Source organism: Theobroma cacao, chromosome 5 (genome assembly GCF_000208745.1).
Source record: "Theobroma cacao cultivar B97-61/B2 chromosome 5, Criollo_cocoa_genome_V2, whole genome shotgun sequence".
NCBI classification, from domain to species: domain Eukaryota; kingdom Viridiplantae; phylum Streptophyta; class Magnoliopsida; order Malvales; family Malvaceae; genus Theobroma; species Theobroma cacao.
The window spans coordinates 37,109,763-37,249,678 of record NC_030854.1 but is presented as its reverse complement, the minus strand read 5'-3'; the positions used below and the strand labels follow the sequence as shown (position 1 = coordinate 37,249,678).

At 34.0% G+C, this 139,916-nt stretch overlaps 19 protein-coding genes, 1 long non-coding RNA gene and 3 pseudogenes across 28 annotated transcripts in view; 13 read left to right on the top strand and 10 right to left on the bottom strand.

The window, feature by feature from the left end:
* The window catches only part of LOC18600266 (probable RNA helicase SDE3), a 5,522-nt gene extending 3,157 nt beyond the window's left edge, over positions 1-2,365 (top strand). For all 4 annotated transcript variants that reach the window (XM_007030604.2, XM_018122222.1, XM_007030607.2 and 1 more), the window contains 2 exons: positions 300-1,757; positions 1,882-2,365. In XM_007030604.2, coding sequence (XP_007030666.2) covers positions 300-1,757; positions 1,882-2,124 — 1,701 coding nt within the window. In that variant the 3' untranslated portion in view covers positions 2,125-2,365. The remainder of the gene's footprint in view (positions 1-299; positions 1,758-1,881) is intronic.
* Positions 5,250-5,990, top strand: LOC108662326 (uncharacterized N-acetyltransferase p20-like). Its single transcript, XM_018122338.1, has one exon. It carries the CDS (start codon positions 5,381-5,383, stop codon positions 5,918-5,920), a length of 540 nt encoding a protein of 179 aa, XP_017977827.1. The 5' UTR covers positions 5,250-5,380; the 3' UTR covers positions 5,921-5,990.
* Positions 6,047-7,959, top strand: LOC18600265 (annotated as a pseudogene).
* On the top strand, positions 8,774-9,553 carry LOC108662327 (annotated as a pseudogene).
* LOC108662090 lies at positions 20,474-21,470 on the bottom strand. The gene is made up of 2 exons (XR_001927871.1): positions 21,247-21,470; positions 20,474-20,779 (listed from the first exon to the last, which is right to left on the bottom strand). It is a non-coding gene; the product is annotated as an uncharacterized LOC108662090 (long non-coding RNA).
* On the top strand, positions 22,848-26,600 carry LOC18600261 (bifunctional L-3-cyanoalanine synthase/cysteine synthase D1). Its single transcript, XM_018120482.1, is given in 11 exon segments — positions 22,848-22,958; positions 23,129-23,191; positions 23,294-23,403; positions 23,505-23,562; positions 23,829-24,092; positions 24,171-24,308; positions 24,449-24,500; positions 24,837-24,916; positions 25,265-25,324; positions 25,464-25,544; positions 26,240-26,600. Coding segments are annotated over 10 exon segments (972 nt in total). The 5' UTR covers positions 22,848-22,958; positions 23,129-23,152; the 3' UTR covers positions 26,330-26,600.
* LOC18600260 (protein MON2 homolog) lies at positions 27,979-44,224 on the top strand. 3 transcript variants are annotated; one of them, XM_007030594.2, is made up of 44 exons: positions 27,979-28,288; positions 28,831-29,016; positions 29,135-29,224; positions 29,695-29,768; positions 29,891-30,046; positions 30,290-30,410; positions 30,593-30,648; positions 30,725-30,779; positions 30,880-30,936; positions 31,045-31,146; positions 31,600-31,680; positions 31,793-31,845; positions 32,395-32,464; positions 32,886-32,949; positions 33,758-33,906; positions 33,991-34,118; positions 34,215-34,272; positions 34,551-34,648; positions 35,543-35,630; positions 35,764-35,829; positions 35,909-35,968; positions 36,256-36,342; positions 36,646-36,832; positions 37,083-37,126; positions 37,217-37,348; positions 37,460-37,591; positions 37,682-37,734; positions 37,937-37,985; positions 38,132-38,190; positions 38,323-38,462; positions 38,554-38,735; positions 39,397-39,525; positions 39,604-39,689; positions 39,794-39,909; positions 39,994-40,106; positions 40,211-40,334; positions 40,455-40,576; positions 41,353-41,539; positions 41,627-41,855; positions 42,139-42,457; positions 42,649-42,788; positions 43,213-43,337; positions 43,447-43,648; positions 43,815-44,224. In XM_007030594.2, exons 1-44 carry the CDS (start codon positions 28,184-28,186, stop codon positions 43,900-43,902), a joined length of 4,962 nt encoding a protein of 1,653 aa, XP_007030656.2. In that variant the 5' UTR covers positions 27,979-28,183; the 3' UTR covers positions 43,903-44,224. The 3 variants fall into 3 exon arrangements, with proteins under 3 accessions (XP_007030656.2, XP_017977253.1, XP_017977254.1); XM_018121764.1 differs by lacking the exons at positions 27,979-28,288; positions 28,831-29,016; positions 29,135-29,224; ... (2 more) ...; positions 30,290-30,410; positions 30,593-30,648 and having other exon boundaries at positions 30,669-30,779; positions 30,860-30,936; XM_018121765.1 differs by lacking the exons at positions 27,979-28,288; positions 28,831-29,016; positions 29,135-29,224; ... (2 more) ...; positions 30,290-30,410; positions 30,593-30,648 and having other exon boundaries at positions 30,776-30,779; positions 30,852-30,936.
* Positions 43,967-45,920, bottom strand: LOC18600259 (late embryogenesis abundant protein D-34). The gene is made up of 3 exons (XM_007030593.2): positions 45,407-45,920; positions 44,992-45,294; positions 43,967-44,909 (listed from the first exon to the last, which is right to left on the bottom strand). Exons 1-3 carry the CDS (start codon positions 45,710-45,712, stop codon positions 44,748-44,750), a joined length of 771 nt encoding a protein of 256 aa, XP_007030655.2. The 5' UTR covers positions 45,713-45,920; the 3' UTR covers positions 43,967-44,747.
* LOC18600258 (pre-rRNA-processing protein TSR2 homolog) lies at positions 47,199-49,762 on the top strand. Its single transcript, XM_018120684.1, has 4 exons — positions 47,199-47,509; positions 47,615-47,706; positions 48,301-48,408; positions 49,299-49,762. Exons 1-4 carry the CDS (start codon positions 47,326-47,328, stop codon positions 49,515-49,517), a joined length of 603 nt encoding a protein of 200 aa, XP_017976173.1. The 5' UTR covers positions 47,199-47,325; the 3' UTR covers positions 49,518-49,762.
* LOC18600257 (aldehyde oxidase GLOX) lies at positions 50,177-51,835 on the top strand. Its single transcript, XM_007030591.2, has one exon. The coding sequence runs from the start codon at positions 50,282-50,284 to the stop codon at positions 51,821-51,823; it is 1,542 nt and encodes a 513-aa protein (XP_007030653.2). The 5' UTR covers positions 50,177-50,281; the 3' UTR covers positions 51,824-51,835.
* Positions 55,131-62,931, top strand: LOC18600256 (serine/threonine-protein kinase EDR1). The gene is made up of 13 exons (XM_018121814.1): positions 55,131-55,688; positions 57,130-57,552; positions 57,951-58,054; positions 58,129-59,300; positions 59,578-59,618; positions 59,906-59,974; positions 60,182-60,282; positions 60,462-60,540; positions 60,622-60,720; positions 61,628-61,696; positions 61,808-61,857; positions 62,205-62,381; positions 62,475-62,931. The coding sequence occupies exons 1-13, from the start codon at positions 55,221-55,223 to the stop codon at positions 62,608-62,610; spliced, it is 2,988 nt and encodes a 995-aa protein (XP_017977303.1). The 5' UTR covers positions 55,131-55,220; the 3' UTR covers positions 62,611-62,931.
* LOC18600255 (cysteine synthase) lies at positions 63,329-68,321 on the bottom strand. 2 transcript variants are annotated; one of them, XM_007030587.2, is made up of 11 exons: positions 68,210-68,321; positions 67,591-67,643; positions 67,377-67,486; positions 67,169-67,226; positions 66,203-66,466; positions 65,980-66,117; positions 65,806-65,857; positions 64,714-64,793; positions 64,410-64,469; positions 64,174-64,254; positions 63,329-63,754 (listed from the first exon to the last, which is right to left on the bottom strand). In XM_007030587.2, the coding sequence occupies exons 2-11, from the start codon at positions 67,627-67,629 to the stop codon at positions 63,662-63,664; spliced, it is 975 nt and encodes a 324-aa protein (XP_007030649.2). In that variant the 5' UTR covers positions 67,630-67,643; positions 68,210-68,321; the 3' UTR covers positions 63,329-63,661. The 2 variants fall into 2 exon arrangements, with proteins under 2 accessions (XP_007030649.2, XP_007030650.2); XM_007030588.2 differs by having other exon boundaries at positions 68,181-68,302.
* Positions 70,237-72,299, bottom strand: LOC18600254 (annotated as a pseudogene).
* On the top strand, positions 74,225-74,856 carry LOC18600253 (stress-response A/B barrel domain-containing protein HS1). The gene has a single exon (XM_007030585.2). The coding sequence runs from the start codon at positions 74,278-74,280 to the stop codon at positions 74,605-74,607; it is 330 nt and encodes a 109-aa protein (XP_007030647.1). The 5' UTR covers positions 74,225-74,277; the 3' UTR covers positions 74,608-74,856.
* Positions 75,792-85,001, top strand: LOC18600252 (5'-3' exoribonuclease 4). Of its 2 annotated transcripts, XM_018121870.1 has the most exons (22): positions 75,792-76,190; positions 76,764-76,866; positions 76,954-77,030; positions 77,109-77,300; positions 77,457-77,576; positions 77,686-77,748; positions 77,840-77,986; positions 78,093-78,257; positions 78,341-78,418; positions 79,214-79,300; positions 80,049-80,129; positions 80,681-80,776; positions 80,880-80,950; positions 81,593-81,721; positions 81,840-81,916; positions 82,004-82,044; positions 82,129-82,203; positions 82,346-82,497; positions 82,581-82,685; positions 82,772-82,847; positions 83,033-83,115; positions 83,423-85,001. In XM_018121870.1, the coding sequence occupies exons 1-22, from the start codon at positions 75,984-75,986 to the stop codon at positions 84,138-84,140; spliced, it is 2,943 nt and encodes a 980-aa protein (XP_017977359.1). In that variant the 5' UTR covers positions 75,792-75,983; the 3' UTR covers positions 84,141-85,001. The 2 variants fall into 2 exon arrangements, with proteins under 2 accessions (XP_017977359.1, XP_007030646.2); XM_007030584.2 differs by lacking the exon at positions 76,764-76,866 and having other exon boundaries at positions 76,122-76,190.
* Positions 85,987-86,845, bottom strand: LOC18600251 (rubredoxin). The gene has a single exon (XM_007030582.2). The coding sequence runs from the start codon at positions 86,690-86,692 to the stop codon at positions 86,072-86,074; it is 621 nt and encodes a 206-aa protein (XP_007030644.2). The 5' UTR covers positions 86,693-86,845; the 3' UTR covers positions 85,987-86,071.
* Positions 89,615-91,475, bottom strand: LOC18600250 (mediator-associated protein 1). Its single transcript, XM_018121471.1, has one exon. It carries the CDS (start codon positions 91,341-91,343, stop codon positions 90,048-90,050), a length of 1,296 nt encoding a protein of 431 aa, XP_017976960.1. The 5' UTR covers positions 91,344-91,475; the 3' UTR covers positions 89,615-90,047.
* LOC18600249 (protein transport protein Sec24-like At4g32640) lies at positions 93,273-108,385 on the top strand. Of its 2 annotated transcripts, none has more exons than XM_018121470.1 (25): positions 93,273-93,434; positions 93,879-94,528; positions 95,426-95,644; positions 95,844-95,918; positions 96,040-96,138; positions 97,078-97,189; positions 97,477-97,604; positions 98,083-98,202; positions 99,422-99,502; positions 99,915-99,992; positions 100,188-100,280; positions 100,726-100,780; positions 101,436-101,512; positions 102,282-102,353; positions 102,494-102,577; positions 104,085-104,204; positions 104,978-105,046; positions 105,191-105,268; positions 105,392-105,530; positions 105,803-105,967; positions 106,202-106,347; positions 106,449-106,628; positions 107,396-107,484; positions 107,652-107,683; positions 107,942-108,385. In XM_018121470.1, the coding sequence occupies exons 2-25, from the start codon at positions 93,899-93,901 to the stop codon at positions 108,049-108,051; spliced, it is 3,051 nt and encodes a 1,016-aa protein (XP_017976959.1). In that variant the 5' UTR covers positions 93,273-93,434; positions 93,879-93,898; the 3' UTR covers positions 108,052-108,385. The 2 variants fall into 2 exon arrangements, with proteins under 2 accessions (XP_017976959.1, XP_017976958.1); XM_018121469.1 differs by having other exon boundaries at positions 99,419-99,502.
* Positions 108,607-111,107, bottom strand: LOC18600248 (guanine deaminase). Its single transcript, XM_007030576.2, has 5 exons — positions 110,873-111,107; positions 110,401-110,460; positions 109,791-109,981; positions 109,127-109,231; positions 108,607-109,032 (listed from the first exon to the last, which is right to left on the bottom strand). Exons 1-5 carry the CDS (start codon positions 110,886-110,888, stop codon positions 108,844-108,846), a joined length of 561 nt encoding a protein of 186 aa, XP_007030638.1. The 5' UTR covers positions 110,889-111,107; the 3' UTR covers positions 108,607-108,843.
* Positions 113,429-115,762, bottom strand: LOC18600247. The gene is made up of 2 exons (XM_018121088.1): positions 115,448-115,762; positions 113,429-115,339 (listed from the first exon to the last, which is right to left on the bottom strand). The coding sequence occupies exons 1-2, from the start codon at positions 115,760-115,762 to the stop codon at positions 113,651-113,653; spliced, it is 2,004 nt and encodes a 667-aa protein (XP_017976577.1). The 3' UTR covers positions 113,429-113,650.
* On the bottom strand, positions 116,803-118,777 carry LOC18600246 (40S ribosomal protein S24-1). Its single transcript, XM_007030574.2, has 5 exons — positions 118,554-118,777; positions 118,100-118,141; positions 117,836-118,006; positions 117,225-117,311; positions 116,803-117,105 (listed from the first exon to the last, which is right to left on the bottom strand). Exons 1-5 carry the CDS (start codon positions 118,623-118,625, stop codon positions 117,073-117,075), a joined length of 405 nt encoding a protein of 134 aa, XP_007030636.1. The 5' UTR covers positions 118,626-118,777; the 3' UTR covers positions 116,803-117,072.
* Positions 121,391-125,257, top strand: LOC18600245. The gene is made up of 6 exons (XM_018122437.1): positions 121,391-122,238; positions 122,987-123,089; positions 123,743-123,798; positions 124,422-124,586; positions 124,752-124,865; positions 124,950-125,257. The coding sequence occupies exons 1-6, from the start codon at positions 121,573-121,575 to the stop codon at positions 125,040-125,042; spliced, it is 1,197 nt and encodes a 398-aa protein (XP_017977926.1). The 5' UTR covers positions 121,391-121,572; the 3' UTR covers positions 125,043-125,257.
* LOC18600244 (probable serine/threonine-protein kinase WNK9) lies at positions 129,166-132,287 on the bottom strand. Its single transcript, XM_018122017.1, has 7 exons — positions 132,213-132,287; positions 132,076-132,113; positions 131,669-131,896; positions 131,342-131,562; positions 130,994-131,151; positions 130,458-130,896; positions 129,166-130,366 (listed from the first exon to the last, which is right to left on the bottom strand). The coding sequence occupies exons 1-7, from the start codon at positions 132,285-132,287 to the stop codon at positions 129,291-129,293; spliced, it is 2,235 nt and encodes a 744-aa protein (XP_017977506.1). The 3' UTR covers positions 129,166-129,290.

The following is a 139,916-nucleotide window of genomic DNA, read 5'->3' as shown; positions in this document are numbered from 1 at the left end:
ACTGTTTAGAGGATATATATAGGAAAATCTTCATGATGGTCCTCCTCTAGATGAAGATGACTAAACTAACAGGATACGTGTTCACTCTTTTTAGTCCATAATCAATAGATGCTTCTTGCCTTTGTAAGAGGCTTATTATAGTCCTTTATTCTTTCTTCCCTTTGAGAATTGATTTTCATGGATGTTTCCTTCGAGTGCTCTAATAGCCAAGTCTCAGCCAGATAACTTTTCAGCTTTCACTATTGCCATTATTGTATTCTTTGATTCATACTTTGAAGATTGCTTATGTGGTGTTTCAGGGCTACATCTATCGCGTTGAGGCTGATGAAGTCCTCTTGAAATTTGCAGACAAATTTCACACCCTTCACTGGGATGGGAACTTATACAATGTTCAATTTACATATAACAGGGTGAACATGAGGAGGTTGTATCAGGCTGTTGAAGCAGCAGAGACTTTACAGGACAATATTCTCTTTCCATCTCAATCAACCAAAAGGACATTGGTTAAAACAGCCCCATTTGTACCTTGTAGCTGTACTCTGAATGCGGAGCAGATGCATTCTGTTGAGATGATACTTGCTTGCAAAGGAGCTCCTCCGTATGTGATTTATGGCCCCCCTGGCACTGGTAAAACCATGACTTTGGTGGAAGCAATTCTACAACTATATACAAGAAGAAAAAATAGTCGGATTCTTGTATGTGCTGCTTCAAATAGTGCTGCAGATCACATATTAGAAAGACTTATCAGTAACAAGAATGTGGAAGTTAAGGAGAGTGAAATATTTAGGCTAAATGCTGCTAGCCGTGCCTATGAGGATGTTCTTCCTGATTATATTCGCTTCTGCTACTTTGAGGCATCCCTTTTTAAATGTCCTCCACAAGGAGCCCTCAAGCGCTATAGAATTATCATATCAACTTATATGAGTTCATCTCTACTTTACGCAGAAGGTGTGAGTCGTGGTCATTTCTCCCACATTTTCCTTGATGAGGCAGGCCAAGCTTCAGAACCAGAAAGCATGATTCCTATAGCCAACCTTTGCCGGAAGGAAACTGTTGTTGTCCTTGCTGGAGATCCAAAGCAGCTTGGTCCTGTTATATTTTCGAAAGATGCAGAGGCTTTTGGATTGGGGAAATCGTATCTTGAAAGGCTTTTTGAGTGTGAATCCTACTACAGTGAAGATGATAACTTTGTAACAAAGTTAGTTAGGAACTATCGTTGTCATCCAGCAATTCTAAATCTCCCTTCAAGGCTTTTCTACAAAGGGGAGTTGATTGCATGTAAAGAGGATGATTCTTTCTCAATAACTTCTAAGGTGGATCTCTTTCCAAATAAAGAGTTTCCTGTTCTCTTCTTTGGCATTCAAGGCTGTGATGAGAGAGAAGGCAATAATCCATCATGGTTCAACCGAATTGAAGTAAGCAAGGTCGTTGACATCATCAATAAGTTAAGAGCAAGTACTGATCTAAATGAGGCAGATATTGGAGTAATAGCACCTTACAGACAGCAGGTCCTCAAGATCAAGACAGTGCTTGAAACCTGGGACTTGCCAGATGTAAAGGTTGGAAGTGTCGAACAATTTCAGGGTCAAGAGAGAGAGGTCATTATTGTATCTACAGTAAGGTCAACAGTCAAACATAATGAGTTTGACAGAGCTCACTGTCTTGGATTTCTCAGCAATCCAAAAAGGTTTAATGTTGCGATTACTCGGGCCAGATCTTTGCTCATCATTGTTGGAAATCCACACATTGTCTGCAAGGTATTTCTACTTGCCTACTTTTTGTTGTTAAGGCGTGGACACCTTGCTCGGGTTTGTTTTTCATTTTACAGAGGGATATTGAGCAGTTAGCATGTCAATGATAGGTGTTGATTTTGATTTGCAGGACCCTTATTGGGAGAAGCTCTTGTGGCATTGTTCTGAAAACAGCTCCTACCAGGGCTGCCCCCCACCCGAAATGCAGAACCATGACTATGGAGAATCCTTTTCTGGCACTGGCTTAAATAATGAAGAAGAAGATCCCTGTTCCAAAGTAGAGGCATGGAATTGTAATTTTGAAGCGGAAGCTGTTCCCAAAATTCCAAAGCCTGTTACTGAAGAAGCTGAGGGATCAGATGGTTGGAAGTAATAGTTATAACATAAAACAAGCTTTTCAGCTATCTTAGAACGAGTAATACATTAGATTTTGCCCCCCACCAGGGCATTTCATGAAATAGTTGTACCTAGTTGTGGCGTTGATGTCAACTCTTGAACTAATCCTGAACAGCAAAATGTTTCAGACCTTTTGCTGATATGCAGATAGAAAAGGCCCAAATGATGAATCCTTGTTTGCTGTTACTTATATATTCTTACCAGCATTCTCTACTCAATCTCAAATTCACATATTGACAATGTGAACAGGTCCCTTTGTCAAAGATTACAAACTGCCAAATATGGGGAGCAAATCAAAATCACAAACTATTTTTAGACAACTTCCACCTAGAATTTGAACAAGCAGCTAACAGAACCATGCCCCCATCTCTTTTCCCTTCATGAACTCAACCCATTTGCACAATTTCTGCAAGACTTTCAATGGCATTGGAGAATTTGCACCATCTTTCACATATCAAAAGCATAACAAAAACAAAGGGCCTCGAGGAAAGATGGCAAAAAATTCTTTGATGAAGGTGGCATTGCTCACTCTCTCGGTCAAGGCACCACCATCCGCTTTTGGGAAGACTTGTGGGCTGATGACTCCACTCTGGCCACCAAATTTTCACGCATTTATGCACTGGCAATAAGCAAGAAAGCCACGATTGCTGAATTAGGAAGCTGGGTCGAAGGAAATTGGAGGTGGGATGTTAAGTTAAGTAGGCAGTCTCTTAGCTGGGAGCAAAATCAGTGGAGAGATTTCACTATCTTCATTAAGAATTTTCAACCTCACCTCATTGACAAAGATATAGTGGTGTGGAAGAAAACTACTAGTGGTCTCTACACTCCTTCCTCTTTTATTAAAGCAAGCCATGGTACCCCTTTAGCTCTACAAGTTTTTGGAAAAATGTTTGGATTGGCTACGCTCCCCCGAAAGTCGAAACTTTCTGTTGGCAAACTTTCCATGAAAAAATAGCTGCCAAATCTGTTTTGATGCATTAGGGAGTTCTTGTGGTTGATGACGCAAATTGCTCATTCTGCACCTCTCAGCTCGAGACTCCCTTTCATGTCCTCTTTGATTGCACCATTGTTTGGAAAACATGGTCTTCTTGTTGTTGCTTATTGGGTATCACTTGGGTTCAACCTGGTAATGTTTTGTCTTTTTTTAAGGCATGGTTTGAACTTCCCATGCCTAAGGGCAAGAGAGATACATGGAGAATGCTCTTCTTTGCAACACTTTGGACACTTTGGTTTTGTAGAAATGAGGTTATTTTCAGAGGAAAAAGCTTCAGTCCAAACAAAATGAGAGACATCACTCTTTTACGCCACATGCTTTGGTGTCGAGGGAAATGGGAACTTGACCATGTTCCTGCTGACCTGTGTCTCATGGAGTCTCTTTGCTCCAACATCAACACTAAAAGGAAGAACCAAAGAATGGCTACCAATTGGTCAACTCCACCACCTGAAACTCTTAAACTCAACACAGATGGCGCAACAAAAGGCAAACCCGGACCTGCTGGTATTGGAAGAGTGATTAGGGACCACCATGGCTTCATTCGGGGAACATTCTCTGAAAACATTAGTATTGAGGACTCAAATTTTGCTGAATTTTATGCCATACGGGAAGGAATCAACTTTTTCTTTTCATCTCCCTAGGCTGCCACTCATTCTCTAGTTGTGGAAAGTGACTCTGCCAATGCTATCAATTGGGCGTAACACCACTGCAAAGTCCCTTGGCGGATGAAAAATATTTCGAATGCCATTGAAACTGTCTTGCGTAAAAGTACAAGAATCACTTTCAAGCATGTAATGAGGGAAGCCAACAAGGTTGCAGACGGATTGGCCAATGCAGGGGTATTAAGAGACTCAAACTTCAAAGCCTACTTTCAAAACCAACAGGGGGAGAGTACATGAACTCTTCTTTCATTGCAAAGGCTTTATTATTTTGGTTAACCTTCAACTACCCTATGTCTTTTCTTTTGAATATGATTTCTCACTTCATCCTCTGTTTGTCATGCTTTGTAATGCTGAAAGTAGCAGACCTTTTTTTTTGTAATCTGCTACTCTTTTACATGGCATTCTTGAAGTGCCTTTTGTAATCTTCTCTTGGGAGATCACTTGTGATTAATAAATACTGTCTTTAAAAAAAAAAAAAACAATCATTCAGGTGGCACAGTCAAACCGTTTGAGATTTGCAAGCATGACTGCTTAGAAGCACGAGGATGTACTAATCCCCCTGGCTTCTGGTGTGAATTGAATTGCGAGACCTTCTGCGGACCAATAACCGGTGGTGACAGCTTCCAACTCGCGAAGAATGAAGATAATACCCAGAAATCTTTTCCTTTATTCATTCTGCAGTAACGACAACCCATGAATGTTTGGTATTAATGAAGTAAAAGAGTAATGGTTTCTAATTGATTCTTCCATATATTCTTTCCCAAATGCGTTGAATGCAGCAGCAGCAGAAAGCCAACTTTCTAATGCAATGAAGCCTTCCAACAATTGACGGCAACAAGGGGCAACCATTGCTCCTTCCTAGAATTGCATTTAGCAAAGCCGGTGATGGAGTCAATGGGAGCTACTTGGAGAATTACAATTGTAACAATTTTTCTTCCCCAACAAAAGAATATTTTTTTAACCTTGTTCTTATTTTGTCTACATACGTAAAAGTTAATATAGAGGTGAATTAGACACACATATATCATGTTTTAATTTTTTAACTATTTAGTAATTAATTTTTCAAATTCAATAAAAAAATCATATTTATATTTGATACACTGTCAGTGTATGAATTTTATATATTATCAATGTATCAAATGTTGTTACCTTGTTAATAAATGAACTTCAAATCAAAAATCGTGAAAAGATATAAAGTTATTAATCTTGAAAATTAATTACAATTATTTTTTATAGATTGAATTTTAAAAAAAATATGAAAAAATATTAAAAGAGAGAAAAATCATACAAAAAAACTTTAAATATATAAAAACATTCAAATATTTAACTTATTAATTGATATATGATTCCTTATTAAAGAGCATATTTCTATTTACCTTGCTTTTAAGAACTTTATGAGTTGTTTCCTAGTAATGAATTAATTAATTGTAGGAACGAAGTTGTGAGAAATTTCCTAGAAACATGATATAACAATATTCTAATACATAGCTTTTCCATATAGACAATAATACTTTGACCAACAAGACTACTATAAAAGGTTTTTAGCACCTATAGTTTTTCCATTACAATCTAATCAGATGGAGATTGACTTATCAAAGATTACTCTTCGTCCATTCAAGCTGGAGGATGCTGATGATTTTCTCTCGTTTGCCAGTGATGAACAAGTCACAAGACATCTTAGGTGGAAGACCTTGACTTCCAAGGAAGAAGCACTGACACACATCAAGGATGTATGCATACCACACCCATGGCGAAGATCAATATGCATCGACGACCGTTCAATCGGGTTCGTCTCGATCTTCCCCTTCTCCGGTGATGACAGGTGCAGGGCTAATTTCGGATTTGGAGTTGCAGTGAAGTACTGGGGACATGGGGTTGCTACAAAGGCAGTGAAAATGGCAGCGTCCCAATTTTTTGTTGACTTCCCTGGTGTGGTGAGGCTTGAAGCCTTTGTTGATGTGGACAACAAGGCCTCCCAAAGGGTTGTCGAGAAAGCTGGGTTCCAAAAGGAGGGGATGTTGAGGAAATATGCATATCTTAAAGGCAAACTTAGAGATTTGTATGTGTTTAGCCTTTTATCCACTGATTTTCCTACTGCTGAAAGGGGTTCAAAGTGATTTAGTCAATGTCTAAAGATGTAAGATCATATGATTGTATCATGAAATATAAGAAATTTTTGTTTTTCTATACATTCAGCAAAAGATACCGTTAGATCTAAGCTTTGGTTATTTTAACTCTAAGCATCAATAACAGCAACAAGCCACAGTCAGAGATCAGTAACAGAAAGAGATCAACTGAGTCTGTCACTTGCCAACATGGGTATTTCCAGGGATTCCATGCACAAGACAAGAGAGCGTGCCACTGGTAGCAAGAAGAAGGCTTGGAGGAAGAAGCGAAAGTATGAACTTGGTCGTCAGCCTGCAAATACTAAGAGCGCTCAAGTTGTCAAGCTACAAGATTGTAAAGAGAATTCATGGGGTAGTGAGGCTGTCACACGTTAAAACCCGTATTCTCGATGTGGTAATATAATGCCTCAAACAATGAGCTTGTCAGGATACAGACTCTTGTAAAGAGTGCCATTGTTCAAGTAGATGCAGCGCCCTTTTAAGCAACGGTACCTTCAGAACTATGGTGTTGACATTGGGAGGAAGAAGAAGACGTACAGCAACTAAGAAGGAAGCTGCTGAGGAAGGAGAAGGTGCTGCTGAGGTAACTAAGAAGAGCAACCATGTCGTAAGGAGCTTGAGAAGCTTCAAAAAGATCGTAAACTTGAGGCTCACATTAAAGAACAATTTGGTGCTGGTATAGGCTGTTGGCATGCATTTCTTCACGGCCAGGTCAGTGTGGCAGGGCTGATTGATACATATTGGACGGTAAAGATCGAGCTGGAGTTCTATATGAAGAATAACCAGAGGAAGAAAGGCAAGGGTGCTGGAGCAGCCTGCTTAGATGGACTGAGCAATCTGCTAACCAAGGAGAAAAAACAGGATTAATTGGTATTTGATAGAAGAGAAACAACTCACTTCTCATTGAATAGCTCATTGCGAAGTACGTCTGGTGCCATCAACTCAGGCTAATACAGAAAAGGCAATTCAATGAGACATGTAGAAAGAAACATCAATATAACAAAAGCTGCAGCAGGCCAAGATGCTCACTGTTCCTGCAGTGACAACCTAAAATCAGAGACCTGCATAATTTTATTGTGCTATCAATGAGCGGCTGCAGTACTGCAAGACTTTCACAGCAGCCATCCTTCATCTCCTATTCTTTTCTAAGTTCAAAGCCAGGGGAATCATTCATTCTACATGGGATAAGATTAGAAACTACCAAATATGGGGAACAAATCAAAATCACACAATATTTTTAGACAAATCCCACCTAAATTTAAACAATCACCTAACAGAATCATGCCCCCATCTTCTTTCCCTTTATAAACTCAACCCATTTGTACAATCTCTACAAGAACCTCATTGGCATAGGAGAAGTGGCAAAACAAGAAAGATATTGTCGAGGGAAGATGGAAAAAACTTCTCTGATGAAGGTGGTATTGTGCTGTGCAATGTTATTAACAATCATTCAAGTGGGGCAGTCGAAAGACTATGAGCTTTGCATGAAAGATTGCTTGGAAAGACGAGGATGTACTTCCCCCCCTGGCTTTTGGTGTGAATTGAATTGCGAGATCCCGTGCGGATTAATCGGTGGTGACAGCCACCAACCCACGAAGACTGAAGGTAATACCCAGGAATCTTTCTCTTTATTCCTTTATTCATTCTTCTGCAGTAATGACGACCCAGGAATGTTTGTAGCAATGAAGAGTAATGGTGTTAATGGATTCTTCTGTATTTTGTCAGGTGGGTTGAATGGAGGGCCAAACCACCTTCCTAATCAGATGAAGCCTACCAACAATTGAGCTGCAACAAGGGCACCATTGCTCCTTCCCAGAATTGCCGGTGATGGAACTAACAGGAGAGGAATTTTCCTCTAGCTTCTGGTCTACTTTGAAACAAAGGCTTGAATATTTCATGCATGTAACAAAGGAAGATCATGTCTATGATATTTCATTTATTATTTTATAATTATTATTTTATAATATTCTTTTACAATTTATCTCCCTTTTGTAACATGTTTGTTCACAAATAAAAATAATATTGTTTAACCTTGTTCTTATTTTCTTCTTTACGTACATAAATAGTTATACAAAAGTGAATTATTATATATATAGCAATTAATTTTGTGAAATCATTGTGAAAAAATTAGGTTTATATTTAACAAATTATTAGTGTATGGATTTTTTATATACTATCAATGTATCAAACGTTCCTATCTCTTTAATAAATAAATTTAGAAGTTTGAAAATGTTAAAAAATATGTATTTATTATTTTAAAATATTTACTTTAAATAATTTTTAAATTTTTACTTTTACATATTTATGATATAATATTTTGTAATTTAGCGTTAATAAATAAATATTATAAATTGATAATGTGTTAAATATAAACTCGAAAAGTTTGATTTAAGGTCATCAATCTCAAAGATAATTATGATTATTTTTTACTGATTGAATCCTTAAAAAGAATTGTGACAAACTATTAAAAAAAACAAAAAAAAAAGACCCAAGTCTATATATATAAAATTGATCTATAGAAATTTTATTTTGTGGCATGATGATTGGAAAAAAAAAAATCTAAATATCACATCCAAACCAAATAAAATTGAATCTTCAAAATGAAGTATACAAACCCAAATAATGGATGATAGAAGTCAATCGACCTTGTTGTAATAAAAAAATTGTCAAAAAAAAAGAAATTATTAAAAAGAATTTTTTTTTATAAAATATACCTAGACAAACTTAACTCTTTACATTTTATCATTAAACAAAATATACGAACATCAAAATTTTAATATTTTTCTCTTTAAACTTCTTTTATTTAGGAAAAAAATATGGGAAATTTCCTTTAAACATAAAAAAAATTTGTGAAAAATTTTCTAGAAACATAATTAAACAATATTCTAATACATAGCTTTTCCATATATATAGTCAATAATACTTTGACCAACAAGACTATTATAAATGGCCTTGGTCACCATATCGTTTTTCCATTACAATCTAATCAAATGGAGATTGACTTACCAAAGATTACTCTTCGTCCGTTCAAGCTGGAGGATGCTGATGATTCTCTCTCATTCGCCGGTGATGAACAAGTCACCAGACACCTTAGGTGGAAGACTTGACACCGACACACATCAAGGATGTATGCATACCACACCCTTGGCAAAGATCAGTATGCATCTACGACCGTTCGATCGGATTCGTCTCGATCTTCCCCTTCTCCGGTGATAGGCAGGTGCAGGGCTAATTTCGGAAACGGAGTTGCAGTGAAGTGTTGGGGACATGGAATTGCTACAAAGGGAGTGTCCCAATTTTTTGTTGACTTCCCTGGTGTGGTGAGACTTGAAGCCTTTGTTCATGTAGACAACAAGGCCTCCCAAAGGGTTGTTGAGAAAGCTGGGTTCCAAAAGGAAAGGATGTTGAGGAAATACGTCTATCTTAAAGGCAAACTTACAGATTTGCATCTGTTTAGTTTTCTATCCACTGATTTTCCTACTGCTGAAAGGGTTTCAAATTGATTTAGTCAATGTCTAAAGATGTAATTATGTAATAACAGATGCCTTGATTGTATTATCCCTAAGTATCAATAACAGATAGCCGTAGTTGAATAACGGGAGGTTATGTAATAAGTATGCGACACTTGCATTCCAAAAGTATTTAAAGGCTTAAACAAACGTTGTTCTAGATTTGGACAGGGGCCGCGCGAACGCAGGCCCCCACTACCACAAATTATGACGTAGGCTCTCCCACTTGGGGAGACCTTAGGCAAGCGCCCCTCCTAAGTGCAATGGAGGCCGCTTACCTAGGCCATGGGCCTTAGTGATCACCCATTGACCCCGTCCAGGTAAGTATGTTTCAAAGGTGCCACCTGCCTTTTATTTATAATCTCTTCTCTCTCCTCTTTTTATTACTTCTTCGATGTGGGAAGGTTCTATTGTAGATATCTATTTTGGTTAACATATGATTATTTTTTAAATGTTGTTTTACAAAATGAAAATAAAAATAAATAATTATGTCACACAAAGAATAGTGAAAGTAATTCAAAATAAATGATAAAATTCATGAGTTATTTTCATCTTTGATATATCTTAAAGAGCTTCATTTAATAGCTCAAATATGTAGATACTTAAAATCTTTCCTTAACACTTATTAAAGTATGTGTGTTTTTCCTTTTTCTTTTTTTCTTTTTAAGAAAAACACATGACATGTTGTTAAATGTCACTAAACTCTACTATCCAAATCATTGTGCACTACCCTTGTACGTAGTGGGACAATGTGCTCTTTTAACAATGCCCACTAAGTTTTTCTTTCATAAACGTGTTCTTCCCATAATAATCATGTTTCTCCTTAAATGTACCATTCTCATTTATCCAATAGTCACTTTTTACGAACTTGTTAGTCAAAAAGTGTTACTACTTAATATATATATATATATATATGAGCTTTAACAATTTAGAAAAAGCTTAAAAATTCATCAAATTACACTCTAAAAACTCTCTTTTAAGCTCTTCCCAAATCTTTTCTCTCAACTCTTTCCAACTTATTATCTATTATGCTCTATCATTGCACCTGCTGTATCTATTCTCTAACTTGTACTCCTTATTTCCTCCCTTAATTTGTATTCCAACTAAATTGTATTCTCAAATACTCTCTCCTCACGCCTCTTATCTATTCTCTAATTTGCATTCCTTACCACAAAACACTCAGACACTTTTTAGTATTGTTCCAATCTTCTTCTCTTATCACTTCCAATATATCTTAATCGCAAATCTTAATTTATTTTGTATTCCCTTACCTCCTCTCACAAAACACTCAGACACTTTTAAGCATTATTCTAATTTTCTTCTCTATCACTTCCAATATATCTTAATCGCAAATCTTAATTTGTTTATCACTTTTAATACATCTTTATCGCAAATCTTAATTTATTTATTGCAAGTGTTGAGGTTCTCCTTAATTGCCCTAATTTCCACTATCTTCCCCACCATCTTTCTCTTACCCTAATTTCCACCATCTTTCTCTAATTAACAAAAGCCCTTTTCTTCCCAATGATTATCTACTCATTTACTATTACACACATAATTTACAATTTTATATGACTATTAGACACATAATTATTATTTAATTTGCATAGTTGTTAGAGGGGGCCGCGCGAACACAGGCCCCCAACTGCCACAAATTATGACGTACACTCTCCACGTAAGGGAGATGTTAGGCTGATGCACCTCCCGTGAGTGCAATGGAGGCCAACAACCTAGGCCATGAGCCTTCTTGATCGCCCATTGACCCCGTCCAGGTATGTATGAGTTTTGCAATCATTTTTCCTCTCTTTTAATGCACCAACCTCCACCTCCATCTTCTTCACTTCTCAATGTGGGATAAAAGACAAATATGACTCCGCAAACCAGTAACCTCATAGAGCTGGCTTCAATTTATAAGGTTTCTGAACAAAGATGAATTTCTTCAGACATATGGAGTGTGCTTATGCCAGAAAAGGGTACTTTCCTTTTAACCTTGCAAATTAACAAAAAAAAAAAGTCTATTGGTGGGTGATAAACTTCTTATTTTTAATTTAAATTCAAGTTTTTTATTATATAATTTGAAAAAGAAAAATTTGAATTTTACTTTTTAGATAAAAAATTATGTACCAACAATAAACTAAATGCTCGAATTTAAATTCAAGCTTAAATTAAGTGATTTACTTTAATTCGCTGGATAAAAGGCAATACTTTATTAAATGGAATTTGGAACAAGAAAAATTCAAGTTTAATGCAGATTCCAGGCTTGTGCATTCTGATTACATTACTTCTAGCTTCAAATTAAAATTTTAACTCAAAAAGGAACAGACCATATATTTACTGCACTAAAAGATCCAATAAATTTGCAACCCATTTTTGAATTAACATAATTTTATCTATACTTCTAATATGAAAAATACTCCAACATAAGTTTCATAAAAAAATATAAAAATAATTTTGAAAACGATCCAATAAATTAGCAACCTTTTTTGAATTAACATAATTTTATCTGTACTTCCAAATTGAAACATACTCAAACTTAAGTTTCATAATCAATATAAAAAAATTTGACCTTCAAATGAACATTTAATTGAACAAAAGATCAAAGCAAATAAATAAATATTAAACCTCCAACACTTCAAAACATATCGTAAGAAGCGCGCCATGCTCGCGCTGTAACGCAACCCTTAAAAACATACTTAGACTCGTATTGGGTGGGGTGCGCCAGGCCCAAGCTATAGTGCAACGCATGGGCGACACCTCAGATCCCCAGTAGCAAGCTACCGTTGTGGGCTCTTCCCCTAAAAAAATTAATTTAATATCATGTGGACCAATGGCCCACGTATCAGATATTAAACTGATAAGAACAGATACTACACTTGATCTTAGCCAAAAGGCCGAGAAAGGTATGCTTTGCTTTTTATGAGACTCGCCTCTTTTAAAGGCAGCTTCTTGCCCCTTGTCACGTATAGTTTCAATGTGGGATTTCGAACGAAAGAGAATTATTATCAAATGGGTTATTTTTTGGACATAATTGTTAAATTAAGATATGTATCGTGTATTGATATCTTATTTTTTAGTATCGAGTATCATATTATAAGATATAGTAAAAATTTTAAAATTAATTATAAATAATATTTATACATGTAAAATAAAATAAAATATACTAACACTTTTAATTTTAATAATAATTACACGTAGATATATTAATTTTTAAAGTGAAATTTTGTCAAAAAAACTATTTTTCTAAATATATAAGTCTTATCGTTAGTCAATTATCAATGTTTCTATTGATTTAATGACATAATAATATTTTTAAGATAATTTTATCTTTTATTAATTTGAAACATTAACATTATATAAATTATAATTTTTTATTTTTAAATATTTTCTCATTTAAAAAAAAATCTTTCAGACCACTCGTGACCAATGGCACTCCTAGGGGAGCAGTAGATCTAGTGCTTTTGTGGGGAGCCAATTTGGGGCTCCTTGCTCCGATTTAGTGCTCTTTAAGGGAGCTCAGGTAGATGTGGTCGATCGGTGTAAAAAAAGGTCACTAGCCAACTGGAGAGAAAAGAAAATGTGAAAAAAAAAAAGAAAATATATATTTTAGACATTTCATGTTTAGGCATTAACGTCATTTACACATTTGGAACAGAATGTTTACTTTGAAAACTAGTGAATCTGTGTATAATTATAATTAAAAGTTAAAGATGTTAGTGTATTTTACTTTTAATAATGGTAGATTATAAAATATAAATTGAAAAGAGGATTATTTTTTAATTTAAACTGCCAACATATTTCTTAATAATATATATTTAAAAAAATATACATTTTTATATTAATTTATTAATTAAAAATTTAAAAACACTTATCATGTTGGAATAAAAAATAATTCAATTTTTTATTATTTTTATTTAAAATCTAAAGATTAAAACTAATTTAAAATAGTTTTAATGTTTCAATTTAAAAAATAAAAAAAAACAAATTTTCATAATTAATTAGATTTAAATTTGTAAAAAAACGTATCAACTATATCGTATGATACTTTTTGTATTATAAAATACATATCACGTACCATATGATATGATTTTGATATTTAATCAAATGCGATATAATTATAAATACAAATCAAATACTATACGTATTACGTATTGTATGATATTAATAAATATATTTTTTGATGCAGAATTGAATTAGAGGATTCGAATTCTATTTTTAAAATAGGTGGGGAGGAACAAGTAATCTATAAACTACTTAGAAACTTGGAACATGTTTTTTTTCTTAATCATTGTTATGGTAGGCTTAACCCGGTGGAAGAAACAATGAAGACATAGAGTTTTTTCTGGGCCACTTACTGACTTGCTGTGAAAGCACACCCAAAGAAATGTTGAAATTGTGGATTACGTGCCATAGTTTGCGACTGGGGTTAGTATCTATGGTTCATCATGAAAACTCCCTTTTCAATCATTAGAGTAGTCATGCAACAATGAGGATGTAAACGAACTTTCTTTGGCGCAAAACAGGGCTAAAGATTGAGAGAAACAGGTAATCTATTGAACTACTCTTGAACGTGTTCTTTTCTCAACCCTGTGGAACAAAGAAAGAAGACAGAGATTTCAAGTTTAGGAGAATTCTGGCGTTTTGAATATAGGAAACAAATTTTAAGAAGTGGCAGAATGGCAATGTGGAAAGCAAACCCAAGTTCATCAAAACTGTTCATAATCTGCAGAAATTCAATTAACTTTAATAAGTGCTTCATCAAGAAAACAGTTGGGAACTTGGCTTATGCAGGCCTCTCCTTTCTTTGTTACATGCATGCTTCAGTCGATTTAGAGACTTCTAAGAAAATAAACAAACACGACTTTGGTTGAGCCCCGCGACGGCCTTAATCCATGGTCCCCACATTACCGAAACCTAAAACTTTAGTTACTAGAATTGGACAGGGGCCGCGCGAACGCAGGCCCCCACTACCACAAATTACGACGTAGGCTCTCCCGCTTGGGGAGACCTTAGGCAAGCGCCCCTCCTAAGTGCAATGGAGGCCGCTTACCTAGGCCATGGGTCTTTATGATCACCCATCGACCCCGTCCAGGTAAGTATGTTTTACCGGTGCCACCTGCCCTGTATTTATAGTCTCTGCTTCCTCTGCACCCTACTCCCTACTTTTGCTTGTGTAAGGTGGGACAAACGAATTTCCAAAGTTAGCTTCCCTTCCTTTCTCTCATCCAAACAGACTTGTGAAATTCGAAGGAAACAATGATCAGTTTCCAAATCATTATTAATTGGTCTTTCATCTTCTTCTTTTTTTTTAAATTCATCAAAAAGTGTCTGACAATTAAATTTTTATTCAGAAATATAGAGTAAGGGCACTCTCCTTTTAACCTTGCAAATTAAAAAAAGATAAAAAAAAAACTCTGTTGATGGGTCTATAAACCTCCTATTTTTAATTCAAATTCAAGCTTAAATTAAGTGATTTACTTTAATTCGTGGGATAAAGGGCTACACTTTGTTAATTGGGATTTGTAGCTAGAACAATTCAAGTTTAATGCAGATTCCAGGCTTGTGGCTTTTGCTTGCAATAATTCTAGCTTCACACTAAAATTTTAACTCAAAAAGGAACAGACCATATATTTACTGCACTAAAAGATCCAATAAATTTGCAACCCATTTTTGAATTAACATAATTTTATCTGTACTTCTAAATTGGAAAAATACTCAAACATAAGTTTCATAAAAAATTTAAACTAATTTTGACCTTAAAATGAACCTTTTATTAAATAAAAAATCAAGCAAATAATATATATATTACCTCAAATATTTGAACACATGTTAAAACTCGTATTGGGTGGGTCGTGCCAGGCCCGAGCTGTCATGACTGGTATTTGGGGATACTGCTATCTTCAATAAGATATTTAGACTGGCTAAATTCAAAAAGATATTTAGACTGGCATTGGTTGGGGTTAGCCAGGCCCAAGCTGTAGTGCAACGCTAGGGCGACACACGAGATCCCCAGTAGCAAGCTACTGTAGATGGGTTCTCCCCCTAAAAAAATTAATTTAATATCGTGTGGACCAATGGCCCACGTATCAGATATTAAACTGATAAGAACAGATACTACACTTGATCTTAGCCAAAAGGCCGAGAAAGGTATGCTTTTGCCATCCAGGGGTCGTTTCTTTTAAAGGCAGCTTCTCACCACTTGTCTCGTATAGTTTTAATGTGGGATTTTGAACAAAAGAGAGAACATATTTTTTTTTTATATAATTCTTAAATTAAAATACATATAGTGTATTAAAATTTTATTTTTATAATATCAAATATCATATCGTAAAATATAGTAAAAAATTTTAAAAATAATTATAAATAATATTTATACATATAAAATAAAAAAAATTAAAAATAATATAAAATACACTAATACTCTAAATTTTTAATTATAATTATATATAAGTTTACTAGTTTTCAACGTAAATATTCTGTTTAAAAAACTTTTTTTGTTAAACATATAAGTTTTGTTATTAGTCAATTGTTAATGTTTATGTTAATTTGATGATGCGATAATATTTTTAAAATAATTTTATTTTTTATTAATTTTAAAAATTATTATTATATAAATTATAATTTTTTATTTTAAAATTTTTTCTTTATTTCAAAAAAGATTCTTTTTGGCTACCGGGGTCGACGACACTCCCCAATTGAGCACCAGATCTGGTGTTGCCTTGGGGAGCCCAATTTGGAGCTCCTTGCTTCGATTTGGTGATTTGCAGGGGAGGGTGTGCCCCATGGGAGCCCAGGGCAATGGGTGGTCGGTCAGTCTAATCGGCCTAAGAGAAAGGAAAAGGTGAAAAAAAGTATTTTAAATTTTTTATATTTAGGTATTAACGTTGTTTACACATTTAAAATGAAATATTCATTTGTGTTAATATATTTTACCTTTAAAATTATTATATTTTTAAAAAATTAAACATTATAAAGTATAAATTGAAAATGAGATTTTTTTTAAATTTAAACTCTCAACATATTCCTTAATAATATATATTTTTAAATAAAATATATATTTTTCATTTTCATTTATTAATTAAAAATTAAAAAAACTTATCATGTTGAAATCAAAAGCGAATTCAATTTTTTGAATATTTTTTATTTAAAATTGAAATTCATGAAAAATAATTTTTAATGTGTCAATTTAAAAAAACAAAAAAATAAATTTTTAGTAATTAATTAGAATTAAATTTATAAAAAATATATCGATTATATCATATGATATTTTATATATTATAAAATACATATTATATATCACACGATATATTTTCAATATTTAATCAAATACGAAATAACTATAAATACATATAATTTTTTATTGTATCCATACACATATGATATTGATAAATATGGTTTTTGGGTGTAAAACAGAGTTAGTTAGGGGATTCGAATTCCTAGGTGGAGAGCAATAGGTAATCTATGAACTACTTAGAAACTTGGAACACGTTCTTTTCTGAATCATATTATTTTACTCGGCTTACCCCAGCGGAACAAACAACGAAGACAGTTTTTTCTGGGTCACTAGTTGACTTGTCGAGAAAGCACAACCAAAGAAACGTTGAAATTGTGGATTAGGTGCCATAGTTTGCAACTGGGGTTAGTATCTATGGTTCATCATGAAAACTCCCTTCTCAATCATGAGAGTAGTCATTGAACGATGAGGATGTAAACGAACTTTCTTTGGTGCAAAACAGGGCTAAAGATTGAGAGAAACAGGTAATCTGTTGAACTACTCAGAAACTTAAACATGTTCTTTTCTCAACCCTGTGGAACAAAGAAAGAAGACATAGGCTTCGGGTTTAGGAGAATTCTGGTGCTTTGCCTATAGGAAACAAGAATGAAGAAGTGGCAGGATGGCAATGTTGAAAGCAAACCCAAGTTCATCCAAATTGTTCGCAATTTACTGAAATTCAATTAACTTTAATAAGTGCTTCATCAAGAAAACAGTTGGGAACTTGGCATATGCAGGCCTTAATCTACCCTCCCTTTGTTGTACGCATGCTTCAGTCGATGTGGGGACTCCACTAAGAAAATAAGCTAACAGGACTTTTGGTGAGCCCAGCAAAGGCCTTAAGCCCTGATCCCTACATAACCTAGATCTTCAAACGTTAGTTACTAGAATTGGACAGGGGCCGCGCGTACGCAGGCCCCCACTACCACAAATTATGACGTAGGCTCTCCCACTAGGGGAGACCTTAGGCAAGCGCCCCTCCTCAGTGCAATGGAGGCCGCTTGCTTAGGCCATGAGCCTTTCTGATCACCCATCGACCCCGTCCAGGTAAGTATGTTTGATCGTTGCCACCTGCCCTGTATTTATAGTCTCTGCTTCCTCTGTTCCCTGCCACTTACTTCTACTTGTTCAATATGGGATGAATGAATTTCCAAACCGAGAATAGGCTAGCTTCCCTTCCTTTCTCTGGTTCATACAGACTTGTGAAATTCGAAGGAAACAATGATCAGTTTCCAAATCATTATTAATTGGTCTTTTTTCATTTTTTTTAAAATTGATTAAAAAGGTTTCTGAGCAATTTGAATTTTATTCAAAAATATGGATCAAGGGTACTTTCCTTTTAACCTTGCAAATTAAAAGGGGAGAAAACCTATGCTGATGGGTTTACAAACCTCCTATTTTAGTTCAACTCAAACTAACTAAAATTAATTAAGTTTGTGCCTTAAGGCTTGTGGCTTTTGATTATTATAATCTTAGATTCATCTTAAATTTTAACTCAAAAAAAGGAAATGAAAATAAGTTGTACTATAGTCATAAGCAAAGCCAGGTTAAAAATTTATAGGCTTCTTAACTCATTAAACCATTAAAAAATTTAATGACCTCACATACCCATTTTTGTTCTAATTCATGATTCATAATATAACTAAGATAATCTTTAAAAATTAATCTTAAATTTATCTAACAATTAATCAAAATAATACAATTCTTTAAAAATTTCTAAGTTCACTAAATATTTGGAGTGGAATTGGGTGGGGTGCGCCAGGCCCGAGCAGCAAGTGCAACGCTTGGGCGACGCGCAAGAGCCCCAATAGCAAGCTATTGTGAGTGAGCTCTCCCCCTAAAAAAATTAATTTAATATCATGTGGACCGATGGCCCACGTATCAGATATTAAACTGATAAGAACAGATACTACACTTGATCTTAGCCAAAAGGCCGAGAAAGGTATGCTTCTTTCCTTCGAGACTCGTTTCTTTTAAAGACAACTTCTCAGCTCTTGTCACTAATAGTTTCAATGTGGAATTTTTTGAACATAGTTGTTAAATCGAAATATGTATGTATATCAAAACTTATTTTAGTTTATTAAGTATTAGTAAAAAAATTTAAAATTAATTATAAATAATATATATGTAAAATAAAGAAAAAATTTTAAAAATATTATATTTTTAACAATTGAAGATTATAGGATATAGATTGAAAAGATTATTATTTTTTAATTTAAACTCTCAATATATTTCTTAATAATATATATTTTTAAACAAAATATACATTCTTATATTAATTTATTAATTAAAAATTAAAAAACACATTGAAATAAAAAATGAATTCAAATTTTTTAATATTTGTTTAAATCTAAAGATTGAAACTCTTGAAAAATAGTTTTTAATGTTTCAATTTAAAAAATAATAAAAAATAAAATTTTGAATAAAATATATTGACGTTTCAACTTTTAACTATAATTATACATAGGTTTAATAGTTTTCAAATTGAACATTTTACCTCAAATATGTAAACAATATTAATACTTAAACGTGAAATGTTTAAAACGTTTTTTTTGTTACTCTTTTCCTTTTTTTAGGTCAACTAACGGCTTTCGTTTACTTGACTAGTCAGCCTATGATCAAATCTGATCATGAAATGTCAGATTCAGTTGAATCTCCTCAAATGAGCATCAAATGTAGAGAATATCGATCTAGTGCTCCTAGTGTGTGATCTAGCTAGATCTAGTGCTCTCTAATCAGATCTGGCCACGGGGTAGTCGGTTGGCGAGAGTAGAGGTTTTTTTTTAAATTATAATTTGATAAATTTTAAAATTAATAAAAAATAAATTTATCTTTTCAATATTATTACATCATCAAATTAATGAAAATATTCACGATGGACTAGTAGTTAGACGTATATATCTAATAGAAGATATTCTTTTAAGGCAAACAGTACATTTCGAAAATTAATAGATCTGTATAAAATTATAATTAAAACTTAAAGATATTAGTGTATTTAATTCTAAAATTTTTAATAATTAGTTAAAATTAAGTTTATGAAAAATGTATTGATTGTATCGTACTATACATTTTCATATTATAAAATACATATCACATATTATATGATACGTTTTTAATACTGGATAAAATGCGTTTATCATTTTTATTTAGTATATTATCGTAGTGTGATAACAATATTTTTTAATGCAAAACAGAGTTTTGAAGATTTGAATTCCATTTTTGAACTACCTAGAAACTTGGAATATGTTCTTTTTTGAATCATTGCTTTGGTAGGCTTAACCCGGCGGTACAAACAATGAAGACAGTTTTTTCTGGGCACTTGTTGACTTGTTGCGAAAGCACAACTAAAGAAATGTTGAAATTGTGGATTAGGAGTTTGCATCTGGGTTTAGTATCTATGATTCATCATGAAAACTCCCTTCTCAACCATGAGAGTAGTCATGCAACAATGAGGATGTAAACGAACTTTCTTTGGTGCAAAACAAGGCTAAATATTGAGAGAAACAGGTAATCTATTGAACTACTCGGAAACTTGAACATGTTCTTTTCTCAACCCTGTGGAACAAAGAAAGAAGACAGAGATTTCAGGTGATGTTTTGCATATAGGAAACAAGCTTTAAGAAGTAGCAGAATGGCTATGTGAAAAGCAAACGAAATTCAATTAACTTTATCAAGTGCTTCATCAGGAAAACAGTTGTGAACTTAAGATATACAAGCCTTAAACCTTCCTGACCCAGAAATCTGAAACGTTAGGCACTAGAATTGGATAGGGGCCGCGCGAACGCAGGCCCCCACTACCACAAATTATGACGTTGGCTCTCCCACCTGGGGAGACCATAAGCAAGCGCCCCTCCTAAGTGCAATGGAGGCCGCTTACCTAAGCCATGGGCCTTTTTGATCACCCATCGACCCCGTCCAGGTAAGTATGTTGCATCGTTGCCACCTGCCCTGTACTTATAGTCTCTGCTTCCTCTGTTTCCTGCTCCTTACTTTTATTTGTCTAAAGTGGGATTAAGGAATTTTCAAACAGAGAGTTGTAGCTTCCCTTCCTTTCTACACGGTCCAAACAGTCTAGTGAAATTCGAAGGAAACAATTATCAGTTTCCAAATCATTATTAATTGATCTCTCTTTCTTTTTTTTTAAATGATTAAAAAGGTTTCTGAGCCAGTGCATTTCTTCAGAAAATATGGTGTGAAAATTAAAAAGGGAGAAAACTTATGTTGATGGGTCTATAAACCTCCTATTTTAATTGTTACTCAAACTAAATTTAAGGGAATTGCTTTAATTTGGGGTCTTCAGGCTTATGGCTTTTGAATATTATAATCTTTACTTCATCTAAAATTTTAACTCAAAAAAGGAAGATTATGGTCATAAGCAATCTTATATTTAAAAGATCATTAAACCGTTATAGGGTTTAGTAAATTAAAAAACCCTTTTTCATTGCAATATGTAATTCAGAATATCATCGAGATAACATAAGAACATTTTAAAAGGTTACTTTGGTTATTCGGAATTCTAATTCAGATAAATACCATACCTCATTTCCAACATTTTCCTAAACTGGCATTGGTGGGTGCGCCAGGCCTAAGCTGCAGTGCAACGCTTGGGCGACGCGCGAGAACCCCAGCAGCAAGCTACCGGCATGGGCTCTCCCCCTTAAAAAATTAATTTAATATCATGTGGACCAATGGCCCACGTATCAGATATTAAACTGATAAGAACAGATACTACACTTGATCTTAGCCAAAAGGCCGAGAAAGGTATGCCTTGTCCCATCAAGGCTCGCCTCTTTTAAAGGCAGCTTCTGGCCCCTCGTCTCTTAAGAGTATCCAATGTGGGTTATTGAGTACAAGAGAGAACTCTTCCTGAAACTTGGAACAGGTAATCTGTGAACTGCTTAATCATTGTTATGGTGGTCTTAACCCGGTGGAACAAAGAAAGAAGACATAGATTTCAGGTTTAGGAGAATTCTGGTGTTTTGCATACTGGAAACAAGGTTTGCTGGTTTGGGTATGAGTTTAATGCATTAAGAAAGAGTCTAGAAATGGCAGAATGGCAATGTGGAAAGCAAACCCAAGTTCATCACAACTGTTCATAATTTGCAGAAATTCCATAACTTTGAGTGTGCTTCATCAAGAAAACAGTTAGGAACTTGGCAGATACAAGCCTTTGGTTGAACTTTGATGCATTTCCTGATAAGAATTATTTTCATGGTTTTTGTCTAATAATATAAACCAAATTAACTAATGCAAGTCCATTTCATGTACATGAACAGCCCCCCATCCATTTTCTTTTCTGGAAGAAATGCAGACTCCTGCCTTAGTGGACAAGAAAATATTGTATGAAGTGACAAGCTGAAAATAACAATAAGGAAAAAACATAAATTTTCCACATTCAGAAGGAAAGTGGCTTAGTGTATTGACTAGAAAAATGGAACTGATAAGGATGACAAGGAGTGGAAGGACCAAAACAATCCAGCTATTGGATGTAACCATCTCAATGGAAACTACTAGTCTTTGTAAATTTAGTCGAAGCAAATAGGTTAAACAAACAAATAATATCAATATTGGGTACAGTTATCCATAATCTGCTGGAAGGAGCTTATTTTTGACCTTGTTAAAAGAAGTATTTCTTGGGTAACAAGGAAATGTAGTTTATCAACTATTTAAGTGCAAGCGGCAGAAAGAGAAAAGACTGCTTTAAATTGTTTTCAAAACTAAAGTACAACGGGAGTTAAAGTTTAGGAGTTAGCAATGCACAGTTGGTCATCACTGGGCCTTGGACCCTGGAAAAGGACAAGCTCATCAGTTTCATTACCAAATACCAACATCTTTTGCTTTTGTTTTTAAGTGTTTTGTAGAGGTGAGGCATCCTTCTTTAAGGTTATTAAAGCACTTGTGCTTTATTTTTAAATATTTTCTTATTTTTGTCTTGTTGTTCATTGTTAGACTATTCCAAGGCACCCCTTTGGAAGTTATCTGTACCATAGGACTACTCGATCCAGTAAGTATATTTCTATGTGTTTACAGTTTGATTTATCCTTGTTTCTTTGACAAGTTTTATTTCCTTTTCTTTGGTAAAATTTCCAATTGCTTGACTTGTTTCCATTTCCTTAGCTGGGAAATAGGTATTTCTTGCCTCTTCCTGTGTTCTGAGCTCTTTTTATGCTCTTTATAACCTGTTCAGAAGCTTGTATGTTTGGGTTGCCTTCAATAGCTGTTTATCATCTTCTTATTAAACAAATTCTGGGTACTTGAAAGCAGTTATGTTTACCTCTGTTCATCACAGTTCATTGTTGGTTATAGTTGGTTTTGACTTTTGATTTTCTTGTTTTCCTCTTTTCTCTTCATTGTCCATCCCAGTTGATGAAAGATTGTAGTAAGCTTTGGCTTTTGATTTTCATCCTTCCTTTCTATCAGGTTGCAGAATTCTGAGAATCGGAAATGGAGGAGAAATGTGCAATCAAGAAAGATGTTAGTGAGGTAAATCCTCTTCTCAATCATTTTGGTTTTCTTGCTGTCTTCGGTCTTCTGTTTCTTCTTCTTTCTCAAAATTTCCTTTTAACCTCCTTGTGGCTTACGCAGTTAATAGGCAATACACCTATGGTTTATCTGAACAATATTGTGGACGGTTGTGTAGCACGTATTGCTGCCAAGCTAGAGCTGTTGGAACCTTGCTCCAGTGTTAAAGACAGGCATAGGCTTGGTTTATATTTGATTGTATTTTCTTCACTGCACCTTGCACAGTGTTACCTGCAAATTAACACCTCTGGTCATTTTATTTTTGGATATGCAGGATTGCCTACAGCATGATTTAAGATGCAGAAGATAAGGGCTTGATTACACCAGGGAAGGTATAGTGGCCTTTACCATATTCAAAGGTGCTTTGCTAGGTGTAGCCTTCAATTTCATGCATATGCATATGCCTATAATTTTATGTGGTCTGTTACAATTTACAAAGGTCTATTTTGCTCTTGTGAGGCTTAAACTAGAATCTTCTGCTTCAATTGATTTTTGATTCAATGTGGACCACTTTCCACATGAATGGACCAAATATGGAACATTTAAGCTAACAAACTTCCCATTGGTTCTGCATATGTTCAAATAATATTGGCTAAAGAATGTCCTCATCGAGCCTACCAGTGGTAATACTGGCATTGGAATGGCTTTCATTGGAGCAGCCAGGGGTTATAAAGTTATTGTTACAATGCCAGCATCTGTGAGTATTGAGAGGAGAATCGTTCTTCGAGCTTTAGGAGCTGAGGTATACCTCACTAACCCAGTCAAGGGCATTAAAGGGGTTATTGACAAGGCTGAGGAGTTAGTAAATAACACACCTAACAGTCACATGCTTCGGCAATTTGAAAACCCTGCCAATCCTCAGGTATTATCTCTACTCTTAACTTTTCTATGTTTCATAATCTGAGTTAATGACTAAAGGAACTAATGAACCCTTGTTTAGATTCATTATGATGCCACTGGTCCAGAGATATGGAAAGACTCGGAAGGCAAAGTTGATGCACTGGTTGCAGGTATTGGGACTGGTGGTACAATAACAGGTGCAGGGAAATTCCTCAAAGAGAAAAACTCAGAGATCAAGGTTTCCTCCTTTTTTAACTGTAGAAAAGATGATGTGCACATTTGAGACTGTAACTTATTAGAGAAAGAGTCAATGTTCTGGTTGTTATGTTAATGAGAGCATTTTCTTCTTTTTGGCTTACCTTTTTTGTTGAGATATAGGTGTATGGCGTAGAACCAGTTGAAAGTGCAGTCTTGAATGGTGGAAAACCTGGTAACTTTCAAGTTTCTTTCATCCTTCAGTCTTCTTTGGTCTTTTATTGGCATTGTTTCATTCTTTTCATATTATTTATTGGAATTCATTGTTGTTTCAAAACTGTAAAGCTCAATGTTCGGAAAAATAAGAACAATTTGAGATAAATCCATTAACTAATATACAAATACTCTATGCAGGTAAGAGACTGTTTAATAATCTTAGCTCACCTGTTTTAGAGATCCTATATGAAATTATACTGTTGAACAAAATTTCATCAAAACCTTTATGATTTGAGCAATATCTTTAGTACTTGATTATTTTCTTGGTGACATTGTGTGCCCATGCATGTCAAAGGCCCTCATCTGATCCAAGGAATTGGTGCTGGTATTGTCCCTGAAGTTTTAGATGTTGGAATCCTTGATGAAGTTGTTCAGGTAAGTCTCAACAGCATCCTTGTCAAATCACTTTGTCAAATCATCAGATTCTGCTTTAGTCCCATGATTTCTTATTCTGGAAAGCATTAGTAAATTGGTTTTACCTTTCATTTCTTCCAAGTCTAGAAACAGCTTTAGGAAAATTTGCAATCAGTTTTATTTTGGAAAAATTTCTGAACTTTTTATTTCTGTCAGGTGATATTTCTTTTCCTCACAAGTAGTGATTCTCTCCCATTACTTATCTTCTTTTTCCTTGCCAAGTATCAATCATCTGATCCATGGCTTATTCTGTATGGTGCATGGTAGTTTTCTATTCCATTTATCTATGCTGCTGTTATAACTTCTTAGGTGTCTGGTGAAGAAGCTATTGAGACTGCTAAGAAGCTAGCCTTGAAAGAAGGTTTGCTGGTATAATTCAGAACCATTAATCTCTTCTCATGACCTTCAAGCATGCTTACATAAGTTAAATTTATACATCTCTTTTTTTCCACCGTTAATGCTCATTGTAAATTTACTTGACTTTTCTCACATAAATTAATCTTGACAGGTAGGTATATCATCTGGTGCTGCAGCAGCGGCTGCAATCAAGGTGGCAAAGAGACCAGAAAATACCGGCAAACTCATAGTTGTGAGTTGCATTCCCTTCTTCAACTTGATATATCCTATTATGATACTAGATATAAGTTGATTAACTCTGTGAAAAACCAAAATGGTCCAGATGAGTTCTAACCTTTACCACGCATGTAACAATTTCCAGGGTTCTTGGTTTGTTTGTCTTCTCTCATTTCTGTCCTTGAAAGCTTTAAAGTTCATACTGTCGAAAACTCTGCTAGTTGTCAGTCCAATCTTAGAAACATTTAATCTATCCATTCAAGTAAAAGAGTTTCTTTGAGATTCCCATTATATTCAAAAGTCCTTCACTGCAATCCAGCATTTCTAAACTTGTTTCTGGCACATCAATCATTCAAATTACAGATTACAGTTGATCTGCAAAAGGGTATCGAATAGAAAACCTTTTTGGTATATGAATTACAGGGCAAAAAATGGTTAAATGATGAAGCAATGCCTATTATCAGTAGCTTAGGGAAGAAACAAATGATAACTCATTTATGATGCATGAAAGAGCAGGCCTTGGTTAGGCTGAGACCCAAAAGGCTAATGTTCTGTCCTTATGTTCTCCAGTTCCAGCCTTGACCTGATTTTTTGTGAATTGCTTAGCTGGTTTTGCATCATTGGTAACACAAGTAGAAAAGACTTCTACTGGTGCAAACTCTTGTTTGTTCATTTCCTGATTCTTGAACAATTTTTTGTTTCCCCGTGCAGGTTATTTTCCCCAGCGCGGGCGAGCGTTACCTGTCTTCTGCATTGTTTGAATCCTTTAGGCAAGAGGCAGAAAACATGACCTTTGACTGATTCATTATCCAGTTCAGAAACTGCTGTTTCCTGACTCAGGAAGTCTTTGTAGTTTTGCATTCCACTGCATGTCAGACTACTGCCATTGAAACATTCTCTGATTGTTTTAATTACAATCGGTGGAATGAATCAATTTACTTAAAATTCTTGAATGCATAAACTTCCATGGTTGTAACAAGTAGGAAAACTTCTACCTGCTGAAATTTGGTTAAGGATTTTCTAGTAAACCAAACATGTCTAGAAGAATATACATCAGTTGTTTCACTTTTTATCTTTCTTGAGCTTCAGTGGTTGAATCATGTATAATTGTACACTGTATGAAGAATTATATATATATATATATATGAACAAAAATGTAGTAGAAAAAGAAAGATATAAATATGAAGTGAGATAGGAAAAATATGAATTAATGAAAATTACTTCTAGTTTGTCTTTGAATTATTATTATTATTGTTATGATGTTATAAGCATAAAGCTAATATTGGTCTTTTTCCTTCTGCTGTATTTAATTTGTCCTAAATTTTTGAATTTACTACAAAATTGCAATCAAAATATTTCAATTTTAAGATTGATATTAAAAAAAGAGATTCGGAAAATGAAATCCTTGAACTCATCGGTCTCTTTATCTGGTGATCTTAAGAAGAAAAATAGATTACCATCTTACATATTGTCTATGGAATTTTTAAATTTCACAATCATATATTTTGAATCAAATAAATTTTTATAATTAATAATTAATTAATTGTTATTATTTAAAATATCATTTATAATTTTATATCATATAAAACTAACATGAAATATTAATATATCATAAATGGATGATGATATAACATGTTAATATGATATAATGACATATTTATAAAATATTTTTTCACTTGCTTCCATGCTAGTATAAAATAGTAAATGATATTTTAATTAATGATAATTAATCAATCATTAATTATAACTATATATTTGATTTAAAATAAAAATAAAGACATTTAATTGAACACGATTGAAAAATATTTATTTGAATTTTTTAAATAATTTAAAATATTAAAACATAATAATTTAATATAATATTTAAAAAAAAACATGATAATATCTTGACTCGCTATGTTAAGTTTACAAATGAAACATGATATCTTCTCACGTACACACTTTTGGAGGACAGAAAATGAGAGAAAAGTCATGAAAGACATTAAAAAAAGACTCTAATCTTTTTTTCTTTAATTAAATTAACAACAAATAAAAAGATTTTAAAATAAAGGTTTATATTTTTTTTTACAAAAAAACTAATTAAAAATTAATACCATTACCCATTTTGGAAAAAGAAATAAAACATACGATTTTATGTGAAAGAAAAAACATCTCACGGTGTTATACGAGAAAATATTATACCACAGGGGATTATATAAAGTTTACATTTCTTAAAATTAATAAAATAATATAAAAACATTAATTTTTCGGGTCGGACTGGACTGAGTTTAGGCCTTTTAAATATTAGCCTGAATTTTAATCGGGCCTAATTTTACCTGAGCCCGTTCCATTTTAGTCAAAATTCTAAAACCCACCCAAATTTTGAGCGGGCTCCACCTTAATTTGGGCAACCGGCAACGTATTATTCCCTCTTTTACCAATCTCACGCGTGTCTTTTCGCACGTGCGAAAACACTCTTCCACAACAGATCTCTCCCACTTGAAGAAGAGATCTACAAAGCTCATTTCCTCTTCCTTTTCTCTGTGCTCGAACTCTTCGATCTCGATGCATTTGTTTCCCTTGTCCAATCCAATTTCAAAGTTCAGTAGTTAACAATTCATTCAAATTCACAAATCATTGAAAGAGAGGGAGGAAGACAGGGAGAGTTGTGAGGAGATGGCTTTCATGGCTGTTCTTGAATCCGATCTCCGCGCTCTCTCCGCCGAAGCACGCCGCCGCTACCCCTCCGTCAAGGATGCAGCAGAACACGCCATCTTAAAGGTCACAATTCACGTTTATATACTGCTATTTAGTGGAATTACTGAAAATGTTAGCTTTTTTAGTGGCATTTTGGTGTTTTAAGCTTGAAACCATTATTTAATGCGTGTTTGGTTGCTGAGAAGAAAAATAAGAATTAGAAGAGAAAAGCAATGAAAAATTATTATAATTTGGGTTTTATTTAAATTCGTGGAGTTTTTCTTTTTCTTTTTTTTCTTCGCAAACATGAAATTCTACACGAATTTGCCATTAGTTTTAGTAAGGAAGCTTTAGTTTAGGTTTTAAACTCTATTGGCATCTGTTTTGAAAGTAAAATTAAGCTATGTTTTGGAAATTGAAGTAAGTCTTTGATAATGTTATTAGTATTACTTTAATTTTGGTTAATGAGTATTCTGATGATTAAAATCACTCTAAAATTAATGAAGTCTTTAAATCGTATGCAATAATGTGGAAGTAATGGAATTAGAGGAGATGTTGTTTTGGTACATTTATTTGTTTTACTGTAGCTGGCAGCGGCTGAGTTTGAAGGTTATGTGTTTCTGCAGCTTCGTACATTGTCAAGTCCCAGTGAAATTTCGCATAATGAAGACATAGTACGGATTTTTTTAATGGCATGTGAGGTTAAAACTGTCAAACTTAGTGTTATTGGACTTTCCTGTCTACAAAAGCTCATATCTCATGATGCAGTTGCCCCATCAGTTCTCAATGAGATACTTCCTACATTGAAAGATGTAAGTTTATTCTTGCATTTGGTATCGACAATAGGTTTATTTTCAATGTAATTTTCAACTTAGCAAAAAGTGTTGGTTTTTCCCATGAAATCTCACATATTCATTGCTGGTCATGCAGCATGCTGAAATGCCAGATGAGAGTGTTCAATTAAAGACTTTGCAGACTATATTTATAATATTTCAGTCACGGTTGCATCCTGAAAGTGAGGTAAACAATGCTTACATGCTTGTTTTCATTGTCTGCACTAATTTATGCAACGTGTTTTGGTTGAATTGAAGTCAGCAAACGGTCAGACTGAAGTTTATTAACCAATATTTTCTCAAGGGAAGAATAAGCAAGCTTTGGTGTACTTTTCAAATAACTTGATGCATTTGTATTGAATTATTATATCATGTATCGGATTTATATGCATAATCTTAGGCTATGTTGGGGGTGGGAATATATTGAGTTTGCTTGGGATATATGTCTATTGGCTAGACTGACTTACAATCAATCTCATTGCAGTTTGAAAGACCAGATAAGTTACATACATATGAATAATGTAAACAGATGCTTTTGGCATTTAGGTAGTAATTTCACATTGGAATCATGAAATGCTATGAGTCTTCTGAAATGGCTGTACTAATTAATTAGTAAGTCCAGTTTTCTTATGCTTCTCTGTTGACTATAATTATCAGGAGAATATGGCTCAAGCTCTTGGAATCTGTCTTCGACTTCTTGAAAACAATCGATCTTCTGACAGTGTTCGGAAGTAAGTTGCTCTGTAGGTCAAGAGTATTATGAGCAAGCTCCCCCTCACAGACTTCTATATTTGCAGCGATGTTTCCCTCCTTTCTGACTGAACTTATCTTTTTCATCTAAATCCTTTTTCAGCACTGCTGCTGCTACCTTCAGGCAGGCGGTAGCTTTGGTTTTTGACCATGTTGTCCATACTGAGACTCTTCCAACAGAAAAGTTTGGTTCTGGAAATTATATATTTCGTGCAAGCTCAGTTACTGGTGATGTTAGTCGCAGCATGAATAATTCAGAGTATGTTGTTTTTTGGGGATATCGTGCTTGACTAATAGCTTTTTGTAAAATTCTTTCATATGTATGTTTGTCTTGCAAATATTTATCCGTTTTTGTGTGCATATTTGTGTCAATGAGTACTTTTTTATTCGTATCTATGCTCATCTAACTAGATACCGTTTGATTTCTAATTTACCTGGTTTATATGTGTGTATGGTATGCTTATGTTTATGTCAACATCTGAACTAAATCAAGCATTAACAGGTCATTGGAACACAACTTTGCTTCTGGAAAGCCACTGTTGATGAGGGAGACCACAACTAGTGCTGGGAAGCTAGGGCTTCGTTTGCTTGAAGACCTGACAGCTCTTGCTGCAGGTGGATCTGTATGTACTTTTTTAAACTGTTTTTTATATTTCTATAACTAGATTTCTTCTCCAGAATCCTTAACTAGTGGATTTTAAGAATGTTTCACTGTGTTAATGGTTCCTTGAACTGCATTTTATAGATAACAATGACAATTCTAGCAGAGCTTCTTAGGTGGATTACTTTTTGGTCTTTCTTGCAGGCATGTTGGTTACGTGTTAGCTCTCTTCAACGGACATTTGTACTTGATATACTCGAGTGAGATATCTGTCTCTGCCTCTACTTATTTATCTGTTTTAATTTTTAGTCTCTTCAGCATGCTTGTGTTTTGCAGGTTCATTCTATCCAATTATGTGGCTATGTTCAAGATTTTGGTTTCGTATGAACAGGTGATTATGCAATAACTTGACTCAAAAATTTCGTTTATATTTTGTCTAAGCATGCTAGTAAGACTTTTATAGTTGTAAAGCTTGCATGGCAACTGAACAGGTGTTGCGGCACCAAATATGTTCACTTTTAATGACTTCACTGCGTACCAACTCTGAGGTAACTTATCTAATCTCTTGCCTATTTGAGCTTCTCCCCTTTTAAGTGCTTTCTTGCAGATAGTTTATTTGCACATACTTTGGTTTTTTGTGTTGAATGTCCATTCAGCTTGAAGGAGAAGTAGGAGAGCCGTATTTTCGTCGCTTGGTCTTGCGATCGGTTGCCCACATTATCAGGCTTTATAGTTCATCCCTTATTACTGAATGTGAGGTATGCTGTATTTATTATTTTGTTTCTATTTCTCAAATGATATGTTGATGTAGGAGAGAAAGTAGAGGTAAAACTGCAAACAATTTAGCAAGTGGTGGGGAAAATATTTTAATTTTAGGGTTTAGGGTGGTAGGAATCCCTGACTAGAGTCTAAGGATTCAATATGGATGAGAAAGACTTAATTTTGATGTTTCTTGAGAGTTGAGGATCAAGTAACTGGGTACCGGAAGTTAGAGCAACAGGTAAAGGGCTCTATAAGTAAGTTAATGTCGTAATAGTTTTAGTATCAAATTCCTTGTTATTCCATTCTTTGTTTCAAATTTCATTTTGTCTTTGTACCTTTGATTTATGCTAAAACTACAAGACCTTATTATTTTTTTTTAATGTTATGCTCATAGAATTTCACCTCCTTTTTATTTCAACTCCTAATTCCACAAGTCTTATGATATGCAGGTGTTCCTTAGCATGCTAATCAAATTAACTTTTCTTGATCTGCCATTATGGCATCGTATTCTTGTTCTTGAGATCTTAAGGGTAATCTCAACAACCTAGATGCACCATATTTTCCTTTTATGATTTTTTTAGAAATTATTTTTACATTTTAAAATTTAAAATTTGTCTAAACTTTAGATGTGGGAATTGACAGGGATTTTGTGTAGAAGCACGGACACTGCGAATCCTTTTCCAAAACTTTGATATGTACGTGCATTTACATTCCACCTCTGATCTATCCCTGGCAGCATACATGTTTCAAAACATTGCAAAGGCACTGTTTGTTGTTTCCTCTTTTGTTTTTGTTTTTAGTTGTTTCAGGCTAGTGCTTTGAACATAATGTACTCTTATGGACATTGATTTTATTTCATTGCTGATCTAGTGGATATTTACCACTATTAATCCTCAGGATATCACACATTTTTTTTTTATGAAGTTCAGGTTAAAATTATGAAAGTATACCCCTTCCCCTATCCATTTCTCAAGAGTCCAATGTCGATGCTGCTTCATTAGCCAAGTTTGATGTGAATTTAAAAACTTGAACTCATTCTTGATATCCAATGATACAACTTCCTGATGTCAGTGGTTATGTTGGTTTGATTTAATTCAAATAACAATGTGCCGTTTGTTCCTATTTTGGGATGTCAACAAAGTTTGATTATATATCCTCTCTCGTCCCTCTGCTTCTTTCTTCCCTAGTTGGTCCATTTTCATAATTGTATTTTTCTAGAGTAATCTCATGTCTCCACCTTGTAGGCATCCGAAGAACACAAATGTTGTGGAGGGTATGATTAAAGCTCTTGCTCGAGTTGTTTCAAGTGTGCAGGTGAAATATTATTAATTAATTTTCAATTATGTCAATTCTTTTCGTTCACTGTCACAAGGGATGTGATTGTCTCTAGGTGTATTTATTTGAAATTGTGTAGTTTGCCTTTGTTTTATTGTTTGTGTGTTGTGAGGTTGAAATAATTGAATAAATTTGAGCATAGTGTGAGACTGAAATGTCGACATTCTGCATCACTTCAGCACTGTAATAATTTCTATCTCAAATATTGTTGTCTATCATCTGTTGGCTCTGCTGTGACCATATCAACTTGTTTGTCTATTAGCTTTTGATAACTGGATTTTTTTCTTCTTCATTGTAGTTTTTATGCTTAGACACTTTCAATTTGGGGAGATCAGTTATAGTACAAATGTGATTTAAGCACATTTTAAGCCCATAACTAACATAATTTTCTATAAATTAGTTTCTAGAGACAAGTGAAGAGAGCCTGGCAGCAGTTGCAGGGATGTTCAGCAGCAAAGCTAAAGGTAACACTTCCTTACTTGTTTTAAAAGTTGAATTGGTCATCTCGTCCAATGTCTTTTGGTATTGTTGGCTTATCATAATTTGTTTTACCAGGGTGAACTCTGTTGTTCTTTGAGATTTAAATTCTTTGTTCATTTGATCAAACGACTTTGGAATTTAAAACAAGCCAAGCCACTGTTTTCCAAGAATGATGATGTGGTTTGTTTTCCACATTTGTAATTAATAGGAATTAAAATTACTAGAATGTAGAATGTTGATTATATAAAATGTTTCTATCTTCATGGCTGGAAGTAGGAAAGAAGATAATTAATAGAATAACCAATGGACAATAACATTGATTACAAATGTAATTAGTGGCTTTTATGTTTTATTTTGCATAAGCGTCAATGGATTGTTATTACTACAGGATACTTGAGCAGTGCCCTGTTGTTCTTAACTCCTATATTTTGTTAATTATCTACAAGAAATATCACAATTAAAGCAAGAAGAACACATCCTGTTGAAAAATCTGGACATGAGGTTTTGTTGGTATCCAATTCTTTGAAATGCAATACAAATCTGCTAGGTCATAATTGGTTTTGTCACACATAGGGCATAGCACATAATATATGCAGATAGTGAGTTTTTAGAATTGAGATATGTGCATCTGTTACCTAGAGTTACGTGGATTAATGTATCACATGCTTTCCTTATGTCAGTAATGCTTTGATATGTAGACTTATAACCATTTTATAGGTCCATGAATCTCATAAGTTCATCATTTATTGCTGTTCATGATGTACATTACATATTTTGGTTTTTGGGTGGCAGGAATTGAATGGAGTCTTGACAATGATGCATCAAATGCAGCAGTCCTGGTTGCTAGTGAGGCACATGCTATTTCTTTGGCAATTGAAGGTTTGTTGGGTGTTGTCTTTACTGTAGCTTCGCTGACTGATGAAGCAGTAGATGCTGGGGAGGTAAGTGGGAACATTTCTTGTCTTTATATCATGTTCTATGCTATGCAATTTTTACCAAATTTTATATTCTCTTGGTACAAGCAGCTTGAATCCCCTAGATGTGATTATGTCCCTTCAGCAAAGTGTGGTGGAAAAACTGCAGTTCTCTGCATTTCGATGGTTGATTCATTGTGGTTGACCATTCTTGATGCTCTGTCCCTTATTTTAGCAAGGTTCGCTGATTTTTTTTTTCAATGTAATCTGCCTTTCTCTATCTGTATCAAGCAAAACCAAGTTTGTATGTGTTCTAAATCTAATTTATTTTGAAGGTCTCAAGGAGAGGCTATTGTGTTGGAAATTTTAAAGGGGTATCAGGCATTTACTCAGGTAACCTATATTTTTCACATACTGAATCATTAAATGGTCGCTGCCAATTTTGACTGTTGTCTTTTTCATCTCAACTCAGCCTTAATACCCACAGGTTGGCTAACTTGTGTTTATAGTTCTTTCAAAAACAGTTGTAGTTGTTTATACTCATGGTCACATTCTCACTATTATTATTTGTTATTTACAGTAGTGGCTTGAATTTTCTGATGGACACTATTTATGTTAGACCTCTGATAAATGATGATAGTTTCTGATGACAAATTTTCACTATTCCGCAGGCATGTGGAGTTCTTCATGCTGTAGAGCCTTTAAATTCTTTCCTAGCATCCCTTTGCAAATTCACTATCAATTTTCCAAATGAAGTGGAAAGAAGAAGGTATGGCCATAAAAGCCACTAGCATGTCATTCTCATCATGCTGTAGCATTTATAATTTGCATAATGATTACAATTGTTGCTGATTTCTGTAAAGATTGTTTCCCTTTTTCTCTTTGGGGAGTGGGTAGGGGTTCATGTACAGTTTGTTTTTGTTTCAAAAGTAATTCCTTACAATGATAAGTAATGGAAATGTTGCAACAAAGCTCTGGAAAGAAAAGCAAATTAGAGAAACATATTTCTTCTCATTGTTGCTTAGGAGTGACTTTATTTGCTCTGAAGGTTTGTTGAAATCTAACCTGCTACTATCAAGGTGACTAGTCACAGAGGCCATGAGATGAAAGAGGTCCAATTTGTTTTCTTGGCAACATGTCAGATTAAGCTGTTAGTCTTGCAAATAACACCAAGCCTTTGGAATATGTTTAAAACATAAATATAATAGCTGGATTCTGTTGGCCAGAAACACTTGTTCACAGCATTAAAATGTACAGAACTGCGTAACTTGAACTAAAAAATATGAACAATACTTTGCTAGCAGATGAAATTACCTACTAATTCCTTGTAAAAGAGAGGCAACATGCAAAATCCCTTGTGCCTTCCATTAATCAGTCAGGATGAAGCTATCAAATACTCCATGATGTTAATTTCCGAAGACAACTCTCATGATTGTATGATTTTTACGCTCTTCCATATGTATACAAAAAGTTGACTTTTGGGTTGCTCTGCAAAATATGCTTGGTGCTAACTATTGGTGCAGCTAATCTAATATACCTTGTTTCGTAGTTTTTACATTTTAGGCTATCTTTTAACATGCATAATTTGTTGTGTATATCTTTGTAGTTTATCCTTTTAAAGGTTTTACTAGCTCACTGACAGTGGTTAAAATTGAGATTTCAGCACTGCATTACAGTCTCCTGGATCAAAACGTACCGACTTAATTGCTGATCAGAGAGATAGCATTATCCTTACACCAAAGAATGTGCAGGTATTTCTGAATAGTTTTGTGAGTATGGTAAATCCTGTTAATAATTTTCCCGTTTTTCAGATTATATAACAGTTTTATTAAATCCTCATTTGAACTACTTAGTTACTTGTTTCTAATTGCTCTGACGACCCAGGCTTTAAGGACTCTCTTCAATATTGCTCATCGACTACATAATGTGTTGGGCCCATCTTGGGTTTTGGTATGTTGGTCTAGGTTTTATATCTTTCTAAAACCAGGGAGAGTTCAAAATTATGATTGTTTATGAAAAATAAATGTAGGTATTGGAAACTTTGTCTGCTCTGGACAGAGCAATCCATTCTCCACATGCCACCACACAGGTAATTTTGGGACACCTTTTTGGGTGTAATTTCCTGATGAATATTTTGTAGTTTCTTCAATATTATCCTATTCCATTGTGCTGTTTTTATAAGAAATAAAATTGGTAGTTTCAACTTTCAACAGCATTATACTTTTGGAAAAACCAATAGTTGCCTTATTGCTGATGCCTTCATTTTCCTTATAGACAAAACTTCAATTCAGTTACTTCTTGGTGTCTGAAAATTATTTTTGTGAGTCGTTCATCCAACCCAAAGTTCTGGCCTTTTCATATTTTTCATTCCTGCAGGAAGTCTCCACATCAGTGCCAAGACTTGCAAGAGAATCTTCTGGTCAATACAGTGATTTCAGTATTCTCTCCTCTTTAAATTCTCAGGTATTATAAGCAAGTAAAATTTTTTTGGTAGTGGGATATATTCTCATGCTTGGGAAACTTTTAGTAAATGAACCTGAGTTTCACTTTGGACAGTTCCTTTTGACCATATTCTTTATGTGGTCAATGGGGCCACATTATGAAGATTATGAAAATTGCAATATAAAAAATGGATGGTGTTCCAGAATATTTGGAACCAACCAATTATTTGTTTTTCTTGCATTTTAACATTTTCTCCCGTCTACCTTGTAAATGAATAATAATAATGTGCGTAATCTAACGTGGCAATTTTTTTTTTCTACAAAGCTGTTTGAGAGCTCGGCCCTTATGCACATATCTGCTGTTAAGTCGCTTCTTTCTGCACTGTGTCAATTGTCACATCAATGTATGGTTGAGACTTCAAGTGGTTTTGGACCAGCAACAAGTCAGAAAATTGGAAGTATCAGTTTTTCTGTTGAAAGAATGATATCCATCCTTGTCAACAATCTTCACCGTAAGTAGTATGATTTTGCGGACACTTCTTGAAGTTTCATGATTATAAGCTCAGAGATGATATTTTCACATGTTCATGGCTACTTTAATGTGCACAAATCTTCCCATATTCGAAGATTTGAAGTTTTATCCGTTGTCTATGCTTATGTTTATTGACTATAAAGAGTGAACTGCCAAAACTTTTGCCAATAAGAAGAAAAAGTTGTGACTTGCAGTTAGCTTTAATTTTCAATTGATTTTTTCTTGTACAGGAGTGGAACCATTGTGGGATCAAGTTGTTGGCCACTTTCTTGAGGTGATCGTAATTGGTACTTTTAATAGAATGAGTAGTGCTAGCATCATTTAAAGTTTAGACGTTTCATGACACCAGAAGAATATGCTGCAGCTTGCTGACAATTCTAATCAGCATTTGAGAAACATGGCACTCGATGCTTTGGATAAATCAATATGTGCTGTTTTAGGTTCTGAACAGTTTGAAGATCATGCATTGTCCAGATCCAATGAAAATTCTAAGGATGTGAGCTTCTGCCTTTCTATGACTGATTACACTGTATGATATCGAGGATATATATTTAATGCTGCTTATATTTGGTCTTCTCTCTCTCTCTCTCTCTCTCTCTCTCTGTAGGTAGGATGTAAGGAAACAGAATTAAGATCGCTTGAGTCTGCTGTCATATCTCCTCTGAGGGTCCTATATTCTTCTTCTCAAAGCATTGATGTTCGTGCTGGATCTTTGAAAATTCTTCTGCATGTCTTGGAGGTAATATGCTACTGACAGGAAACTGATTCAATTTTAAGTTAATTTCATGTCACCATGCTCATTGTGTTTAATTATAAACTTTTTCCCCAGAGGTGTGGAGAAAAATTGCTATACACTTGGCCTAATATACTTGAATTATTGAGGTTTGGCTTTTTCTTTGTTTTTTACTTCCGCCTAATTTTTCTATTTTCCTTCATTTTTTCAGGTTGGGTTTTTTTCTTTTTCCTTTTATTTTCCTGAAAGGCAGGGGATGGGGGGTGTATATTCCGAGATTTGTGATCATTTACTTCCTCTTTCTGGTTCTGTTTTATGGGTCATCTCCCTTTATATTTCTCTTGCTTTTAGGTCTGTTGCAGATGCATCTGAAAAGGATCTTGTCACTCTGGGTTTCCAGGTCAGTGAATCTTTGGCTGAGATACGTTGGGGAAATTCCTATTGATCTTTCGAAAGTCTTTCCTTGTTTATGCAAAGCATATACATACGGATATTGTAGTTGGTTCTATAAAATAAGTTCAACCTAACTTGTCTTTTTCCAAGTAGAGCCTGCGTGTGATCATGAATGATGGACTTGCAACCATACCTCCAGACTGCCTCAATGTGTAAGATACTGGATGAGCAATATTTGTAATTTCTTTATTTGTTTATTTTACAAGCAGTGCAATTATTTTGGTCTGCAATACTACTATTTAATAGCCCATTGAGGGTATTAACTATCCATCCGAAAATTGCAGATGTATTGATGTTACTGGAGCATATGGTGCTCAAAAGACTGAGTTAAATATAAGCTTGACTGCAATAGGGCTTTTATGGACTACAACAGACTTTATTGTGAAGGGATTGTTACATGGGTCATCAGAAGAGAAGGAAAAAGGTTAGAATGCCATTGTATGTCTATCTCATGAATAATTAAAGTGCATATTATTGTGAGTAGTATTGTTTTACAGTCTGCTAGAGTGCTACAGGTATTGTGAAGGTTAATTCTGTTTCAAATAAAGTGGATGGTCAAAAGAAGGAAGAGCAGGCAGAAAATATATCTAGTGATATAAACGGCCAGTCTCCCTCAATCAATATAGCAGACCGGGATAAATTGATAATCTCTGTTTTCTCATTGCTTCAAAAACTTGGAGATGATGAAAGGCCAGAGGTATAATAACCTTCCTGTTATGATATGTCTATTTTTCCTTTCTGTTTCTGCATTTCTCATTCTACACATCAAATATTTTTCTTCTTTTTTTTTTTTGAAAATTCATCAACTATTTTTCTTACATATCATCTATGGCAAATATGATGTATTCTATACTGCTCTTGGAGATATATATGAACATTCACATTAGCTATGTAGCTAGTGGGAAGTCTAACAGGGTACTTTGTAATGTTTACATGAAAAGGAGATACAACTTGCATAAAAATGCTAATATTTTTATGAGAATGCTTAGGATCTGTGCTCTGAGGCTGTTATACAAATGTGGTACTGGTAGTTTCTTAAGAAGCTTAATTTCTCCATAAGAACTTGGTTTTCAAAGATATGTATCTCGTTCAAGGATTGACTAGCTTCTTATGGTAAATTTGAAGTTTAATGAACTAGTTTACTTTGGTGGTTGAATAAGATGCTGTTAGATAGGAAAATTTTATTCTCTTTGACATCCATAATTCCTGTTGTAGTTAACCTTCTTGTTACCTTCTATCTTTGTATTTCAAACCTCTCAAAACCCTCCTATTGTGGTTTATATAGAATTAAGCAGTATATCGATTGCTATGAGATATTCAAATTCTTTTAATATGGCTAAGTTTAACATATATTGCAGGTCAGGAATTCTGCTATCAGGACACTCTTTCAAATTCTTGGAGGTCATGGGCAAAAACTTTCAAAAAGCATGTGGGAAGACTGTCTCTGGAATTATGTTTTCCCAACTCTAGATAGTGCTTCCCATATGGTAGGGTAATTAGCTCTCAAGGAGACCTTAAAACTTTTACTTTACTGTGTTAATGGGCTTCAAGGCTTGTCCTTGCAGGCAGCAACTTCATCAAAGGATGAATGGCAAGGGAAAGAACTTGGAATTCGAGCAGGAAAAGCAGTTCACATGCTTATTCATCATAGGTAATATTAAGAATTTTGGCTGCATATTGACATTCTTTCATCTTAATGTCAAACAGTCCTTTCCCTTGCTATATGAACATTCTAATACTTCAAGATAAATGCAGTCGGAACACAGCTCAGAAACAATGGGATGAGACACTTGTACTAGTCCTTGGTGGAATAGCTCGTTTGTTACGCTCTTTCTTTCCTTTCCTCAGTAGCTTAAACAATTTCTGGTCAGGTATGGCTATAATTAGATTCCTTATATGTGTCTGCAATTTAGAATTCTTTCCAGATCTGTTAGAAATGTCACTTATTTCTGCAGGATGGGAATCTTTGCTTCTCTTTGTAAAAGATAGCATTTTCAATGGTAGTAAAGAGGTTTCTCTTGCAGCAATAAATTGTTTACAGACAACTGTGCTTGGCCATTGCAGCAAGGTGAGCATTTTAAAATTTTTGGAAGTTAGCTAATTTCATTTAATCCCTTTAAAACCCTGTTATAATGCTCACTTATGCCACAAAGTGATTTTTTTTCTTGTCAGGGTAACTTGCCAATGCCTTACCTTGTTTCAGTAATTGATGTGTATGAAGTTGTTCTTCAAAAATCACCAAACTACAGCAGTGGTGCAACTAACAAGGTGAAGCAGGAGGTTTTGCACGGTCTTGGTAATGCAGTGAATAATTTGATTGATATGACACTTACAATTGATACAATATTTCGAACTCCAAACAAGGAACCATGTTTTCGATATGCTTACGTCTTTCTGATTTCTTAAAACTTGATAGGAGAACTGTATGTGCAAGCACAAAGGATGTTTGACGATCACATGTACACACGGTTGCTTGCAATCATTGGTTTGGAAATCAAGCAGACTGTGACAACTAGTGATAACTGTGAAGCTGAGTTTGTAAGTTTTTTCCTTTGGCCTTTTTCTCCCCTTCTTTTTTATGTTATATTGTGGTTTTTGTTCTCTATTTTCCGTCCATTTTTTCTTGACCTGTGGAATTTTTAAATTTAAATTAAATTAAACCCAGTCTAGAAGAAATGTAACATCTGCTTTTTCTTCTTTATGGACAAAGCTTGTTATACTGTTCAGTAGCTCATAAGGTTCTTGAAAAGAAGAGAGGGGTTTGAAATATCAAATCAACAACTAGATGTAGCAAAGATCATCAATAATGTGCACTTACTGTGAGTGAAAGCAGCCAAATCTTCCCTTTCCTCCTCTTTTCCAACAACAGCCAAGATCTAAGTTACATTTAACCTTGATTTTTTATGGGCTGGCCTGGGTTCCTAAGTTGTTTGAGTAATCCTTGTAATCCTTATTGTAAATTTCCATGTCTTGTTGACAAATTATGAATGTTTACATGTTTTTTTTTTTTTTGTTAGGACTGGCTCTGGCACTGAATTTATCATAATGATGACTATGGTCGTTGTGGATGCCACTTGCCAGTGGCCTTTGAGCCTAATTGGCATTGCCTCGCCTATAAGAATGGGGTGGAGGGAAGAGAGCAGGCCATATCTCATGACTCACTTTATATGCCAAGCCAAATAATAATCATCATAAGGATAATGATAAATTGATAGTAGTTATTCTAATACAGAACCAAAAGCTGCTATGAACTTATAAAACTCATGTATTCGTTTGAGCTTTTGAGTGGATGAATTTATGCTGCCCTTCTGCAGGGACAAGTTCCGCATGTACTGCGCACAGTGCTGGAAGTCTTGCCAATGCTATGTCCAGCTGAGCACCTTTCTTCAATGTGGCTCATCCTTCTGCGAGAACTCTTACAATATCTTCCAGGCCCGGATTCTCCTCCACAGAGTGAAGAAGAGGAGGCAGGACAAGCCAGCACTAGTGACCATACTCCAGGTATAACAGAGGCTTCATTGCAGTTGATCAGAACTCTTGCCTATTCCTTGATAAACAAGAAGTTTGGAATGTGTATTATATCTGCAGATGTTCCTGTGAAAATGAAGTATGAGACACCCAATGGTACTGCTTCTGCCTCCGTCCAAAAGGCTGAAGTTCTGTCTCCAACCTCCAGATCTGCTGCTGGTGCAACAGTTAATATCCCCAGTTATTTATTTGCAGAAAAGCTTATTCCTATTGTGGTAGATCTCATGCTAAAAGCTCCAGCCGTCGGAAAGTATATAATTTTTCCAGAAGTTCTCCAGAGCCTTGGGAGGTATATGATACTTTATTATCTGACGCATAATATGTTCTACTGCAGCTGCACTGCCCATTTACCTGGCTGAAATGGTTGTGGTTTTAACTAATGTATACTCTATTTTACTAGGTTTTTAGTTTGAAAGGGGAAATTAATAAATGTTGCATCTGCTTAATTAAAAGAATCTGATGTTGGGTAACTACAGAAATAGCTAATATGCCCCTTTATATCTATTTTTTTTTTATATATAGTTACTGAAGTAATATCTTTTAGCTTTTTCAATAAAGATTCGTTTTGTTAGGTCAATGACAACAAGAAGAGACAATCCAGATGGTTCACTTTGGAGGTTAGCTGTTGAAGGCTTCAATCGCATTCTTGTTGATGATGTCAGCAAATTAGCTGTGGAGTGTGATTCAAAAATTAGTAAGCCTGCAAGATTGCGTATATGGAAAGAAGTCGCAGATATCTACGAAATATTCCTTGTGGGTTATTGTGGACGCGCTCTTCCTTCCAATTCCCTCCCAGCTGTCACACTTAAGGATGATGAGTCCCTTGAGATGACCATACTAAACATTCTGGGTGAGAAGATTCTTAAGTCACCAATTGATGCCCCTATCGAGGTAAGCAATCTCCTTATCTAAGATATTGTTAGCTTTAGCAGGTGCTGGTAGTCTCGTGTTTTCATTGTGCTTTGCACCACTTAAATCAGTTTTACTTTTCGAATAAAGATAGCTATGATGCATTACTTTGAGGCTCAGAGCAAGCATGGTTCATTTCATCACTTTCCTAATTATTTTGTTTATGTTCACAGATTCTGCAACGACTCGTTTCCACCTTGGATCGCTGTGCCTCACGCACATGCTCTTTGCCTGTTGAGACTGTGGAACTTATGCCTTTGCACTGTAGTAGATTTTCCTTGACATGCTTACAGACATTATTTTCCCTCAGCAGGTAACAAAAGACAATTTAGTTCCAAATATGTAATTGATATTTCTAATATATTTTCTTCCATACAGCTAGGATAACTTCTGTACTTTATGCCTAAGTTTATAAAACCTGATCACAATCTCATAGGAAAAATGGCATACAATACATGCAGACTTTTCCTATAGAAAGCCCAGTTCTATTTAAATGGTTTTTGTCAAAAGTGAAAAATGTCCATATGTCTGGCTTTCCTAGAACATTTTATATTACATTTATCTGGTAACAAGAACATCATCATGTTTCTATCCTCCCTTTGAGCAACCCCTTACCGCTGGAATGAATTATAGCCTTTCGTGTTGTACATTAAGGCATCCTTTTAATCATCTCTAGGAAACTATAAACTATATTGTCTCTATTCAAATGTTTTGATCTTTTGTCAACATTCTCCTAGTTTTGATGAAGAAGTGGGTAATTGGAACGTGGCAAGATCTGAGGTCAGCAAAATTGCAATCATGGTACTCGTGACAAGATGTAAATACATCTTGAATAGATTTTTAGTTGATGAAAAGGAAATAGGTAAGTATGTTCCCTTTGTAAACAAATTGTCAAATATTAAATTGTTTTGCTTAGGTTCACTTACTGCCCTAGAGTATGAACTCCTGAACTTTGATCGACTTACCTACAGGTGATCGTCCTCTACCAACAGCAAGGCTTGAAGAAGTAATATTTGTCCTTCAGGAACTGGCTTGTCTGGTGATTCACTTAGACACTGCATCTGTTCTTCCTCTACATCCACGTTTGAAATATGGCCTAGCAGAAGGGAAACTTGACAAGCGACCACATCTGCTTGTTCTTTTTCCCTCCTTTTGTGAACTTATTACATCAAGGTGAGTAATAATATATTTATGCAAAATTTTGATACTGCTTCAAATTACAGCATTTTCAATGGAACACAGAGCCATTACTTGCAATCGATCTTACTTCTCCATTTAACAATTTTCTTTATTCGTAATTCTAATTACTAAACCAAACACTAATCCTTTTGGATGGCAGGGAAGCCAGACTAAGAGAGCTGGTACAAGTTTTGCTCAAACTCATTGCAAAGGAACTGACATTAGAAAAGGTTATCACAGGCTGTTGATACACATAAACATCTGTTTTTTTTTTTATAAAATACAGTACCAAGTCGTACTCTTACGTCCTTGTTTATTTGAGGTTCAAATAGGTTCATCTTGCCCTCTATTTTTGTAGTATTATTATCTTATTATATTAGTTTGTGTACATTATAGGAAAAAGGCCAGTTTTGCTGTATTCAAAGTAGTAACCTCAGGATCATTTTTGTGAATAATATGAGTAAAAAGGCCAGGATCAATTGCAACATTTTTGTTTCTTTGATTTTGTACCAAAAGTGTAAAATTCTATTGATTTGAGTGTATAACATCGCCCTTTTGGTGGGTTATTTTCTTCCTTTTCATACATGCGACTGCTCCTTGGATTCCACTGCCTCCAAAATCCCAGCCTCTAGGTGGTATGCTTTCTAAAATTCCTTTAGTTTCTTGGTGAAGAATAGTCTCAACTATTGAAGCAATCTGCAAGAAAGTGTCCCTTTAGGATTTGAACCTGGAAGTGCTAATATCATTGCTTTCGGTTGGATACCCTGCCTGCCACCTTCAGGATCCTGAAGGAAGCCCGAGAAATGGGAAGAAAATAGTCTGAACTCTAGAGCAATATTGATACAGATAGTTCTTTGTGAAAGGGGAACAACAGCCATCAACTACAATCTTAATCTCAATTAGAAGATAGTTTGGCTGCAGCTTCGGTCTCCTTGTTGCCTTCTCGAGTTCCACCAGTTATTTTATTTCAATGTCAAGAAAGTGAGTACAGAGATTGAACACTCATAGCAGATTCAACAACTCAAACTCAAGCAATGAAAGCAAAGCCGGGCAAAGTTCGTAATTACATGAACATGGTGCTATAATATAGGTTTCATTTATGACTCTGGTTGAGCCTAGCAGCTGCAGCCACAGAAGCTGCCACGCCGGCGGGATGTGTGGTCAGGTTAGGGTCATTCCTCATCTCTGCACCCGTCACCCTTTCTGCATCTCTTCGTGTTGCCGGCTTATCCGAAGGCAACTTCGTAGTTGCATTCTGCAAAAGGGGATAATTATACTTACCGTCTTTTGTATTTGCAATGCATTTTCCATTAGTAACGTTTAAAAGTACTACTTACTGAGAGAATATCACCCAATTTGGTCTTGTCCTCGTCTCTAGTTGCCCTAGCGTTGAGGGTGGCAGCTGACTGAGCAGCAGCGGCGACGCCACCAGGCATTATGGAGGTACGACCTGTGGCTCTCACTTCCGCCGCCTGTATTGCAGCAGCATCACTCCATTCCACCGGCTTCTTTCCTGCTGTAAGGGCGGTGGCTTCAAGTGCTTCACCGATGGTGATTGCATCACCAGTACTGCCACCCTGTTGAGAAGCGGAGAATTGCCCAGAAGACAATGGAGCTGCCTGGCTATATTGTCCGACAACCTGCATGGCACATGCACAAAATTATTAATCCTAAATATGTAGCTTAATTTGCAATAAGGAAGACATTAATATGCTGAAAAACCCCTTCATTAATCCAACGGCTGCTGCTTACCTCATCACCAACGGACTCTGTGATCACACGTTTTCCTGGAAGTTCTGTCTCTTTAATCGTAACACCGGATTCAGCGTTGAGATCTTCGTGACACACAAATCCAGCAACCTCATTCTGCATCGCGGCAGACTGCATGGCTGAAGCCGCATAACCCTTGGGGTTGTGGCCAAGCATGGCGTTCTCCGCCGTCTGCAGTATGGCTACATCCTTAGGCGCCACCGGCATCTCCGCTAGCTCACCTTGTACAGGAAACACATCCCCATATTTGATCGGTTTTTGCAGCTTCTCAGGCTGTTGCTGGCTCATTTCGTTAACGATTTAATCTATATTTTTTTATGCTTTTAGGGTTACAAGTGTTGTTTCAGAAAGAATTTGATTTTTATACGTGCATGAAACATGCAAGACTTACACAAGTTTGTTTCGGGAGTGAAACGTGGCTGGGAAATAGAGAGACGGTTTGGGCGTCGGTAAGGACAGGTGGTACGATTTTGGGTACTCAATTTTGGAAAGACAGACAAATGGTGTTTTGCCATAGATACATGAGGACTTGGTCTGAGCCTCTGAGCCGTTGGATGGCCAAAGAGGCATTAATCTCCTTTCCAAATAATATTCATTATAAAAAATTTTTGACTTTATATTAAAATTTTTAATTAAATATTTAATTTTTAATATAAAAATTAAAATTAAAATTTTTTTGGAAAGTCAAAATTAAAATTAAATTTTTAACATAAAAAACAATAGTATTAAGTGTTTAAAATATAAAAAATATTTTAAAATATCTCAAAAAAAAACTAATTGAAAAAATGAGATAGAGAATATATATTCTTACACGTACATTACAACATCAACAATATTGTAATATTATATAAAAAACGTAAAATGACCATAATATTACCAACCTATTTAAACATGAGATGGCCGGAAGGAGTGAGGTTACTTAATAATTATATATGATATTATCGTTTTTTTATTATTTAATTATATTACTAATTTTAATAACAAAAAAATAGATAATGCAAAAAATATTAATAAAAGGACTTTTGACTTTTGAGTTAGACTTGGTTAAAATCCTAAATTCGATCTTAAACCCGATCCATCCCATCTAAACTATAATGATTCTAGCACACAGGGTATTAAAATCGTTTTTCATATCTTAACATGAGGTTTTTTTATATATATATTTTGCTATCTAGAAGTCAAAACAACGACCACCCTAGTAAAAAAAATCAACTAGCATTATTAATCCAAATAAAAATTATAAATCATTAATAAAAACATCAATCGAAAAAACTTAAAAAATCCAAATACAAAAGTAATTGAAAAAAACAAAAAAGATAAAAAAAAAAGGAAGAAAATGAGGCTTTATCAATTTTAGGAGACTTCATAAAGGTTTAGGGAAAAGAAGAGATTGGGGTTAAAAGGGAGAGAGATGGGCTATCAAATGAGAGAGAAAGAAAAAATATTTGTGAAAGGGGAGGTGCGATCATAAATGATTAAAATTATAATAATTCTAAAATAAAAAATCAAATATATCATTTTAATGAATTAATTTATATTTTAAAAGTTAAAGAAAAAAACACAATCTATACTTTATAATATGAAAAAAATTCTTTAAAAAAGTATCGGTACTTTAAAATAATTATATTTTATTTATTATTATTTATAATTTTTTTAATTTAAACTTATTCTTTCTTATTATTATTTATAAAATGTTTTTGTTTGGCATTAATTTTTTTATAAATATTTGAAAAAGAAAAGTTAACCCCGCACGAAGCTTATCCATGACTCGGACATTTCTATCCTCAAACCCAAACAAGCCCTCTTCGTTCATATAAAATCCTAGGGTTTTAGTTTTCAGTTCTAAGACACGCACGGACACAAAGCCACAAAGACAAAGGGAGAAAGGAAGAGAGAAATCAATGGAAACGAAAAAACTAACAGCGGAATCAACTCTCATATTCCAAGAAGGAATAGGCTTAATACTCTCGCGATGGTGGGCTCTCACCGCCGCCGTCGAAAACGAGTGGGGCGGCCGTGACTCCCGCGGCAAAGCCAACATGCTCTACTCCGACGTCATCTCCTTCTTCACCGATACCAAAAGAGGTCACCTTTTAATTTTTATCTATATTCAAAAATCAGTCTTTTTTTTTATTTTCGCAATATCTGTAATTAAATTTGATTCTTTTATTTTGATTTTTAATTTCTCAGCTGAGCCGCTTTATATAGATGATTTAGAGAATATTCTCCATGAAGGCTTGCATAGTCTTAATACAGATGTTGATGACGGCAGCATTGAGGAGGTATTTTCAATTTTCCATTTTTTTCTTGCCTTCACTTGAGGATATTTACATCGATTAAATTTTTATTTTAGGTAGTCTAATTGTGATGAATTTCGTAAAAATTACCTAAATTATGCCTTAGCCATCATTCTAATTGCGTTGATTCATTGTAATTTGATAAAAAAATAAAGCATGAATGCTCCTTTTCTTTTTTCGGATGGAAATGTACTAGCTGAAGCATAAAGGAGAGTATTCATAGTATAGATTTGTGAATATTCGAAAGGTAATCAACATTTTAGGTTCAAATTCTGTGTCTAAATTAAGTTTAATAATATTTTGAACCGTTTGTATCATTATTTTCATTGTTATGTGTAGTTGCTTTTGTTTATCATGCAATTTTTAATTGTCATTTAACCTGCGTAACCATGTCTGAGACCTCTTGAACGGTTTAAATTAATTTAGTAAATTACTAAAAACATGACGTACCCGTGTCCAACACTGGGATTAGAGTACATGTAACGTAGTAGTTAGTGTTGGATATATTTTTGAAAGGTGTGGATTTCTGCTCTTTTTTTGCTTCATGAGAGATAATTCAATTTCTTTGACTCTTTGCAGGTGGCAGAGAAGTTAATGATTATGCATGAAGAATGTTTGGAAGGTAATTATCAGTCTGTTGAAAAACTGAGGACAACTAATCCTCCGCCAGTTGCTCATGTCAGACCGGTACTTTCTTGTTTAAACCCTTAACGCCTATTAATGTGTTTCTTGATGAATATAATGTACTATATGCTACTGTATCCGTTGAATTTTTCTTCCTGCTTTTCCTTGCTTCTTTGGGTTTTTGGTTTTGATGCTTAGTTGCTATGTTGGCACAGTACGAAAGTTGCATTACAAATCATATGAAAAAGAATTCTCAGGTGCTGTAAGAAACTCTTATAGGGTGTGAGATACTAAATTGTGTCTGAACCTTTAAGTAAGGAGATCACCATCTTTCACTTTCAGTTTTATTCATGAGCTCTGGTTATTTTATCCTTGTGTGGTTCTGTTATACTCAATAGGAAGGCTAGGATATTATTGTCATTGTGAAACTTGATAGAAAATTAATAAAATGGGGGGAAAAAAGAGAAAAAAGACATTATCCATGCTTCATGCTTTGGGGTTTCCTTCAACTCTGCACCTGCCAAGCCTCTTTCCATTGATATTTTGCTATTGAAAAGGTACCAACAAACACAAAGAAAAGGCAGAGTACTCCTTAAATTTGTTGCAGATGTGAATAGAAACATTAGCTTTCTTCCTTATAATGGATTGTATAAATCTGAAATGGAATGGTTTATACTGGTGGACCCCAAGGAAAAATGTTCTTTATGACATCTCAAAAAATAGTAACTCTGATTGGATTGTAGAATTATTGAAAAGTCTGCGCATGCTGTTTTCATAAACTCGTTTTCCACATGGAGAAAAATTACAGAAATTATGGTCAGTTTATTCGTACATGGTGGATTCCTTGCTAACTATGTATTCAGTATTACCAAGTTATTGTAGATGAAGATTTAGGAGTTGAAATGGTTTCCTTCTTGTTAATTTTCTTCTTATGCATCCATATTTTATGCTAGTCTACTGAGGAAGATGAGGATGATGACAATGACGATGATGAAGATGATAGCATGGATGCTGACAACACAACAAACATGATGGTCGATGTACCAAACTCTCATTCAAGTTTGAATCCAGTCAGTATGCCAACTGATGAGCCAGGGCCAAACCAGGCAGCTGAAGCAGCAGACGGTTGGGTAGTAGTCTCTTCCAGAAGAAACAAGGGAAGAAGGAATTAGGCTGTATCTTCTAGTCCCCCCCCTGTTTACCATTCCTTGGCGGTATATATAAATGTTTTTCAAGACATTTTTGGTGTGCTAATTATTAGTGTTTGCAATTCTTTTTTAATAACATATCGAAAGAAGGTTACCAATGTCTTGTTCCCAGGTCGAATTGATATGATTTTTTAGATTGGATTTTGTTTTGCACCCCAATTTAAGAACTTATTAAGTCTCAAACCTACATAACCCCTTTTCTTTCTTCACATGTTCCTGAATTTGATTAAAGACCATTGAGTGAAATTTAGTATGAATTTGGGCATGCTGATGACTCCACTGATTTTAACTTTCCTGGCCTACATTTTCTGAACTTACTAAGCAGATGAACCCTATTTGGGCCAGGATGATAGGCATGCTTTTACTATCTTATTTCTTGAAGTTAAAATACACTCAAGAAGTGCAACCTTTATACCGAAGATTATGATTCATCCCTAACTCCTCTCCTTATTGTATGATCATCAAAATTAGTTAATATATAGTTCATCTCTTGATCAACTTCACTCTAAACCAACTCCCTCCTCTCTCTCACACCAGCAACTCCAACCACATCCCCTCCTTCTCTCTATTTCCTTCACCTAATAGCCACCAACATGATCAAATCCCTTCTCTGTTCACTCTCATTTTCCTATTTGTTCTCCCTAGTAACATCCCAAGTCCTTCCATTGAACCCTGCCGGCCGCCAAGGTGCGTGGCAGCTATTACATGCAAGTGTGGGGATATCTGCCATGCATATGCAACTTTTGCATAACAACAAGGTTATCATCTTTGACCGCACCGATTTCGGCCCTTCCAATCTTTCCCTCCCCAGTGGCCTTTGCCGGATTGATCGTTCCGACACCGTGCTCCAAACTGACTGCACAGCTCACTCAATCCTATATGATATCAGCACCAATGCATTTCGTCCCTTGATGGTTCAAACTGATACTTGGTGCTCCTCTGGTACAGTTCTCCCTAATGGAACTCTTGTTCAAACCGGTGGCTACAATGATGGTGATCGCAATATTCGAACTTTCACTCCTTGTACCGATGAATACTGTGATTGGATTGAGTTCCCACATTCTTTACTGCAGCGAAGATGGTATGCTAGTAACCAAATTTTACCAGATGGTCGAATAATAATTGTTGGTGGGAGACGACAGTTCAATTATGAGTTTTATCCTCATGATATTGAAGGCAAGTCCTCAGGTTCAAGTACTGATCATATTTTTGGGCTGAATTTTTTGAGAGAGACAAACGATTATCAAATGGAGAACAATTTGTATCCATTTTTGCACCTTCTGCCAGATGGAAACTTGTTCATTTTCGCTAATACGAGATCAATATTGCTTGATTATAATCAAAACAGAGTAGTGAAAGAGTTCCCTCAGATACCTGGTGGCGATCCGCGTAATTACCCAAGCTCAGGATCATCCGTTTTGCTCCCTTTGGATGATCAAAACGAGGCCATCGAACCCGAAATCATGGTGTGCGGAGGTGCACCGAAGGGTTCATTTACGCAAGCCACGCAAGGGAATTTCATACGTGCAACATCCACATGCGGGAGGCTCAAGGTTTCCCATGCAAACCCTAGTTGGGTCATGGAAGACATGCCAGTGCCACGAGTCATGGGTGACATGATACTTTTGCCGTCCGGCGACGTGCTGATAATCAACGGAGCAGAAATGGGTACCGCCGGCTGGGAATTAGGCAGAGGTCCGGTCACCAGGCCGATCATTTACCGCCCGTCCGGCGACCGCCCTGACTGGCGTTTCTCAGTGATGTCACCATCCCCGAGACCAAGATTGTACCATTCATCAGCCACACTATTAACCGATGGGCGTATACTAGTTGGTGGAAGCAACCCCCATGTTTTCTACAACTTCACAAACGTGGAGTTCCCTACTGATTTAAGCCTGGAATCTTTCTCGCCACCATATTTATCCCCAGAGTATGATCCAATCAGGCCTCAAATTTTGTCCTTAGATGAGAAAATAAGGTATGGGAAGTCCTTCTGGCTGAGTTTTAGTGTGAAAGATTATCTAACAGCTAGTGTTTTGTCTGTGAGGATTGTTGCACCATCATTCACAACACATTCTTTTGCAATGAATCAAAGGATGGTAGTGTTGAAGATTGTTGGCGTGACAACCCTTCTTCCGCCGGCGCCCTATGCTTATGGTTTAAGCATGGTCGGGCCGTCGACGGCTGAGATTGCTCCGCCGGGATACTATCTGTTGTTTGTGCTGCATGCCGGTGTACCAAGTTCTGGGATGTGGGTGAAGATAGAATGATGGGGATTAATTAGTAGTTTTGCTAGGGATATTGGTACTTGACTAGCTCTCCTATGTTCATACATAAAGGACCCAAAACTATATAAATAGTTGAGTTTTTGTTACATTAATTTATCATGTAAAAAATAAATGTAAGGAGTGAATCTTTCGTTCTATTGATGCTAAAGAAATTCAAATCCAAATCTAAATTAATCCGAATTCGTCGCTCGGAAGTTTAGATTAATTAAAAATAAAAATAAAATAAAATATATATATTTACATAAAAATTTTAAGTTTGAATCATAGTACTGAAAATAAAAATTTATCAATGCACACCCTTCTTCAAAGCTTGACTTTATCGAAAAAGATTTTAATCGACCCTTGTTTAAATCAATTTCCGACTAAAAATATTCGAAAGGTTTTAGGTAGGGAAAGGCTTTTAATATAAAATTTTACAAATTAATTTTAAAATAAATAATTTCTCCTTAAAAATTCAACTCTGAATTGAAATTCTTGCAGGAAGAAATGAGATGGAACTTTCATTAGCGACAAATAGAGTTAATTAATGCAACAAAAGCAAAGATTTTCATCAAAAGAGGTCTTTATCAGTTTTATATTTTCCTTTGACTTTAAAAAAAAAAAAGGCAACCAACTCCAATTTGGCTTACCCCATAGTTTCTTCGAAGGGACCTCTCCTATAAAAGAATTGAATGACCCTTAATTATATTTTTTTTTTCTAGAACAAAAGGTTTAAAGAATTTTGTTTTATTTCTTTATTCATTTGTCGAGATAGGTAATAATGAATTAATTAAAATTAATTATCTATTTGATATCTAATTATAAATAAATTGTTGTCGAGCCGCCCCTCCCTTTCCTCTCTTTTTTCTCCTCTTTCCCTCTTTTTACTTTCTCCATCCATTTTCTCTCTCCATATATGTCAATTTTTTAAAAATTTTCCCAAAAAAAAAATTATTTTTATGATTTTTTTATTTTTTAATTTAAAAAATAAAAAACTTTGAATTTCTTTTGAAAATGACATAGATTTTTTAAACGCGTGATTTGTTATTCTTTAATACATCAATGATTTGTCTAACGAAGTCAAAAGTGCAAATTGATGAACAAAAATCATAGTTCAAATACTTAATTACAATTTTTTTAAGTACTAAATTAGTAAATATTTCAATATATTTTAAATGTCGAATGTATAATTAATCCAATTAATAATTATACATAGTCGTCACTCTTATTCCTCTCTCTAATTACCTACAATTCATCGATTCCACCGATAATAATTCTCAAGTTAATTCAAAATCTCTAAATTTTCTTTAAAAATAGAATTTACAAATTTATTGACAAAGTAATTTTAATTCTCTAACATATATTTATATATATAGTATGCTAGCTCCGATCAAAATGGGGCACAGCTTAATTGTACTTTATAGAAGAAGTCGGACCACATTTTCATTATTATTTTGTTATTGTATGGTTCGTCTCCATATATTATAGTCCCAAAAAAGTGATTAGGAACCGGCAATCCTTGTCATTATCAACAGAAAAAATAATAATCCACATGCTTCATTCCTTCCCCCACATCTCAGAAAAGGAAGAACAACTTTTCTTTCTTTGGATTTAAAGCTGACCAATATTTTTATTTTGAATTATATATATATATATATTTATATATGGGGTAAAGGTATAGATCATGCATGAAATTAAAAAATTGACACTTATAATTTTATGAAAAAATTATATATATATATATATATATATATATATATATATATATAAATGACAAAATCAACTTCGATGAAAAAATCGGTACTTAGAACTTTTCGAGAAAGATTTTTTTTTTAATAAAAATAAGTGACGAAATCAACTTCGATATTGATAAAATCATATATATATACCTACTAAGGTGACATTAAAGTCATACATGTATTATAACCTAAAGTTGAATGTCTTTGACTTATTTTTTTTATTTTTGACGAATTAAATTAATAATTAGTTTTTCACCTTTGTGTTTAAAATTTTGTGCAAATTGTATAATAAAGTATAAAGTAAATATGATTTTTCATGATTATTTCTTTACTATTGAATTTAAAATATTTTGTAAAAATTAGTAAATTTGAAATTTATCTTTGTATATTGTTTCAAATATATAAATATATTCAGTCTTAATTAATTTCTAGATGACGCATAACAAATCAAATCAAAATATCCACTTTCTCAAATTCATGTCCCTACATAACTCCGATCATTAAAATTTCATAAATTTGTGCCCCATATGTTAATTATTAAAGTACAATTAATTCATGCATTGAGATTGATCATATCTCAAATTCATTGAGTTAATCCCAAATTGATAAATAGATAAATTCTTGTAGTTGAAATAGGGGTATTTACATATAATTTTTGTAACATGCATGAATTTAATTAATTTCATACCTAAAGATATAATAATATCAACTTAATTAAGCATGCATGTATCATATATATATATATATATATATATAATTAAAATAAACAACCTAAAATTAAGAGGCTTTAATTGCCTTAAAGTGCACAAACCTAACCCTATTAATACAATTATTAAGGCACTAATTTGTTCCTATTTGAGTTCAACAAGTTATGCATAGTGACATTCGAAGGGGGAGAATTTCAATCCTAATTGTAATTACTCAATTTTAGTAATCTTAAATACATAAGAATGTGGTGGGGAAACTTAGGGTTTAATGGATTTCACTTTCTTAATTAATTTAAGAAAGTCATATCATTTATGTATCATAGTCTTCAACACGTATTACATGAATTAAAAAAATATAAATTATATTATTTTATATATACATAGAGGTGAAGTTTTTAATTTTACAAATAGATTTATATACGATTGTCACATATTTATTTAATAATTTATATAATTAATTATTTTTTAAATATATATTAAATGGAAATATTAGAATTTTTTAAATTGTTTGTGAAGTTTAAAAATTTCACCAATTTATTAGATACGGGGAATTTGGTTGTATTATATTTATAAAATAATTTCCCTTCTATCAAAAACGGGAATGTTATAAAGTGGTTTCCCAAACGCGGCCTTATTAAAGCCCAGAAATGACGTGGGCCCTGACCTCCACGTGTGCAAAGGCCGAAGCCACCGTGCACCATTTCCTTTGGTTCCTTCACTCGGACATGGTCAACCGAAAGCGCGTCTAGGGATGATGGCATGGCAGTTTCGTAGATATTTCTCAAATTCAAGCCGTATTAGTTACCCGCCAAGACTTATATGCTACTGCCTTAAGTTTTCCCTCCCAACGCATTCCCTTGACCCCTCCATAAAAGACCAAAATAAAAAGATGAAAAGTAAAAGAAAGTGAGAGAAAATGCGAGGAAGTAAGGGAAACTGAGAAGAGAAGAAGATATGAAAAAAAGAGAAAAAATGAAGCACATTTTCAAGAAGCTACACATAGGAAGCAGTCATGAACCTAATCGGACTGCGATAAACGACACGTCGCCATCGCCGTCGGCGTCATGCGCTACCGATCATCAGCAAACGATGTCTGGGAATTCTCCGGGGAGTCCTTCAACAACGTCGATGTCATCATCTCCGGTGACCACGACGACGGTACCGGTATCGACGAGCATGGGATTGAGCACGCAAACACCGACGTTGGCCGCGAATAATCGAGCATCGGATTATATGTTAACGGAGGAAGAGTTTCAGGTGCAGTTGGCTCTAGCTATAAGTGCTTCGAATTCTGAGGATCCGGAGAAGGATCAGATCCGAGCGGCGACGCTTTTGAGCTTAGGGAGTCATCATCGGATGGATTTAGGGTTAGGGAGGGATAAGGATGATGTGGCGGCGGAGGTTTTGGCCAGGCAGTATTGGGTAAGTTTTTTTTTGTTTTGGTTAGTCTTTCCTTCTGGTCTTTTGATTTTTTTATTGAATGGGAATTTTGGCGAATTAAATTGGATGAATGTGCCTGAATTATGATTTTTTTTTTAAAGTTTCGGACAAGTTACTGTACTGACTTTTAGTGGAAAGCTTGAATAAATTGTCCTTTTATTGGAATAATGGTAGCTAGTAATGAATTGTTGTTATTTTATCTGTTTTTGATCTGACTCGGAAGTTGGTTGCTTTATTTTTGAAAATTGAAATATCTGGAAATTGAACTATAGTGAATTGTTGTGAATTAGCTTCAATTTGGAGGTTATTTGCATGGTTTTTTGTTAGGGTTTGGATTGGTGGTGATTAGGGCGAGTGACTGTTGAATGAGGTAAAAATGATGTACTGGTTTGCTTCTTGTGAAATTGTGGTGGATAAGCTGGAATTAGCATCTATCACTTGGGCTTTGATAGTTTCTTGGGATCTTGGTTTTTGCAAAAAGTGTTTTAGATGTTTTCTCTTGCTTTGATAGTTTGAGGGTTGAATTGTAAATTTGGTGAATCTAATTAAAGTGAATGAGCTTGAATTAGGTGTGTTTAGTACTTTAGTTGCTGCTAGTGATTGGTTTTTGGATTGATTGATTAGGGCAAGTCATGGTTTAAATTTGATTTTTGGATTCTTATATATGGTAAATTTTAGCGGCAAAAGCTCGAAATAATTGTGTTTTTACTAGAATTAGGCAGTTTACACGTAAAATATTTTATATCTGCTTTTGTTCACAGTTTGTACTGGCTTGATTTACTTATGAAAAATGAAATACCTGGAAATTGAACCATGTTGTATTGTTGTGAATGAGCTTGAATTTTTATGGTTAGCATTTGATTTTGCTGGTGTTTGGGTTTGATATTGGTGATGGTTAGGACAAGTTACTCTCGAGTTTTGCTTCCTGTGAAACAGTGGAGGGTAAGCCTGAATTAGCAGCTATTACCTAGGTTTTCGTAATGGTCACTGTTGCAGATTTCAGGATATAATCAGTAGCTTGGAGACTTTGAAAGATAATAAAGTCAATGGAAACCATATTATAAGCTGGGGAGTTAATCAATGGTCTTTGATAGTATGTTTTCTATGTGCTCTTAGTCATGGCCTTTTTGTATAGCTCGTTTTGCTTTAGTTGATGTTTGGTGTTTTGGCCTTCAATCTTTCCTAGACTCTGTCATGTGTTGTCTTGCTATCTCTTCCACTCTTTGGATCTACAAAATTCTTTTAATCCATAAAAATTCTGACTGCTTCTATAACTAGTTTTTGATTCATTCTAGCCTAGGGAATATAACTATTTACTGTTTGGAACTTGATTATGATCATTTGGGCTGATCAAGCCTTCCATTCTGGCTATTTCTTGAGTTATTTTATGTAGATTGACTGGTTGGGTTGTTTGATTCACCAGGAATACAATGTCCTTGATTATGAGGAAAGAGTGGTGGATGGTTTTTATGATGTATATGGGCTCTCCACAGATTCAGGTATCCAAGGAAAAATGCCATCTCTTGCTGATCTTGAAACAAATCTGGGGAATTCTGGCTTTGAAGTTGTAATTGTCAATCGAACAGTGGACCCAGCCCTAGAAGAGTTGTTGCAAATTGTGCACTGTATTGCATTAGATTGCCCTGCAACCAATGTTGGTATTCTAGTACAAAGGCTTGCCGAACTTGTTACAGGACATATGGGTGGACCTGTTAAAGATGCTAATGTAATATTGGCCAGATGGACGGAAAGAAGCACAGAGCTCAGAACATCTCGCCATACAAGTGTGTTGCCTATTGGATCCATAAATATAGGCTTGTCTCGGCATCGTGCGTTACTCTTCAAGGTTAGTTTTTGAACTTTAATCAGTGACTTCAGCTCTCTATATCAATATGGTTATTCTAGCTATACCCAGTTTTCAAAATTGGGTTCAGAACAGTCATATGCTATTCTGCCAGCATGTCTGTTTCTCTGAGCAATTTTTTAAGGGATAATCCCTTGAATTTTTGTAGGGGCTGGGATTACGAACCCTGCCCTGCAGGACTGCCACCCTTTAAAGGGGGTGGGCAGAACAATGGGGCTATGCCTCAGGTTCTAATATTTAAGTGTTAAGATATAGAAACAGAAATTGCCTGTCTCTCAGCTCGGAGGTAATTATTATCCAACTGGATGATTTAACTTGGTTCTTTTAGTGATCCTTCCAAGTACTTATAATTATTATATTCTCTGTGCCCTTTTATGTAGGTGTTGGCAGATAGCATAAGGTTACCTTGTAGACTGGTAAAAGGCAGTCATTACACTGGTGTTGAGGATGATGCTGTAAATATAATAAAGCTGGAGGATGAAAGGTTATAGTTTGTGCTCATTTCTTAACTTGATATTACTTCTATTTAGGTCTAATCTTGTGTTTTTTTACCTCCAGGGAGTTTTTGGTTGATCTAATGGCAGCTCCTGGTACACTGATACCTGCTGACATTTTAAGTGTAAAAGATACTACTTTTAAGCCATACAATCCAATAATTAGCAACATATCAACTCTTCAGTCATCTGATGATGGTGTTTACTCAAGAGCAAAGCCACTTAACGGTGAAGGTAGTAGTCAAAATCCTGCAATCAATAATAGTCTGCCCTTGGATTGGGGGTCAACTTCTGGAAATGCAGAATCCTTGCCTTCATTATCAGGTGCAAGTGGTGATTCTGGTGTTGGTTCTTCTGGATTATCTAACAGAGTGACCCCTAACCAGTTGGACCATCTTCCTTCAACTGCCATTGGAACTTCAGTCTATAAAGGGAGTCGTGGGACCAATGTTGTTGGTGATGGCATGAGGAAGAATGTCAATGTAGTACCGTATGGTCAGAGTAGTCAAGAGGACCCAAAAAATCTTTTTGCAGATCTTAACCCATTCCAGATAAAAGGAACAGGCAAAAGTTCCCTGCAAAACAAACCTACAGAGACCAAAGCTGATGAGTTTCAGAGACAGAGAAATAATGTTGTTGTGGGGCGACCACCAGTACCATTGATGTGGAAGAATCGACCTGCTTATAATGAGGTTCCTCAGAAAAAGGACTACAATTATATGGAGGGCCTCTTTCCAAAAATCAATCGTGAACCTAATGATTTTAATCAGTCATCATCAGCTTCCACCAGCTCTACCAAACCTGAAAAGGTCTATCCTCATGGTTTTAATTCACCTGGTGATTTTGATATATCTAATAGAGATAATAAAATCAGGAGTTCTTCCTCTGGTACTGGGTCATCTTTGGCATCTACTACCAGTCAGTTCAATAGCTCACCACTGGCTGAGGATGCAGGCACTAAATTTAAGGAAGAGAATCTCAGGAATGGGCAGGATTTACAAAATAACACAGGGAACTTGGCTAATGAGCAAGATAATGAGATTGGTTTCCATGATCATAGAAAGTACACACAGGAGAGATATATGGGGAATAATCTTAAATTAAAGGATCGAGAAAATCTTAGTTCATCAGTTGATTCCAGCATAGGCAGGGTTGATCAACTATTTGATGATGCAGATGTAGGTGAATGTGAAATTCCTTGGGAAGACTTGGATATTGGTGAAAGAATTGGACTAGGTAATGGATATGGCTCATTTTAGTTCTTTATTACAAGTGGCAAGTTTTGTAATTATGCGAAGGTCAATTATTGTCTATAAATTGTCAGCTTAGTTAGACTTGTATATTGTGTTTGTTATTTTGGAAATGTTCCCCTTTTTGATAGTTGAGCTCTTCTTATTCCTCATGAAAACTGAAGAGTTTTAGATGCAGTAAGGTTTTTGATACTTGCTTTGCAAGAACTTATACTTTATTTTGGAAGTTTTGTAATTCTTATTAAAATTTTTATTGTGAGTAGGTTCATATGGAGAGGTCTACCATGCTGATTGGAATGGCACGGTTAGTTTATACTCTTTTTGTACTTCAGTCTTTTATAGTTATTGCAGTTTTCACTTTTTATGTCACTTCTGTGCCGTCATCTACCAAGGGCTAGAGGAATTAGGTTTTAAGGTATTTAGAGAATTATTTATCAAAGGCATCATAGTGGGAATAGCCTGTTCTTAACTGAACCATAAATATACTTTTCTGGAGTGATGTTATGAACTAAAATACTTAGGAGTTGTTTTAAAAATCAAAAGAATAAGTAGTTTCTCATTTTGTGGGTGGTAATGGTTATTGAACTGCAGGAGGTTGCTGTAAAGAAGTTCCTAGACCAGGATTTTTCAGGTGCTGCTTTGGCTGAGTTCAAAAGAGAAGTAAGCAACTTTTCTGCATTTATATTTGTGTCTCAAAATGATAGTAAAATGTATTGTGAGATATTTTAATTTATTCATTCTTCTCAATTAAATAATTGGCCATATACAAACTTGAGACAAATTGCCATGGCAAACCTCCATGTCTAAGGCCATGGCTTTTAAGTCCAAATAACTGATCCTGGTTTTTCTATTGCTCTTTAACTTAAGGTGCGAATAATGCGTAGACTGCGTCATCCAAATGTTGTTCTTTTTATGGGTGCTGTTACTCGCCCTCCAAGCCTCTCTATCATTACCGAGTTTCTTCCGAGGTAAGAGTCTGTGATTGCATATTCTTATCTTCTTAATGTGACGAACATTATGCAAACTAACACAGATACAATATGAGGTTGGCTGTCTATGACTGCTAGCATGCATGTGTATTCATTTGACACACATGCAGATGCAGTATTTGGTGTTCTAAATTCTGCAATGTCATTTGGTTTTCCAGAGGAAGCTTATATAAGATTCTTAATCGTCCTCAATGCCAAATTGATGAGAAGCGTAGAATTAAGATGGCTCTTGATGTGGTATGGAATTATTGCTTCTGCAATTGTTTTATCTATGTTCTGACAACCATATAATAATTTCAAATTTTGTTCATTTGGCAGGCAAGGGGCATGAATTGCCTACATACCAGCATACCTACGATTGTTCACCGTGATTTGAAGTCCCCTAATCTTTTAGTTGATAAAAACTGGACTGTGAAGGTAAATGATGTTTCAATGTCTTCATTTTTTGTGTTCCAATTTTTTTCTTTTATATTTATTTTTGCAATTGTTACTCCCCCAAACATTCTCAGTCTTGCTGTAGTCATTGCAAAATCTGGTGACAGTTCTCTATTGATCTAGTGGAGTTGGCTTGATTGTTGAGCTATAATGGCTAGTTCTTACTTCCTCTTTCTGTTGATTCGATGCTTATGTATGAATAACATTATAGCAGTTCTCTCAGATTATGGATTTGCTAGTTTGTTTCTTATTGCTGCAAACTTTAATCTTGGCAACTTATTTTTATTGGTCACTTGTTTTTGGTTTTTTAACCCATGAAGCACTGTTTTGTATAGTATTAGTTTTACAGTGGAAAACTAACTAAATGTGTTTAATATATAAAATCATCAAATACAACCTGCATAAGTGTGAAGTCATAACAAGTTGGTAATATTGTAGTCTGTGTGTGTGCTTCTTTAAACTTTCTGGAGCTGCTAGTATTCAACCACGTCCTCTTTGGTTTATGCATCACTTAGGCTGCTTATCAATTATGAGATACTTATATATGAGTTATCTATCCTTGTGGGGGCATGATTACACTGATTTACATATCTTATCTGGCATTTGATTGCATTCGGACGCTTATACTCATAATCTTATCCCATGTAGAATTAATGATTCCACTGGCTATAAACACCTTAAGACAAACTTAAAAAAAAGAAAGGCGTGAATTTTTTGAAACTACCTTTTTGTTGTTTTCCCAGCTAACTCAGGTCGTTGATGTATTAAATGTATAACTTGAAAATTGAAAACTAGCACTTTTTTAATGAAAAGAATACGAGATGAAGGATGGCTGCTGTAAAATTCTTGCAGTGCAACCGCTCATTGATAGCAAAATTGAATTATGCAGGTCTGTGATTTTGGGTTGTCACGCTTGAAGCATAATACCTTTCTATCATCCAAATCAACTGCGGGAACAGTGAGCATCTTGACCTAGTATTTATTCTGAAGATATTGATACAATGTGCAGCTTTTGTTATATTGATGTTCTTTCTACGTGTCTCTGATTGAATTGCCTTGTTTGTCTTAGCCTGAGTGGATGGCACCAGAAGTACTTCGCAATGAGCCATCAAATGAGAAGTGAGTTGTTTTTCCAGTTAATCCTGTTTTTTATCCTTGGTTAGCAGATTGCTTAGTCTAGTATATTTCAATCTGATTGTGCAATGGCTGTCATGTTGGTTTTCTGAGAATATGGTGAAGATAAGAAAATGTTAAAATTACATACCTTTATGGCAGCTCAAAAAGTCACCATGTTAATTACTGAGCTATCTGCCTTTTTTTGTTGTCTACATATAATTGCTTTAATTACTTGATTAATTTTGTAGAAATTGTCCGTTGGCAATTTCTGACTGTGGCTAACTGTTCTTGATGCTTAGAGTTAAGATAACCAAGCTTAGATCTAACGGCATCTTTTGTTGAATGTATAGATGTGATGTTTATAGCTTTGGAGTCATTCTTTGGGAGCTTGCTACTCTGAGGTTGCCTTGGAGTGGCATGAATCCGATGCAAGTTGTGGGGGCAGTTGGTTTCCAGAATCGTCGCCTTGACATTCCCAAGGAAGTCGATCCCTTGGTTGCAAGGATAATTTGGGAATGTTGGCAGACGTAAGTAAAAATATACTCGAACTTTACACTCAATGAGTATATCCTCTTTTGCAATATTAAATCCAGTCTAATTTATTACCCTATTGTTCCCAGTGATCCAAATTTGCGACCTTCATTTGCACAGCTTGCAGTAGCTTTGAAGCCCTTGCAGCGACTCGTTATTCCATCACATCAAGACCAATCAAGCTCGCCTTTGCCACAAGAGATTTCAGTAAATTCTACACCCTGAAATGTTCCCAAGTCCTCAATTGTGAATAAGAAGCATCCTGTTTCTTTCCCTTCAATGAGGGTAATGTATTTAAATTTTCAACAAAGGCAAGCAAGGTAGGAGAGAGAAAGGCTCTTAGGCGAATCGTTTGTGTTAAATATTAGTGTACTCATGTATTGTTACCCCTGCTGCACAAAAAGTAGCAGCAGTTTTTGTACAGTCGGATGTCCATAGTTTTTGTTCAAAAAGAACCAAAAGTTTGTAATGTATATGTCAAAATACTCTGTACAACAAGTGAAAAAAAGGTTGTCATATGAATCAAAAGAATCTTTAGTTCCATTATATGAATAAATCTTGTGCTAAATATATTTATATAGTGATTAGCATCTTCCTAGTTCGATAATATCTAGGAAAACTAAGCAAAAGAAATGTGATTGCCATGGGCTCTCCATTAATGGAGTAAAATTCTTACAAGTTTTTTGAAATGGGTTCTGGCTCCCATATTTTATCTCACTCAACCGTATATTGCTTTTTTTTTACCATTTATCTTGATTTTGAAAATTTCACATTAATAAAATATTGAATAAATTTTATTATTATTTGTTATGAATTCATATTTGTTTAAAATTTATTTCATCTTTTATTGATATAAAATCTATAATATATTCACGCTACTACCAACTTCTGCAGGAGACGTGCGTAGTTTAAAACTTTGGACTTTGATTTTAATTTTTCATGATTTTCCATTGAAAACATCGAATTTTATTTAATCTCACGACAATTCACAAAACTATAGGAGATATTTCATGGTAACAATTTTTTTTTTTTTGGTTTAACCTCACAACATATAGATAGGATTCAATCCCATTTCCAAACAACATTTTCCCTTAATCCATCAATAGACTAAGACTACAGTAAAGCCGCCTTATTATTATTCTAAAGCCTTTTTAGAACCCAAGAAGACAACAAAAACCATCCATTAGAAAGATCCATGTGCTGCTCGACAACCAAGTTCTCTGCTCCATATTTCAAGCCTCATGATCTTGAAATTTTGAAGCTAGGATGCTTTATCTCAAGGCTCGAAAACCATATTCTCCGCTTCCCGCTTCACAGACTCGAACAGCACGGAAGAGAGATAACGCTCTCCAAAGCTAGGGAAGACCACCTGTTTAGGTTCAAAATTAAAAGATTAGTATTAGATTCAACTAGCTTGGGGTGCCAGAAAAGGAAAGGTATTTTCGTCAAGTCCTTTAATCATATACCATGCAATTAGTATCAATGGAAAACATCGTACATGACCTAATAATATAGTTTTGTTTAACAAGAATGCACATCACGTCAAATGAGAATAAATACCAGAGTCCCTATAATTTAACACAAGCATATAGAACCAAGAACAATAGATTATATGTAATCGATCACCCTATAATCATGCATATACTGGTATTTGTCAAGTCAGAGTCTTTGATAAATGCCACAATAACCCTTTTTAATTGATGTAATTCATCTTTGTCTGTATTGCCTCATGGTATGATCCGACAGAATGCTGCAGGAGTGACTTAAAAAATAAATAACAAAACTTACAACAATGAGCTTCCCGGCATTTTCTGGCCTCTTGGCTATATTAATTGCAGCAGCAGCAGCTGCACCAGATGATATACCTACCTGCAATACATGTTCCAAACATATATCACGAAAGGAAACCGCAGAAAAAATCCAACAGAACTTCGTGAAGTTGAATTATGTTTACTTGTGAACAAGTACCAAAAAAAGCTGTGGACCACTTATCAAATAAAATTACTAAAACTAAAGAAACTTACCAACAATCCTTCTTTCAGAGCAAGTTGCCTTGCTGTTTCAATAGCTTCTTCACTTGATACCTGCAGCCATAAAGGTAGCCAATTATTTCAAGGAACAACAATAGCAATACATGCATGGGGGAAAAGCTACAATATGAAGAAAGCATGCTGATGTGTCAAATACCACCATACTGCCTTCCCTATAATCATCTATAATATATATTGAATTATTGACCCTAGCAGGTGAGTGAAATAAAGAAAACTGGTATTCTAAATTATGACATAGGAAATGTAATCTGAATAAATAAATGGCATTGGGACTTACTTGAACAACTTCATCAAGTAAGTTGACTTCTAAAACCCCAGGGATGAAGCCAGCACCAATTCCTTGGATCTTATGTGGTCCTTGAACATTCAAAAATGCAAGCAGTCATCAATAGATAAAACATTCTTATAATATCTTATGTTGGCTTGCAGAACATAAGAAAACAATTTTCAATTAATAGGCAAACACATACAATAATCTAACTACAAGATCTTACGGACAAAAGACAATGCGAATATGCTGGTTATTGAGGACAAATCTAGAAGAGCTGTCAAGGTCAAATTTTCAAATTTCACGTCAATCAAATATTACAATTTGAATGGAAAAAAGTCAATAAATTAAAGGCTAAACACTTGAACCAAGAAACTTTAAGAGCTTAATAACTTATTTCTAAACCATAACTATGGAGGTTGGAGGATCAAGCAAATCATTGTTTCAAAAGAATGACTTAATAGTCTACAGATGATATTTCCTTCCCAATGTTCTTAACATAGAACAGGTCAGGTATACTTACTCAACCAGCCCAAGGCTTCCATATGTTTAATATAGAAGAGGCCTAGTTAAACAACGAACCTGCATAGCACTGTGTTCTATAGGGCCTATAGCCTTAGGATGCACAGAATTAGGAAATCCTCCAATGCTTCAGTGTATGAAGCATGGAATGGGTAGGCTACTTCTACCCAGAAAGTCAATCAAACATCAGCATCAACCAAAAGAGGAACCTAATGCATGAAAATAAGTGGCTATTTAATGAATGCAAGCACTGGTAGTTCTTCAATGCTTAAAAAAAAATTAGGCATAAAAACTTAAATGGCTATATCAAATTTTAATATAATAACAATCAAATGAACAGAGTATAGAGTTGCTGTGAGAAGAAATATTAACCAAAGGAAAATGAGCACCAAACACAACTTCTAAGAAAATAGGAAAATCACTAATTAAGAAGGTCTCATAATTACCTTCAAGATACAAAGCACAGTTCCTATCTACTTAGCTAGCTGTTATAGATTGTAACAAAACAAAGTGCAGAAAACAGAATATGCAGTACGAAGAACAACGTGAACAAGAAACATTTTAAATGTTACAACTAACCAGGTTTCCCTCCAGATAGCACTGCACTTTCAACTGGTTCCACACCAATTAGCTGAACAGAAAAAAGCAAGGGGCAATAAGCAACATGAAATCATATATAACTACAGGCAAACACAATTTAGTAATTGAAGTTACAAATATATTACAATCTAACAAAACAACCAAAAGCCTAACCTTAACATTAGAATTCTGCTCTCTGAGATACTTCCCTGCTCCTGTTACAGTACCTCCAGTCCCAATCCCAGAGACAAGAAAATCTACCTTCCCTCCAGTGCCTTTCCATATTTCTGGTCCAGTTGCCTCATAATGGATCTAAAACAGGAAAAAAAAATCAAATCATTACTCCCTCCAAGGCTCAGACCACCAACTATGTGTGACAAATGTTTCCAAATGATACCTTTGGGTTGGCAGGGTTTTCAAATTGCTGAAGTATGTAAGAATTAGGAGTCTTTTCCATAATTTCCTCAGCCTTCTGAACAGCCCCTTTCATGCCCCGGGCTGGGTCTGTAAGAACCAGCTCAGCTCCAAAAGCTCGGAGGACCATTCTCCTTTCTAAACTCATTGAAGAAGGCATGGTAATTATGAGTCTATAACCCTTAGCAGCTGCCATAAATGCCAATCCTATTCCGGTATTACCACTGGTTGGCTCGATAAGGACACTCTTCAGCATATAGGAAGAAGGGAAACTTTGTCAAGTTAAAACTTCTCTCCTTAAGTTTATCACTCAAAACTACAAAGGTAATGTTGACAGTAAAGCAACACAATCAAGAAATTAGAAGGAAGATGACCCTACTTTTGCACATAAAAATCGCACAGAATTTGGATTTAGATTTAGAAGGAACAAACACTTGCAAGGCCTAAAAACTTCCACAGAAGCCACAATTCTTCTAATAAGATTACAATTGCTGTCTATGCTATGCTTTTTTTTTTTTTTTTCACAATCCTGACATTTTATGTAAGTGCTAATGGTTAATCACAGATGCTTTTCAAGTTGATAAAAGTGCATAATTTTATTGTATAGCGCAGTGACAATAGTATAATCTACTCAAAACTTTGAAGAGTTAAAGAAACAGATAAAGGATGAGGTTTATTATCTCAATAAGTTTGCACAATCATTAGTGTCTTTTAACTAGAAAGATAGTTGCTATAATGCTTGCACAAGAGCACCATGAATAAAACACTCACTCTATTTCCACAGGATGCCACAAACTTACAAACATTTACCAGCAACAAGGCCCAACATTATGAAAGTTGGCATAAAAATAGCAGAAGTCAATGTATAATTTTACTTGAAAAGTGACCCAACATTACCTCGAAAATTTGATTAAAAAATGTCTAGGTAAGAAAAATCTAAAATACCAACCTCACCCGGTTTAATGAGACCCTTCTCCTCTGCATCTGCAATCATACTATACCCAATCCTGCAAGCAAAGTAGATATTGCATCTTAGAAAAGATCACAACTTCAGCTGTAACTGAATGCAGCATCATAACAATGATTATGATCAAATCTAGTTTGACATGTTTTCTGATACATCTTTGAATGTAAAATAGGTGGAAATGGTTTAATACCTGTCCTTGACACTGGAGCAGGGTTCCATCGCCTCCAATTTTGCAGCAATTCGAGCCACGCAGCCATCTACAACATTGTTCAGATATACCAATGGCGTTTTACCAACCAACTGTTCAAGTCAAACAGACAAGATTAAGGTTAGCAATAGTTTTCTTAAATTAAACACAAATAAATTCCTATAATTTTGTTTATGAAGATGAACAACGGGCTTACTTCAGTAACATCTTTGGCAATTAAACTCTTCTCCTCCATTTCTTCTCAAGTTACTGCACAAGCATTCAACAGCTAATTTATTTAGCAAAACAAACTAAACCAATGGAATATTGACTAAGTAGTCACAATTAAAACAAAAAAAGGACATCTTGAGTGCTTGTGCTTGCAGAACAATTTCAAAAACTTAGAAATAGCAATTAGGGACACTTCAAAATTTTACCCTTCAGCAAAAATGGTTAGATTAGTCTACAATTGGTGTACAAAACAGACTCTTTGTGAAAGAGAAACAAAGGGACTAGAAATGATCATGATCTTGATCAATCTAAAAATCAAAACCAAATCCCCTGAAAGTTACAGTAATCAGGAAAAAACAACCATACTCCAAAACATCAAAAAGAACACAAGTAACCAACAAAAACCATAAATCCAACCTTAAAAAACACAAACCAAAACCAAAAAATTTGACAGATGTTAAAGTACCCAAACCCCAAGCTTGCAAATTTCCCCAGAAAGGCAGTTTCTTTTCACCACAACGTTTGAAACAAAAATGATAGATTAAGCTAAAATGGTAAAGACTTCGAAGACATAACCTTAACTAGACTGAGAAACAAGAACACACCTTTGTCGTTGAAACTCTCAAAGATAATTCCTGGGATTTTATGTTTGTGCCTCTCAATACCAACGCCTACCAGCCGGTTAAATAATATACAAACAAAAATAAATATAATATTATTTGGCTTGACTGACTTGTCTTATAACGGAAGTTTGTGACCGCTGGCGTTTGGTAACTTGGGAAAGTCAATAACATTGCCAGTACGCCAGCTTGAAAAGACAAAAATCTCTAGTGTTTTCCATTTTAATCTTTGTACCTTTTCGTAATTGTGGGCCTTTTTTGGGCTATTGTTTAAGTCATGGCCCATGCGTCAATGTCAAAAAGAACATTGACTTTGCCTTTTCTAAGTCGCTCAAAAGTCTCTTTTCTCTTTTCTTTTATTTTAGTCTTTTCTTTATTTTCTATGTCTTAATTTTTTTTATTTTTTTCTGAATAAGAAATTTGAACTTTAACCTCAATCTTGCCAACAAAGATAATAATGTTGAGTTAAATTTAAATTATTATTTATTTTATTTTCAATCATGAGAGAACATGGCTTTATTTCGTAATTTTAAAATTGTCTGAAATCTCATGGTACCTTCATAAGTTATTGATTTTTTATTTAATTTTAATTAAGATTTAAATTGAGTAAAATTATATTTTTAAAAAATAGTGGGTTCTGAGTCTTGTTTAAATTTTTCTTTTAATGTGGAAAAAATTATTTCCTTTTTCTTTCTGTGGTGGCTTTGGGTCATCGGTCAGTGTCATAGAACATTGACTTTGGCATTTTTAGTCACAGATAGAATCATTGGAATTGCGTAAAGATGCAAATACCTTTTTTGGAATTTCTGATTTTCTTCCCTTATTTTTTCATATCTTTTTATTAATTGAAGGGAAAAGATAAATATTTTTTAATATCAAGTAATTTATTTAAGACATAATATTTAAAAGCTCTTGAATTATTTAAAAAAATTTAAAAATTATTATTTTTTATTATGTTCAATTATGACATTATTTTTTTTATTTTTGATCGAATAAGTTTTTATGAGTATAATTGATAATGTGATTTGTCTTTTATGTGTCATGTGATATCAACGTATTATATTGACATGTTATAATAACTAATGATGAAATAAATTAATATGACATCATAGCATAGTCATATAGTATTTTCACCATCAATGTCACGTTAATGCCATGAAAGCATAAAAATGATAAGTGAAATATTAGTTAGTCAACTATTAATTATAAAAATTTATTTAATTAAAAATAAAAATATAAAAATTACATTTTTTTGAATTATTTAGGTATTTTTTTAAAGTATTATGCCTTTCCTTAAATCTAGATGATATAAATTGATAGCAAATGGTCATTTTATGCGAAATTTTAAAATAGATTAAAAATTTATTATCATCGAGAAAAATTTGTTAATTTATTTATTTCTATATTTGCATATAACATATTATAATATATTTGTAAATTTAATTATATATATATAATAATCGAAGAATATCTTATACTTATTTCATTTATTCTAAATTAAATATTTATTAATCATTCCGCCACGATCCCTTCACTAACCCAGCAGCACCTTAATGGAATGAATAAATAACATTTTCATATATATATATATATATATATATATATATATTATTTACNCTATATATATATATATATATATATATATATATATTTATTACTTTTTTTGGGGGGATAATGATGAGTGTTCTAATCCATCATTAGCTGTAATAATTAAAACTTTAACAATAAGATTTGATGGGATTTTATTTTTAATTATTTTCTATTTGTTTGATTGATATTCTTGATCTTAATGTGGAGTTGGAGTGACAACTGACAAAGCAAAAGATAATACTAGTATAATATGCTCATAGGGGCAAAATTTAAATAAAAAAATTAAAAACATGATCCACATGAATATTATTTTATCAATGGGTACATGCTATTTCGTCACATTACAAGTTATAATACTATATATATATATATAGTTATCTACAAGTTTTCAGGATCCCCTCTGTCAATGTTTCATATGCCAGTCAGTTCTCACTTTTGATCCTCTTTAGATCAGGTTCTCTTTCTTCATCAAAGCCACAAATTTTCTCTTGCTTAAAAAAGTTCAACAATGTCTCAACATCAGTGACACTGTTGTTTTTAGGGCTAACACAAGCATACATTGACTTGCTTGCAGTATGATCAGATATGATATCAAGCTTGCTTCAAGTCAATGCAGGCGTCCTTCTCCAAATTCAATCTGTTCTCCAGGACAAGAACTCCAACATTTAAGACATTGGTAATGACTATCTAAAGCGAGATGAGAACCATTTAATTTAGTCCCATGCTGGCACTCTGATGGCAATGCTTCCGAAGGAACATCCTGAACCAACTTATAGACAAATGAGCATCACATGCAATCATTAACAGAAACCAACCCAAGATCTTCAGATGCCCATACTTTCACAGCATCTAATCCTCCCTCCAGGGCCTTAACTAGCATTTGCAATTCATAAATAGTGTAGCGAAGGAGGACAAATCTGCCTTCATCTTGGCATGAGCAGAAATTCTTTACATGTTTCAGACATGCGAATCGTTCAGGAGAGCATTTGCAGCTGCAGGCAGATAGATGCAAGTCGTAGAAGCAAGAGAAACATTCCCTCTCATTTTCCAAATCAAAATCTTTTTCCATCTTTAGTAAGGGTAAATGAGGGGGAAGGCGCTTTACTCTTTTCTCCTCCATCTGCACTCTCATCCTAACAGCCTTCGTAAGCATTCCATCCTTCCCACAGACCAAATTCCACCTCAAATTCCCTGGAGTTTCTCTGCCAAGAACAAATAACTCCCTGAGAGCTTTAATAGCTTGCCTAGCCGATCCTAAGAGCAGCTTGTCATGGGACAGCGATGTTTTTCGATGCTGCTCACTGTAGAGCTCCACTGCATGTTGACCATGTTCTAGCCAATCAACAGGAGCAACATTCACTGCCTCTGCACAGTTGAAGCCACAATTAAATCCAGAGTGGTATCCCCTCGGAAAGGTAAGAACAAACTCCCCAGAACGTTGTACAGCTCGATAGACTGGTACACCCTCAGCTTTCAGAACTGAAGGAGATAGTTGAGTGACCAATCCATGAAGTAAGTCCGGTTGTTCTTCAAACAAATCAGGCAGATGCTTTCTCATTGCAGCCTCCAAAGAGGAAGCATGGCTTCCAGGCACACCATACCATATTTTTGGATCACCCCAGTGCATGTAGTTTAGTGAATACAGATGGTGGTCCTCAACATGCCAACAAAATGATGAGAAGCACATCCCAACATAGAGCCATGGCACTACAACTCCAGATATATCACATCCTTCAAAAGATAACACTGAACCTGGTAGGCGTGGGAAATTATTTAGGTTCCAACCTGACATTGCATATATATATGCATCACTTCCAGTTCCAGTCAACATAGATGATGCCTTAGGAAACCCACTGCCAAATGTTCCTGTTTCCAAGTCAGCTCCATAATATACCTGAACCTCATCTGTTGGCTGCTCTACTATCCGCCAGTATTCACCTTCAATATCCTCCCAAGACGGCTCCCATTTCCTGTATTCATCCACTCGAGGCTTTGAATCCCTTCGAAAGTACATCTCCTTAAATTCATCTGCATATCTCTGATATTCTTCAAGAGTGAAGTCTGATCCTGAATGGAACCCAAACTGCTCATCAGCCTCATAAGTTATCTTAGATTCTGAACTAGAATTGGCACGTCTGCCAGTGGCTCCCATTCTTGAATGTCTGCTCCGCTTCCTCTTTCGACTTCTACTTTTTTTTCTCATTGGCTCCCTATTTTGAAGTAAGTCAACCTGCTGAACTCGAGTTGAAAATTTAGCATGTTCCCATATATCTTTGTCTTTAAGAAGACAAGGTGGAGTCCAAGAAGGTGGTGGAACGATCCGACATATACCATATGATTCAGCTTCGGGACGAATCTTTTCTATATAGGCAAGTGTGTCTTCAAATTCCTCAACAGTTGGATAAAACACTGCAGCATCATCAATGATAGGCCTGCATGCTTCGTCTGGAACCCATCTTGCAGACATCTTTTTCAACTGGTCCATTCACTAATTGGGAAGGAAAGAATTATGAAATCTAAATGAAAAAAGGGTTTTTTTCTTGTAAATTGTTAGATAAAAAAAAGGAAAGATTCTAAATTGGCAGAAAGAGTTTGTAGGTTTGTTTGCACAAAGAAATCACAACACAGTCCAAATCACATGCCTCCCTAATTTAAATAGCAAAAACATTGAGCGTTAATTGCTTTTGCCCCAATTCAACCAAAACTTTAAAACCAATTCCAGAAAGGAAAGGTCTTTATTAATCCCAATCTAACTCTAATTTTCCTCAATTAATTAGCATTAACTAAATATTAAGTAAAAAAAATCTCTTTTTTTTTTTTTGACTCGGTGAACCGTATTATAAACATTAAAGGCAAAAGAAAATTTAACCATCAACCGTATAAAGTTTATGGTATTGATTAAAAGGAAGCATGTAGGCCCAAGCCAAAATCAGACCCAAATTAAGCCTTCTAAAGCCCAGTTCTACAAACCAATTGAGAGTTGGTCTGAGCTTGAGCTTCCCCAAGTCCAGCCTTAAACCAAGGCCCAGGAGAGAGTTGGAACCAACCCAAGACTTCCAAAGCCTAATCCAAAAACATTAGGTCCACATTGGGTAAATAAAGGATCTTAAAAAAGTTATAAAACATGTTCGCTACACATCTCATTATATTAGTTTTTGACATTTATTTATAAGTTATAATAACTTATTTTTATTAGTTTTTTATTTGAAAAATGAGAGATTCAAATTTTGTTTTTTATTTTTAAGAATGAAAACAAAACTTATTTGTAACAAAAACCATTTTTTTAAGCAATGTTTTTGAAGAAAAATATATATGTTATTTTAATTTCGTAACAAAAAAAAATCCTTAAATAGTGGATTTTGAGTCTTGTCTAACTTTTTTTAATTTTGGAAAAATTATCTCCTTTTTCTTTTTGAGGTGCCTTTGGGTCATTGGTCAGTGTCATAGAACATTGATTTTAGCATTTTTAGTCAAAGATACAATGATTGGAATTGCGTAAAGATGCAAAATGACATTTTGGAATTTCTGATTTTCTTCCCTTATTTTTTCATATCTTTTTATTAGTTGAAGGAAAAAAAATATTTTTTAATATCAAATAATTTATTTAAAACATAATATTTAAAAAATCTTGAGTTTTTTCAAAAAAATTTAAATTTTTTTACTCTTTTATTATATTTAATCAAATTTTAATATTTTTACTTTAAATCAAACNCGTTATGTTAATGTCATGTAAATATAAAAATGATAAGTGAAACTTTAGTTAATCAAACATTTTCTTTTAATTTGATTGAATACATTTTTTTGAATTGTTCATGAGTTTTTAAAAGTAATATACCTTTATTGAAATCCAGATGATATAAATTGATAAGGAATGATCATTTTATGTGAATTTTACAATAAATTAAAAACTTATTGTCATTAAGACGAAATTGTTCATTTATTAATTTCCATATTAGCATATAACATATTATCATATATTTGATGATTTAATTAAATAAATAATAATTGAACGATCTCTTCTACTTATTTTCATTTGTTTTAAATTAAATATTTATTAATCATTCCACCACGTACCCTTTACTAACCTGGCAGCAGTCTTAATGGAATGATAAAATAACATTTTCATATATATTTAGTACCTTTTTTAGGGGATAATGATATGTATTGTAATCCATCATTAGCTGTGTGATAATTAAAAAATTTAACAATAAGATTTGGTGGGATTTATTTTTAATTATTTTATTAATTATTATTAAAAACATGGTCCACGTGAATATAATTCTATCAATAGGCACATGCTATTTTATCATGGTACAAGTTATAATACTAAAAAATAAATACATATATGTATTTGGATCAAATCTACCTACTATATCTGATTAATACAGTTGATCTTCGGTTGTTGAGAGAACAGAACCGTCAACCAAACTGATTACTTTCAGAGAGAGAGGAGGAGGAGAAACATGGAGGAAGCAAAAGGGGTTGTGAAGCACGTATTGCTGGCAAAGTTCAAAGATGAAACCACAGCTGAGAAGATTGAGGAACTCATCAAAGGCTATGCCAATCTTGTCAATCTCATTGAACCTATGAAAGCTTTTCAATGGGGTAAGGATGTCAGCATTGAGAACCTGCATCAAGGTTTCACTCATGTGTTTGAATCCACATTTGAAAGCACTGAGGGCATTGCAGAATATGTAGCTCATCCTGTTCATGTCCAATTCGCAAACTTGTTCCTAGGCCACCTGGAGAAGGTCCTTGTAATCGACTACAAGCCCACCATTGCTCGTTGCTAAGTTCAAAAAAGTATGGAACTTGTTGTCTTGTCAGGTATCCTGCAATCTAGTTTCTGAATGTTGAGTTTTTCATGGTTCTGGTCCTGTCTGTTGGATTAAATCAAAAGATAGCTTGGCAACATCTTGACGTCTTGTATCAATGCTGTTCTTGTTCTCCTTGTTTCATGTTCTGGAATGTATCTTTTGACACAAACATTGGGCTTGAGTGATTCCACCAGGGTCACCAAAGCTCAAAATTCGAGTACAATCTTCGTTTTATTTTCAAAAAAATATTTGATTAATATCATTTTGTTTTCTTCTCTGCACGTATATTTACTTTAATTTTAAATTACTCAAAAAAAAATCAAAATTTTATAATTTGTGTCCATATCGATGCTTGTGAGATATATTATTATTTGACTCACAGTCTGCATTAACGTCCACGAGATTATTATTAGTTTTTTTAGAAAGAAAGTAATGGTTTTTTGATAAAATATTATTAAAGTAGATTTAACTTAATCTCAATTTACGTCAATTACTTAAAAGAAAAACAAATAACTATGAATTGAGTAAAAAATAATACTACATTAACTATTTCAAAAGAAATAGATAGAATATTTTAATCCGAGTAAACAAGGATATTTAAGAGACTCATAAACATAAATTATATGCATATCATTAGATTAATTTTTTAAAAAGAAAGTAATGATCCCGTGACACTTATATCAAGTTGATATCTAAATCATAATAATCTACTTTTATTATTTTTTTATTTGAAAAATGAGACATTCAAATTTTGTTTTAATCTCAAGCAAAATATAATTAGTAATATTTGATACTAAACTTTTTGAAAAGAAACAAAAACCTTTTTTTTTTGTGTGAAGCAAAGTTTTCAAAACAAAATACCATATGTTATTAACTTCATAACAATAAAAAAAATCCTTAAATTAGAAATTATCATCTCCAAATAGTAATAATCTTTCCCTACAACAACAAAATTTATTTCCATATTTTTATCATTATTTGACCAAAATTAAATTAGATAGAACAAACAATAGTTAGCAACTTAAATTTGTAATTAGCAATTTTACTTTTTTATTTAAAACTTGATAATTCCTTTCCGCTTCCCCGCCGCTCAACTATGCCTTTCTTCCCACCACACTCGAAGGATACTTCCGTCATTTCACGACATTCTTATAGAATGAACCACAGTACCGTACACCGCCCATCACACAGATCTCGACCTCTCCATTTTATTCTTTTTTTTCTCTCCCTCTCTGGGAAAAAGCAATCCAAACCAAAACCTCTCTCTCTCCCTCTACCGCTCGACTAAGTCTACATCGTCACCGAACTGAACTGGACCTGACCGGAGCAACCGCAATCTTGAGCGCGACGTCATGGGAGTCCCGGCGTTTTACAGGTGGCTAGCGGATCGGTACCCGCAATCGATCGCCGACGTAATCGAGGAAGAACCGAGAGAAGACGGACTTGGAAATCAAATACCAGTTGACGTCTCTAAACCTAATCCTAACGGCCTCGAATTCGATAATCTTTATCTCGACATAAACGGGATTATTCACCCTTGTTTTCACCCCGACGGCAAGGTAAATTCGTACAAAGCCACTCAAAAATACCTTTCGATTTTCTTGTTCTCTGGATTTTTTTTAATTTTTATTTTTCACTTTAATGACAGAAAAATTATTTTAGCTGTGGCTTTGAAATTTGAAATTCTTAGTATTAAAATTCGAGGAGGAGACGTGCTTTTGAGTTGAATTTTGAGATTGCTGTTTCGTAGTGAAGTTCGGAAAATTTTGAGCTATGAACAGTTTGCAAATGTGCTTTTAGTTATGTTTAGTAAATGTATTTAGGTCAAATTATGTTGTTTTCGAAGGGAATTTTGATGCTAGGATTAGATTTTGCGAAGTGTAAGGTTTTAGGTATGGTCATTATGCAATCTGTATCGAAATGCTTTTTCTTGAAAACAATTTTTCAGGTAGTCAAGTGGTAGGTTGCTTACTGTTTTTAGTATGATATAGGTAGTCGCCTGGCAAAATGCATTTATGTTGAATGTGATGTTGCATGTCATGAAGTGGTATATTGCTTTTCAATTTTAGCATGACCATGATCTTTCACTGGATATTTTTCCCTATTGATGGTTTATTCAATTGTGCATACAGCCTGCACCTGCAACTTATGATGATGTATTTAAATCAATCTTTGACTATATTGACCATCTCTTCTCATTGGTTCGTCCTAGAAAGCTTCTGTATATGGCCATTGGTAGGAATTGTTCCATGTTCAGTCAATTTTCTTTCTTATTTTAGTGTTTTCTTCAATTCAATATTGTCTGTTTAAAAATTTTTGTAGATGGTGTAGCACCTAGAGCTAAAATGAATCAGCAACGTACTCGACGTTTTAGAGCTGCAAAGGATGCTGCTGAGGCTGTAAGTCTTTGAATCATTTAGTGGATCCAAATTATCAGATTCAGTGGAACTATATTTTGGTTGTTTATGTTGTGTTAGGCAGCTGAAGAGGAGCGATTGAAGAAAGAGTTCGAGGAAGAGGGGAAAGCTTTGCTCCCTAAGGAAAAACCTGAAACATGTGACTCAAATGTTATTACTCCTGGCACTCCATTTATGGCTGTGTTATCTGTAGCACTTCAGTATTATTTACAATCGAGGTTGAATCACAATCCTGGCTGGCGGAATACAAAGGTGTGAAGGACATTATTTGTTTCTTGCTTCAAAGATTGGATGATTCCTTGCAAAGCGGAGTAATCCTTTCTGTATAATTTCCCCATATACTTTTGGCTTTCAGGATACTTTGTCTCTAAATTTATTTATGGTGCTGCATTGGGTGATTATTTGAAGGTTATTCTTTCTGATGCGAATGTTCCTGGTGAGGGAGAACACAAGATCATGTCATACATTCGGTTACAACGTAACCTTCCCGGCTTCAATCCAAACACACAACACTGCCTGTATGGTCTGGTGAGAGTGCAGCCAACACTAGCCCCCCACTATTCCTGATTATTTTATGGCTTTTCCCTAAATATTTCAATTGTGGTGCTAAATTAGGCATTTGGTTTGTCATAATCAGGATGCAGATTTGATCATGTTGTCCTTAGCTACACATGAGGTTCACTTTTCAATTTTAAGAGAGGTCAGTGCTCTCCTTTGCTTAATGTCATTCTCAATTCCAAATAATTTATTGCTAATGATTGGTTGTTGGTTCATTTATATTTACCGTGCAGGTGATCACTCTTCCTGGACAACAGGAAAAATGTTTTCTCTGTGGTCAAGTTGGTCATCTGGCAGCGGAGTGTCATGGTAAGCCAGATAATGGAACCGAAGATCGGAATGCTGTCGATGATACACCAATTCACAAGAAGAAATATCAGGTTTAAAACTTAACTCTCTCCAATTTCAGCGATACAAGTACATTTCCCCATGCCCCTGTTTTTTTGTTTGGCTTATACTATACTGATTTGATGAATGCATGGACAGTTTCTGAACATATGGGTGTTGCGAGAATATTTGCAATATGATTTGGAGATCCCCAACCCTCCATTTGAGATCAACTTTGAACGAATAGTGGATGATTTTGTTTTCTTATGTTTTTTTGTTGGCAATGACTTCCTTCCACATATGCCAACATTAGAAATCAGGGAGGTATGTAATTTCCATAGTTCCACGACCTGATTTTTTTATTATTCTATCTCATTGTGCTTAGTATGAACTTTTTGCTCTTTCAGGGTGCTATAAATCTTCTGATGCAAGTTTATAAAAGGGAATTTTCTGCTATGGGTGGTTATCTTACTGATGCGGGTGAGGTAATTTGTCCTTTTTCTATGTATCTATTAAGTCTTTTTTAGAAAGTTCACTATAAACTAAAATTAATATAAATGCGTCCATGGAATATCAAGTTATCAACTGGACTTTTTATTTCCTTATTGTGAAGATAAATTGGAGTGGAGGACCTACTATTCTTTGACATGAAGCATTTGTGGATTAAAGGAGAATAATGATTTCTATTTTTTCTTGTTTAACATCAAACCTGTTTTTTATCTCATCAAGTGGTGGGAATGAATTTCATCTCCGGTCCAAGTCAAATAGATCTTTCTTATAGACCTTTTACTTTCTCATCAAGAGGTGGGGTGGTGGGTAGGTTGGTGTGCATGGATACACGGTATGAACTAGAGAAGTGGAATGCAGTGCTTTGTGAGTATACATTCATAAATAAGTACTCTGTCCCTTAAGCATTGACCATTTCAAGATTCGCAAATCTTGAGAAACTGTACTTTCTCTCTTTCTTTCCAAAATTAATCCCATAACTAATTAATAGCGATATACTTTTACCACAAGAGATTGTTTACTGAAGGGTAATAGAGCTAAGATAAACAATGAAGATTGGCTTCCTAAATAATGAGGTGCATATATTTTGTGAGATTCAAGAAAGGAAAAGAGATATAAGGTATGTTAAGAGTGGTTCTTCTATGTAAATAACTTGCTCATTTATCTTGATAGATTGTCTTCTTGGTATTTTAATTTCTTTCTTGACATTTGAATTTAGAACTGTTGTTTCTAATGGCTGCTAATATATATATATATACTTTTTGCAAGTACAGGTTTTGTTAGATAGAGTGGAGTGTTTTATCCAATCTGTTGCTGTCCATGAAGATCAAATCTTTCAGAAGCGGACTCGTATACAGCAGGTGAGTTGCATCTTCCATGCTTTGATACATTATTTCATTTCTTATCCTGTTGGAAACCAGGTCATGAAATTTGGATGGTTCTATTAAATTCTGATTTGTGTATTAATTTTTTATCATCGATGCGATGCTGCATAAGTTGGTGTTTTCAGTCATGAAGCAATGTGCAACCATTTTTAGATGCTTTAAAATAACAAGTAGCTTGTTTATTTTATCATTTTCGATGAAGTGGGCTTAGCTGAAAAATAATTGCGCACTTGAAATGAGGGAAACAATCTTGGCCAAAGTATTTAATAAATCTCTGTTCCTTCCAAACAACTACAAATGTGTATGCAGAAATATGTGTAAATGTTTAAACTTGAGTGCAACCAACAAATGTAGCAACATGCCTGATATCTGGAAAGAGTATTTATGAAAAGATTCCTAGAAAAATGAGAAGGGCATCTTGTAAAGGCAAGGAGAAATATATGCTTTAAGGCTTAATTATATTTTTGTAAATACTGAAGTTCAGTAAATTTGGCTTTTTCATGAAAACTCTTTTGAGTCTGAACTTCTCAATTTTTCTTAATACTATTAGACTGCATGTGTGGGTGTGTGCAACGTGCATGCTTGACTTTTGGGCTTTTGGCTTTCTTTCCATTGGTGATTGGTGGTTTATTATGCATATCTTCCTTTGGTTCTTTTCTTTCTTATAAAGTTCTCATATTGTCCCTGAATTTTCTTACTTATGTTGTTAGATGACTCATTTCAGGCATTTGAGAATAATGAGCAGATGAAGCTTAAAGCAAGAGGAGAGTCCTCTGAGGAGGCACAGGCACCTGTCGTAGATAAGGTCTGTGTTATAAAACAATTTTTGGATACCAAATTACAGTCTGGGATTGAAGTAAAATGGCAGGTTTAATGTGTCTACAGGTCAAATTGCTTGGCCTGTGAAATAAATGAGAATTTAAGTCATTAGTAATGCCATGGTTTGAAGCCTATTAAACCATCTCATCTAGCTTGACCAACGCTATGAAATTCCAAACACATTTAAATTATAGCTGAAAGTTATCTGAATTATATGATAATTACTGTTCTGTTGATAAACTCAGAAATCTTTTGTTTATAAGAAGTTCTCCTCTTCTGTTATGTTATTAATTTTATTGTATTTAATTTTAATTAAATTTTGTTGGACATTATCTGTGAACTTTTTAAGATATCCATTTGACCTGAGAGCTTAACCTGTCCCATTGTCAGTCTTATAACCCATAAAATAAAGAAGTGAAGGGGAAACTTAGTGTAAGAAGAATCTCATGCAAATTTTTGAGCAATTTGGAGAAGTACGGTGATTTTTGGTGATGAACTTCTTGTACCATAATACGTCTATTCTTGTTTTTTTCCCAGATTAAATTAGGGGAACCGGGATATAAAGAAAGGTATTACGCTGAGAAATTTAATGTATCAAATCCAGTGGAGATTGAAGAAGTTAAAAGAGATGTTGTAAGTTTAAAAATTCTATTACATTGTAAGTTTTTTGCTACAATACCTTGTGTACCTGATATCTTGTTAGAAGATATCCAACAGTTGTCTCTTCTCCTTGCAGGTTTTGAAGTATGTTGAAGGTTTATGTTGGGTGTGCCGCTATTACTACCAAGGTGTTTGCTCTTGGCAATGGTTAGTTTGATGTGGACTGAGGCAGAAAATATTATGTTTCCTTAGCTGCTATTTTTCATTTCATAAACTAAATGGATTAAGATTACATACCAAGTAAAACATGCCTATATGCTCTTGGCAATTGATTGCATGTTCTTTTGCCTGCTTATGCTTTTGTAAGCTATGCTTGCCCTTTTATCTTGTTTTTTTGAAAACATACTAGCTCAGGTTGCCAACATGTGTATGCATGCATTACTAGTGAGTTTTTTGGGGCTAGTCGAGGAATATTAGAAAGAGACAGAGGTATCTACTCAAAAGTTTACTTCATGCCGTGCACTATCGTCTTTGCAAATTTTTGAGAAGAAGTAAATAGCAGAGTTAGGTTAAGACTTTAAACTTGGAGGTCTTAGGTTTGAACCATGAGAAAGGGGAGTAGGGTTATGGGATGTGATACTCCTGTTCTGTAGCCCAACGTTCAGTGGGCTTCCACGTTACCTATGTAGATATATTCATGTCTATCTACGTATGTCCATAATATGTAGGTTTGACTTAAGACTTTCTGGTATGACATACCAAATTGTATGAAATATGCACATGTCTTGCACTATGGTTTTTACCATTTTTTTCAGTTAGTTTAAAGTTGCATCACCACTTTTGTTTCAGGTTTTATCCATATCATTATGCTCCATTTGCTTCAGATCTTAAGGATCTATCTGATTTGGAAATAACATTTTTCATCGGAGAGCCATTTAAACCCTTTGACCAGCTCATGGGAACACTGCCAGCTGCCAGGTTTTTTCTTTTCTTTTGTATATGTATTTAGCCTTTAACATTTTACGTTAAATATTTTCTCTTTCTGGTTATATTTACAGTTGCCTATGCTAATGTCAATTTATCTGTCATGTTATAGTTCTGGTGCTTTGCCGGACAGATATGGGAAACTGATGACTGATCCATCATCACCCATCTATAAGTTCTATCCCTCTGGTAAAATTTTTTTAACTCTTGGTGGTCTTTTTATCTTGTGAAAATTCCTTCCCTTTCCAAGATTACTGAGATTACTCTGTGTGACAGATTTTGAGATTGACATGCATGGTAAACGCTTCGTGTGGCAGGTAAATTCTTATCTACCCAGTTAACTTATGATTTATTTTTCTTATCTGTTTCAACAACACTTACCTCTATTTTTATTTGACCAGGGTGTTGTCAAATTGCCATTCATCAATGAGAAGAAGTTGCTTGCTGCAACAAGGAAACTTGAAGATACTTTAACGGTTTGAATTGTTGTGTTAGACTAGCATGCGTAATTCTTAAATGATGCATGCTAAATATCCTGCAGTCATTTTCATGCACTAGCTATTTATTAAAATGCTTTTAGTTGATCCATTTTGCTAATTCTTAAGATAATATTTGCAGGTAGAAGAGCAGTTTCGGAACAGCGTGATGCTTGATCTGCTATATGTTCATCGTCTTCATCCTTTGGCTTCACTAGTTTTTTCATACTATCAAATTTACTGTCAATTACGCCCACATGAAAGATTCGTATGGCCAATTGACACAAATACTAGGTTGGTTAATCAGTGTTCACATTTCAAGCAAGTTGACTTAACACCTGTGATTTTGCCATCCTTATCTGTTGATTCATTTGCAGTGGTGGAATGAATGGATTTCTTTGGTTATCTGAAAGGAACGGTTGGCAAGGTGTAGTCCCTTCTCCTGTTAAGGGATTGCCATATATAGAATCAAACCAAGTTTTGTAAGTCTTCTATAGTTCAATTGATATTTTGGTCTTGAGAATTGTATGGATCCTTGTAATTTATTTTGTGCATTTTTACTTTGCAGGAATGTTACATATCTTAACCCTTCATGTCATAAACACATTCCAGAACTTCCAGAGGGTGTTATGATACCCAAAAAGGTATTTGATTCCTTACATAGCATTGGTTTTAATTTACCAGGTGCAAGTAGAGAACTCAAGGATGTATGAGATTCGTCTGAAACTATTTGCAATATTGCTCTCTTCCATTTTAAGAAACATTATGGAAGCATTGTTGGGTCCATCAACAGAGTTTATGTTTAGACATATGCATGTTGCTCTTGCAGGTTCTAACACCTCTTGACATTAAACCTTTGCCTGTCTTGTGGCATGAAGACAATGGTGGGCGGCGCCAGCAAGGCAGAGATAGGTGAGAATGCTTTATCTTAATTTCATGGAATATACATGATCTTGGAGCTCTGTTTATGATTTTTTATCATCCCTACTTGGAAGCTAGGGTAGGATTCAAGTCAACTTGGAATTTAGTCATGGCCTGATCATGTGAAATGTAGTGGTAATATCTGTTCCCTTGCAAAAAGAAATGGGTAATGGAAAACTAGTAAATCTTGCCATCAGTTTAGTGTCTTTGCTGGGATTCAGAGTGTCCTAAGAATTATTCAAGGGCCTTCAAATTGCGGATGGTTATTAAAAAATTTATTGCTGAATTTGTTTGACAGGCCAAGAGTACCGGGAGCAATAGTTGGCCCTCAGCTAGGAGAGGCAGCTCACCGTCTTGTCAAGAACACTCTTAATATCAAATCGAATGGCTCATCCTCTGGGTGGGGGGAGCAACCACCAATTTTTAATATCTCAAACAACTACTCAAGCATTAGACCAAGACCTGCTGGACCATCAGGTTATGAAAGGGGCTTTTTTGATGACCCCAATCATTATTATAGCAGTCGGCCACGACCAGCTGGACCGCCAGGTTATGAGAGGGGTTATGGTGATAACCTGAATTATTATGGACAATACAATAATCCACAAGGCATAATGGGTAACCCAAGACATCCCTCATCAAATGGCATGCAAAGTATCAGAAACAACTTCAGGGCACAGGACAGATTACAGAATCAGGAACGTCATCATGATTTAGGGACTGCGATGTCTGCTTTGACATTGGATGGAAGTGCCAAAGGTAGAGCACATGTGGAGATGTCTTCACAGATGCCAAATTCTGGATACCCACAAAATTTAGGCCACCGGTCCGAGCAGAATAGCGGTGCTCTTCCCAAACCACCTACCAAGTGGATCAATAAACCAGTGAATGTAAATACTGGAACTTACTTAAAACAAGAAAATGCATCAAGTGTAGCTTACGAGAAGCAGATGAAGAAGGTTTATCAGATTAAGACTCGTCCACAGGAAATGACTGGCCCCGAAAACCAGCAGTGATCACGATTCCAGATGGACTTGCCCGTTTTTTGACACAGGCATGTCCATATAACAATAGCAAGTCTTTTATTGGGTAATATTTATCAGCAGTTCGCTTAACTTTGATACACCGTGACATATTGCCACCTGATATGTCATCCTGAGAAATTAACCACTAAATGAACTTGTTGTCATGTGAGCACCATGTTACCATATGGCCGAGGCAGTGGTTTGGGTAATTAGAATTTGACAGATTAATCAGAGTCCGTAGTTGTGTCAAAATTCAAGAATCTTCATTTAATTTGATTATTCATAGGTTTCTAGGAACGCATCTTAGCTGTTCGTGATTAAGCAGTCTGTAGTTGTGTCAAAGTTCAAGAATCTCCGATTAATTTGATTATTCATAGGTTTCTAGGAACACGTCTTAGTTGTTTGGGATTCTACGCAAGACTAGGACACTGACTGTTGTGTTGACATAGGAACCGGAGTTAGATTGTCATTTGAAGTGAACTGCTTAAGCTTTTTCTTTAATGTGTACAAGTTGTATGATAGGGCATCATGATTGTAGGTTGTTGATCTAGGGTGATAAGAATCTCAACTGTTGACATTATTTTCAGTATACACAGTTGCACATTGTGTTGAATACCTGAGCAGAGAAAATGTAATTGTTATAATATTCTTCGTTCTAAGTTTATGTTTTGCCTACTTTCTATTGCAACACTTGGATAGATAGGCTCAAAGCTTAAAGATTTTTAGACTTTGTATGGAACTCCTAGTTGAGCTTATTCAGGAAGAAGTGATTGTATATTTGTATTGTATTGAAATTATGTAAATTGTCTTCCCGAACTTTTCATTTTGGCCTTGAATAGCTGTTATTTGTTACCTTTCTCTTGGTAGGATATTATCTTTTGAAAGTCTTTGTGAAGTATTTACCCAGAGTGTCGTGTATCTCAATTAACTCTAATTAAATAATTTGTATAATTATCTTTTTAACTATAAGATGATAGAGCTATAAATTTTACATTGAAGAGAAAGCTCTTGAAGTGGAGCCAATGGTGGATGTCAATCTTAGAGAGGAGTCATAAATCTTATATCGGTTGTGTATTAAAGTGATATTAGGCATATAAGATGTTATAGTATCTGTAACTTGTAAGATATTTTTTGTGAGATAAAAACGTGAGATCAACTAGTTAAAGTCGATAATACTTAATCATGGCAACGTCTCATTATGTCAATTTGAGTTTGAAGAGGTCATAGAGGCGAGATGAATGACAATTTCAACATGTGCGTTCAAGAAACACCTCGTTTCAACGTGCGCGTTCAAGAAACGCATCGTTACATGTTTATCAAGCGTATGTCACGGTGGCACCCAGAGGTACTATGAAGTAGTCTTTAGTTGTGGCAAGGTTGTACAGATTACAATGCTGTGATGGTTTTAGGTTTTCACAGATTGTACAGATTACAATGCCTTTGCTAGTTGTTTCAATCCATGCCTTGGTTTAACAAGTATCTCTAAGGGCAGGCCAGACTGCCAGAGGGTGATCAATCTTTTTACTTCTTGTTTCAAAATTAATGTAGGTGACGAAAGAATTTCAAAGTATCAAAATGAAGCAGCTTCCCATTTTTGTTTTCTATTATAACTTTTGCTACTAGACCTCCAAGCAATTGATCTGAAACCTAACCTATATGGTAACAGATTCAGCTATGATTGTTACAGATGCTGATACTAGAGACCAAATTTCAGGATTTCACCAAGACATCCACAAAGCCTGAATCAGAAAAGGAGATACCTATGAAGGCAGGAACAAAAGGATGAAAGAAAATGATTTTGGGTTAATGGATGAAATCTTTTTTCTATTTGCAAAAATACCACGCAAAATATTTTGCTTTTAATTATGCTACAAAGAGTGCAAACAAGGGAAAAAAAAATTACAGGAACTCCTTTTTGGTGCCTATTGCAAAAAGTAACCACTCAAGAAGAGCAAGAAAAAGAAGAACAAGGATCCATATATTAATAAAGCTTTTTGTCCTGAAGTAAGAGCATTCCCTCCCAATCCGAACTGCTGGTTCTGTGCAAAACCTGCAATCTCCACACTCTTACTCTCGAAGAAACTCTGTGCAGCCCCGCAAGTAGGGCATCTCCAATCTTCAGGCAACTTGTCAAACTGAAGCCCTGGTGCTATTGGGTACGAAGGGTCACCCACTGCTTCATCATACTTGAACCCACACGACCTGCACTCGTAAATCCCCGTGTTCAACACTGCGAACTTCTCTTCTAACCTGCGTTTGTCAAACTTCTTTTCTTTAGCACCAGATTCTTGGGATGGTGGTGGTGGTGGTGGGGGTTGGTTCTCTTGTTGGTCTGAAGCTGGTGGCGTGTCTTGGCTGTCTTCTTTGGAAACATCAACGGAGTGGATGGTGAAATGCAGTTGCTTTCCGCGGGGTTTTTTGGTGGTGAGTGAAATTGTGGGGAGCAGCTTAGGGCAGAGGAAGAGATGAGGTTTTTGTGGTTTTGGAGAAGCTTGGGTTAAGTGGTGGAAAGAGAAGGTGAGTCTTGTTGTTGCAGAAGCCATTTCAATGGAGTTTTCTTTTCTTTTTTCTGTTTTGGGTTTTGTTTAGTTAGTTAATTGATGATTTTTTGGGTACTGGGTGGAGGAGAAATGAAAGGGATCCATGGAAGGGCATATGCTGTTCCTTTGAGAAGGAGTTGGATAAGGTGGGGAAATGTTCTTTTCAAATAAATAGGTGGGGAAATGTTGACCAGTAGTATTACATTCTTCTCATGGGCTGGTTTTTGGTTTGACTTAGGTCCAAGTGAAGCCCATTTCACTTTTATTTACTATTTATAAATTCTCAATCTTAACAATCAAAATGTGCTACTTAAAGCCCTCCTAGTGAAAAATATGTAATTTGAGAAATTTTTTAAGTACTTAATAGGCATTACATTTGAAAAGATTATTAAATTATTTAAAATTTTTAAATAAATTTTATTTTTTATTATATTTAATTAAATTCTCATATATTTTATTTTAAATTAAATAATTCTTATTTTTCTATTAATCAAAATATTACTTATTATTTAATATTCATGTAATGCTAATGTCTTGTTGAAACAAGAAGTGAAAACACTAATGATCATATCATTATATCACATCAATGTATCATATCATTATTTATATAATATTATCATATCATTATTTATATAATATTATCATATCACATTAATATTACGTTAGATAAAATGACAAATGATATTTTAATTAATAACAATTAATCAATCAAATATTAATTATAAAAAATTTTATCAAGTGTAATAAAAAATAAAAATTTAATACAATTACACTATTAATTAATGATTAACTACCATTTCCGTCTTTGCTCAAATGAGTAAACCTTTTAATGATTAAACGTCTCACAAGTTTGGTAATCTTTAATTATATTAGTTTGAGCAACCCAAAATTAGTGTCATTCCAAGCTAGGGATGTCAACGGATAGAATACTTGTTAATTTTAAAATACCCGAATCTAAATCCGATTAATAAATGATCTACTCAAATCTTATAATTATCCGAATGTTTTTTAAATTTACTATCCTAACTCGACCCCTAATACATATCTACTATCCGATAATTATTCGAATCTATTTAAAAACCTGGTTATGTAAAAAAATTATTAAAATGTTCTCCATGATTACCCAATTACTTGAATCAAAATCTGTATTCATATCCATATATAACAATATTTTTATTCATATTACATATAATTCACTAATAATTAAATTTATAAAAGTATATAAACAATAAAATTTACATTTAAATAATAAAAAACAAATATTTCAAATATTAACTTAAATAAGTAAAAACAAATATCCAAACAACAATTTAAACAACATTACAAATTGAATTCATTACATAGGTTTGTCCTTAATTAGATAAAATTAAACAAAAACAAATAAATTCTAAAACTATTCTAATCTTACAATTTCTTTTTAAATTTATATTTTATAATTTTATATAAACAAAAAAATATATTATAAATAATAATTTTATAAATTATAATTTTTTAACATTAATATAAAATAAAAAATAAATATATTTACATTTAAAATATATATATTAAAACAATATATATAATAATAATAATATTTTTTATAAATTAACATAATATATAAAATATATATTAAAAATATTATAAACTAATTAATAATCATAATTTTATGAATTAATTTAATTAATAATATAAATTTATCTTTAATTATATAAAATAAAAAAAATATAATCGAGTTCAAATTTAGGTACGAGTATCCAATACCCAAAGGTGATATTTAAACCCGAGATGAATAGTAAAATTACTAACTAAATCCTACTTGAATCTAATTATAAGATATTCTAATTTTATATAACCGAATTGAGTACCCACAAGCACCCTATAAGGCTATAATAGATACCCATCGCCATCCTTATTCCAGGCGTAGCTTGTTCCCTAAGTTTGTAAACCCGCTGACCATTTTTTTTTTCTCTGCTTTCCTTTCTTCTTTTCCAGTTTTTACTAGGGAGAAGTGCAATAAAACACAAATCTCCTTTCTTTTATTCCCCTGTCCACCTTTTCCTTCCCTCAAGGCTCCATCCATTAACAAACAATCCCAAAAGATAAAACTAGCCAAAAAGCTTCTTTTCTCTCTCTTTTTTCTTTTCTCTGTGCACCATGTTAGACTAGTATATACTTTATGCCACCACACTCAAGACATTCACAAACAGAAATAAAATGTGCCCTTGAGAAGTTTTTAACACTCATTAACATCTGTCTGAAACAAACTGTATTTCCTGAGAAGGCCATAAGTATGAGGTCTACTTCCAAATACCGATATCCCCAGAACATGAGCAGACATCGAAGCAAATTAAAAACAAATGCCGCAGAATAATCAAGCATTGGCATCTTAGAGATTCAGCTATTGGACTATCAAAATTAATGATATAGAAGCAGCTTCAGCTGAAAATTAATAGCTCTAGGAATCATATTGACGTAAATTACTATAGTTGCATGTTTTTACAGGAAACGGGTTAAAGGTCCACAATGAAATAAGTTTCCCAAGTGGTAGACAGATAGAAGGGAATTGCTAATGCAAACAATCTGTGTAAATATTAAATGCATGGCATGCTCTTCTGAGCTGTCTCAGGACCATTGCCTTTCTAAGGTAGTGAACTATAATTATCTATGTATCTCTAAATTCACAAACCACAATCACAAACGAAAAATTTGATCCTTAGATGCTATCAAGCATTTCATAGGGACAGCATTACAGTCTTTTTTTAGAACCTTACAACAAGTTTGCAAGAAATAATGGAATGTAGCAAGCATAAGCAATTATGCCAAGCAATCAGAAACCATTCTCATAGGAAGCAAATAATTCGTTTCAACGCTACCAAGAATCGACAGGCAGGAATGAAGGAAAGACAACCCCGACCCCTTTTCTCCCTCCATCCCACAAATTTCCACTCACCACAAACAAATCACAACTATTAAATGGAATTTCAATTAAAGTACAGTAACTTTTTACACAACAATGTAGTAAAATGGCAACTGTTGAATCCAGTCTGCAGATTCTACAATGTCAGAGCTTGCATTAATGATAACATGTGTCTTTTATTCTAAGCAAGTCATCCCAACCCATGTATAAAAACCATATATACACAAATGAGAACAACTAGAACAAACTGTTGATGGAAAGACTAAACAATTAGAAATCATTATTCTGATAACTGTTCAGTTCTATCAAATAAACATTAAAAAAAAAAAAGAACACAAGAACCAGTTACTCCCCTACACTAAACCCAAAAAGGAACTCAAAAACCAGTTACTCCCCTACACTATCAGCTATCCATCAATAACCAAGAAATCTTTCATGGAAATAAGCACCCATATTCCAATATCAGCCTCCCATCGATCGAAGCTCCTCCAAAGCTGCCTTAATCTGATCCTGCACCAACTCCAACCGCTTGGAATAAACCTCCAACTCCAATATCTGCTGCTTCCGCCACCTCTCATCCATCAACTCCCCACTGCCCCCACCACCACCGAAATTCATACTTCCTCCAAAATTCAAAGGCATAGCATTCATTGCCAATCCACTGATCCCTCTTCCTCCACATCCCCCTCCTCCTCCTCCAATTACACTACCTAACAACTCCTTAAACAAGGGCGTTAAGCAACTCCTCACCGTCTCCTCTATTACCCCCGCCACGTTCCCTCCTCCTCCACCACCACCAAATCCCTCCACACTACCATTATCATTAGTACTCCTATTATTCAAATTGTTATTATTATTATTATTATAAGTAATCACAAATCCATCATTTAAAACTCTTTTCTCCTCCATTTTCCCTCCTTTACTTCTTGACCTTTTCTTCGAGGCTGCGGATTTCGGCGTAAAATTCTTTTTCTCTCCGCTTTCATCAATTAAATTAACATTATTATTATTATTTTCATCATCATCTAAAACATTATCTTCTACTTTTCCAACACAATTACTCCAGATCTTTCTAGAAATTTCAAAAGTAGCTTGATCATGAGGGCTTTTGAAGGAAAAATCTTTACCTGAACTGATCTTATTCATCACGTTTCTATATTTCTTCTTCAATCTTCGAAGCTTCTCGACTAATTGATTCTTGTTGAAATCCAGCTGGAGCTTCGATTTGATTTGATCGTAAAACAGCGCCGTATCATGATGATGATGATGAGAAGAAGAAGAATTCGAGGTTGTTTTTGAAGATGTATAATCGAGAAACCCTTGAAGAAGCTCGATCTCGTCTTCGTCAGTCCACAACCGCTGAAATAACCGTCGCGATTCATCGAATTGCGATGGCGGAGGAGGTTTTTTCTCCGTTACGGCGGATTCAATTCGTTGGCGTTTGGAATCAGGGGGTGATTCGTGATTTGGAACGGCTGCGATGGTTACAGCGGTGGCAGAGGGGACGGCTAGAGGAACGGCGGGGATTGCGGCAGATGATACGGCGGAGGCGGCGGCAGCGATCGGTTGAGGGAGTAAAGAGGGGGAATTAATGTCCTCTTCCTCTTCTAATAATTCTTCGTCTTCTTCGTCGTTTAGAACGTCGTCGTTACCATTGAGGACGTCGTCGTTTTCGTCCAGGTCGTTGTCGGAGGAAGAGGGCTCCTCGTCGTCGTCCTGAGATTCCTCCAAAACGGCATCGTACTGCTCAGAAGCCATGAGAGGGAAAAAGAAAGGGAGAGAAATGAAAGAGGATCACGAGGATTCGCTGATTAAAAAGCGTGTTGGACTTGGTGAAGGGTGGTGTGGTGGTGGGGGAGGGTTAGTTTTGGTTAGAGGTAGGCCGTGTGGGGATGTGTGAGATAGCGAGTTGTAACAGGTCAACGCGCTTACTAGGCGCGTGCTCGGTCCATGAAAAAGGAGATTTAAAACTTAGATGGAAAAATCAAATTAATATTTCTTTTTATTTCCATTTTGATTTAAATCTCAAAATTAAATTCAAAAAATTATGCAATATGCCCTATTTATATGCTAAAGTTCGTGTTTATCCATGGCATGATCTTTCTTTCTTTTCTTTTTTTAAACCTTGAGGATGCTAGGAGGCTTCTCAATTATTAAAAAAGAAAAAATGAGCTATTTATGTGTTTAATTAAAGCCTGCTTGGAAGTTACTTACAAAAGCTTCAAATGACTTTTTCTTCCCTAGTTGATGTCAACGTGAAACAACTTGATAGTTTTGGTATATACTTTTCGAACGAGGACAAGGAGGAAGATTGACTAAGTTTTTCCATATTAGTATTTGTAGCGTACCTTGTAACTTCAAATTCTTCTTTTAAATTAATTTTTTGGTCAAGTTATTTAATTATATTTTAAAGAGAAATATTAATCAGCACTTATCGATAATAATATTTTAATTATTTTTATAATAAACATTGTAATTAATATTTTGTTTTTTTCTTAATTTAGTGAAAATGGTATATTAAATAATTTTTTATAGTATTTTAACTATTAACTTTTTCGGTCAAGTTATTTGATTATAGTTTTAAGGGAAATGTTAATTGATATTTATCGATAGTTTTTCAAAATAAAATTTTTTTAAATTATGAGTATTTATTTTTTAAAATTTTGTAATTTTTAATTTATTTATTAACGAAATGATAATATTTGATTCAATGACCATGCAAGCAATCCATGCACTAACAATGTACCAAATATAAATGTTAATACTAAAATATATAATTTTTCCTTCTAATGATAGGTTTATGTTCTATAATAAAAATGTTTAGTAATTACTATTCACATATTATAAGGAAATAATGAATATATATACACATATATATATATATATATATATATATATATATATACTAATATAAGTAAACTAAAATCCGAAGACTTCTCTATTTTGTGTTGATGTCTTTGAAGAAAATCTAAGAAACTTTATACTTATAAATTTCATAATTTTTATAAAATTAACATATTGTTTTCTCCCAAATATGTAAAATAACAAGATCTAATATTCATCTTTTTACTCCAAATTAAAAGATTTTTGTTGAGTTTATATATTTAATGTATTATTAGGATATAGAATCCATATATTATTGGTGTATAGATGTTACACTATTAATAAATCAAATATTATCATATCATTAATAAAAAAAATTTAAAAATTGAAACCCTTCAAAATAAATACTCATGATTTTTAACACTTTATTTTGGAAAAAAATTTATTTTTTATTTTTTATTTTTGTACATTTACGGAATGATGCATAGTGAATAATTGGTAGTGTATAAATACCATATAAAATGTAAACTAAAAAATACTTATTTTAAAATTTTATCTTTATACGATAAAGAGAAAGCATGAATCTTTGACTAAAATATTAAATATTCAAACAAGGATTTATGATTGGCCATTAGTTGTAAAAAGGAAAAGACGGATTATTTAATTAAAAAAATTAAAAAAGAAAATAAAAAAGGGACAAAAGATGCAAGGTGACGTGGACACGAGATTGCCTAGATTTTTACGTGGCAAAATATAAATGGCTCGAACACATCCTCTTTTTAAGGATGACGTGGCGTGATCCCTATATATATATATTTATATCCGTACGGACACCCTCCGAACACGCTTGGAAAAGGTAAAAACTGTGTCCTCATAACAAAAGTTTCTACACTGGTCCGCCATTGAAATTTTTATCCCCAAATCCTAATTCCTTCTCCCATTTAAGTAAAAACCCTAATCAACATTAATCCAGATCTAAACCCTTAATCATCACAGATTAATCTCTTTGATATTCTCTAACACCAGGTTTTACTCTACATTTTTCTTTTTAATGCTTTTTACCTTGTCATTTGTATGTGTTTTTGATAAATAACATAACTTAATAGTAGTTTATGTTTTAAATTAACTGCACGAATTAAATTTGATATTAATAAGATAATTGATTCGATAGAGCATTTTCTTTTATTTTTGTGTTATAGGAAGTAATATAAAAATGATATTTGTTTCTTGAGAGTGACGTAAGTATTCATGTTTGATCATATCGAGATTATAATAATTATAAAAGAAAAGTTTGTGGTATTTGTTTAATGGAGTGATTATAAGCTAAGAATTCATGTTTGTTATGTTGAGTTTAAAGTAATTATTGCATTAAGAATTTTAAAATGCATAACGGAATTGATCATTGTTTTTATATACAGTATTTATTTATTTATTTTGTTGATGCTTATATTGGAATTTTTTGATTGACAGAGAGAGACAAAAAGGAGGAAATGGCAACTCCAATGCCACCAGGGCTACCAAGGCAACCCCCACCCTCGACTCACAATCCAAATTTCCAGCAAAGCCCGGATTCTTTATCAGATAATTTGCAGAAGTTGAATATCAATAAGCCTACTCTTCCCCCATTTATAAGATCACCACCGCCCCCCTCCACCTCAGCTCCTTCACCACCAATTTCCCGCCCTGGTGCACCACCCCCAGGGGTGGTTCCCAGACCCAATGTGCCTCCAAATGTGGGTTCAGTTATACCCTTTGGGGCACCTGGTGGACAGCCTTTGCCTTTTGGAACTAGATCACCTCCAGGGTCTTTACCTTCTTCAAAGGGGGGTGGTCCAGTCATCAGTCCAGGTGGTTCAAATGCATCCCAATTGATTGCTCCACCGAGTGCTTTTGTAACTCCTTCAAGTGCATGGGGTGGTTCAATTAGAAATGGTCCACCAGTTGGGGTGCCTCCACCAATGACGGGAACAGTTATGTCTCCTGGTCAGGCTCCTAACATGGGGTCTTTTCTTGGGAGCCCTCAGGGTAGTTATCCACCAGGTCCTCATATGCAATCGGCTTCGCCATTTTCAGCACCATTGGCTGCTCCTTTTGGGACACAGACATGGTCACCAGGGCAGGTAAGCATTTTATCATGGTTTATATCTTCACGTTGCTAAGAGAATTGGATTTGAGTTCTTCCTCTTTTTCCTCTTTGATGTATGTGGTGCATTGCATTATTGGTTAAATTATGACTTTGATTTTATATTAGAATCTTTTGGCTTTGTTGGATAGCTTAAAGTATATACTACAGAGGAATAGGAAGTAATCTCTATGCAATACTATTTGCCAAGAAAATGTGTGTCTGCCTCATTTGAAACACAAGGGAAAAGGAAATATGAAAAATAGAAGTAGGAAAAATCAGGACATCTGACTTTCCATTTTTTAAAACAGATGGTTAATCTTTGTAATTGTGATAGATTTGATGTTTGGTTGGTGTAATAATGTAATGTAAAAAGCTCAAGGATGTAGTTGCAGAATTACTCTTTAGGATAGAATATTATGGTGCGGAACAATTTCATGGTTCATGATGAAAGTTCAGATACCCTAAGTAAATTCCAGTTAACTTGGGGCATCTTCTACCAATGTTGATATTTTCTCCCACATTAGGGCATCACCAGAGTTAATATCCATAATGGAATTTGGTGGTTAGTTTTTTTATAATTTCATAGCTGGTTTTGTGAAATTTAATGAAGTGCTATCGACATCTTTTTAACAGAAAAATTTACCAATGTTGAACTTGGCTAAAAGTTTATGAGAGGTGTGTATCATATAAAGTAAGAGAAAATGAGCTCTTCTGAACCATTTGGTTCTTCTGATAGTTTTAAGTTTCAACTATCAATGACTAGCTACTACATTTATTATGTTTTTAACCCCAGAATTTGAGGATTAATTCTGGTGGGAGTATTTGCTGAAAATAAAAGTGGCACTGCTTTCTTTGAGAAAAATTTTTCATTTCATCCTCTCAATTGCTTTAGGTGGCCCCGCCTACTGCAGCATCTGATGCTTTTCAACCACCTAGAGTGTTCGGAATGCCACCTCTGCAACCAAACCAATTATCCCCTGCCATTGATCAAACAGGGACTAGTTTGGAAGGCTCGTGGAAGTCTAACTCAGATCAAGTCCCAAGGCCAAGTCCAAGTTCCTCAACAATTCTGCACGATACTCGTCAAGGCAATCAGGCCAATCCTCCTCCGGTATCACATCTGATCCTTAACTCCCAAAATATAAGAAGAAAAAACTGCCAAATTAATGTTTTAATATTATTATTTGGTTGAGTATTATTTTTATTTCTAGGTTTTATTTTCCTCCTGCCCTTCCTTTTTCCTATCTTTGTTTCTTGATTTCAATTCTATTGATGTTGTTCCATCATGTATTATTTGTTTCCTTGAAAAGCCTGCTACTAGTGATTACATTGTCAGAGACACTGGAAACTGCAGTCCACGCCATATGAGATGCACAATCCATCAGGTTACTGTCAAACTTATGATATTCATATTGACAATTAATTTCATATTTTAAGATAATGTATTAAGAATGTTGTGTGCCATGATTTGTATCACTAACATGATCTCATTCCATATTTTGACAGATTCCTTGCACTGCTGACCTTTTAACAAATTGTGGCATGCAATTAGCATTATTGGTTCAGCCTTTGGCCCTTCCTCACCCATCTGAGGAGCCCATTCCGGTATTCATTCTTTCTTCTGAAACATTTATGTGCTATATCTGGTATTTCTGTAGCTCAGGTTTCTTTTTTGTTCATTCCTAAGAGGATTAAAGAGAAAACAGTTATTTTGATTTCTCTTATGAAAACTTTCATGGCACAAATTGAGACATCAAACTGTTTAATGCCATCTATAATATTTTCGCCAGTGAACAGCTATGGAATGCTGAATCAAGTTAATAGACTTCCTCACTGTCATCAATTATTGGCATTCTATTGATGCATTGATCTTTGATACATGTGTATGAGAGGGCTTATTCACCTTGTTCTCTGGAAGGAATTCCTGCTTTTTAGATTCTTTGCTGTTCATCTATACTTGCATGTTGGTAGTAGGCGTGTTTCATGGGTGACTATCTATATCTTTCTTGTTTGTCATGAAAGCTTTTGTCCTAAAATTTTGTGTAACGCTCTTCCATTTAACAGGTTTGCAAATTCTTCCATCTTTTTCAACTATCTAATTTCCTTGTAGCTGGGGAACTTGACTAGATTGATGGGAGTGAAAAGTATGAGGTTTGCTCTAGAGAAAGCAATTTGTCATTGAGGTCTTTTATTGTGGAAGAGAGCACTCAAAATACTTATACCTTCTCTTTTACTAAAAAGTTTTCCTAGAAAGTGATTGAGTTGTTGCCGAAGCTACCTTTTGTGATGCCTGAAAGAGAATGTTATTCTGTGATGTGATACACCTGTGCACCAAGATGCAAAGTTCCAGTACACTATACAAACCAACATAGTATTTGTTAGAACCTAAAGCAAAGAAAGAGTTTATGACTGATAACATGAGAACAGTTTGGATCACGTCCAACTTTTATTTGGAGAAACACCTTCTGGAAATTGCATAGTTTTGAATGAATTAAACATCTGGCAACAAGCATAGTTTTATTATCTAAACTTTGTCTTTACTAGGTTGTGGATTTTGGAGAAAATGGTCCAATTCGATGCTCTCGTTGCAAAGGCTACATCAACCCTTTCATGAAGTTCATCGATCATGGCAGGCGGTTCATTTGCAACTTTTGCGGTCAGTATTGAATGTTGCTGCTGTTTTCTCCTTTGGTCAATAGTTTGTAAAATAATAGTGGCACATATCGCTTTTGTGAAGTTATGAAATTCAACATATATTTTATTGTTACCGGCAATGGGGAGATTGCTTAAAAAAAATCTTGTTACATACTGGTATCAGTCTACTCTCAAAAACCTATTGTTATTATATATTAGGATTACTACTTTCTGCTGGGCTTGTTTTGAAATAGTTTGAGATATGGAGACTTCACAACATGCTTTTAACCTTCCCCTATTCTAATCCAGGGTTTTTTGATAATACTCCGCCTGAGTATCAATGCAATCTAGGTCCAGATGGTAGGCGTAGAGATGCTGATGTGAGGCCTGAGCTATGTAAAGGAACTATTGAATTTGTTGCTACAAAGGAATATATGGTTAGTTAATTCATTAAACCTGTTGGCTCTACTGTGACAGGACTCTCATTTCCACTTTCTTTTGACCAGTTTAGTTATTGTATATGTCTGGCTCTCTCAGTTGTTGAAGAGTAGAGTAATAGATCAATTCACTGTGGGCTTGGTTTGTCTTGAGACTAGCTTCATCTGGAGCATAAAATGCATAAAAATCAGCTTGAATTTGTGCGGCTCCATGAAATATCTGTTTTATTTTGGCACTCCATTGATTTGATCCCACTGATGGTGTCCCTGCCCCTCATTATGCTTATATGGTTGTCAGAAGCCTTTGTTTCTTACTTAAGCTTTTAATTTGGCATATATAGCCTCTGCATGGTTGTGACATTTGCTGCTTAATTTGTGTTATAATATCATTGCTTTCTTCTTCTCATAGTCTTTCTCCGGTCATTTTCTCTGGGTTTTCAAGTATGTAATTCTCTGTAACATTTTTCCTAATTTTCAGATGCGAGATCCAATGCCTGCCGTGTATTTCTTCCTCATTGATGTTTCCATGAATGCAATACAGACTGGTGCAACTGCTGCAGCATGTGCTGCAATCAACCAAGTCATTGCTGATCTTCCAGTGAGTTTGTAGTTGTGTTTATTTATTTGACTGTATTTCTTTCTGGAATCTATTGAACGTTTATAAATCAAGTCATTGCTGATCTTCCAGTGAGTTTGTAGTTTTATTTTTTTCTTTAATATGACTGTTTTTCTTTCTGGCATCTATTGAGCATTCATAAGTCAGATGGACTGTGCTATACAGTCTGAAAATTGTGGGGCTGAATCTGTGTCGACAGACACAATGGCAGGGGAGTAATTTCTGCCAACTTCAAGGACAAGAATGTTATCTGAGTAATTTGGACAATTTTGGTCTTTGTTTGGACCAAATAGCATTTTTGAAATTAGATATAGCCTTTTCATTGCAGCTCCTGCAATCAACATTCATTCTTTTTTCTAATGTCATTGATTGTTTGAGGGGGAATTTGCTGAGGGTAAATCACACACAGAAGGCATATGGTCCTGTCCTGTAATAGTCATAACTTTGCATTCTTGTGTAGAGATAAAGTTCAAATTTTCTTTCTTTATGCTTCATCTAATAACATCTTCTCAAGTTATATCTGTATTAAAATATGATAGGACATATTTAGAGTCAGTGAAAGAAGTCAATGACAGTAACAAAGCTTTATCTAGTCGGATAAGAACTGTTGGACTTGCTGTTGTAGCTCCAAATGTTGAAGATATGATGTGTTCTGGAAGTTACCATCTTGAACGATGAACTCTAATAATGGGAGTTATTGCCCATTATTGGAAGTTTACTTCTAAAGTTTCCAGTGATGTCTCCTTTTGCTGCATCGCTCTGGTACTGACAAGGGAGTACTATATGGGTGATTCCCTTTTTATATTCTCTGTCTCCTCTTTAAATCTCCTGATTAGTAGACAATAGTTCTAATTGTGTATAACGACATAGTCATGATAGGAACCTAACCTGGATAATTGATTAAGTTTGCATATCTCTTGCAACTGGATAAGTTTTTTTAAGTGCATTCTCTACTGAGGAGAAGAACTTCAATTGTATGTAGGTTCTTTTATAGTTTAAAATGATACACCTGTTTTGTAGTGGTAACGTTCATCTAATTATGCTCTGAATTGCAAATACAATATATTTGTTTGGCTTATATTGCATTCTTCATTGTCCACTGACTTTTATTTTGTTAGTCATTTAGTAAATTATAAAATCTATCCTTGTTTATTTAGTGCGAAAATGGATACCAATTGTCTTGGTGTTTGTATGATAGCAGGAAGGTGCTCGGACAATGGTGGGAATTGCAACATTTGACTCAACTATCCATTTTTATAATTTGAAACGTGCACTGCAGCAGGTAACATTTAGTTTCAATAAATTTGCCTTCTTTCAAGTGACAATTAGTGTTTCTTTTCCTTTTTTTTAAACTATATTGAATTGACAATTGCCTTTAAACATATCATTTTTTTTCCTTTTTTTTTCTACATTTTGAATGAGATACTTCTGCTTTATGCTGCTGAATGATATTATATATATGAATAATTTTATATGTAAATTTTCTTGATGAATGGTAACATATGGAAGATATAGATAGGACTATGTGATTACTGTATTTTCTTTGTGTTGTGATATGCAAGTTCAGTCTGTGTAGCTGAATTTCTTTACCATCTTTGGATTTGGTTTCCATCTTTTACTATCCTTGACAAGTATTTTACCTATACACTCATAAAAATGTTTCAGACTAATTTAACATTCAACTTTTGCTGCAGCCATTGATGCTGATTGTTCCAGATGTCCAGGATGTTTATATTCCTCTAGAAACTGATATCATTGTTCAGCTTTCGGAGGTTGGCTTTTCATATTTATGTTTATGACACACAATACACATACACACACAGGCTATGATGATATTTATGGCTTTGGTCGTGCTTTCAAAGTGAGACAATTAATGAACTGTTTATAAGTTGATTGATTTTTTTTTTTTTTGAGTTACTTTGAATAATGCTCTTCAGTAACATTTACTGTTGGATATTTGGATTTAGAGCCGTCAACATATAGAGCAACTGCTGGAAAGCATTCCAACCATGTTTCTGGACAACAGAACTGCTGAGTCAGCTTTTGTTGCGGCAGTCAAGGTATCTCCTTTTTGACATAGCAGGTTTTTTCATCCTTGATGAATGTACGTGTTATAAATGTTGTATGCCAAAAACTCAAATCAAATTAAGAGCATTGTAAAAGTCTGACTTGGTTGATGAATTTTATTAATTCTTTATCTCTAAGACAAGTCTTAAAGCATTTCTAGAGCACCCCAAAGATGCCAGATTTTAATTTTTTTCCTAAGAGTTTTCTGCCTTCATATTTTTTTTTTGTGATATTAAGGTTTTCTGCTTTTATATTATGATAGACATGTTTTTCAGCTTTTATATTATGATATTCTAATCACAATCGACTTGATCATTTGACTTTTTACACTCTGTTTAACTTTGCCATTGCTTCAGCCAACTGTTGGAAATGTAAGTATTCTAGCTTATTCAGTTTGTTTAAGATTAGACCTTTTGTACTGTTTCATTCCTATTTCAGGCTGCTTTCTTGGCAATTAAGAGTACTGGAGGGAAACTTTTGGTATTTCAATCAGGCAAGAATTTATGTTTTCAATGTTGCATAAATCAGCCTATATATATATATATGATAACATGTTCACATTAATAGCATATAATGATGGATAAGTGTACTGAAAAGAAACACTTGAATCTGAAGTTGCAGCATAAACTTTTTCAAGATTAACCAGAAGCTTCTATTACTAAATATCATCTTTCCTTCTTACATGAGTGCGCTGTTCTCTGTCTTCTTTTACAAGTTTGATGTGGGTTGCTTGGAAATTGTTCCTTTTTTCTTCACTTGTTTATTTTGGAATAAAAATTAGGAATTTAGGGATATTGAAGTGCCAAAATTACTTAATCTTTGTTTATAGATTTGGCCATCCCTTTGTAATTAATGTGAGAGGCTTTTGATTTTATTGTCCTTTACATCTTCAAAATGGATTTCTCTTCGTATGGATTATGAGATTTCTTCTTAATTTAGCTTTATTTTATTTTTTATGTTTCATTTTGAAGTTATGTCTGACTTACTTTTTTAACAATTATTAGTTTGATACTTGAAAGTACTCCTGACCACTTGAATTACCTGGGTGTATTGTTTGCATAGCTAGATATTGACAAGCTGATACACTATTTCAAAGTTGTTTGTTGCTTTTCACTTAGAGGGATTTCTAATGATCATTCCATGTGCAGTCCTACCATCAGTTGGCATGTTAGCACTTTCTGCACGAGATGCTGAAGGAAGAAGTAACACCTCTGCAGGAGAAAAGGTAATTATCTCATAGGTTGTTTTTTTTCCAAAGTCTGTGTACTATTTTTATTCTTGTAATTGCATGCTTGAGATTGTCATCTATGATGCCGAGAATGTTACATATGCACTTTGATGAGGTGGCTCCTCTATTTGCTTTATTATGCTTAAGTTTTACAGTCCCGCATCCTGCTTTAAGAACATTAGGGCATAATGGACTTATGATGAACATTTGGAACAGCTTGCCCAAAAAGAAGATTTATTGGGCACTACCAGATCATATATTGTTAGGACGCTTCATATGTGCTAAACTGAGTATTCAGATATTTTCTATTAACCACGGATGGTATTGAGACTTCATAACTGAAATTATTTATGCTTTTCAACTGATAGCTTAAACTTCTTTGCTTTTCTAAGTGGCAAGTTCCAATTGGCCTCATTTTCAGTAGTTGCAGTTGCCTGGCAATTTGGGTTTTGTTATTCGTAACAACTAGCAGATATATGTAGTGTCTATATGTTAAAATAATGAGAAATATAAGAAAAAGGAACAATTGGTAGAAAACTTAATTGTAAATTAAGAATGTACGATTTATATTCCTCTGTTTGCTTTTTGGCTTGGCTTGTAGTCCTCTCTTGGTTAATTTATTTACCACAAGTGTTAGTCTGACTTCGTTTTCATCCCACCAAGTTTAAATTTACTTGATTCTGACTTTGTTACTTGTATTTCGTCTGCTGGGACTTGTGAGTCAAGTGGTTTTAAATGAAGTGTTGTGCTATTTGCTGGATTTTAGGAGGTTCATAAACTACTCCAACCAGCAGACAAAACTTTAAAGACAATGGCAAATGAATTTGCAGAGTGCCAGGTGAGCTTCTAAGTGATTTCCTTTTTATCAGTTCTACATGATTCACATATAATTTAAAGTCTGCCCGTGTAGCTCTGGGCATATAGTAGTTGTTACAAATAACTTATATGAGCTAATTGTTGTATTTCAACATGTTCCAGGTCTGCGTGGATGTATTTATCACTACCCAGACTTATGTAGACATTGCTTCCATCTCTCTCATCCCAGGAACTACAGGAGGGCAGGTATTGTTGAGTGTCTGATTATTCTGTTGTCTAAGAATATGCTGCAAACTATTAGCTCTTGTATAAAATGTAGGAGCTAGAGAGATCTTCTGACTCTTAAATCTAACATGTGATATATATCAGTAACATTGTTATAATTCAAAAATTGGGACTGAGATGTGTGATAATTAACTCTTATGTTGTTTGATTTTGTTTGGGCTTTTGGTTACTTTTGTATATGTACACCTATTTGTTTAGGTGATCCCTTTGTCATTCTTTGCTATTGTTGATTATTTATTGTTTTCAAGATGTATTGGTGGAAAAGTATATATCACTCAACTAAACTCCATTCCAGAAATACTAGCTATTGGTGGCTTTCATTTTGGTATTCTTGCTGAAGAAGATGAAAGTGCCATTATATAGACACTTCAATTTTCCCTGCCTTTGCTTGGGCATTGCCTTCACGTTGACTGTGAAAAAGTGCTTGTGAGCCTACATGCTTACATCTTCTTCTTAACATTGGGATCTAGTCTTCTTCATGTCTGTTGTGTATAAAACTGCCTGACAGAACTATCTATGGCTGGTGTAATAACTGATATGTATTTCAGTTCTAGCAATTTGGAATCTTGAACTGAAACTTGCTGCAACTTGCAGCAGAGGCAAGGGATAAGTGTCATGAACAAATATAGGTTATACTTAGCTTTTGGTAAAGTAGGAGTTCCACTTTGTGCACAGTTTCTAACCCATGCTAGAATTATACATTAGTTTCTTATAGTCCTCTGTGCATTTCTGTTGTTTCAAGCTAGCCTTTGTTAAATGTTTGTGGTTTTAAATCTAGAATTCCTATACATTGGGGGATATGTAATGTTAATTTTTAAATAACTTTATAATGAGAACAAGAAATTGATTATATTAGTTAAATCATGGTTGCATCCGTCTTCTTCATAACTTGAGTTCTTATCGTGTTCATTTGCTTTCCTGCTTGTCTTATTTTGATTAGTTCTTTGCCCATAGCTCTATGCACTGTTTTTCTTTATAGATTAAATTTAATTCTCCTAAGTTTAATCACAGAACCCACTGCTCATAGCCTCAAAAGGCATTTTTCTATTAGAGTAATTATCCAAATGTCCAAAATTTTAGCAAATTCCTGTTGGAAAATTAGTTAAATTTGCCTTTTGAAACTTAGATCCTTACATCAAACAATGCCCACTATTTTCCCATAAGACTAGTCTGCTACCTGTGTAACAGTAGACTTTTGTTTACTTTCCTGGAGGACAAGTTGGTGTCTTTAAGATAGATTTCAAATATTGCTGTTTTTTACTGATGAGAGTCTGCATAGAGAGAAGTCACAGACACACACTCACACACACACACACACACAATGAGGTCATTTGCAAAAATGCATCTCTGGCACAAAAATTTTCCTTGCCACCTCCACTCTTATTTTCTATTTTTCCTTTCTTTTTTTAACCTTTTTTCATTTTAAGGCATTGCTTTTCAAGTTTACATATGTTTCACTCTTTTTCAGGTTTATTACTATTACCCTTTCTCATCCGTTTCTGATCCAGCAAAACTTTACAATGATCTTAGATGGAATATTACAAGGCCCCAAGGTTTTGAAGCCGTGATGCGTGTGAGATGCAGCCAGGTATCATTTGGGAAACCAAAATCTTTCATTTTGCTCCCTTTCCTCCCCCGTCCCGCCCCGCTCACACACAAAATTATAAACATGACCTCCCCTTACAAATCCTTGGTAATTGATATGTGTATTTTATAATTTGCTAATACTTTTAGTTCTAAATCTAATTAATTATTTGATTTTCTTTTACTTTTTTTTATATATGCATTATTAAACTTGATATTAAGCAACTTAAATTCTGAATTTAACTTCTCAATTAATCAAATAAATAATTGACACTATTTATTTTAAGAAAATACATTAATTAAAAGTTTAGTTGCCATATATTTTGCATACAAAATCAATTATGGATGCAACTTTACTTTTCTTTTTTCTTCTTTTATTTCCGATCACCCCTTTTAGCTTTTTGACAGTTTTGCAACTTAAGTTATATTTTTAAACAAAATTATTAGTTAGACTTTAAGATTTCATTCAAATCTTTCTATGCAATATCAGTTACAATGTTTGAAATTATAGATTTTTAACTTATCAAAAGAAATGTAAACTTTTTATGCTATTATCTTACTATTTTATTTGAATTTGGTATATATTTTTCTGTATATTTTGATCGAAGGGTTCCCATTTATTATTTTTACTCATCTTTTTTTATATTGAATCTATAGTATTTTTATCCTAGCCCTCCAAAGTTGAAATCTTGGCTTCGCCTTTGTATGAGATAATCCATTCTATGTTTATAAAAGATGCTTTATGCTGGGAAGTTAATTTTGTTCTCATTTTTGTAGGGCATTGAAGTGAAAGAATACCATGGAAACTTTTGCAAACGTGTTCCAACAGATGTCGACCTACCTGGGGTCTGTATACTGTTCAAATAATTTTTATTGATCTGTTATCCTCCATGAGGATTGTCTTTGATAGGCATTGAGCTTATTTCAGTTGGTTTTTTTCTTCTTCTTTTAATGTTCTTCTGATTATTACTCTGCTTGTTTATTATGCAGATTGACTCTGACAAAACTATAATGGTAACTTTAAAACATGATGATAAACTGCAGGATGGGTCAGAGTGCACTTTTCAGGTACCATTGAATTTCCCTGCTGGGTATCACGGATTTATATCATAATGTCTTCAATTTGCATTATCTTTTATTGTTGAAGAATGATTTTTTTATGCTTTAATTCAACCATTCTTCATTATCAAGTGTGCTCTTCTTTATACCACTGCGTACGGCCAAAGAAGAATCCGGGTTTCAACTTTGTCTTTGCCATGCACAAGCAGCTTAACTAACTTGTTCCGAGCAGCTGACTTAGATGCACAATTTGTATGTTCTTTGAAGCAAGGTAAATTACACCATCTTGCATGCTTTGACTTAGTTTGTTCAATAATGTCTTTTGGCCCTCCGCAATAGTTTTTTATTAAGATCTGAAACTTTAATATATGAACATGATACACATTTTAGTCAGACTTTGAGCTTTGATGGAATTTGCTCCAATATGGCTTTGTTATTTTATTATTCTACTGGAAGTTGTACTTTTCCTGGTATCTAATTTAAGTTTCATTTGAAAGAAGACTAACTATATATAATGTTCTTTTCTTTTCGCTTGGCCTTCAGTGGCAAACAAAATTCCTTCTACTCCACTCTTGCAAATACGGGAACAAGTGACAAATATCTGCATCAATAATTTGCTTGCATACCGTAAATTTTGTACCACATCAACATCATCAGGACAGTTTGTTCTTCCTGAAGCACTGAAGCTTTTGCCTTTATACACTCTTGGTAAATTCCAATCTACATATTAATTTATTCTGATCTAATAATGTTTCTTAACATTCATTGTGCCTAAAGTTAAACCTCTTTTGACTTTAGATTCTTTTCCCATGTAAAATGCTTGTATGAGAGTTGTGGATTCTAGAGCTGCCAAAACATGCCTGGACCCAAAACGGTTTCAGTTGAATTTACCTCTTATGGCTGGGAATTCATATCTTTTTTTCTTTTGCTATTTCTTTTCAGCACTAACCAAAAGTACTGGATTGCGCATTGATGGGAGAATAGATGATCGGTCTTTTTGGATCAATATTGTATCCCACATTTCTATTCCTTCAGCAGTTAGCCTAGTGCTCCCACGGATGATTGCTGTTCATAACCTTGATCTGGAGGTATAAACTGGTTTGCCTTTTTTTTGGTGGGTGGGTAGAGCATCTAATCCTTTTTGCAAGACTATCCTTGGAAATGTTTCTAACTTTTTGCTTGTTGACAGGAGGAGGGAGGATCTGTTATTCCTCCAGTACTTCCTCTTTCAAGTGAATATGTGAGTGAGGATGGCATTTATCTTCTTGAAAATGGTGTTGATGGCTTAATATACATAGGTAGTTTGGTGGATTCAGTAATATTGCAACAACTATTTGGCATTTCTTCAGTTGATGAAACACCTACCCAGGTATTATGTTCTAATGATCTAAAGTATTAATATTTTCAACATTGAAGAAGTTGAATTTTCCTTATTTTTGAAAAAAATTACAAATTTTGGATGTAGAGTTTGAATTTTTCTTCATTTTAACTTTGATAATTAAATTTTCAAAAAGGAACTATGATCATGCATGTGACTATGTAATTATATGTATATTTCAGATTCATATCCTTTTTAGTCACTGTATAAATTATTAGATTGAAATATATTGTATCTGAATCTCCAACCTCTGGCTAAGGGACATAATTAGGATTGTTGTCTACCATAAAATAGGCTATTATATGAGACTTCTAAGTTCTCACTATTTTAAAGACTGGCATGTGGCCTCTGTTTAGTTTCTTTATTTCATAGAAGTGTGCATTTTGTAAACTAGATGGTCCAACATGTAAAAAAATTGGGAAAAAGCTATTTCCATCTTGTTTCACCTTATGCGATCATTTAGAAAGAAGGTTAATCTGATAAAATATAAAAATAGGGACTGATTTCACAAGGAGCATGACACAAAAGAAACAATAGAACTGACAATCCAAAATCAGTCAATCTTAATGCCTTTCCACTATTTTCTTTTTAAACTTTAATTGTGTTAAGCATTAAACAATGGCTTTAGGTTTAGTATGCTTACCAGGACTGTAAAGTAAGAGGTCTTCTCCAGAAACATGTTAGAAAGACACAATTGCTAGGCACCTGTGTAGCTATGCAAAATGCTATTTTGTAACTAATAATTTCTTTGCACTCAGTTTGTATTGCAGCAATATGATAATTCATTATCAAAGAAGTTAAATCGTGTTATAAATGAGATACGGCGCCAATGGTGCTCCTACCTCAGGTATGATTGAGTTGTTTTTGGTTGCTTTTCTTATTTTAAAGGGAATAGACTGTCTTTCCAATTGGAAATGAATATCTTTTAAGTTTTTGCTACTGCTCACTATGGAGATAATCTCAAGGAATGCACATTTGTCATATCTGATTCTGTGTTTTTCCTTGCATGTGCAGATTGACTTTGTGCAAAAAAGGAGATCCATCAGGTACGTTAGTGAATGCAATACCTTAATTACAAAAATGGAAACAAAAAGGCGATTGAATTTGCTCCATTTTAATTTGAACTTTCGTCATCACATAGCTGTCCTCTCTTTTTATAATGCTAGACCTTTCTCAGTTTCTGCTACTTCCATGTCGATTGAATTAATGCATGATGTTACTTGAGGATAATCATGCTATATGCTGCATAACCTATATGATCTAATTTGTAACATGTTTTGTTTGCTTGAATTCCTTAATTTCATGAATGTTGTTCTTCTCATATTTAATTGAAGACCCGAATCCGAAGGGCGGTCAATCCTATTCTGAGTTTTTGGTATATCTGCATCGGAAAATTCAATCAAAAATGTCTTGATTATTCATTTGGGTTACAAATTCAGTTAACATGCAAGGCCAGGATGGAACTCAAACTGACCAGGGAGAAGAAAAAAAGGACTCTTGCTGAACTTACATGTGTTATGGAATCAGCGCTATTGTCTATTTACTGAAAGAAAGATGGGCCTGGTTTTTATGAGGAAAGGCTTTTTGCTTGAGAAAGGTTAATGTTTGGTGACAGAAACTAAGTGCAACATTAAATTGGGCTAGACCTATTTCTTGCCCTTTTCCCTCAAACCCCAATTTTCTCCTTACTCTTGTTTAGTGGACGAATCATCCAACAAGGACAAAAGAAGTTAAATCATTGGTGCAAATTTGGTACTTTTATAGATTTGATAATGCAAAGATAGTGTCAGCCAATGTCTTAAGGAATTTTCAGAAAGAAGCTTGCTTTTGCCTGATAGGAGAATGATTCTGCTTCTGTTGGCTTTTCTTAACCTTGCATGAGGAGCACAGCTCCAAAATCATAGTTTAACCTCCCCCGGCCATCGGTTTACGAGAAGATTACATGTTTAACAAATACGAGAAAAGAATATCTGAACATTTAACTCAATGATCATACATGTTTCGCCCCTCAATAAAAGAATATAATCTTGAGAGGAAATAAAATCTGTGGCATAGCCATTTGTTTCTTATCTTCAAAATAAAGGTTACAATATAGCTTTTATTTCTCATATGCTTTTAAAATCAGCATACTTAGAACTTAAAAGGGGCAGTTTATCACAACCTGCAGTCTGTTTCTGGTAATGAAAGATTCAAAGAACTGAAGGAGTTAATACAGGGTAAACTTTTCCTTTGTCTTCTCAAATACTTGCTCTGCAATGATAGCACCTGTACCGTCTGCTTTCTTGATCTCCAGGTTAGCCTTCTGATAAAAACCTGTACCTCTTAATGCATCAGCAATGAAATCATCAAACCCGATTGCTATGGCTGCTTCAGCTTTGGCTCCATAAACCAGCCTCTGCTCCACAAGTGCAAAAGATGAAAGAGAAGTCAGACTTTAGGTGATGACATTTAGATATCTTAAGAAAAATAACGAGTTTTTGTTGCTGGACCTTGATTCTTGACAGATGGATGGCACCAAAGCACATTGGACAAGGTTCGCAGGAAGCATATATTTCACAGTCCGAGAGCTCAATCTGATTGAGCTTCTTGCATGCCTGACATGGATGTCCACTCCAAGCATTAGTGTAAATAGAAAACATGGATGAGGGTTCTATAACTTTTCCATATATTTATTCTGATCTTATGAATATCTAATCATGCAGATATAGCAATTTTTAACCAACACTGATGACAATCAAGCTGACTTAGCTGCATTTCTGCACCGTATTCAATAATTCCCTTTTGTTATTTGCTTTCAAAGAACCAGAAAACATGCCAAATTATTGACTATCACATGACTCCTAGAAAATATAGCTAACTATTGGCCATTAAACAAGACAAAGACAGAGTAATTGATAATAAACTTATACCAAATCAGATCTAAACAGAGCAAATTGATCACAATAGAATCACAGAATAACGCTGAAACATCCCAAAAGAATGCAGGATATGATATCTTTATCTTCCATCGAAGTGATCATATTTTCTTAAGATTAACAAATAACACCCCAGCTTTTTGTCATGTTTCAAGGTTTTTAGCAATCGGCACTTTCAAACTTTTTAACTAAACAGATAAATTGGATGAGGCAATTTGATTAATTTTTTTGGTCTAACCTCTCTAATAGCAGTAACCTCAGCATGGGCAGTAGGGTCAGTGTTTTTCAAAACCATGTTGTGACAACTGACAACTACTTCATCATTGCGAACAACAACAGCACCAAATGGGCCTCCATCTTTACATTCAACCCCTTTATATGCTTCTTCAACTGCTTGTGTTAAGAATTTGTGGTCTCTATCCTGTACAGCTGGTTGAACAATAAACAGAAAAAGGACATGTTTTTATAACTATCAACCAAAGATGAAGCATTATGTTTTCCCCAAATTATAGCCCTCTTACTAGAGGAAAACCGTGTTAATCAAGTATATACCAATCATTACTACAACATCTCCAACCGATATACAAGATCATCAATGATGATAACCATCACTATGATCTATAATCTGTGACACAGCTAACAAGAGTATCATATATGAACAATTATGAAAGTAGAGTCATCTCCATTGAAAATGTTAAAACAATTGGTAAAATTCAATGAATAAAAAGAAAACATTGAGTCCAAATAATTCTACCTTTGGCAACCATGAACAGGCCATTTCATCTTAGTTCTTAACATTAATCCCAAAAGCAAAACAGTGGAAAGGCAGGTGAAAAGTTGAACATTACCTTCTTGATGACCAGGAAAAGCAGAGGCAACAGAAATGGTTCCATCTTTAGCTTCCAACACTACACAAACAACAATAAGAACAAAAGTAACAATTAATATTATAACCAATTGTCTATATCATTAAGAAAATTGCTGCTTTGCAAACTGAAAATGAGGCAAATATAAGTCTAAAAATGTACAGATAAAGCTTAAAAACTAAAACTTTTTCTGAAAACAATTGGAAAAAGTCCGTTCCTTTTTCACTCCCACAAATTTCCAAATTGAAATGATCTCTCTTATACTAAAACTGGAAACCGAAGGCAAAGTAGGAAATTCTGTTTATTTCCAAATTCTGCACCAAGTAACATATTTGCAAAAGAACGAACAAAACATGATGAAAGATCAAAAACAACATATAAAACAAACATCAAAAGAGAAAAAAAACAAAAAGATCTCGATGAGAAATCAAACAATCCAGAAAGAAAAACATACCCTTAGCCTCTTCCATGACGAAAAAGAGAAGGAAAAATGTGAAATTTGACTGAATCAAGGAAATGGGTAGTCAACAAGATCGGGGAAAAAGAAAGAGGAGATAAAATGAAAGAGAAGTAGAGACCGAGAATAGCTTGCCTACGGCACTGCATATATATATATATATAGTATTAGTATATACACCTGGATGAGAAAAAGAGAGAGAGAAAAAGTAAAAGAAAGGGAAAAAGTTGAGGAAAAGGAAAGGACTGGACAAAAGGAATCCAGTTAGCTTGATTCAGTTTATTGGTTTTTTTCCTTAATTCCTGTTCTTGATTTAAACTAAAACCTTTTAGAAATAGAACTCTCCTTTTGTGTTTGAGATCAATTCTTTTAAAACAAAAAAGTTACTCATTTTTTAATTATCTAAAAATTATTTGTCATATAATATAATTTTTTTACTTTTTGTAAAAAACTAGATTTAATATTAAATACACTAAAAACTAAATAAATATTTTATGATTCGGAATAAAATAAATTTGTCCCTCGAGATTTGACATTTAATTATTTTCTATTTGTTATTGTTACTTTTCTACTTAATATTTTACTTTTATTTCCTATTATCCGTCAAAAGATTAACATGCAATTGAGTATTTGTTATTGCTCAAATTAAGATTAACTTCATTACAAAAATTACTTTACAAGTTTTAAATTTAAAATTAATTATTCATTAAAAACATATAAATTTATCCGTGAAATCAACTTTAAACATGCATGTAATTGTTTTTATTCGTTTAAATAAAATATTATTTTTCTTTTTTCATTAATGAAGCTTGGAAAGAAAGAGATACCTTGCACTAGGAATAACCCCACTATGATCAAGCCTTAAGTGACCACAAACGTGCATCACAAATTCCAGGAGGCAAAGGACAATAATGGCGTACCTGAATAGTACATTAATATCTTGCAATTATTATAGGTTAAAAAATTATTGAGTATTTGTTATTGCTCAAACCAAGATTAACTTCATTGCAAAATTTACTTTACAGGTTTTAAATTTAAAATTAATTATTCATTAAAAACATATAAATTTATCTATGAAATCAACTTTAAACATACGTGTAATTGTTCTTATTCGTTTAAATAAAATATTATTTTTCTTTTTTCATTAATGAAGCTCGGAAAGAAAGAGATACCTTGCACTAGGAATAACCCCACTATGATCAAGCCTAAAGTGCCCAAAAACGTGAATCACAAATTCCACGAGCAAAGGTCAATAATGGCGTAGCTCAATTATACATTAATATCTTGCAATTATTATAGGTTAAAAAATTATTGGATAATATTTTCTTTTTTATATATAATTTTTGGGTCGGTGGCTTGGATCCCTAGGTCTGTCTAAGGAATTATTAAATTAAATTATTTATAAGAGAATGTGATTCTGCTTTTGATCCATTGGAAAAAGACATATTCCTTTTATTTGCAATAATTTTTTTTTAGTTTGTCCAAATACAGTAATTTTTATTCTTTGTTTAACTTTGTTGAAATTTTGGAATGCCCCTCCAAAAAGGTGGGAATAATATTGTCAAAATTTGCTTTGCCTTTGCTATTATTGACATTTCACATGCAAATACATGTACAAGTAGATTTTAACTATTTAATAATAATAATAATTATTATTATTATTATTAAATAATTAAATAATTAAATTGAACATGCAGACCATGCCCTGCAATTACACTCTTTTCCTTATTAAACGATATTATCCTTCTTTTCTCTCCCAACCACCAAGATGGGAAAAAGAAAAGTGGCTATATTCAATGAACAAGATCAGCATGCAATTAATGTGCATTCTTGCGTTTACAATTTAACTATTTTTTTAAAAATATTAATATTTTAATTTAATTTTTTTTCTTCTTCTTTTTATTTATTTATATTTCATTTAATTTTACTCGAATTAATTATTTGTTATTTTTATCCGAACTTGGATGAGCTGGACTCCTTCATGCTTCTGGCCCAATCAGTCAAAAGTTAACGAAATTAAGCCAATCAATGAGACTAGAAAAGCCCAAATATAACCCAATCAGAACGAGCTAGTTAACCCAAAGACAGCCCGAAATTCCCCAATCAAGTAAGACACATGTCGAAGCTTGATAGGTCAGGATTCTTTTGTAATTGGTATCTCGCTTACACTATCAATCAAAAATCTTAACTTTCATATTCTAAATCCTAAATTTTAATAGTATAAACAAATAATTTAATGGCAAAAATAATATTAATATAAGAAATTTATTAAAAACGTGACATAAAATTATAAAAAGAACATCAAATGAGTAGAAGATTTTTGTAACATAAAGTGAGGAATAGTTGTAGTATGTTAGAGAGATTATCAAATTACCATCACACCAATGGCACAAGAGTCTATAGTCTATACATTTTACTTTCAAGATATATATAATTAAGAAAACAAGGATTATGCATGTTAAGTAGGAAATTTATGAAAAAGAAAATGAAAATATGAAAGTAGTTTTGAAGCAATTAATAAATTAACTAGTAAACCATAACCAATATGACAAACTCGATTTATTCATTGAAGTTGCAATAAAGCTCGAAAACAAGACGAATATCTTAAAGTTTTATGGTTATGACACAAATCAATAGCTTTAAACATTAAGAAACACAACTACATAATTAATCAATCTCATCGAAATAAAAGATACCCCCGAGCCTGACATGAATCCAGGAAGCTTATTCCAACTTGCATAGTAACTAAGGAAGCTAGTAAGAACTCGAACCAATTCAGTCTTCTTCTTGGTTTCCATCTTCCCTTTTCCTTCCCATCTTCCCTGTGAAGCAGAGTCGAGAAGGTTTTATGCATTCCCAATGGACAACATACTTACACCCAAACTCTATGCATTCAAGAGCCAAATCCAGACAAGGTTTGTCACACTTGAAGCATTTAGGGTAGTAGTAAATCTTCTGAACAAAAGTAAGTAGATGTGGATGCTCATCTCTGTAATAGCTTCCTAACTTGATAAATTGGTACTTTTCAAGAACACATTTAGGATGAACAGAGGTATTGCAAATTGCACAACGGTAAAACCATCGATTTGAATCTCTTTCTTCTTCACAGATATCACAATAACAATTTGACAAAGCATCATTACTATCGTGATAAGTGAGTATGAGGGGATGTTGATCACATTTATGTTGCTTTGAATATGGCAAACTAAGACATTGAATATCCAAAGCAAAATCACAATCCTTGCATTTGAATGCATAATCTATATGATCACCACAAGCATTGCACTCCCCGTCATAGTTGTGATAAAACACGAGGGGGTGTTCATGTGCTTGAATTGTATATTCCTCAGATATTCTTTCACATCGAAGGCAAAGGTTCATATCACATTTACCACAATAGTAGGATAAACCACTGCTCTCATGATGACACCAATTACATTTGAAGATGGTGTCTGAGGAGAGTTTGAAGGGATGTTCATGAAGCCAGTGGTGCTTTTCCCTTGGCAATTCAGCGCAAGACTTGTGAAGAAAGAAATCACAAAGCGAACATCCATAAGATGAAGTTGAAATGGATAGCATACAGCCGTCACAACGTTTGTCATCCCCAATCTCACCAGTTAATGCTAAGTCATGCACATGGCTGAAATGTCTGATCTCTTTCGCTATTTTATGCCCCTCAAATTCGACCTCCTTGATAACAATAAATGAGATTGATTCATCAAACAAGAATGCTGAGTTCTTACAGGGCCTCTTATCTTTGCTTCTCGTCATAATCAAGCCATCCAAGTCAGCGACATCGTTTGCACAATTCACATGAACAACATAATTGCAGAGCGAGCAATTGTAACTCCCATGTTCTGCATTCACCTCGTTATGACAAATTTTGCAGTCCCACTTTTTAAATTCATGTTCTTCAAGAAAATACGTATGATAAAGAAGATGATGATGTCGTGTAATTTTGAATCTGCGTGGCAACGAAATGCATTCCTTATGCACTAGAAGGTTACATGTATGGCAGTGATAGGGAGCACAATCCCCCTGGGTGCCACATGCATCACAAATGAATGATTGGTGCCTTAACAAACAGGTGAATGGATGCTCATGACTTGCATTATCAACAAACGGGGATGGTGAAACACATTCAGTGTGAAGATTAAAGTTGCATGGAGAACAACGGTAAAATAGTTGCCTGCTCTCTGTTCTTTGGCATACCTTACAAAAAACTGGTTCAAATGCGGCGGCAACATGAAGAAGAAGAGAGTGTTTGCGGTGGCAGGGGTGACTTATTTTAACAGGTGAAACACAATTCTTGTGAAGGTAAAATTTGCAGTCAATGCAAACAAATATAGAATCTACTAATGGTTCCGAACAGCAATAGCAAACAGCTTGTTCAGGTTTATAGCTATGATTTTCAATTAAGACCAACGGATGTATGTGATCTTCATGGTGGATCTTTACAAATTTTCAAGCAATTACCTCGGGAAGCGTAGCACATCTGACATGTATGCACAATTCACATGAAATACAGGAAAAGAAAGGCGAATTGCTTGCTTTGTCACAGAAATTGCAAACCAATTCAGTAGCATCAAAGTGCATTTGGTCGCATAAATAAAGAGAGTGCTCATGGTGAAAAGGGTGCACAATTTCTTGGTCTGGTAACGCAGAAAAAACACAACCGTCATGGTAGATATCCTCGCACTGCGAGCAGCCAAGTCTTGGACCTGATTCCACGGTTTCTTTGCATACAACGCAACACTTTGTTCTATATTTCCCGTCGTTCTGCTCTTCTTTCAACACCAGCCAATGTTTAACCCTTCCTCGTGCTTCCGCCGATGATCCACATCTAAGTTCCATCTCCCTCTCTTTTAATCCACATCCAAGTTCCATCTCCCTCTCTTTTATCTGTTTCTCTCAACTTCTGCATTGCTGATAAGATTCAAGGCACCAAAATGGTTCACGGCTGTCGGTTGCCGTAATTCATACGCTTAATCTGTCAGTCTTTTCTAAGTCATAGTCAATTCTCTGTCACTTTCATCTATCAAGACTTTCTGCTCCATAGTTTTTTTTTTTTTTTCATAATTGAAGTTTTATTTAATCAGCTGTGCAAAGTCATCAAATCGATGCAATGTGCTTGATAAGCCTCATATCCAAGCCGTCTTGCTTTGATTTATTAAGTTTTCAAATATATATATATATATTTGAAGATTTTATGCCAAATAACCTTTTTCTTTTCTCTATTGGCTATATGAACATAAAACTGCTTGATCCCCTTCTTTCGCGCCTGGCCTAAGGGCTTTACCGAACTGCGAGTAAATTGCAGACAGCCAAAGAAAGCCAGACCAGAAACACCAAGAACAGCCAAGCTGAGGTTCAAGACCCATGGAATGAAAAGGACAGGGACATAACCCCAATCAAATGAACTAGATCTGTTCAGGGACAAAACCCCAATCAAATGAACTAGATCTGTTCATTATAAAAGTAGTGCCTGAAGCAATTAATATAACTTATAGTTGTAAGTTTGTAACATATATATGGCCAAACTCGATCTTTTGGGGTTGCAATGAATAAAGTTTTACTAGGAAACTCAGTTTCGAATGCTCTTGGTTAATTTCCCAGCGACAGCTATCAATAATGTACGTACATTAGTTTCCGAATATCCCTTCTTCCCTGATTTTCGCAGAGACGAAACGGCATGACCCTTGGCATGAATTGAATAAGGGCAGTTTGCTCCAAGTCATTTACTCATTTAACTTCCAACTCAAATCAAGTTGTAGGCAACCAAATGGAAATTATTATGTACATTCCAATATTCCACTGATCAAGAGAGGATATGAGGCATCCGACACCTCCAAAGTAGCATTTAAATCATGGGATGGAAATGTTTTAAGCAAAACCAAAAGCAACAAAAAGATCCATGCAATCCTTTCTTAGACAGAAGTACTGCCTAACAGTCATGAGCAATTGATGGGTAACAAGAATGTATTATACTAAATATTTCAAAATTCTCCTCCGGAAGAATACTCAAAATAAGACAGACAACCAGATAATGTAACTAAACATCAGATTACACCAAAATCCAGCTCCAAAAAAACAGGTTCAAGAACACCTAAAACACATAAGACTAGTAAAGAAATGCTGTTGAAAAACATTGGCTCTAAGATAAGCACAACCTCACTTCCTCTTCCCTCCCATTTAGCTCACTTCTTCTTTGCTGCATCACCAGCCTTGGTCTATTAAACAAGCAAATCAGTCAGGAACTTAGGAAATCAGCCTAAAAAGTTTGGAGCATGAAAGCAGTTCAAGTAAGCTATCATAAAATTTTTCAAATATTGCAACCAATTAAACAAACCTTCTTTACTCCACGGATCTTCTTAGCCCTGTTCTTCCTTTCCTTCATTTGCTTCCTTGATTTCTCTACCTTGGTATCAAGTCCATTCTGAAACAGCAAGATAAATGATTAGTGTCTTGCATTATATCTAGAGTCCTTAAAGAGATGCAAATGCAACTCATAACTAACAATTGCTAGACAGAAGATATGAATGCAAAATGGACAAAAAGAAAATGTAATAGAGCCCAGAAGAATAAGTAATGTGCCTTCAGAGTTATTAAAACCTATTTTTGATATCAAGGAACTTAAATTCGCAGAAAGTTATATAAACTCTGGCTCAATCAATTGCATGCAACCTCAAGTTTTATTCATAACCAGGCAACACAACTCTAGGTCAAAATCCAACTTGCTACTTTTGAAGGACAAAGTTGATTCCATGCTCTATGGTGTCACCATTGGTAGGGGTTGTTATAGTAAAAAGAAAGGAAATGAACAGAATTCTGCAAATAAACCAACTCAAGAAATAACTTCAACATATTACTAGTGAAACAGTCACAACCACATCAAGCAAAGGCAACTTACATTACTAACTAAATCCAGAGAAAATCTACAGAAAACACATAGAAAATTACCCTGATCAGCCTGTACTTGGGCTCGTACTTCTTTGCATTCTCAACAGAATCATAAATCAAACCAAATCCAGTAGATTTGCCACCTCCAAAATGAGTCCTGAACTTGAACACAAAGATTGAATTCGGGTCTTTCACCTCATACATTCTAGAAAGCTTCTCCTTCAGCTCCGCCTAACAACACCACATCAACAAATCAAAAATCCGTTGGCACAACAAATCCAAAATTACTAGCTACGGCATTATTGAGAATCATTAAAGATTTACCTTGGAAACATTGGGCCTCCCAGGATGCAAAACATCAATGATCTACATAAAATAAAGTAAACAACAAGTTTCAGCTCCCAAGTTAACAACGAACTCGTACAAATATAAGCCCATGTATGATTTATCAGCTCCCCAAAAAAAAACATCTTTACTTGCATTAAAGGCATCATATGCCATAAGCAAAAATGTCTATTATTTTCAAACAACAAATTAAGCAAAGTCCCAAACTAAGGATCTAATCGGCAAACTAAAGAAACCCAACACATTTTTCTCTTATTTCTTACATTTCCTTTTGCCAATTAGATCTCAAACTGAAACAAAACCCTAACCAACTAAGCAATAGGAAAAAAGGAAACCAAAGATCTAAAAAAAACCATAAGACTAAAATCCAACATCAACCCATTTTTTATTACGAAGAAAACGAATGGACACTGACAAACAGGGGAAAACTTACAAATTGTTTCCGGGACAGGAGCCTGTTGGTCATGAACTTCCTAGTCCTAATAGTTACTGCCTTGTCCGCCATAGCTAAACAAAAACCTTCTCCTTTTTTGAGGCTTTGGAGCAGAACTATGGAAGCAACCAAAGGCTTTGAAATAGCAGCAGCAGCAGCTCAAGGAAAGAGAAAAGTAGTGGCGAAAAACCCTAGCTTTTATAGCATTAGGGTTTCAATGGGTGATGGTTTAGGAATTAAATAGGGTTTCTTTTGTTTTGGGCCTGGGCTAGTTGTTTTAGTTTTCGATCCTGAAGCCTTGAACTGGGCGTGCTCTATAAAGCCTAATGATTTATTGTTGAGTTCCGATTGGCCCGGTATATTAGTTTTTAACTAGTGGTATTTTTGTTTTAACCTTCCTAAGTAAATGAATTATAGGCTTCTATCAAGAAAAATCACCACCACTGTAATTTATGCTAAAACACTAATAAAAAATCTATCTTTTTTCTTCAAAATTTTGTAAACATAAAAATACATTTTTTTATAACCATAAATATAATTTATAATCTATCTATATTTCTATAATACATGAAAAAATACGAGTTTTTCAAAAAAAAATGATTAAAATGGACATTTATACTCATTATATTTCTAAATTTTTATTATAAATATTAATAAAATTTATCCAATTTATAAATAAGAATTTTTTTTAACGGATAAATAAGAAATCTATTCATATAAAATCGCTTTCGTCAAAAATATTTTTATTATGAATATTAATAAGATTTATTCAAATGGGAAATATGGCTTTTAATTGCATTGAATGAATTTTATTAAACAAAATGTTTTTTAATAACATTAAGTAATTTATATATGGATTTAAAATACAAATTTTAATTATTTATATTTCAAATTTTATATTTAAGGAATAATTATATTTTTATATGTTTTTAAATAAAATAAATGAAAAATAAGTATTTGCATGACGCTCTTTTGTCAATAAATACTAGTATACATAAAAGTGCAAATGTTTAAAACTTTTGGATTGATGAAAAAAAACATTTTTACTGATTATAATTATAAATTGTCATTTAAAATATTTTTTATTATAATAATTAATAAGATTTATCCAATTCATCGATAAAAATTGTAATTACATTAAATTAATATCATTAAAAATAATTTTTTATTATAAGTATTAATAATTTATTTTTCTTTACTTCAAAATTGAATCATCGAAACACTTATTCTTCACAGTATAAGGGGAAAGAAATATTTCTCAAGATATTAATCATGTTAACTAGAATAATATCATCAACAATCAGAATTATCGAAACACTTATTCTTCACACTATAAGGAGAAGAAATATTTCTCGAGATATTAATCATCTTAACGATAATAATATCATCAGCAATCGAAATTAAAGTGTAGCTTTTCATTTTACAACATGAGTTTGTTGAAAAATTACAAGACACGTGATATAATTTATATATAATGTCAACTCTCTTTTATCATTTGTGTGAGTAACGTTAATCATTTCGTACGTGTGATCAATTACATTTCATTATAAAATTAATATCGATGCCAGCAAATCTGAAAGCAACAAGAAAAGGAAATTGTTGCATATGTTCAAATAATTATAGTCTTATAAATATTTGTCTTATTTTGCTGATTTCAATTTTTATTGATACATGGGTTTTTGTTTTTTTAGTAGAAGGCAAGATGGTTTATAACCCATTTTATAATGAAGGAGAGACTAAGTTGGTTATAATAGAAATTAGAGTACGATACATTGATTTTTTTGATTTTTGATGATAATTATACATAAATTTATTAATTTTTAAAATAATCATTTCATCTTCAAAAAATATTTTTATATGACATATAAGCTCTGCAGATAGTCAATTATTAATATTTTTATTAGTTTGACGAGTTAATAATATTTTTAAAATAATTTTATTTTTTATTAAATTTAAAAATAATCATTATATAAATTATAATTGTTTATTTTAATTTTTTTATTTTTTAACTTTTTTACCAACCACCCGCAATCAACAATGGTTCCCAAGGGAGCGTAGGGAGATTTGGTAGGATTTAGCATTTCATGGTCACATCCGACGACCACGAGGTGATCGATTGGTGTAAGGGAACATCGAAAGTCAACTTGAGAGAATGAAAAAGAGTAAAAAAAAAAAGTATTTTAGATATTTTATATTTAAATATTAAAATCATTTACATGTTTGAAACGAAATATTTATTTTGAAAAAAAATGAATTTACATATAATTATTGCTAAAAGTTAAAAGATTAATGTATTTTACCTTAAAATTTAATACATATCTCTGTTGTCTTACAAATTATCAATACTAAACAAAACAAAATGGATATCCCAATTATCAAATTTAATAAATATATTCCATTTGAATCTAATCAACAATATCTTAGTAAAACTTGATTAAAATTCAAACATGTTTATTTAGTTAAAAATGATAAAAGCACATCACAAAACTCGATTCAATTCCACACAAATTTAACAATAAATAATTTAATTTAATTATTTTTATATATTTTAATAATTAAAATTAAATTAATAAATTCTAAACAAATTTCATATTTAAAAATTTTATAAATTAAAATAAATAATATATACAATAAAAAATAATATGAAAATAAAAATAAATATTTTTATAATCAAATTGGATAATTGATATCTTACATAATCCTATTGTTTATGTAGATAATATCCGTTTACACGTGTCAGCAATAAACAAAAAAATAAAGGAAGAAAAAATGGAAAACTACTCTCTGTTTCCTCTGTTTTTGAAAATCCAGAGTTAATTTTCCAATTGAAATGTACAAATCAATATGAGGTTGAGAAAACACAGAACAAGGCCACCCGGCCCCTTCCCTGGCCACAACTCCCTCCAATTTCACCATCGCCCAGATTTCTTCTCCGCTAATTAGACTAACACAAAACATTCCTCATCTCCCCATTTCCCGCAAAAAATATCTTCTTACGCCTCCCTGCGCAATTCTCCCCATGGCAACAACTGCTTCTTCTTTGCTCCAATCCAATCCCTTGAAATTAAAGCACTACTTCCCCCGTCATTTACCTCCTCCTTCCCCACCTCGCTTACCTAAATTTAGTGGGAACTTGACTTTTCAAACCCAAGGCTCCACTAAATGCAATGTTAGATGCTTCCTCTTGCCCGAGAAGAGGAAGAGCTCGAAGTTGGATTCCAACCATTTGAGTTCGAGCTCGGATGGTAAACATCCATTCGAGATTATTGCTGAGACGATTTCGAAAGCTTTGAACGCGTTGAAAAAGCCAGCTATAGCCGCGGTTTTGTTGGGGTTGTTGTTAATGTATGATCCTAATAACGCTGCATTGGCTGCATCAGGTGGGAGGATGGGAGGAAGGTCTTTTTCTTCGAGTTCTTCGTCTTCGAGGAGTTATTCGGTGCCTAGAAATGGAGGGTCGAGATTTTCTTCGTACTCGGTTCCTTATTATGCGCCTGCTCCATTCGGTGGTGGTGGTGGGTTTTATATGGGGCCAGCTGTTGGGGTTGGAGTTGGTGCCGGGTCGAGTTTTTTCTTGATTTTGATTGGGTTTGCTGCGTTTGTTTTGGTTTCTGGGTTTCTCTCGGATAGGTCTGAGAGTAGTGTGCTTACTGCTAGTGAAAGGACTAGCGTTCTTAAGCTTCAAGTAAGTTTTTGGTTTCTTCCCTCTTTTTTCTTATTGGACTGCTTCATTGGTTTAGTTATTGTTTCTTTTGCTTTAAGTAGTGTAGTGGTTCTGCTAATTTCGGTAATTAGGATGTGTGGTTTTATCTCAGTTAAAATTGCGACTCCATAGATGATAAAGGTCCCAAATGTATTTTTAACATTAATGAATCAATTACTGTTTGTTCTGTTATTTCAAAGAAACAATCTTTTGTGCATACTGATCTTGTAGTAATGATGGTGTGACTGGTTTTTAGATTAAAGAAAATGATTGTCTTCTAAGGAATTGTTTCCTTTTTTTTCATAATTGGTACATATGAATGAGTTGACATCCAACTTCCCAAGTGAAAATGCTACTGATGCGATGTGTTCTATTTATGATTATGCGTTAGGAGTTATGTGAAGTAGTGATGTTAGAAATTTGGATGAATACTGGATTAACTAACATGTGAAAAATTATGAATATGACTGCATAGTTTGAATTTAAAACAGAAATGATATACAGGAGGTTGCTCAAGTGTGGGTTTGGATGGAGTTTGGAAACTCAAATAGTGCATATGGACTGCTTTTCTGATCAAGTTTGAGACTAAATTTTGTAAGATTATTTTTTATATAAAATGAGCTAGACAAGAATCATTAGATGCATGCAATGGTGCAAAATTACCATCACTTTTGCAATGGAACTTGTTTTCCATTTATTGATTTGCAACCTTTTTCATTTCCATTTTTAGGTTGGGTTGTTGGGCATGGGACGGTCTCTTCAGAAGGATTTGAATCGTATCGCTGAAGTTGCTGATACTTCTACCTCTGAGGGTCTAAGCTTTGTATTGACTGGTAAAGCTTTCTAATAGTTGTCTACACTTAAGCATTTGAGTCTTTTGTATTGGATCCAGTGGTAGATGTTCTTCACACTATGCAGATTACAAATGGCAAGATGTTATATATGAAAATGAGCTACCCTTTTAACTGTTGTAGCAATCATCTTGACACTAATATCCCAGTATTGATCTTAGTCATAAAGAAAAGATGATTACCTAAGAGGCAATGCACAAGCTTTTAGCTGTATAGAATAGATATGCTATTTATTGATCTGCAATCAGCTTAGAAAATAATGATTGTATGATATCTAATCAAATTGCTGTCTTACAATTATGACTATTTAGTAATTTAGTAAGAGGCATAGGTTTTTCCCCCTATTTAGTACTTTAGTTTGATTAAGATTCACATAGATGTGATTCATTACATGGCTTCCTTTTATATTGCTGATGGGCAAATGATTTTTCCCATGCAATAAATGGGCAACTGGGGTCTGATCTTTCTTCTTTCTGCTTTCCTTTAGAAATACTTGTAGATGTATCGGGTGGCCTGGTACTTAGTGATGTATCTTCTGCTGATCTTCTTAAACATATCATGGACAATTTTCTGTCAGATTGACTATGTGTACCAAGGAAGTTTCTTTTTATACCTGTTTGCTGTTTGCTTTGCAGAGACAACGCTAGCTTTGCTTCGCCATCCTGATTATTGCATCTCTGGTTATTCATCTGTAAGTTAGCCTTTCTGGAATGTTTTGTTTGTCTCTGTGGGTGAAATTCTTACAGCATACGGTTATATTTCTTTGGTACCTTGAGTCTTGGGGAAATGTTCAAGGACACTGGCATGCTTGTTGGTAGATATAGAGGTTCTTTGTGCACTCATATAATGCTCTCAGGAACGATACTTAGCCACACATTGCAATGCATGTAAGTTGGTGGGTACATACAGGGTGCTTCACTTATTAAATGGAGTACAGGGTGGGTTTTTTGGGGGGAGTTGGTGTGGGGAAGGGATTCTCAGAGTGTGTGTTTGTGTGACTGTTTGTTTTAGAAACTCTTATCATTGATGTAAGTATTCAGTTTAAGGATCATGCTCCTGATAAGATTTCTGTTTTGAAGATCTTGGTTTATAGACATTCAGTTCTCTTTCTTATTTATACAAATAGGAGACATCCAGGACCATTTCATTCTTTGCATACTTTCATTGAGCATCTCACTTAGGGGGTCCTTTAATTGCAATAATTTCATTAAAAATATATCTCCATGATAATTTAGACCCCCTTTTTTTTATGAGCTTTAGTTAACAGTACTTCATGGTTACTAATATAGATGTGACATGTGATATATTCTGCAGGTGGATGCGAAACGAAGTATAGATGATGGGGAGAAACGCTTCAATCAACTCTCTATTGAAGAACGGGGTAAATTTGATGAAGAGACTCTTGTGAATGTGAACAATATAAAAAGGCAGAGCACAACAAGTCGGAAAGCTAGTGGATTTAGCAATGAGTACATAGTGGTATGGCTATTAACCTGTTATTTAAGGAGCTTAAACTATGAAATTAAACAATCATGATAGACTTGCCCATTTTAAGGTTCAGACGAAATGAGGACTCAAAATTCAAGTTAACTCTTTGGTTCTCTAATTCTTTCTTTAATTTATATCCAATTTCTGAATTTTCAGATAACAATTCTAGTGGCTGCTGAAGGATTGCATAAATTGCCCCCAATAAACGGAAGTAGAGACTTAAAGGAAGCCTTGCAAAAGCTTGCCTCCATCCCAACAAGCAAAATACTTGTAAGAATTGGCATATTCCTGTATCATGACTTGTCGAGGTTGCTAATTTTATTGCTAAGATCTCTTTTTTTTTCTGTCATTCAGGCAGTTGAGGTCTTGTGGACACCTCAGAATGAAAATGACACACTATCAGAGCGGGAACTACTTGAAGACTACCCGCTCTTGAGGCCTCTATAAAATTTTATAACTAGGTACCTTGTATTCTCTCATGAGAGGTATTAATTGGAACTGCTTCTTAGATCCTTGGGTTCAATGTATATAATAAAAGTTTACTGGCATACAAAGGTTAAGATTGACTAGATGTGGTCTACTGAACTGGATTTGTAAACATATAAACAGAGAAGGTGTATATTTTCTTGAAAGCATTTGTTTTTCTTTTTTTTGGGGTTAAATTGTCTTTGTTTTTCCTTTTTCTTTCTCTGATCCAACTCGAAGACTTTTGACCACTGGCAATAATATTTCACCTCAGAGCTCTGCTTTTGCGTTTTGTTTACCCTTCAGGCAATATAACAGTCCCAGCACCTGTTTCGCACCTTCTGCCTTTGACTGCATTGTTTTCCATAAAGTCTCTTATTAACTAGTCTTTGCAATGAAATTTACTCCAGAATTGCTATCAGGGTAAGTAATTTTCATGAAGAATATATCCTAGAAGGTGGTTATCTATCATTTTCATATGGTTTGTAATCATAAAAGATGGTCATGAAATGATCACAGCCTCTGTTTTATTGAATCTAGGCGATGCACAGAGCATTTTGGGGGCTTTTTAACTACTCTAACTAGTAACTAGTTAAGGATTGAGGTACCGGATATTTTCAAAGTCCTTCGAGGAAGGGGACTTTACTTCTTTGCCTGTTTGCTGATGGTGTGGTTAGCAGTTTATGTCTTGTTATGAAAATGACTATTTGACAGTGACTAGAAGTTGACTTAACTTTAAAAGTATTGTCGTTATCTCTAATAGTGGACTTTGTGCCTAACATTCACCACTCTTTCAGATTTTGCAGCTTCATGATAAGGCCAAGTGCATTTGTTATCTTTATTTTGTCCTTAATCTTGTGGTGGGAAGTTGATAGAATCGTACAAGTTTCTGGTTGTAAGTTCTTTTATTTTCCTCCTCTCCTTTTTTTGTGTTTAATTTTTCCTCTTTCCTTTTGCTTTATTGTTGGAAAATTCCTTAGATTTCTGTTTCATTTTCATGTCAGGGTTTCTATATGCTTATTAGCTTAATCTGTTAGACTTTTTATGTTAAGCTTTGGTTCAGCCTTATCTTAGACAAGTTGTTCTAATGCTGCAGAACTTAGCTTCATTAATTTGTGGTTGACTTTGTCAATGCTTTTTCACTTTTTCTTGCTCTGGTCTTAGGCCATCTTGATTACAACTGTTTCAGTTTTTGTGATAAACGTTTTAAGGGTGAAGCAATCATTTCAGTATTAGTTCTGATTGACCAGCACATAATCTTTCCTAACAATGATTGGTTTGTGGAGCTTGACTTCTAGTCACATACTTATTAAAAGAGTGCCTTTATGAAGCCAAGCTTCATGATTCTCACTTGAATGATCCTGTCACCCTTATGAATGAAATATTTTTCTGAGGTTTTAGCTCAAAGGTAAGGGTGACATGGGATTTGGGTAAAGATCTTATATTCGAGCCGTCGGCATTCTTTTTGTACAAAAATATAACATTTATGAAGAATTAAAGTAAATCATTTTACTTTAATAACAAATATTTATATCTGAATGGTGTTACTTTTATTTTGGCCTTTGGTTAATATTTTAATGGAATGTGACTTTGTTTACTATTTACCATTGCTTTATAACATAACTTTGAACAAGTAAAGACTCAAGATCATTAGCCAAAAGTTGCTAAAGATACAAATAAGGTTTTGTTGCATGTGAAATGCACAGGGTGTGAATACAAGGAAGATTCATCTTTAATTCAAGCCATGTGAATAATACTTTTAAGAGTCAGATGTGCATTGAGTCAATGGAAAACTAGAATACAACCTTCCCATAATTCCCATTTTTTGGGGCCAATTCTAACCCACATACCATCCAAGTTGGCTTTCATGATTTTTGGGGGAAATAACCCAATTTATCAAGGAAAAAAAATTGGTTATAATTGAGTGAAAGAAATGTTTTTTTGCATGGCAAATGGAGGTCCATTGAAGCATCTTTCCTTTTTGTTTTTGCCCCTTTTCAATTCTTTTAAAGTAGCTTGATTTGCCAAAAGTAAGTTGTCTAGCTAGGTGTAAATTCACTACCTTTTGAATTTAATAAAAAGAAATCCCTTTTCATGCCCCAGAGGATTCCACCACCTCTTTCATGCTTGGTGTTATTGTAATCTCAAAAATTATTACTTACTAGAAAGAATATGAAAAGGATAAAAAAGGAGAAAGACAAAGAGACAAACCTCACATCATTGTCATGATCATATTATGAATCTGTGAAAGTGAAAACTTAAAACTAAAATGTTTCTCATTTCACAATCATTTAAAAAGTATGCTTCCCTCTTTGTCTCTAAGCATATTCACACAGCTAATTCCCCATCCACAACCCATTAAAGTGATTTTTAAATAATAGGAAAGATTATAAATCTTCCTTAATATAATCCCATAATTTTTTATCAATTTTTTTTTTCTTTTCTTCATTTTTTGTTTGGTTAAATTTTGTTTCCACTTGACATAGAAATTAAGGACCTTGAAGCTTATTTATTTGACCAATACATTATATTCTTTCCGTCGGTAAATGTTCGATTTTTTTTATGTAAAAAATCATGAAAAATAATTTTATAATATAAAAAAGTAAGAGTATGTGGTATTTAAAAATAAAAAACTATTTCATTTTAAGACATTTAAAACAAGGAAAGATAGACAAAGAAAACAGGACAGAAGTACTATAAACTTTTGATTAATTTTATTTTCTATTTTCTTAGTATATCTTCTTTATAGAACCTATGCACATTCTAATCATTAAAAATCTTCTAAATTTTATTGGTAAATAAGGCTATATTTAAATCTATTGCTTGAGGGTGAAACATATTTGTTTTGCTTGTTGTCATAGCTTTGACTTAACTAGTCAAAGACGTTGGCTTCACCTTCACTCTTTTGGGAGATTCTAATTAAGTAATATTTATTTTATTTGGTTATGATTTTTCCAAAAAATCATTGTCCAATTACCCTAGATTTTCTTAATTCTTTGCTTGTTCTAGGATGTTTCTTCCCTTTAAAATAATGGGTTATTCACAAAATACCTTTTATTTACTTCCCCTTTTTCCTTTCCTTTTTTCTTTTTGTTGGTTTGAGTATTATTAAGTTATTGTCTCAATACAAGCACTGCCCTTTTGTTTTAGACTGAATTTTCAAGTATAAAAAAGTTGGTAAATTTTTCTTAGACCAGGTGAGTTGGTCTCCACTTTGCCTCTCAAATTATTACTAAAAAGAAAAACATTATCTTTCCATTGGAGCCGTGAAGGAAACTCCGTCCAATTCTTTATAACAGTAGTGATTTGAAAACTTTGACCAAAAGCAAATCAGTACCCTTTCAAAGTAGTTGTACTATACTTGTACAATCTGTCAAGGATTGTTATTAGTTGTAGAATAATTATTTGAAAAGATAGCATCAAAGTCAGCTTAAATGAGGTCAGTTCGTGGACCTGATACCTTTTATTGGAACATCTTGGTCATTGTGGGCAACCCCCAGATTGTGAAGAGATTAGCATGCATGGAACAGGATACTCCTAGCTTGGCAGTGGGTCCATGTAATTTACTTCTCTTTTGAATCCTCCTCTCTCCCCCTCTATAATTGACACTGTGGGGCCTGTAAGCATCAAAGGCTAAAGCTCTTAAAAAACCTCTCATTGGCCTCCTGGCAACCACCTTTTTTTTTTTGGTTTTCCCTTTCTCTTTTTGTAGGACATCATTGACCTGGCCAGCTAGAACAGGCATCATCCACTCAAACTCACAGGCAATGCCAATGCTTTTTAGGCTTTTAGATACTGTGTTTGGTAAATTTTAAGGTAATTGCTGGATGCCTACAGGCTTTACTTTGTCCAGGTCATACTTGGTGGCTTTATAAGGCTTAGATTGTATCATCTCTACTTGAAAGCTACCAAATTCTCTCTAATACTACTTTTTATTCCAATGGCTTACAATTATCATCATCATTTGAAATCTCAAACATGTTGATGGTGATGATGTGTGTATTAGTTCCTTTATGATATTATAGAGAAAAACTCTACTAGGCATTATGGTTGGTTAAGCCATGATTATGACTTGACATCTTTTTCCCAAGTTCTAAAATAAGAGTAGGAAAGGGAAGATTAATATTGAAGGTGAAATAGACATTGCTCGACCAAAAAAGGGTGGATATCATATTGTACAGCCTCTATAAAGTGTACAGAAAGTTCAAAAGAATGTAGAGCCTTATACATCTATGTATCAACAGCATCAACTGGAAGGGATGTTGTCCTGTGAAGAGAGTGTGGAAGCAGTGACCCAGTGAAGCAACTCTGAGCAGTGACCATGTCTTCTACTTTTGGAGACTCCATCGCCTCGCAATACCGGGCCCTTTGGGTCTTCGAATTGGGGCAGCTCTTATTCTTAAAGTCATGGAAATCGGAGTTAAAATGCTTGTCATGGGCAGACAATTTAAGTTCATGTCCTTGGTCTCTTTCTGACTTACTAAAAGTTGGTAATGATGAAACCTCATCACCTCTTTTCTTATCTCTGTTACCACAAGTTGAAGAGTCTGATACAAGTCCTAATTGTTGATCTCTAAGTTCTCTTAATTTCATCTGGTAATTTGCCTTAAGCCATCTCAGCTCCTGCTGGACTTCATTGTCGTAATTGTCTGAGAGATCACAATATAATGAATGAACTGTGGAGAAAGAATGAGAACCCGTCAGGCATTGTATTGAATTTCTTGTGCTAGATGCCACTTTATTTTCTGCTTTCACTTCTTTCTCATCCTTTGCCGAGAAGGATTGATCTGATTTTTCATACTCCTCATCAGAACGGCTCTGTCTAGAGCCCACCGGACTAAGTTCATGGCTTTCATGCTGATCCCATATTTCCTGGTAATGTAAATTGTCTGATTGGCTTGACTCATTTGGTGCACCATCTGTCACATAATGCTCAGATTCCTCAACCTGAAAAGTGATCTCTTCAAACCGGCCATGCATTGAAGCACATCCATTTCTACAACATTGAAGAAGTTGCAAGTCTTTGACACCTGCATTATGTGTCAAATATTCCAAGAGCGAACCAGTAGATGTACGGTTGGAAGCACAATTGTGACAAAAGTTTTGATTTGCAAAGCGGGGTGTTTCCTCAATTCCTGGCCCAGGCCTCCAGTCAGGTACTAAGGAGGTAATTTCCCCATCAATCATATCTGCTATTTTAGTCACATCTTGGTCAGTGATATCCAATTCCGCAACCATTTCAGTAGCCACACTCAATGCTGTATCAGTTTCAATGTCAAAAGGGAAATATATATTTCTGATACGACCTGCAAGTTGACAGCAAATATGAGTCAGATTTCCACAAAGAAAAAGTTGAGAATTTGTAGAAAGAAAGTTCAGAAGAAAAGATGATCTAACCTTCTTTATCTGCAATTCGGAGTCTCAAAAAGATACCACCGTCGTCTCCCCTCTTCCCTTTGATACTTATGTCAACATTTGCAGCATGTTCATCCTCGTGATATTCAAAAAGCTCAATACCACTTGATTCAATTTCAGCAGGATGATACCCCCATTCATTTGGGGTCTCATAAGTATAACCATTTGAGTATCCATTACTATAAGAATTACTACTGTGATGAAGTTCCAGATACGGTTGCCTTATGAGAAGACCCATTTCATCAAGTTCTCTCCCATATTCTAGAGGTCTCAAATCAGATTCACAATCATCAATCTGGAGAAAAGAATCATTTAACAACTCTCTTGCAGAGAGCCTCAAAGACACAGTTGCCAGACATTTCTCAACAAATCTTCGTACTTCTGGATCCTTAACTTTATACAAAGCATCTGGTTTTCTACCCTAAAGGGATAAAGCGTGTTAATGGAATATGGGCATTTCAGCAGGTGAACTAAAGTAAAAAGGAGAGAGTCAAATAAAGGAGAGTGTAAGCCCTTACAGAGATAACTTTCTTGTAGATTTGAGCAGGATGAGTGCATTCACTATATGGATATTCAAAAGTAACCATTTCTAAGATGCACATCCCAAATGAATAAATGTCAACTAATTCATTGTAGGCTTCTTCATACACTTCTGGAGCCATAAACTCTGGTGTCCCTGTACAATAAATGCCCAAAAGTAAGATGAAATCTAATCTGACTTTCTATTCATCAAATGTAACCCACCAACTATCCAAAAGGTCAAGTGTTTCTCAAACTAGATACGTTGTTTCATAGTGAAATCATTTCTACATCTCAACAAAAAGTCCAGTTCTAGTTATCATGAAATTTGGTGAAGTTAAACATACCAACACAGTGAGCAGCATGAGATTTCCGGAGGATTGCAGCGAGGCCGAGATCACCAATCTTAACTTCTCCTTGGTTCCCATTGACAAAAATATTGTCACACTTTAGATCTCTATGAATCACTGGGGGGTCATGGCTATGGAGATAGAGAAGTCCTCTCAAGATCTGCCTACACCAACGCTTCACTGCTCTAATGTTGACTCTCTTGTGCTTTAGCCTATACCTACCATAGCTCAAAAATCAAGAGAACCGAATACAGAAATCAGGAATCTGAACATCCCCACCAAAAAAAATTAACATCAAAACAAGATTATAACAGATTTTCTTACTGTCTTAAAGTTCCAGAAGTGAACATTTCAGTGACAAAGTTAATGTTCCTATTGGCAGTATCAACCCACGAAGTATAAAACTTCATAATGTTCTTGTGCTTCAATGTCTTAAGGAGATGAATCTCACAGTAAAGTCTTTCAAGATCTTCAGGGCTCTGCAAGAAATCATAGAGTTTGACTTGATTCCAAGCAACTTCAATTCCTTCATACTCATCATATGCTCTGTAACTGCTCCAATCAAACAACCCAACAACTCACAAATCAAAAAGAGAAAAGAGAGAGAACTCATTGGAAAGATCCAATGGAGCTCAAATTTTGTAAAAATGATGCATAAGAGGCATATATAATGAAGACATATGAATTGGGTATTCAAATAAATGAAAGAATATTGGAGCTTTGATTCATACACTATCTTTGAAGCTCCTTTTCCAAGTATTTCACTATACTGCAATAAAAGAAAAAAACAGAAAAGTAAACCCAAAGAATCAAACTTCAACTCAAAAAACTCAGAGAGGAGACAGAAAGAAGAAAAGAGTTTATATACTCTGCCATATCTCCCAGTTGGATCAACTTCAACAAACTCAGAGCAATCTGGTTCAAGATGTAAAAGACCATTCATCCTCCAAACAAAGAGAAAAAAAATTATATCTTGTTTTATGTTAATCCTCTTTCTTCCTTTCCTTGTTATAACAGAGATTTCTCCTTGTAAGCTGTTTTCTCCGACACAGGGTGAGAAATGTGGAAAACACAAAAAAAGAAAAAAAGATGGTTTTTTTTTTTCAAAAAAGAGAGAAAACTATTACTTTTTTATAACCTTTTTGGAGAGAGAGAGACAGAGAGAGAAAGAGAGATGAGAAATGATCAATTATTCACATGAAAGAAAGAGAGAATTTTGAGTTAGAAGACAAGGTTTTAGGCAAACCCTGCCACATTTTTTGAGGAGATACAGAAAACCACCCACCCCCATGAAGGAACATGACAAACAAGAGAGAAGATCAATCTCTTCTCCTCCCTATAAAGAAATACCCTGGAAAAATATATGTTAAAATGACTACTAAAGTAAATCATTAGAAACATGGACCCCACCTCAGTCTGATGCTCAAATCTGTATCATGATCCAGTTTTTTTTTACATGTTAGAATTTGGACATGAAAGGATACCAGTATTAGTACTATGCCAAACATTGTAAAGATCTGACTCTCTCACTCTTTCTCTCTCTCTGTCTTGGACCCAAACCAAACCTACCATCCAACTTGTTTTACCCAACCAACTCCATTTTCCTTTTTCTTGGATTTTTTCCTTTACCAATTAACATTATATTTATCAAGTTTTTTCCTATTTTTATCTACAATATGACTTCAAAAAATTGAAAAATCCAAATTTAGATTTTTAAATTGAGGCGCGTGTATTTTACCTTTAAGATGCGAATTTTATACATTTTGAATCCAAATATGATACTAATAGCTAATACAGATTTTCAAGATTTAACTAAAAGAATTTTCCTTTTTTATCGTTCATATAGACAATACAGATATTTAAGATTTAACCGAAAGATTTTTCCTTTTTATCATTTGTACGTGTGTATTTGTTTGGATAATAGGAGAATTCAATGGAAAACAACATGACCAAACAATTTTGATTTTTTACTATCAAACAAGAATCCATGAGTTGTGGTGGTGTGGCACCAAATATGTGCAAACAAGGTTTTAATGAAGGTCCTCAAGAGATAATTTTGTTTGGGAAATATGGGAGAAAATGGCTGCTTGATAATATAGCTGAATCTGCCATTGGCAACTTGGGAGAATAGAGGAATAGCATTTGATAGGAGGGAGGCTTGGCCTAATTTGCTGGCTAGTATTCAATTTAGCATTATAAATGCAATTACAACATTAATTAGAACTTTGAAATTGTTGCAATACCTTTTTCTTTTATGCCCCCAAATTTCTTAATCAAATTTTCTCTAAAAAATTGACTGTTAGCCAATTACAATTCATAAAAGAAGCAAAGAACAAACTTTATTTACTTGCCAAGCCACATTGAATTAGAAAGCTCTTGATGTTGAATACCTCTATAAAGGAAAATTTGTTGTGATAAAGTGAGTTGAAAAGAAGTGGGACAGGTTTAAAATTATTCATATAATTGTTTTTGCAAAAAAAAAAAAAGAAGTATACAATTATGTCAATTTCAAGTTTATATTTAATGATATTATATTTATTAAAAGTAGGTGAAGTTTAATTTAATTATAAATAAAACAATCATTTTTAACTTGAATGAAGTTTGTTGAATTTGAATCTCTTTAAATGATTACCTAAGTTAAGTCCAATCATATGATCATATTAGTTTTTGACTTGATCATTCTTAAAAAACAAAAAATAAAGGAGAGAAAAAAAATAAACAGGAATATAATTGTTAAGATTTATATAAAAATTTAAGTCAATTAGTATTAGCAATTTGAATTTAAATTTTTAATGGCCGTATGGTTTAGGTTTAAATGTTTATTGAACCAGTGATACTTGGACTTCAGTTGTTCTAATTTTATAAAATTATAAGTAGTTTTTTTTTTTAATTAGGAATCCGAGAAAGGTTATTTAGCTTATTCCCATTCTTTTATGGACAAATAATATAGATTTGGATTAAATTTGACAAAATAAGGTAGTAAAACCGAATCTACTTCTTTTCTTTTTCTTTCTATTTTAAACAATTTATTGCAGACCAAAGCTTATAGTATAGTAAGCATATTCAGCAGAACCAATGCATCTTTTTTGGGTTTGAGAGAATAGAGATCACAAATAGGAAGCTAAGCACCCTAATTTTTTTAATGCAGGAAAAGACCACCATTAATTGAGCTCCATGTTAGTTTAATTTGTGCCCAAATATGCATTATAAACAGTACATTTGCACCTATTTAAAATTTCCTCTCTCTCTCTCTCAATCACAATTCTTTCCCTTCTTTCAACTTATAATACCTAATTTTTTTTCCATAAATGTGTGCATATCCAATTCCAAAACCTTTATATTTTTATCTATATGTGCTTTATTTATTTATTTTTTCTTTCTAATTGTTGCATCTCACTTTTGCCTATGTTTAATTGATTTTAAAACCAAATATATATATATAAATTTATAAGGAGATCATTAATGAAATTTAACTAAAAGTAAAAGGGCATTGATTAAAAGTGGGGTTTTTTTTGGGCCAATGAAATAGGTTTAATAATTGTTTTGGTACAAATAAATTGTTGTTAATTTTAGAGCTATTGTGGTTATAGCACCATTGCTAGATGGAATTGGGTAAGCAAGAGCAAGTACTTATCAGTTATCACCTTATTTATTATACAAAGTTTGGTAAATGAAGGACTTTTCTTTTCTTTTTTTATTGATAAGCAAATAAAAGTCCAAAAACAGTATGAAAAATGTCCCCTTTAATTATCAACTCATTCTCTAATTTCTCCCCTTCATTCATACAAAATTCATACCAAAGCAATAAGTCAAGCCTTTGTTTAGTGTTCTTTGACAATTGGAGAAACAATTGATTTAGAATAGTAATGAAAAAAAAAATCTTCTTATGAAAAATCAATTAGTTCCACACGAAGGGTGACTATAATTCCTAAATCATGTGTCCCTTGAAATTTTCCATATTGAAATTGCCCTTTACTTTCTTTTCTCTTTTGACAATCAAAAAGAGGTTTAGAGTTTCTTGAACCCATCTAGCTGAAAAAAAGAATAGGCTTTCCTAACTCAAGAATTTTAGGGTTTTTGATTGAAAACTTTTAATCAACTTAATTGATAAACATTGTACCAATCTAGGTACTCTTTGAATTTTGGGATATAATGGGGTTTCATTCATATCATTTGTAAATTTAAAATCAATTTCAAAACTTACAAACTACCTTTATTAAAATCGTAATTACATGTCCAATCTGTTTTGAGAATTTGTAATTATCTTGAGTATGATATTAAATTTTTCTTTATCAGTAATGATATTTAAAAAATTTTATATACTTTTAGTAACTTTGATAAAAATTAATACTAGTATTAGTATAAAATGGGCGATATTGGAGTAATTAAGTTTAATTACCAAAAAATCATGATAAATTAATGAATAATTAAGGAATTGAAGGATGTTTTGGTAAATTGGAATTGAAGAAGAAATAAAGAGGACAAGCCTCATGGGTGACGTGAAATGGCACATGAGTCGTTTGAGGAGCTTACAGTTTCAATCTTTCCGTCCAATATCGTAAAGTCTTTTAAAATATCAGACAAAATAGATATCTTTTAAATAAAAAAAGTTTGAAAATTTTAATTTCTCTTCTCTTTTATTTTTTTAATTTTAATTTCCTTTCTATTTTTTAATTAACATATCATTAAGATAAGATGTAATTAAATTTAAACTCCAAAAATTTAAAAAGAAATACTCACTTAACTAAATTCGATAAAATTATCTACCCGATATTAATCCCGTTTTCACAATGATATTGTTAGGTACGTTTGCGACAATTTGAACACAATTACTATACTCGAAATCTAATTTAAGAACATTTTTATATTAAATTCTTTGGAAACAAACTAATAATTTATTGATATTTGTTCAGTGAAAACTTTGGTTTAGAAAATTAATCTCTTAATTAGGTACAAAGTTAATAATAATTTGTTCAAATTAAATGTCTTTAAAAAATCCAGCAAACTGAACCCAAAGAAGTTAGCTGGCCACGTGTCGAGTTTGGGGGTTAGGGCACAAACTCATGACAATGGAGATCTCAATTCCACATGCAAATCCATGCACAGGGCCATGTGCCCACTCAATGCTGGAAAAATGTATGGTCTTATTCATTGCCTCAACACATTTCTTAGGACAGCCTTTTGGTGATAAGGGGTTGTTTGGTAGGGTACCCTCTTATATCAACTTAGGGCAGCTATTTTGCATAAAAATGAAAAATGGGAATCTTGATAGTGATGTGAAACCAGCCAAACGAACCCCAAAGATTTTATTATCTCTTTGGTTTGGTTCCATGATTATTTTTCTTTCTTTTTTGAAAAAGTGTGGGTGGGGGTTGCCCTTTAATTTCATTTGATCTTCTTCTTTAGATAGCTAGTTAGGTTCTTCTTTCCACTTCATTAGGCTTTTAGGCCATTCTTTTATTACTATTTGTATGTATGCCTTTGATTATTCTAGAAAAGTTTCTTTTTGAGAATAGTTTCTATAATAAAAAAAACTTTAAACTTCTTTTTTATCATGATAATTAAGCATGAAATGCAAGATTAATTATTTATAATTAAATGAATAAATCATAGTTAAAACTTAATGTAAGTTAGTTCTTAGTTGTATTAATATATGATAAAACATATGCATATACATACATGAAATCTTATTTATAATATAAACATTTTAATAAGTCAATTGATCTCTTTGAATTTCATGTTCGATATGGTAAAGATACATGCTCCTTTGTAAAAAAAAAAAATTAACATAAATTTCGCCTAAATTCTTTTTAGTTTTAACTTATCTTACATGATACTTTGTAGTTTTTTTCAATTAGCATCTTGTAAATAATTTTCGTTCCGGTAAGGATTAGATCATTAAATTTGTCGGGTAAAATTATAAAAATACTTTCAAATGTGAACAAATAAACGAATTTTGAATTGAAAATACTTTTGATAATTTTACCGAACGAAGTTAATAGTCTAATCTCTTACGTGTACATAAATTATCTACAACGTGTCAATTGAAAAAAAAAAAACCATGTGAAAAAAAATCAAAATCGTAAAAAGTGTAAGTGAAGTTTACCCAGAATTCTATATGAATAAAAGAAAACGAAACAACCCTAGTAAGATCTAATTTTGAACTCATTGAAGCCAATAACAAATAAGATGCCTTTACGTTAGACATATTGTTTATTCTATATTGGAATCCTCATTGGATGTGATCCTTTGCAAGTGGTTTTTTCAATATATTTTCTTTCACTTCTTGTAGTATTTTATTTTATATATACATATTGCAAGGACTTAACGTGAACCTACTTCGTTTATCTCGGTTTGATTTTGTTGACAACTTTTTCCTTGTAATAATCATAAAGTTTTACGATAACCATGATGGAAAGCTACCAATAATAATCATTAATTTATTCAAAATTCATAGTTTGACTACTTATCTTTTGATTCCCTAATGCCGTACGAAAATTGGTCAAAAATTATACAAAAGCATCGTTCCAAAGCTCAAGCCAAAGCCAAACAAAAGCTTAGGATACTCCATCCAAAATAATTACAGCTTTTTTTTTATTAAGAGAAAAAAATTCAAATCCCGTTTTTTTTAATTAAGAGAGAGTATATTAAATATAAAATATTGTTTTTATTATTTTAATTAAATCCAATTTATTTGAATCCAATTATTCGAATTTCAATAGATGATTCAAATAATTACTCTACTTAAACCTATGTTAATAGAGTTAATTAAAAATTACATAGAGATTAGACTTTGTCTAATATACAAACAAAATAATAGTTTGTTTTATTTTAGGGAACAGATGAGTAATAAAGTAAGATAATTATCACCAAATCCTTCGATTAAGAGAGGTGGAGGAGATAAAATGGACGCCTACTTCAAAGGGTACAAATTGTGATAGAGTTCGAAAACTATGTTTGCCATTGTTTAATCCGAAACCAAAGCTTCAAACACGTGCATCAATTAATTTAATCTAATTATTATTTTATGTCATAATTTTAAATTATTCTACATTACTCATTAATCAAATCAAAAGGTGTACGATTCCGTAAGAACTTAACACAATTTATTGTTGTGTTTAATAATATTATATTCAAACGTCCGTAATTATCTTCTTATGATTATTTTTTAATCATTTTCATATAAAATCTTTATTCCATCTCTACTTACAAACCAGCACAAATATAACAGCTTAACACTAAATAACATAGAAATAGTTAATACACATTCACACCAGATCAATCACGATGAGATCGAGGAGAAGTAGTCATAGAAGCATGTATAAGGATCACCTATCCCCTCCAAAATAAATGAAACAAGCACTTAATGGGTTCTTATGACAAATCTCAAAAGTCAATAATCTTTCCATCCTTAGAATTAATTCTAATGATGATGATTTTGCATCTGGAACATGGGAAAGACTTGTCCATGAGTTGAAATTTTTAGCAGTGGAATTGGAATAACGCGTAATGCTAAAGGCTTTGACTTAACATTTGCTCAGTCTTAAATGATTTTCAACTGAAAACGACGACGATGACATATTGCTTGTTCTTTCTTTGTCTCTAACATTGATTAATAATAAGGCCAAGGGGACGAAGGAAGGAAATTAAGCAGGAAAAAACCCATTGAGAAAATCGAAGAAACTGCATATCACGCACGGCATATAATCCCAAGTTTGATGGATCTAACTACAAGGAATTCGATTTAATTAAATGATATTGCTAAATCACATAAAAGTATAATATATATATATGAAATTAATTAGGTGGAATTCTTTATATAAATAGCAAAATTTGTACAGGAATTATGCTATTCTGGTTGTGGTGGGATGATTCTGTCATGTTCCTTGTGTTTCCTATTGCTTGTGTCGGGGAACATTGCTTGAATGAGTTTTAAGTTGTTGTCCGATCCCATTGCAACTGAACAGGTTTGTCTTTGTCTCTAATAAATACGCAGGCCAAGCAAAGAAGAAAATTGTATGTCTCTTTTTATATAGTCTTGTGCCATTGTCATTTTTTAAAATAATTTTTTATAAATCTTTCATTTAATGAAAATATCTCATATGCTTCTCAAAAAAAATTTATATTTAAAATTTTAATAAAATTATGTTGTTAATGCGTCGAAGTTATTAGCAATTGACTTAATGTTATCAATAATAAGTATGAGTATTCACAAAATTTTATGTCGATATATGTGAAATTTTTTATTATTAAATAATTTTTCATTCAAGTTTTTTTTTTTATAAAATTAGTAAATATTTTCGATCATTTTGGGTTTTTGTTTGTTTCTCAAAATTTCCACCAAATCAAACTTTACAAACTCAAATGAGTGGTCCTGATTGAATCCAAGATTTTGAAGTATGAGAAAAGGAGATTTAAGAGGCGTGCCAAACATAACATGTGTAGCATGACCAAAAATTTTCTTGTTCACCAAACATACGAAACATGTTTCTTAACACACTAGCTAGCATTACCTAAATCTAATAAATTAATAATTGCTTTTTATTATGGTAGGTTCCCCTCGATTTTTGTT

Coding starts and splice junctions, on each gene's coding strand:
- LOC108662326 (XM_018122338.1), top strand. CDS start 5,381: ATGGAGATTGACTTATCAAAGATTACTCTTCGTCCATTCAAGCTGGAG.
- LOC18600260 (XM_007030594.2), top strand. CDS start 28,184: ATGGCTTTCATGGCTGTTCTTGAATCCGATCTCCGCGCTCTCTCCGCC. Junction 36,343..36,645: donor TCTCCTCTTTAAATTCTCAG/GTATTATAAGCA, acceptor TTTTCTACAAAG/CTGTTTGAGAGCTCGGCCCT. Junction 41,856..42,138: donor GTTCTCCAGAGCCTTGGGAG/GTATATGATACT, acceptor TCGTTTTGTTAG/GTCAATGACAACAAGAAGAG.
- LOC18600259 (XM_007030593.2), bottom strand. CDS start 45,712: ATGAGCCAGCAACAGCCTGAGAAGCTGCAAAAACCGATCAAATATGGG. Junction 45,295..45,406: donor CAGAGTCCGTTGGTGATGAG/GTAAGCAGCAGC, acceptor TGTGCCATGCAG/GTTGTCGGACAATATAGCCA. Junction 44,910..44,991: donor AATTGGGTGATATTCTCTCA/GTAAGTAGTACT, acceptor CCCCTTTTGCAG/AATGCAACTACGAAGTTGCC.
- LOC18600258 (XM_018120684.1), top strand. CDS start 47,326: ATGGAAACGAAAAAACTAACAGCGGAATCAACTCTCATATTCCAAGAA. Junction 47,707..48,300: donor ATGACGGCAGCATTGAGGAG/GTATTTTCAATT, acceptor GACTCTTTGCAG/GTGGCAGAGAAGTTAATGAT. Junction 48,409..49,298: donor CAGTTGCTCATGTCAGACCG/GTACTTTCTTGT, acceptor ATTTTATGCTAG/TCTACTGAGGAAGATGAGGA.
- LOC18600257 (XM_007030591.2), top strand. CDS start 50,282: ATGCATATGCAACTTTTGCATAACAACAAGGTTATCATCTTTGACCGC.
- LOC18600256 (XM_018121814.1), top strand. CDS start 55,221: ATGAAAAAAAGAGAAAAAATGAAGCACATTTTCAAGAAGCTACACATA. Junction 61,697..61,807: donor CCAAATCAACTGCGGGAACA/GTGAGCATCTTG, acceptor TGTTTGTCTTAG/CCTGAGTGGATGGCACCAGA. Junction 61,858..62,204: donor AATGAGCCATCAAATGAGAA/GTGAGTTGTTTT, acceptor TTGAATGTATAG/ATGTGATGTTTATAGCTTTG.
- LOC18600255 (XM_007030587.2), bottom strand. CDS start 67,629: ATGGAGGAGAAGAGTTTAATTGCCAAAGATGTTACTGAA. Junction 67,487..67,590: donor TTGCCAAAGATGTTACTGAA/GTAAGCCCGTTG, acceptor TGACTTGAACAG/TTGGTTGGTAAAACGCCATT. Junction 63,755..64,173: donor ATGCCGGGAAGCTCATTGTT/GTAAGTTTTGTT, acceptor GAACCTAAACAG/GTGGTCTTCCCTAGCTTTGG.
- LOC18600253 (XM_007030585.2), top strand. CDS start 74,278: ATGGAGGAAGCAAAAGGGGTTGTGAAGCACGTATTGCTGGCAAAGTTC.
- LOC18600252 (XM_018121870.1), top strand. CDS start 75,984: ATGGGAGTCCCGGCGTTTTACAGGTGGCTAGCGGATCGGTACCCGCAA. Junction 79,301..80,048: donor AGCGGACTCGTATACAGCAG/GTGAGTTGCATC, acceptor GACTCATTTCAG/GCATTTGAGAATAATGAGCA. Junction 81,722..81,839: donor GGAACACTGCCAGCTGCCAG/GTTTTTTCTTTT, acceptor GTCATGTTATAG/TTCTGGTGCTTTGCCGGACA.
- LOC18600251 (XM_007030582.2), bottom strand. CDS start 86,692: ATGGCTTCTGCAACAACAAGACTCACCTTCTCTTTCCACCACTTAACC.
- LOC18600250 (XM_018121471.1), bottom strand. CDS start 91,343: ATGGCTTCTGAGCAGTACGATGCCGTTTTGGAGGAATCTCAGGACGAC.
- LOC18600249 (XM_018121469.1), top strand. CDS start 93,899: ATGGCAACTCCAATGCCACCAGGGCTACCAAGGCAACCCCCACCCTCG. Junction 105,269..105,391: donor GGTCAGAGTGCACTTTTCAG/GTACCATTGAAT, acceptor TTCATTATCAAG/TGTGCTCTTCTTTATACCAC. Junction 105,531..105,802: donor TGTATGTTCTTTGAAGCAAG/GTAAATTACACC, acceptor CTTGGCCTTCAG/TGGCAAACAAAATTCCTTCT.
- LOC18600248 (XM_007030576.2), bottom strand. Junction 109,982..110,400: donor TTTTCCTGGTCATCAAGAAG/GTAATGTTCAAC, acceptor TTGTTCAACCAG/CTGTACAGGATAGAGACCAC. Junction 109,232..109,790: donor AGGTTACTGCTATTAGAGAG/GTTAGACCAAAA, acceptor CATCCATGTCAG/GCATGCAAGAAGCTCAATCA.
- LOC18600247 (XM_018121088.1), bottom strand. CDS start 115,762: ATGGAACTTGGATGTGGATTAAAAGAGAGGGAGATGGAACTTAGATGT. Junction 115,340..115,447: donor ACTTTGATGCTACTGAATTG/GTTTGCAATTTC, acceptor GTAATTGCTTGA/AAATTTGTAAAGATCCACCA.
- LOC18600246 (XM_007030574.2), bottom strand. CDS start 118,625: ATGGCGGACAAGGCAGTAACTATTAGGACTAGGAAGTTCATGACCAAC. Junction 117,312..117,835: donor CCAAGTACAGGCTGATCAGG/GTAATTTTCTAT, acceptor TTGCTGTTTCAG/AATGGACTTGATACCAAGGT. Junction 117,106..117,224: donor AGATCCGTGGAGTAAAGAAG/GTTTGTTTAATT, acceptor CTTGTTTAATAG/ACCAAGGCTGGTGATGCAGC.
- LOC18600245 (XM_018122437.1), top strand. CDS start 121,573: ATGGCAACAACTGCTTCTTCTTTGCTCCAATCCAATCCCTTGAAATTA. Junction 122,239..122,986: donor CTAGCGTTCTTAAGCTTCAA/GTAAGTTTTTGG, acceptor TTCCATTTTTAG/GTTGGGTTGTTGGGCATGGG. Junction 124,587..124,751: donor TTAGCAATGAGTACATAGTG/GTATGGCTATTA, acceptor CTGAATTTTCAG/ATAACAATTCTAGTGGCTGC.
- LOC18600244 (XM_018122017.1), bottom strand. CDS start 132,287: ATGAATGGTCTTTTACATCTTGAACCAGATTGCTCTGAGTTTGTTGAA. Junction 132,114..132,212: donor CAACTGGGAGATATGGCAGA/GTATATAAACTC, acceptor CTTTTATTGCAG/TATAGTGAAATACTTGGAAA. Junction 131,897..132,075: donor AAAGGAGCTTCAAAGATAGT/GTATGAATCAAA, acceptor TGATTGGAGCAG/TTACAGAGCATATGATGAGT.